General features: G+C 45.5%; 1 protein-coding gene and 3 pseudogenes across 1 annotated transcript; 1 reads left to right on the top strand and 3 right to left on the bottom strand.

Moving 5' to 3' along the window:
• The first annotated feature begins 306 nt into the window (after window positions 1-306).
• Window positions 307-4357, top strand: LOC116151733 (ral guanine nucleotide dissociation stimulator-like). The gene is made up of 6 exons (XM_064488641.1): window positions 307-498; window positions 796-879; window positions 1745-1864; window positions 2724-2834; window positions 3468-3661; window positions 4294-4357. The coding sequence occupies exons 2-6, from the start codon at window positions 802-804 to the stop codon at window positions 4355-4357; spliced, it is 567 nt and encodes a 188-aa protein (XP_064344711.1). The 5' UTR covers window positions 307-498; window positions 796-801.
• A 3292-nt stretch (window positions 4358-7649) lies between these two features.
• Window positions 7650-19022, bottom strand: LOC135321793 (zinc finger protein 532-like; annotated as a pseudogene).
• On the bottom strand, window positions 7650-62214 carry LOC105101452 (CDK5 and ABL1 enzyme substrate 2-like; annotated as a pseudogene).
• Window positions 62215-85443: 23229 nt separating this feature from the next.
• LOC135321894 (putative serine protease 47) lies at window positions 85444-95850 on the bottom strand (annotated as a pseudogene).
• Window positions 95851-121896: the final 26046 nt, after the last annotated feature.

Here is a 121896-nt window from a genome sequence, read left to right as displayed (position 1 = left end):
ATGTATCTTTTCAACATCCCTGTATTGGATCAGAGGCAGCAAGAAATGGAAGAAAAGAACATGAATCTGGGACAGTGTCAGTGGTGGCCTGGAAAGGATGGGGGAGCGACATTCAGAGAGGTGATGAAAGCATTTGAAGTTGGGACCCAGGGACAGGGGAGGATCCAACTGCATGTGGAGTGAGGAATAAAGAGGGAGCAGAGTCCCAGGTTCTGGTTTGAGCCCATTGGGAGATGGAGCTGCTGCAAGGATAGGGGGACGAGTGGGAAGAGAGTTCCAGAAGGCAGCCTGGAGCCACTTAAACCTTGGACGCTTATGAGGTTAGATCAGTTCTGATACACTTTATTATTTCCTGGAAGTATATTTGATTTACAGTGTTGTATATGTTCCTGGTGTACAACATAATGCTTCAGTTATAGTTGTATATATGTTCATTCTCATGCTCTATTCCATTATAGGTTATTACAAGTTACTGGATATATTTCCCTGTGTTACACAGTAGGTCTTTGTTGTTTATCAATTTTGTACATACTATTGAGTATCTGTAATCCCACACTCCTACTTTATCCCTCCCCACCACCACTTTCCCCCCTGGTAACCATAGATTGTTTTCTATGTCTCTGAGCCTGTTTCTGTTTTCTAAATAAGGTCATTTGAATCACTTTTTTGTTTGTTTGTTTCCACATATAATTTATAAATTTATCTTTCTCTGTCTGAATTACTTCACTAAGTATGATAATCTCTGCATCCATTCCATTTACCTGGAAATAACATTATCTCATTAATTTTTTATAGTAATCCATGGTGTATATAGGCGACATCTTCCTTATCCATTCATCTGTCGATGGACATGTACTTTGCTTCCACATCTTGGCTGTTGTAAGTAGAGCTGCTGTAAACATTGAGGAGTATGTCTGGGAAAACTAGAAATTATCATACTATGTGAAGTAAGTCAAAGACAAATAATGTGATATAATTAATATGAGAAATCTAAACAAATGGCAAAACTCATACGACCTTATAATGAATCCATGGGGAAAAATTGCTTCCCAGGGGGTTTCAACCAAGTGGCGGTACACAGCTGATGAAAAATACTCCGTTCATGATGACCCAGAAGCTGTTTTTACTGCAGTTGGAACTGGCTAAAACCTGACAGCAAGCCTGAGTCTTGGAAAGAGTCATTTAAGAGCAGGAACATGAAGGAAGGAGCAAATAACATTGACAAGCCCAATGGTGATGGCAGCCATCATCTTCCTGTAAATCCCTGGGCCACTGTGGGTACAGCCAGAGAAATCCAGCTGGCCAGGCTGTGTGACTGCTTAAGGGGACAGTCTCCTGCATCCAGCACCATGGTATTGAGCGTGGACTGTGGAACCAGACTGTGTTTGATCTCAGCTCCAGCCCTGCTACCTGCATGGCCTTGAGTCACGTGCTCTGAGATTCTAAGCGAAGGCCTCAGCCCCTCTTGAGTTTGCTATGGAAATTAGAACTCCTCAGACCTCAGGACACTCTTGCCCATCCCTTTTGTGTGGGGCCAGTTTCTGATGGCCACACAGACTGTGAGCACCAGCTTAAGACACACACACACACACACAAACACATAGACACCTGTGCACCACTGTACATTGAATAAGGATTATGGGGTGGGATCAGAAGAGGAACAGACATGGAGGAGGAAGTCAGAGAAAGAAAAACATGGATTGAAAGCACCACCTACATGTGACATCACTCCCCCATTTTTTAGGCCTTATTCCACTTACACCTGAGGACATTCCTAGAAGTATCTGCTAGAATCATTCCCATTGTGCAGGTGGGGAGACACAGACCTGGACAGACACCAGGACTTATCCAGGATGGAGAACAGGTAAGAATGAGGAGTTCAGTCTGGAAACCAGGACGTCTTCTCACAGCTGCACACAGACCCTCCCCGGGAGCCATGGAAAGGGCAGGGCTGCTGTAACTGTGGAAGAGGTGGGTTTGCTTGGAGAAGGGGGTGAGCAGGCAACAGCCCAGAGGGCTGTGTGTGGAGGTGTTGTCTGAGGAGGGGGTTCCAGGAAGTGGACCCCAGGAAGTGACATCACATCCTTAACAGACCCCAACCGAAATGGAACCTGGTTACCAGGCACCCACATTCTAGTGATGGCCCCAGAGCCAGCTCACTTGGCTGGAGACAGTTACAGAAGAAACATGCTCTCTTCTTGTTTCCCAGTCTCTTGGGGCTTCTCCGCAAGGAAACCCTGGACTGAGAGGTTGTTCAATGGCTGTAGGCGTCTGTGGAACCCTCAACCCAGACGCCTCTGGCCTATTTTGAGGAGGTGGCCTAAGGTAAAACAGGGTGGCCTGGAGAAGGCCAGTCTAGGACCAGCCTCAGTTGGGGGCCCTCCCTGGGCAGGCCCACTGCCCCTCATCTCCATGTCAGGGAAGGGGAACTTGAGAGGAGGTGTCCCCTCTGGGCAGGAATAGGTTGTTGAGCACTTGGTAACATGGCCACATCCAAGGACAGGGCTGATAAGGGGGAAAGAGGACTCCTGAGGGGCATCTTCTCTGTGTCAATGGGAATACAAGGCCCCCAGTTTGTCAGCTTTTTTGTCCTTGAAGGAGGTCTGTGCAGACAATGGTGTATGTGTGTCAGGACTGGAGATGTCTTATGGGTCGGAGAACCACCAAGAGAACCAGACAGGGCTCTGAGGTCTCTGCCTGGCCGCTGGGCACTGTGTTTGCAGGACTCCACACAGAAAATGGGACAGGACCTGGTCAATGGAGTCCCTGGCTCCATCTCCCTGCAGGAGGGGCAGGTGCCCCACGACAGCAGCAGAGCCCAGGACGGGCTCAGGGTGAGTACGAGCGAGGAGACTCCACACCCAGGAAGCCCCGGGCCCAATAGCTGCCCCACTCCTCCCCTGGGCTGCCTCTTAGAGACCTGCTGGCAAAGGGATCTGATCCCCTGTCTCCCCTACGTGCCCTCACAGCCCAGGCCGTGCCTTGGCCACATGCAAGTCAGTGACCACATATGAGTCCGAATCTCAGAAAGAGACTTTGACAGAACTTCAGTTCATGTAAAGTCAAGGGTGTTTCTGCATTTTTCTACAGATTGTCCTGTTTCTCCTCCATCCCCACGTGTCCACATTAACCTGAAGACCCTGAGCCCTCCCACCCCAGGCTCAGCTGCTGTGTTCTCATCTCTAGAATGGGATGTTGTGACAGCAGGCACAGGGATGCAGTGGTGCATGCAGGGAGGGGCTGACACTGCAGTGCTGACACAGGGATCTGAGGCACTGACGCATTTCATCATCGCCCTTCGCCCCTTGTACTGGTGATGCCGAGAACCTTAAATCTGCTCAAGGTTCCCCTGTTCCACCACATGCACAGGACCCTGAGGCTTGAGGAGTCAGTCTGGTCTCCAGCCCCAAGCTCCTGGGGGTCCCTGGTGGTGCCTCTGACTCATGCCTCTCCTCTTTCCACCCCAGGTGGGAGTTGGACCATCCAGGTCCAGGGATGAGGCCTCCAGGGTGTGGAGCCTCCAGCAACACAGACTGGAGAAGCTGGTGGCAAAGCTGGTGACTGCCATCCTGGGCAGCCACCCCTCCTATGTGAACACATTTCTGGGCAATTATCGAACTTTTGCCACCGCCCAGCAGGTGCTGGACCATCTGTTCCGAAGGTGAGCACTCTGTCTTCATGGACATTGGTGACTCAGCCACCTACCAGCAGTGCCATGAGGCATTGTTCCTCTACCTCTCAAAGCCTCAGTTTGCCCCCCTGCACACTGGGGTCAAGAGAGGATCAGACCCTAGGAGGGTAGGAACAGAGGGAGGCCTTCATGGAAATTGCTTTCTGTGAACCTGGCTTACAGAAAGGGCAGCTGGTAGGGCTGTGGTTGTGTGAATTTGTCATTGTCCGCCTACCCATGAAGAAGCCCCTACCTACTGTGTCACTAGGACTTTGGCCTTGGGTGGAACTGTTTTCCCGTTTCAAAGGGGATCTGTGATGCCATCAGCTGTCCCTGTCCTGGGAGAGTGAGAGCAGGGATCCCTGGGAGGGACAAGTGGGGTCCCAGGCCCACTCAGATGTGTGCTACAGGGCTGGGTGGGCTCACTCATTCCTCCAATGTATAGGAAGGGCCCCCAGGGCCAGGGGCTTTTCTAGGAACAACCATCATTAAATGCATCGAGCAGACATCAGCCCTGCCCTCCAGGGCTTCCATTCTCTGGGGTGTCACACTGTCACACTAGACAGCACATCCAGCTAGTGTGCTCGGGACGGTCCATGTGACGCCTTCCTGCTCTCCTCTAGATACGGGTGCATCCTCCCTGTTACGGAAGAGGATGGGGGATCCCTGCACCAGCTGAAACAGTGAGTCTCTTGGATTGAAGTGGGAAGGACTCCTTCCCCAAATAGTGTATGAAGCTCTGGGCTCTCTGGTTGGGAAGAGGTGGGCAGCATCCTGGATCCCACATACCCTGTGATTCTGGCTTGAGAGCAGAAGTCCTAGGGCTTCCCCTGGCAAAGAGGAGATGAGACCCAGAGAGCTGTGGATGGGACTGTGGCGCTGTGAGGGGCATGTGGGAGATCAGAGGACAGAGTCAACCCTGAAGAAAACCCACACCCAACCCCTATCTATCCCATCACTGCCCACACGCCCTTTGGGAGACACAGAACACAAGGAGTGGAGAGCATCCTACTCACAATCTAGTGTAGCCTCAATGGTGGGGACTCAGATGTTGCTTAGGGGACCCAATGAGCCTCAGGGGAAAGCAGAGCCCATCCTGATGATGGTGAGTGATAGGGGCAGAAGGAGACCCAGGCAGGGTCCCTGGGGGTTTATTCAGCCAGCAGGTGCAGGAGCTTAATTCTGAGGTGAGAGGAGGCCCGTGGGCAGGCTGGGCGGCCAACACAGCCTGTCTGTTTCCTCCTGGGTCAGACACTCATAGAGCAGCTCCCGTGTGCCTTAGTGGGCAGTGAACAGAGCGCATAGTCTGCCTGTCCTAAGTGAGGTGCCATCCAGTGGGGAGGGGCAGGGAGATGGATATACCACTGTGACAAGTGTCCCTGAAAAGGTGATGTGGTCACATCATTGAGCAAAGCCTGTCCCTTCAGGCAGCTTGTAGCAGCCCCTCCTCTGTGTCCAAGCCCGCCTCTGCCCAGACTGCTAGCTGAGGTGGGACATGGAGCAGAGCCGGCCTCTGGATGGGCAGGAGCCAAAGGCAAAAAGGCCGAAGTCCCTGCAGGGCTACCCTGGGAACCCAATGTGGTAGGAAAGGCCAAGGCTCTGACTGTGGTGTCTCCCTGACTACCCCCAGGGCCATGTCGTCAATCCTGGGCACCTGGGTGCTCCAGTACCCAGACAATTTCCACCAGCCTCCAGAATTCCCATGCCTTAAGACCATTGTCACTTACATAGAGCTCAGCATGGCTGGCTCAGACCTGGAGCAGCAGGCCCACCTCCTCCTGGCACAGCTGGAGCAACTGGAGCTCCCAGAGGCAGACAGTGATGGTGAGGAGGATGCAGGGTTGTGATGGCTGAGCGGCGAGGGGAAGGCACTGGACCACATAGAGCAGAGTCTAGGAAGACTCCCTGAGGGTGGAATAGGGACTGAGAGTTTACTGAGTAGCAGTGAGGGCTCCCCTGGCTTTGGGAGACACGTGGGAAAGCAGTCCTATTGATGAGAGTTTCCCTTCTTGGAGCCACAGCACCAGCTCCAGAACCCGCTGGGGAAGCCCCTCTTGGAGAGCCAGCTCCAGCTCTCCTGCCTGCGACAGCGCCAGAGCCAGAGCAGAGGGACGCGCTGTAAGTATCAGTCAGGCTCTGCTGCCTGCCCTCACCTTCAGTGCTGGAATGCCCACCGTTCCTGAGGTGTCTGAATTAACAACTCCTGATTATTCTCAGAGGTGATAACATATTACTTGGGACCTATTGTGTCTGGCTGAGTAATGGATGAAGACAATGATCATCATTGTTTTTTGGTTTAAATTTTACACATTTAAAAATTAAAAATAAACCAGGACATTGTCTTTATGCTGGGTCCTGTATATGTTCCCTGCAGGGGAATTTTGATTTGCAACAGGGGCACCCAGTTGAGCTCAGATGTGCAGAAAGTGTCTTCCCAAACATATCAGGTGCCAGAGAAGCTGCAGGAAGGTCTGAGCCTCAGGCCAGGTGCCCTAGGAGGTGCTCACAGGCCCTCCCAACCCTCAGGCTCCCCCATCAGAGACCCACTGCCCCGCCCATGTCCTGTCCCTAGGACTGGCATCCTCGCATTCAGCTTCTGCAGGGGAAGTACCTCTGCCTTTCCCCCAAAACCAGTAATAGGGGATGAGGGGGGCCGATGGTGTCCATCAGAGTAATGTCCAGCGATCCCGTGATTGGAGGTGACCGAGTGAGGCCACGGTCAGCGACCTCTCTCTTCTCTGCCTGAAGATGGATGCCCCCATGCACACAACATAGGTCCTCACAGGGAGGAGATTCTGAGCTCTTCCTGGAGCAGGGAAGACAGAAGCCCCTGTTTCAACTGGGAGCAGACAAAGGAGAGATCAGAGGACCCAGGGGAAGGGCTGCCTGGGCTGAGGCTCGGCCTTGAGGCTTAGGAGCACAGGCTCAGTGTCGGTTTGTAGGACTTGGCCAGAAATGATCACACCCAAGTCTGAAGGCAAAACCAAATTCACCTCGACAAAATGCCTTCAGTACAGAAGCCCAGATATCCCTTGTCCACTTGGAGGTTTTGGAAGCTAGAGATCCTGTGTAGCTCATGATGGACCTCGGGTTCACTCACATGCTTCCAAGTTCTCAGAAAATCACATACAACACCTGTCAGACTTCTGATTCTGCTAAAAGCCCCACCTCGTCAAACCTCTAAGGAGATGTTCCGATGTCAGCCAGTCATGGGAAACTTGCGGTTCGGCTGCTAGGATCTGTAGTCAGGCTGCAAGGGCCATCCAAGACCCTTGCAAGTCACCCACCTCTATGTTCCATAGTTTTGCTTTGAGAAATTCTTCAACCCATCAAGCCCCGGGGTTTGTACTCTCCATTTCAGGTAAAAACTGTGTGTTCCTGCTTTGCAGACCTTGCAAACAACAAACTAGCCCTTTTGCTTCAAGACATCCTGATTCTTTTCTGGGATTTCATTCTAACTTTAGGATGACATCAGAAACAGTGCATAACTTGTTCAGATGAATGATGTCCAAATCTTGATTGAGTATTTAACTTAGATCAAGCACTGAGCAGAGAGCAGACTGAGAACTGACTGAGGAGCTTCCTGGTCTGGGAGAAGCTCAGAATCCACAGAAGGAGAGATGACAGGCTGGGAAGTGCCTGTCATCCTAGGAAAATGGACAGGGCTCGTGCTTGGGAAGTTCAGGGAAGGATCCTAGATTTAGAAGCTTCCTGGGGAGGACAGCATTGGGCTCCACTTTCAGAGATGAAGAAGACATCGTTGTGGAGGAAGCTGGCAGCAGGAGCAATAGAAGCAGGTCCTTTAAGGGCAAGGGACCAGAAGGAACATGATGCAGCTTTGAAAGTCATGTTTTCTAACATTTTCAGTGGATACGATCATTACACCTGGTAAGTGACAAAGTGACTCGTAATAGAGGGTCATCTCATTTTTTCAAGTTTGACATCATTTTAGATGAAATGAGACACAGATGCTGTGTGATACATTTCAAAACTGTGTTGACATTTTATTGTTAATGTGAACAGCAAAGGGCCATGCGTGTCTTTGAATAGACTCACTTCTCTGCACCAGGAACACAGGGTTGGGATGTGGACACGTGACCCAAGCATATTCCCACTCTCTCCCTGCAGGTCCTGTGAGGCATCGACCTCCTCTCTTCTCTGCTGTGGACCCAGGGCCCAGCTCAGGGGCTCCATCAACACTCCCTGAGACCCCGCCCTTGGGAAGTGCCCGGTCATGTCACGATCAAGACAAGGACTTGCACTAGAAGGCAAAACCAAGACTTTGATCTTATGGAATTGGCATTCTCCTAACAGCAAGATGGATGTTATGTGTGTGTTAATGTTGCGTTTGCCATCCATGGAGCCAGCGGCTCCCATGCCATTCCTCATACGGCCACCAGAGGGACGTGTGTCACTGCTTCTGAGAAACAGGCTGCTCCATTCCAAAGTGGTCCCTTCCACTTTAGCCTTCCTCAGAAGATGTTTTAGAAACTGAGGCTTTCTTTAAGCTATAGGGATTTGCTTTTCTTCCTCCACCTCATTTGGAAGCTAACGTAAATTTACTCCAATTCACAAAAAGGTTAGCCACTGAGTGGAAATTGTCCCTTGGGATACACAGACGTGTCTCATTCTGTGTCCAGCCCCCATGTGTGTCCACCTCTGACCCATCCTCTCTCCCTCCAGCCGTCTGTACATATTGATTTCAATAAGACACTTTGACAATCAGTGTAATGCTGTAGAGATATTTTAAATTGTGTTGTCTTTTGTATGTGTGTGATGTGGATCATTGAGTGCAAGTGCTCTGCTCACAAGACAGTGGGGTTGTCCCTGAATCCCTAGGAGACAATTGAAGGGGGGCAGTAGGCCTCTGTGGGAGTCACTCACCTCCTGGTGAGATCTCCTGCTCAGCACAGCCAAGGTGGGTCCACACTGTCTCCTATGCTCACAGCACTGAGTCTCCTTTCCCCTGGGGAGCTCTGCAAAATACCCTGTGTATCCTGAAGGAGCATCACGGTAAGAATCATGAACAGTGATGATAAGAAACTTGGGAGAGGGACAGGTTTTGATTTTAATTACCTGATCCTCTTCCTACAGCAGCTTTCCCTGTATTGTGTTCTAACCAATGCTCAGCCACCTGGGAGCAGAGTCTAGGCCTTGTTTTCCAGTATATTACAGGTCTCTAGTCCAGCGCTTGGCCAAGAAGACAAGCTCGCACTCCTGAATGAATACACTTAGGAGGGAAGACAGGACAGATTTCCAAATGTATTTGAAATAGAGACTGTCCTGGAGCTGTCCCGACAGGAGGTCATCATGCATAGGCACCTTCCTCACCTGCCAGGCCCTTTACTCCTCAAGACCTTCCCAGAGCCCCTCAGCCAGGACCCACATGATCCCAGGGGTCGCCCAGGTCACATCTCACCTTCTGCTCTTGCTTCTGTTCTCACTTCGCCCCTACCTTGAATGTCCCTGAGGTCTCAGAGTACACCTTTAATTCCCTCAGGGATCCAATATCATAAAAATAGATCGTATGGTCCTAAAGTTCCTTGCTGGGACTAAATTAACAAATCAATAACCACATGGAGAAACACAGCTGTGCATGACTACTGCAATGGGTGTTTGTCTTCAGCTTTCTCAGGGGTCGGGTGATGGCTCCTCTAGGCAGTCTGAACTCTAGAACAGGTTCTTCTATCTTCCACTTGGGGCTGGGAACCTTGGCATCTTCTTTTATTTCCATTTCCTCCTCATTGGTGGCGTCTGTCTTTTCTTTCACGTCAGGATCCTTAATACCATGCATGAGTTGGATGTGTTTCTCCAGCATCAGCTGTTTCATGAAGGCCCACCTGGAGTCTGGGCAGTGCGAGCAGGTGTAAACCTTCCTGATGCCTTTGTGTTTGACCCGGTTGTGCTGGCAGAGGCTGAGGGATGAGCTGAAAGATTTTTCACACTGGTGACAGGGGTGATTCCTCATTTGCTTCCCGTGCTCCTTCCTCACGTGGGAAATGTCAACGTCTCTCTGTGTGAACAGGTGGTCACACCCCAACACGATCACCCAGGACTGGCCACTTTTTTTGTTTCCACTGATTTCTTCACAGGTGGGGGATTTCTTTTCCAATTTCTCTTTCCCATTCATGGATCTGGTGTCTTCTGTGTTTTGATTTGCTGAATTTTGAGTTCCAGGCTTAATGCTCAAAGGCAAGTCTATACCCAAGTTTGGAGGCCCTTCCATGCTTTTCAGTGTTCCACGCATAGACGTGATATGGTCCATCATGAGTTGCTTCTGTGCATGTAAAAGAGAACAGTCTGGACACTTGAAAACAGGCACCTTCTGGTTTTCAATGTGCTGGTCAAAGTGGTGATACAGCAGGATTTGCAGGGTGAATACAGTGTCGCACATGGAACACTTACTATTCTTGGCTCTCTGATCCTGATGCCAGGGTGCTGTGTGTAGGCATGTGAATGTGCACTTGGGGCAGACTTAAATGCCACTGGACAGATAGGACACTTGTAGAGGACTTCACAGTGAGAACCTTGAATGTGAGACTTCAGCGTGGCCGCATCAGAGGAGACAACATTGCAATGTGAACATCGAAAACCAACTCTCACGTGTAGTTTAGACAGTTCTTGGTGACGTGGGTCTGGAAGTGCACTGACCTGCAGGTGGCCACGCACTCGGGGCAGGTGCAGGGAGATTTGTGCTGATGGATTCTCTGGTGGGAGGCGGAGCTGCACTGGTGAGGAAGCAGCATCTGGCAGACAGGGCAAGTCTTTTGTCCACTCATGTCTGCAGCCTGCTGGACGTGGGCAGCCAGCCATGTCTCATCCTGGAAAACTTCATTACACTGCAAACATTTCAGACTATGCCTACAGAGCTTGGTGGGTCTTCATCCCGAGGCATAGCTGGAAGGATGGGTGAGTTCAAAGGGGCTGATGTGACTGTCCCACTTATGCCAGATGGGATTTATGTTACAGTGTGTGTGCCGGCCCCATGGAGCTCAGCAGAGTGGGAGATGAAGCAGGATACTGGTTGATGGAGAAACGAGCATTTGACCTGCTGGCACCGGCTTCACCATCAAGTGGGAGCCCTGCATCACCTCTCCCTTCTCCTCGTGCCCACGGACAGGGGACGGGAGGCTGCACTTCTTGTCAGTAATGAGGTTCCTACTACAGTGGTTGCATGTTACTTCAATGCACACACTGCATCTGTCCTAGTGTTGGCTCAGGCTCTTTTCAGGGCAAAGGAGTCCCCATACTCCAAGCACTTGTACCCACGGATTTATAATGTGATGCACGCGTTGGCAGGAGGACTGAGCTTGGGGATGTAAGCTGGGACTGAGTTGACGCCATGCAGCACCTTGGTGAAAGCTTCCACCACAGAACTCTGCAGGGAGGACACTGCCAGGACCCATGAGAGCTTTTAGGGTGGCTGCGAGGCCACGGCATTGATTATTGCCTGTTTTATTTGCTGCTGAGGTGTGGTGAGCACTTGGCAGAGCTCAGAGGTGGCCTTGGCACCCTGAGACAGAAGGTTAAGTTGGCAAGGTGCAGAGTCTTTGGCACAAGTTTGGCATTGGCCAGGCTGGAGCCCGGCACCATGACAGTTTGCTGCTGGGTGGCACTGGCGGCTTTAAAGATGGCGCTGCTGGTGCTCTGAATGGAGGCAGCAGATATGACTGTGTCTTTGACCATCGTGTTGTTGGTGAGCTTCACGTTAATGACTTGCGAGCCAGCCGTCTTCAAAGCTGACACCAGGAGGAAGGCGGTCACCACAGGCTTGATCGTGACCTGTTTGGGCGTCAACTCGGCAGGGGCAACAGCGTTGGTGATGACCACTGACTGCACAGGTGTCCTGAGGCTGGAAGGAAAGGACAGTGGCTGAGGCTGGAGATGACAGATGCGACATCACGGACACCACCATGGACCCCGTCTGCTCTGAAGGCTTTTTTCCAGCATCAAAATTATCTTCGGAAAAAAAAAAAGATTATCTTCGGGCAACACCCACATCACCATCCCCTTGATTTCCCCAGAAGATGTCTTGATGGTTTTGGTGCAGACTTTGGGGATTGCTGGTGTCGACCCTGCAGGAGAGGAGGGCGATCCCTCGCTACTGTTCTCACTGGAGATGCATCTGGCTGCTTGAGGGATGATTTTTCCATCCCTTTGGTGAGACTCTGGGATTCAGGAGACTTTTCAATGGTTCTAGGGCTGTCATTTACTTCTTTGGGTAACAGAGAGGACCCCCAGCAATTGGTCACTGGTTCTTCAGAGGAGTTGGAAGCAGCCTTTTTAGCACTGAGGGCTGCAATCACAGCTGTACAGGAGGAAAGCCTGGAGGATGGCTTGGTCCCTGCTGGTGCCACACCACCAAGGGAGCTGTCATTCTTCTCAGAGCTCAGCTTCCCCTCGTGGACCCTGTTTTCAAGCACCGTTTCAGAGATTTCCTTCAATTTATCACCCATTTTTCTGACTTTAAAAGGTTCGTAAACAGTTAGATTTATACAATTTGTCTCCATTTCTCTCTCAACAACTTTGTTTTTATCTAGATTGCCTGATGTAGAGATTCCAGTTTTGCTTAAGCTTAAGATGTTTCCCATCATTCATTAGCAAGAAGCAGCCAGACTATATATAAACTTATCTGTTATAAGAAAAGTACATGGCCTGTCTAAAACCTGTTCTATTTCAACATATTTTAAAAATGACTTAGAAGTTCATAAAGAATAAAAGAAAAATCTCTTCTAAGGGTGCTCACCTATAATAAAAAACACAAAAGAAAATACATTGCCACAAGAGGAGGAGGAACAGGGAAGTTTCTGACTTGATTTTTCTTCACGGGGCAGGAGAGGAGAGTATACGTTGCCCCTCTTAGGAAATATGCAGCCAGCCCCCTCTCTCCCTCTTCTTTATTCCTGTCAAGGTACTTTTGGAATTATAAATAAGCAAAATAATGATATGAATAGAATTTCAGAAAAGATCTAACAAATGCATTGCTAACATAACCGTGTGCTAAGGTACATGTTGTCAATCACCCACAGTCTAAGTGACCCTTCCCACCAAAAGCCACCACAGGCCCCCAGCTGGGAGGCGGAGCATAAGTTACTCCTACTGAGTTAACAAGTTTGCAGCTAAAATACTGAGAGATTTGTCAATCTTTAAATGTCTGTATTTCTAAAATATACTGCAAAGTGGAGAGTATGCTGTAAGGGCAATAGCTATGGTCACTGCCTAGGGAAAGGAAAGCCGGATTTAAGAACGTCTTTGACCAATTTCTAGGGAAGGGGCTGAGACCACAGCGGTGGGGAGAGAGGGGGCTGAGGGGTCTGTGCGGGCTGCTCAGTAGAGAAGCGCACTCCCATCACACAGGATAAGGGATCAGATCCTGGGTTCTGAGTGAAAGCCTCTCAATAAGGCAAATTCGTCCTCTTCTGTCACCACACTGCAGAACACAACATCGTGAGTGGCTGAGGGGTGGGAAAGGGAGTCACAGCATTTATTTTTAAGCAGCCTGCAGCAGGTACAAACAGAAAAGGTGGGAAACAGCGTGGCCTATTTGGGAAATTTAGAAAGTGCCAAAGGGCTCTGGCAGAGTTAAAATTTGGAGAATGTAATTTTAAATTTGGGGTCTTGCAGCAGTAAAGTCACCATTGCCTAAATGGTGGTAAGTCAAGAAAGACTGGTGAGAGAGGAGTTATGGGATCAGACGTGCTCTTAAGGAAGCTAGCTGTGGCGGCGGCAATGGCGTGCAGGACTTCAGGAATGGGGAGTCATGAGAGCAGCAAGGACAGGAAGGGCAGAGAGGAGACTGAGCCCTGCAGGACGTCAGGTGTCCGGGGGGTGATGGGAAATGACACCAGTATCTGCCGGGCCAGGCAGGCTGCCCTCACCACAGAGCAGCACTTACTGCGCAGAATCACCTGCTGTTCTGTTTCTTTTCCACTTAAGCATCGGGCAAACCAATCTCCTTTACATTTTGTTCTATCAGATAGCTTTTTGAGGTTAGTCATAATCATCCCCAAGGCAACAAAGACATCTTAGTTTCTATGAATTCACAACACTTCCCACAACCTAAGGACCTTATGATCTCTTTAGAAGCAAGAGAAACATAGATGAATAGGAATTTATTAACATAGGAAAGATGGCCCAAAATAAGTCACATTTGATAATAACTCAATTAATTTTAAGAACGATTATTTAAGAAAGACCATGACCAAAATCTGGGTGTGTGCAAAACACGATAACTAAAAATCTTTAATTTACATAGCATGCCCATCTGGTTCCTTTGGGGGTGGGGGGTGCTACTGAAGGAGCATCTTCTTTCCGTTTGCTTGGCATGTGTTTCTCATTTGCCCTTAAAAATCTCTGGATTTTAAGGAAATAAGAAAAAGAACTGAGCTGAAAAGATCACATACTGGAAGGGGAATAAAGAACTTGAAGGGTCGCCAAAGCCATACTAAAAACACTGGCCTTGACCCTGAAAGGGCTGGTGCCACCAAGGGCCAAGATGAAGTGGGCAAGTGTGCATTTAGATCAGAGCTTGACTACAATATAAATATGAAGAGATGGACAAGAAGGATTCAGAAAAACACACAGGATTCAAGACAAATGGATACAGGGGGAAAGCAAGGCAATGTAGAAAAGTTGATGGCAAAAGTGAAGAAATGTGAGAGGGTTGATAGACGCCCTTCAGATCATGGTCTTTACTTCTAGTCCTCCAGCCTCAGAGAAGAAAAACTAACCACCCCACTATACAATAGACCTCCCTCCACTCTTTCTTGCAACCTGAATGCCCCTGGCAGCTAAGGGGGAAAACTCTCCCTTTTATTTTAAAATCTGGCTCTTCTATTGAGAATTTCTGTTAAAAAATATCCATATGTTTCCCCTTTTAAAGGAGACCATCCCAATAGCCAGAACCTGTCCACTTCTGTGCTAATTCAGCCCAAATGTCTATAGACACTCACATACTTCTCATAGTTAAATCACGATGATCTAAATCTCATGTAGTAATCCCATTTCCCTGGCCAGTGGGTAGATCAAATTAAAGCAAGTGAGCCAGTCTTGGCCAAGGCGCGGGGAAGCCTACTTTTTGCAGTGGGTGTGCAGGGGTCCTAGGGGAAAGAAACCATTGCTCTTACAAATAAACATACGGGAAGAGGTCACCTTCTTCCACTGGACATTAGTTAAATAGACAAGTCACGTAGCTAGAGTCTGCACAGGGCCGTGAAGACAGCTAGCAAAAGACACGATGACATGCAGGGGACAGCAGAGTGTAAAGACAGAAATTGAGTCTTTGATGCTCTCACTGAGGCTGGACTTTTGCACCTGAAGCCAGTTGAGCACAGATTGTAGCTGATGCTCTCTTTGACTTCAACCAAGGGCACAGTGAATCCATTCCTCCATTAGCCTGGGAGTTTCCTTATTAAACCCAATATATTCTTACTTTGAAATGTATCTTGTAAACTTCACCAAATGTGAGGGGGTAAGCAAAAGTCATAAGTTAATTAGGTAATGATAAGAAGCTGTCACAATGGAATCTTTTTAAGACACATAAAACAACACTGAACTATTACTTACTGGACTCTCTTGGCAGAGACACCCAAGAAATAGTGCTGTGTATGAGGCCACGATGCAATCCTCCATGTGTTTGCCAGCATGCTGAACAGCTGAAAATATTTAAACCAAAAACTGTAACAGTACATTAAAACACACATGCACACACAGACACACAAAATCATTCAAGAAACCAACACCTCTGTTAGTCATCTTTCCTTCAGAATGGCTAAACATCAATAAATGACGCTAGGAAAATGGAATATCCACACATATCAACAAAAAACAACACAAATGGAAGAGGACCTTAATATAAGAGCCAAATCATAAATCCCTTAGGAGAAAACACAGGACTAAATCTTTGTGACCTTGGGTTAGGAAATGGTCTCTTAGGCACAACAACAAAACCACAAGTGACAAAATAAAAAATAGGTAAGTTGGGCTTCATCAAACTTAAAGCTTTTGTGTTTCAAAAGACACCATCAAAAAACTGAAGACAACTCACAGAATTGATCTGCAAATCACATACTTGATAAGAATCAAGTCACTAGAATATATAGAATTCCACAACTCAACCAAAAAATGACAACTCAGTTAAAAATATGGGCAGAATTCTTTGAGAACTATTACTGTAATTTATGACAATAGCTCTCAGTTTACAAAGTGAGGCCAATAAAAGAATCCCCAAGTTTCAGAAGTATAAAAACCTTTAGGGGTCATATTATTCAGCTGCTTCTCCTTACAGATAAGTAAAGAAAGAGCCAGGAAAGGAAAGCAGACCTTGCCTGCACTGGACACATACCTTCCTCACTGCTAGGAAGCCTGTGAAGAACTCCCACAAGCACTAAAATATCAAAGCTTGTCTGCACTGAACTAGAGAGGCCATAAACATAGCAACATTATAACAATATATGAATTAAACATGTTTTGGAGGAAAAAGAACACATATGTAATTTGAATACATCAAAATAAACACACCTGTATTGAGGTCAAGTTCTTCATCGTCTTCCTCCTCCTCCTGTTTCTCTTCTGTACCATCCGTCTTCTCAGTTGACGCCCGCCGCATCTCTCCACTTCGTTCTTGCCTCTCTCCACTCTCATCATGCTGAGTGGTGGGAGCGTCTCTGATCAACTCATCTGTTTTACTTTCTACCAACTGGGCTGCTCTCTCTCGCTCAAGGAATAGCTGATAAAGGTGATTTTTGAAGATCATTAAGAGAGATCACCAACCAGCATGTATATATGCAAATTTGTCTCAATTTGCTTTTAAATACTACTAATCCTAAGAAGCATGTTGTCTGGTAAACAAGAGTAAATATCAATAAAAGCCCTTGGTCTTCATCCAACTGAAGGCCAAAAGTATAAAAGCTGTTGAAATTCAATCAATCAAATTAAGTGTATCTACTAATGATGCAGGCATTCTGTTTATAAGACTGGGAATCTCAACACTTTTTCTTAATTTGGATAATATTGAGAGGAAATTCAAACAAATATACAAATCAAAAGTTAAAAGAATTAAACAATTTTTAAATCCTAGCAGCCTGGATAAATTAACTGCAAGGAAGAAGGTACACTGAATAAAACGTAATACTGGGGGAAAGCAATGTGGCTTCTTTAAAAGGAATTTAAAGGGATAAAGAGATAAGCAAGAACCAGTAAAAGTAAAAAGCTAGTTCTCAGAGAAACACCTAGAACTGGATCTCAACTAGAATACTTGACAATGGAAGTACAATTGTCAATGGAAGGACACACCAAAAACTCTAAAAGGGAACCCACTAAACCTCTTGCCTTCACTCCCTTTATTTTCATGTGCTGGCGCAGTGCTGAATGTACAGAAAGCATTTCATATACTCACTGATATGACTGGGGAAACCCAAAGTTACTAATGACAGCTACCTGAAAACCACAGGCCAAGGAGATCTCAAAAATTTGCTAAATATTCACAAGCATGGCATATAAAATTTAATACCCTCAAGAAAATAAAATTCCAGCTTTATGTGAAGCAGTGTTTCTTAAAATTGGTTCCAGGTTCCCTAGGGGTCCCCCCAAATCCTTTCAGGGAATGTGTGAGCTCAAAACTGCATTCATAAGTATACTGAAAGGTCAACTGACTCCTTTCATTCTCTCACAACTAGACAGTGGGAGTTTTCCAGAATCTACATGCCACGTGATTATGTTTATATATCAAGTGGCTAATAGAATGAGTACTTGAATTTTACAACTTTTTGCTTTGACTCCTAATTTATCAATAGATAAACCACACATAAACAAAAGTTACTTAGTATGCCCAATAATTATTATAATGTATACTTTATATCACATAAAAGTATACAGAATAAAGAAGTCCTGAAACCCAAATGTTTGAAACGGAATGATTAGGCTCCTAGTTATGACTGAAGAAAATGACAAGTTCTTGCAGGTTATTACCTGAAGACACAGATCAAGCATGTCTAGTTTCAGAAACGCCAAAAGGATTAACAGGATAGCAAAGGCTTTGGAAAAAATGGAAAAAAAAAAAAAGGTTCATGATCACTTCTGAACATGTGCAAACTGTCACTTAAGGAAATGACAAAGGTAGCTAAGAACTGGCAGAAAGTATTATATGGGGGAAAGTAAAAAATAGTAACACCCAGCACTGTCAAGAAGCAAAAACCCACATACAGTTTTACAGGGAGTAAAAATCAACTGACGAGGGAGTATGTGATTGGGGTGGGGCAAGTTGGGGCATCAATTTTAAATATACATACTGTGACACAATTCCTAAGCCAGGAAATTACTCCAAAGACATATATACTTTCAAAGCTATGCTCCAATATTTAGGTACACACAGTCCTGGGCACAGATCAGACCAGTAAGTAATGCTGGAAGACTTGAACCAGATGGGATAAAGCTAAAACTTGATTTGTAATTTGTTGTTAATAATCTACTTTTGATTCATATACAATGAGGCCTTGTTTCTGCTTTTTGATAACAATGCCTAAGGAGTGATTACAGTAGTTGAAAACAGTCAGCAGAATAAGTAATGGCACACATCCTAACCCAGTGTACCTCTGCTCTCACTGACCAGGTGAGAGAGGAGGAGGAAGAAGAAGAGGAGGGGAGGGAAGGTATGAAGGAGGGTAGGTAACACCTGATAAAGAAACTGGACAGATGTAAAACCTGAAGGTGTTAGTTTGTTTTTAACTGGCTGCTTACCTGCACTAAAGCCTGAATTGCATGGACTTGTCCAGCCATCCTTAAACTACCAACTCCCTCTCCACTACAGAAGGAAGAATCAAAAGAACATGATGCTTCCATGTTGATGAGACACTGCCAATTCTGAGCATTATACTCAACTAGATTTACCAGTAGTCCTAAATCCTACAAAAGGTAAAATATGCCTGTTGCCACAGGTGAGAATTAAAACAAGTGAATACAATATACAACTTTTACTGACAGCTAGAAAACTAATCAGTGTGCTATGAGCTTCAAAATGGTTAATAACCACTTTATAATTATAAATAATGGCCATTCCAAAGAATGATTTCACCACTTTTAGTTCTCATATTCGTTATTTTTACACATGGCCCTTCATGGTTCCCTCCTGTACTGTAAGAATTATGTTCATAGGGAGTCAACTGAAACCCAAAGTATATTGAACAACTGGTTCTTAAATTCAAAACTAAGATGAAGTTTTTATCATCTTAATAGATCAAGTACTCATTTCTGAAATAGTCATTTGAACTCACCAGCTTTTGAATAGCAAATCTCTGCTTCTCAGGTAGGTACTTTGGAATCTGAAGCACACAGTTCATCACTGTGCCCATCATGCCACCCTGCTCTCCTGTTGTGGTGCTGTCCCATTCTGAAACAGGGAATGGGAAGAGGATAAAGGTTGTTATCATTTTTATGACACTGACAACTAATATGTATTAATACAAATATTAAAAATTAAAAATGTATAGCTATTCCTTTATTGAGATACACTGTTGACAATAATATTTCTGAGCTGAGCTGGTTTTTAAAATATCAACTGCTAAAAGCAGTTAAATCTATACATGAGTAAATGAATTACATGATGGCAATTTTAAAATGACTACATTAAGACAAGAAGAAACAAGGCGATTAACTTATTTTTACATGTAATACAATCTTTCAGTGAGAATATATGTAGAAAATATGACTGATGTTTATCATTAGTTAAATTGAGCATCACCCCAATGATGTCCCTCACGCCGTCTTCCACTGCTTTGCCCATGTGATTAGTGATATTCTGGGGAGGCAGAGGCTGACTGTCAGGTAAACATGTACTGTTCTCAGCATGGTTATACTGCTTAATGAATTCTTCACAATGTTGTAATGCTCTTAAGACAAAACAAAATAAAGGCGGTTATGCTAAACAAACATAGTTATACTAAGAATTTCTACCTCCTTGGACCTTACTGTTTTAAACTTGTCATAAATGCTGCTAAATTAATTTTTTTTCTATTAAAGAACTTATAATGTATTATCTACTCAACTGTGTACCAAACATGTCTGGTAATCACACTAGGCCTAAGATTTTACGAAAACTTGATACTATTAATTTTTCCAAGCAAAGTTAAAATTATAAACTCAATGCAGAGGTTTATAACTTTACTACCCACAGCTGCCCGCTATTTTACCAAAGTCTCCAGCATAACAACCTACCACAACATATCCCCAAACAAGTTAAACTTTTAAAAGCTAACACTGGGCACTTCCGAATTTCATTTAGATGTTTTTTCATTTCAAATGTAAGCTCTTAGCGTAGGTAAAGAATATTATTTATATTAATATTGCATAATAACCTTGTATAGATAAATATTAAATACTTCCTAAACATCAGAACAAATCATATTTTTTATGGAGGTACTGGGGATTGAACCCAGGACCTTGTGCATGTTAAGTGTGTGCACTACACTGAGCTGTACTCAAACCCCACATCATATTTTTTAACATGAGGTCATTGAACTGACATGTCTCCTGGCATCATCTATACCCAAGGATTCTCAAGATGCTACCCAAAATAACAAAGAAATGTCATCTTTAAGTGGGTCTAGTATTTCTGAAAATGCTCTTTAAATTGCCATGTCCATTGATTTTAAAAAGTCTATGAGAGATGAACTAAGCTGACTCTGTCGGCCAAACCTTCGTGTATTATACACCACACAAAACCCTTAAAGAAAACTGTACTATATCTCATTGCTCTCCAGCTGCTCCTTAAAACATATTCTCTGGTTAAGAAGTGGTTCCTTGTGTCTAACATGAAATAATTTGTTCTTTAGAAGTTTGGGGATGTTCACCAGAATGACCATGCTGTTACTGTTAACTCACAGGCTTTAAGGAACACTGAGCTAATAAATCTGCTGGGAGGTGAGGTGGGAACAGCAGGAGAATATTTAATTGTTCAATATGCTATCCCTGCATTTATCAGGGTTCTGCTGAAAATTTCAAAAAGCCAGATAACTGGTCTTTCACAAACACCCAATTCTGACCTCTACTGCCACTTCTAAGACATCTGATGCAAAGGTCCTAATTACAAAGGTTCCTAACCACCTCCTCTTAGAAGGCATGTGTCAGGGGTCATGTCAAATATACAAAAGACATTTTCAAACTAAGAAACAGATTTTAACTTGCATGAATACACTTTGGTAAGGGAGAGTAAACTTGATTACAGAACAATATGCCTTAACGGTACTAAGTGTGATGTAATTTACAACTATAAGACAAAAATAGATGACAAGGAATCCTACAGATAAAAAGCAAATCTATTAGTAAGTAGAGGCTACTAGAAATTTGAGACTATTGGAAATCTGAATAATGACTGCACATATGATAATATTAAGCAATTAATAATTTATAAGATATGAGAATGATATTGTGGTTATATTTTAAGAGTCCTCTTTTAGAGAATATATACTTAAGTATTTATGAATTAAATGATTTGAAATCTATAATTTGTTTCAAAATAATATAGAAAGGGAATGGATGGGTAATACATGGAAACAGGACTGGCCATGACTGCTGGTTATTCAAGCTGAATGACATGTACAACAGGGGTTATGATGCTACTGTCTACTTTTATCTCCATTTGAAATTCTTTAAAATAAGGGGTTAAAAAATAGATAAACTTGAGTCAGGCTGAAGTGGGTATTTGCTACTATACTAAGGCTGTTGAACATACATCCAAAGACAATAAGGAATCACACAGATTTGAAGTTTGGGGTTCTTTTTACAAAACAGAGATCCATGAAAGGTTAATCCCCGAGGTACAGGTATTGTACTGGACAGGCTAGAGGCCAGAGAACCAGGGCAGCAATATCAACATCTGGGATAGAGATGTCAGGAAGAAGCTGCTATAATGAGCTAGAACCAGGGCTGGAGATATACTTGGAAATTTTACATGCACTGAGGAGGATAAAATAAGGCTATTTGCAGCCACACGGATGGACCTAGACATTATCATATTAAGGGAAGTAAGCCAGAAGGAGAAAGACAAATACAATGATACCACTTATATGGGGAACCTAAAAAGATGACATGAGCCTATTTACAAAACAATAATTACTCACAGAAGCTAACAGACATAGGAACTTATGTCTTTGGTAACATGTAGTTACCAAAAGGGGAAGGGGAAGTGGGAGTCATAAATTAGGAGTTTGGGATTAGCAGATACAAACTACTATAAACAAAATCAATAAACAACAAGGTCCTACTGTATAGCACAGGGAACTATATTCACTAGCTTGTAATAGCCTGTGATGAAAAAGAATCTATGAATTGATATCTATCTATCTATAACTGAATCACAACGCTGGACACTAAAAACACAACACTGTACATAAATTTGAAAGGAAAGGAAAAGAAAGCATGACGTTTCAGAAAAACTTACTTAGCTGATGAAACAATGAGTTGTGAATCTTTCTATGCTCTCAAGTAGCTTTGATTCTCTGGATTATGCACCATTACCTAAAAGGAAAAATTTTGAAATTTTGTGGCAATTCATAACATTCATTCATTCATTCATTCATTCACACATAACACACAGTGCTCCAGAAGACATAAACATCAGGAAGGATGATCAGCCCTTGTCTTCTAAAGGAACAACAACCCGTGTGTCCTTAATCGAAAATAGTACATCTGTTGCTTTACTACCAAATTAAAACATCACTGTTATAACTGCGTGTTTATAATTAACATATTCTGTGCTATAAATTCCTGGTAATCAGTTACCAAGCACTTTACAGGTCAGAAAAGAACAATCACTAATTTAATAAACAAACTGTTAAAGTTCTTAACGTAGATTCATCTAGAATTCTTAAAAATTTTATATTTACCAAATGTACTTGAAGCACTCTACAAGAGCCAAGGAATAATTTCCACTTCATCTATGCCAGAAACTTTTCATTTACACTAGATCATTTTCCCATAGATGTTTCAAAAAAAATCCCTTGCTAATCCAGTCTGGCCAACACACAGCCTATGTGTCTTGAAATTCACTGCCAGCATAAATCCTAATATACTCTGAACTTGCTTCAGTCATTCAGGAAAGTCAAAAAACAAATATACTTATGGCATACAGTTCAGTAGTACTCTTCAAAACCAAATATTATAATAAGCTGTGATCATAAACAATGTGACTGAAACAGTAGTTACATCAAGAAAGTTACTATTTAAAAAATTAAACAAAACCCTGACTGCATTTAACTATTACCTTCTACAAACAAGTTAATATATTTAAGCAGAAGTCCACATTAATGAAAGAACTATAACATTTGGCAATATGAACAAACTTGACACTCATGATTTCATACGGCACAACAAACAAAAAAAAAAACTACACTGGTCATTTAACATGTAAACTTTGGTTGCTCAAAGAATGCATTACAATTTCAACTTGGATTAGCAAAATAAAACTCAAGGGATGTTTAATATAAAACTATGACAGTCTCACACACAGAGTCATATTTAAGATTAAGTAATTTCCTCCAATATTTGTTCATACTTAATACTTTCTTAAACTCATAAACATCTCTCTGCTCCCCATAGTGAGGCCATTAGTTTCTGTTCATCTTCATCTCTACTTAAATGGTCCACACATCTTTCACTAGGAGAAAAGAAATGAATATACATTAGCATGTCTCATCACTTCAATACTTATCCCCTTAACTAACATATAAAAGCCATCTGTACACATGCTATGAATATGCTAGAACTTCTCTGAATACTATTTATTCTAAGTTTTATTCTGTGAGATGTTAAAATATGAGGCTGTAATTTATTTTTTTATTTCCATAACTCCCCCATATCAAACTGTCAATGGCTTTATTTTTAAAAGATTTTCAAGATGGTACTAACAAGAACAGATCTTTTCAAACTGACGTCATTATTCTTTGAAGTACATGAATTTTCTTCAAGCTTTAAATAATATATTAAAATGCTTTATATATATATATATATATATAAAGGTAATATATATATTACCTTTATAATATGATCTAGACCACTCCAAGAGCCAGAGTTCTTCTTTAAACAAGTCTCCTTCTCATTTAGAACTAAGGGACAGTAACATGTCCATAGCCAAATGTCCAGCCTGAAAATCGGAAACACCATTAATGATTATTGATGCACAACAAGAATTCTGAAGCAACAACTCTAGAGATTTTTATTAAAAAAAAATACTGCATGCTACCAGCCCATAGTATTTTGGCCGGTTGTGTAATTAGGTTTGTTTGTTGTTTACTATTAATTTCTTTTTCAATGGAGGTACTGGGGATTGAACCCAGGACCTCATGTATGCTAAGCATGCTTTCTACCACCAAGCTAAGACACCATAGCATTTTTATAACACACTAAATGCCTTTTTCTGTTAACCTAAACTTATTTAAATTGGTATCAGAAAAATCTTGAACTGTAGAAGTTTTTTTTTTTTTTACCGTTGGCTTATTTCAGAGAAAATCCATTATTTCTAGTAGTTGATCATTTGCTAGTTCAATAAAATACATATTGCTACTGTTATTTCTACCATATAGAGGCTCAAGGGTGAGACCGACAAACCAAAGGGTACATGTATTTCAACTACAGATCAATATATTGAATTAATTTACCACAAAAGTTGTAACAAGCAACATTGCATAAACAGGGTGTGGGTGTGTCTAAACTTTTGCCTGATGGTAAAAACGTCTCTTACTGCTATGCTTTATATTTTTCTATTTTCAAAATAAGCCTGTTTTCATGTATTTATCAGTTAACTGTATTCTACTGTGAGCCCCCGTCAAATATTCCTTATTTTCCAGCAAAGTTTCTTGTCTTTTTTCACATTGTTCTATATATGTTCTTATCTATTCTGAATAAAAATCCTTTGTTATCTTTAGGGCTTCAGATTCACCAGTTTTAAACTACACCGCAGCGGTAGCAGCTTGAATACCCATCATGCGGCCACCATGACAGTATTATACACAAATAATGACCGAGGGCCACCAGTAGAGGGAGCACAGAGCACTCAGAACCTTATTTATAAACCAGTCTACTTTTCCTTTTTCTTCATTTTCCTTTAATTTTTTTTCCTTTTTTTTTTATTGTATCTTTTAAAAACACACATAGCCACACTCCAATAAAGGGCAAACTGGTTCCTGCTGAAATAAAGAAGCTTTAGTTTATCAAAAGAAATGCTTTAATTAGCAAAGCTGAAAAGACCTGATTTCCTTCCCAAAGTGTCTTTCCTTTGAAAGAAGCAACTTTATATTAAGTTTTCCTGACCTATTTGAAACTGAATATAACTTAGGTATTTAGAAATGTAAAAAAAATCTAATCAACAAAAATCTTAGTATTATTAGATTTAGAAGAGATCTAAAGACTTTATTTTATTCTTTATAAAAAAAGCAAGGTTGATGTGCAAGGTGATAAATATAAAATGAGAATTCAATACTGTAAAAACAGATTAAACTTTACCCAATTCTCATTCTAAGGCCCTGAAAGAGTAAAGTAATGAGATCAGTTCAGGTAAGTCAGCTCATGAGTCACAGCAGTGAAGCTTAAGACTAATGAGGCTTTCTTCATTTAGAAAAGAGAGTACATAGCAATTTGGTGTTAATATAGCAAAGATTCACAAGATTTTATGCAAAAGGGGGACTTTATTGTTTGTTTCTATAGGTATAAAAAGGACTGCTTGCTATATTCAGTATACTATAAGCTAGTATTTAAAAGTAGCCTACAGTTCAGACATTTTATTTGAAACTGGAATAGTCCTCAAAAAGTTAAAAGCACAACCAAATCATTAATAAGAATACTACTCAGCAACTGTGAGCTCTTGGATATTTGAATTATATTTATTATTCTAATAATATTAATATTTTAAGTTATCTTTCCACAGCACATCAGGAGTAGTCATGTATTTCAAGGAAGAGGTCAAGTAACTAATAAAACAAACAACACTTATGTGTAGGGGATAGTCACTCTATAAAGCAATGTCTATTGTAAGATTTAAAACACACACAAAATTCAAGAATAGTTGAAGTGGGGGTGGTGTAAAAAGAGGCATCCTGACATTAGCAACTGTGTTTGGTTTTAATCATGTGGTTAACTCTTTAACACAATATAACAAAGTTATAATGGTATTTACCATCCTAATAAATTCAACGAATGATGGAGAAAATTCAAGGAACGTTTATCATCATGTTATTCAAGAGAAAACACCTGGAAAGAATTGAAAAGTACAACACTATGGGAGACAAAATAGTAATAAAGGTATATTTATTCAATCATGCAGCAAATAAAAATTACAGGCTCAAATTTCTACCATTAAGAATTAGTATATGTAAAAATATTAAAAGTACTTTTAAAAGTAAAATATGTTTCAAAAATAGCATACAGATCGTTTGGTAGAAGGTAGAAGGATTGCTTATCTACAATCTTACCACTTTTCTAATTTTTGTAATTGAAAGGCCTGAGTACACGTCAATTTTGTATCCTGCCTTTTAATGGTAACTCATTTTCCCTCTCAAACCCCACTCTACCTGAATCTATTCCCTACTCTATCTTAACTAAACACAGCAATAACTCTAAGTCATATGTGGCTAACACAAAGCCTTCTGCAATTTTTGAGGCAAATGCTGCAGTCTTCAGTTTTGCGGGCAGAAGAAAAACCAATGCTTACATAGTTCAGATGTTGGAAATACATAAATGTTGGGAATATTTAACAATTTTTTTTTTTTTTTTTTAGTGACAAGACCAATTATCTTCTACTGGCCTACCAATCTTTAAGAAAAGCTTTAAAGAAGCCAGAAGAAATTAGAAATAATATCAACCAAAAGCAACACAGTCAACTTAGGGAGTTACATTGAGCATAAAAGTAGCCACAGCCATGACCCCTAGGATAAGAGAAATTGCTCCAGAGAAGGGCTGATGCCCAGGAATCTTCCTTCCGAGTCTTGATCTCTTACAGCAGTTGATCAGACATCCTGAGATACTCTGGAATAAGTGAATGCTCACTGAAAATGGCTTTTGAAAATCCTTTGAATCTTTATCCCTGAAACCTACAAAGAGTAAGAATTCAGATCCCTAGTAGCCTCAATGTAGTTACATTAAAACAAACAAACAAAAAAGCAAAAAGGAAAAGGATTAGGCAAAATGCAATAAAAATTGTCACCAGGAAAAACACAACTAAACTAAACTAAACTAAATACTGATGGGCCAGTTTAGGAACATCAGGCAGGGAACAGAATTACGTTGAGCAAAACCTCACAAGAATTTACCAAATTATAAACAAGGGTTTAAATGATTTGTTGAAAGTCACACAACAACTATGACTAAAAACTTCCTGAAAGTAATTTTCACTTTATGAATGGAAAGAAGGAAACCACCATTGTACTTTCTAGATGAAGGTGCTTCTTCTGCACAGTTTCACAGAGCCTTTGGATGTTTACTTTAATTTTATTCATGTCTTTTTCATTCAACAGCTTAGCTCAAGAAGCATCTTGTTCCAGTACTAAAAGTCAAATTATTTGATCTAGGCTAGCTCTATCAAGATCCATGTTCAAAAGATCTCTACTCAGTATGTACATGAGGGCAGCTGTAAAAGGGGCAGATTCAACAGACAAAAGAAAAAAATCAGCAATTAGGGATATTTTCAGGAGATAAGATCATTTTGACACTTGTTCATATTTTAGAAAGCTTGAAAATGTATTCAGTGAAAACTCCCCTCTTTAAATATTCTAGGGAAATGTGAATTAAATAAATACATTAATAAAACACTGCTGCTTAAAATTTTCCTTTCTTCAGAACTTTCCTACATAAATGCTTCTAGCTCTGGGGCATCAAAGTGCTAAATGAAGGGTTTACAAAATAGTTTTTCAGCTAAATATAATCCTATCTTAAAATATCCTTTACTCTGTGTTCTTTATGATATAGTAAAGTTTTAGTTTACAATCAATAACTAAATGCAATGGTGTAAGTGTAAAATCTGTATCAGAAACAGCTATTTTTCATGTGAAATAAACACAGCTGAGTTTGTGTCCATATATAAAGCTAGGATGCTCAAAGAAGCATATTTACACTCGTTTCTTTACAATAAACCTATCAGGTCCGGCTGAAGCAAGTAATTGTTAGAGAACCATTAATATATTCTCAAAATCATTCATATCAGGTAGAGTTAGCACACTCTGCTTATAATAAAATCTACAAGTATTGAAGGTGATGTAGGTAAGCATTAATATAACAAAAAGGTCTATGCTGGGATATTCTAATATATGGAATATTCTGTACTTAACACATTTCAATGCACAGAAACACAATTAATTATCTAAAGATTTAAGCTTTGAATCCTCAAAATTCTGACTAGGTAACTAAATGTTTACAGAGCAACAATTTCTGGAAATTAAAAGGGCATAGGTGTTGGGATATTTCCTTGAACAAAAAAAATTCCATCTCAAAATACCGCTATTGATCATGATTAATAATGATTTTTTTCCTAACTTTGAAAATGTTAAACCCAACTTTTATATATATGCTTTACTTTTAAGAGAAAGTGTCAAAATCATAATGAAAATGAGGAATAGATTCTTTTTCATAATGGGCTATGTCCTATATTCAACGTCCAAACAAAATGTCAAAAATATTTTTTAGTATCTTTTTACTTTTTTCCATGCTATTAACATCAAAAATAAATAATTTTTTCAGTACTTTTTAACTAGAGAAAATCAATACTTACAGAATTAGAATCTCCAGTGTGGTATGCTAGCTATGATAACTAAATAGTGTTTTAATAGTATAAACTGACAAGTTAAGGGGGGAAAAGGTCATTAGAAAATAACCTTAATTTATTAAGAGAAAATTTCGGCATTAAGCTCTAAATATTTAGCAAATAAGACTAACTCAACCCATAATTAGGAAATATTTATAGATGAATGAAGGTATTTTTTTAATAGCCAAATAAAGTACAATCTTTAAATAATGCTTCTCAATTCCAGAAACTTAAATCCCTGATGACATTGGGAATCATCCAAGGTGTTAAAGACCATTGCTAGCATCCCATGTGCTCTCAGGTACATTCTAAAACTGGGCGTGGCACATTTAGTAGTCAAGCTCATAACACTAGAAGAAAAGAGACTAGGTTAGGGGGCTGAAAATATCTAGTGCCTTAGTATTTTGTTTACATAGTACCAAAACAAGCAAAAGGACACGAGTTGGGGTGAGGAGGTATCAAAGCATTGCTCATACAGATCACAATATAAAAAACATGGGTAAGCCAAATTATTAAAAACTTACTGATGTATACTATGTGATTATGCATGCTATATTAAAAAATATAAATAACACATAATCGCCTGTAGTGTATTCCTTACATTATTACTACCATTAAATTAAAGGCAAAAAAAAATCTCAGCTATCTTTCATAATGCTTCTGATTCATAAAGATTATAAATATCTACTGGGACATACTCCAAATGTCTGGATAATTCAATCAAATCAAGACATTCAATCCATTATAGTATATAAGAGATGATCCAAAGCAAAATGTACTTCAATCAAATTTACCATTGGCATGTGTAAAATTTGGGGCTAAGGTTAGCATAACACTTCTTTTAAGCATCTGGAAGCTGAATCCTATTCTATACTTTTAAACGGTCTTATCATCCAACTTTCCTTCATCCATGTAGAATTAAGTCTCTTAAATCAATCCCATTTTAACATCACTATATCCTACACCTATGATAACGAAATCACAAATGTTTAGCTTTACCCTCTGAGGAAATTTTAATGAGAAAGAGGAGGCATACAATTACCAAATATAAAAATAAGATCTAAGGCATCATGTGTTTAGAGGCTGAGTGCACTTTAAGTCACTTAACAAGTACTGATTGTCACCAGTTAACTTTTGATTTTCACCAAATTCCACTACATCCTGAAGTGCTTCACATGCTGAACAACAGTATCTAACTGCCAAGAAAACAGAAGTCCACTTCTTTGGTAACCATGAAGTAGTATAGTTACATCCGTGGGCTTGCTGGGCTCTATTTAAAAGCGTACAGTTTATCAGACAGCAACCAAATCAAATGCTGTAAAAACACTGGTAGTAGTAGGATAAGTTCGTTGTTCAAAGCTGAGCACCAGGGTACTAATATGTGTTCAGGACATTAAAAGGCTATAACACACAAAATTCTACCCATGTGCAGTAAAACTGTATATAGCTGCTGTCTTCTTTGTCATCTTCTTTGCATTTCAGTACAGTAACTATATCTTGGTAGAGCTGAGGAGGTATTGTCACGGTGTTTATCACAGTGTTTATCACTTTGGGTGGTGGTGCAGGAGCCTTAAGAACTCCATCATCTTTTTGATTTGGTTCCTTTGAAGACAGCCTCACATATTAATAAAGGTATTAAATTAGTTGTTCTAAATAAATATATAAAAATAGCAACATCTCATCTAATTGGCAAATTTAGTTTAAGAATAATAATCCCCTCTCCCCCTGCCAAAGATAAAGGTCGCTAGGGATAGTTTAAAAATTTTATGCCCTACAAGGTGAGACCCAAAATGCTTTATTCACAAAAGAACCACTCAGGAATTCCTTCTGGTCTTTTTGACCTTACATTTCATACAATTTGTTATGTGCCCCAAGACCATTAGAAGGAACACAATTACATACATAAATAGCACTTAGAAGCAGCTCAGGATGGACAGGAAAACTACAACAGATAGAAAAATTTTTAAATAGAGGCATCTGTATATTAAGGTAGGAAAAACCAGCCATCATCTGCACAATGATGGTTCTATACTAGTAAAAGGAGTATAATATATCAACTTAAGAAGACAAGGAACTGTACATTGTATATTAGAATGATTTCTATCCCTATTTTTGTTATTATAAAGTACTCATTCTTTGATTGCTCCAGATGGCTGAAGTGTTACCATTAATCAGAAGTATTAATATATGGTCCTATCAGTTATTCTGAAGAAAATAATTTGATAAGAATCTGTTTCAAATGTGTTTTGAATTGAAAGGTATTACTGGAATGCAGGAAAAAGTTCTGCTCTGAAAGCAAATTAATCACTCAAAGCCACTTGAAGATTAATGTAATTTATAATACAGCTCTTAATACAAATATGAAATACACAATACTGCATTTCCATAAAGTGTGGGTCAGGAGTAGTCTAATATTTTTTGAGGTTTTCATTTATAAGCTAGTAACACCAGAATTTCTGTTATTCTGTCCACAATCTTTACTTTTCCAATGAATAAAACTAAAGCCACTAAATTTTAGTGAGGAAGTCACAAATAAACTATTAGAAAAGCCAGAGACTCTCAAATTATGAATGAAGATAGCAACTGATTAATTAATTTATAATTCATTACACAAACATGAAATGGTAAAGCACAGCTCACTTACCGTGACACTCTGAGGCTTGCTACTGGTGGCCCAGGTAGTTCTGAGTCTGGATGGCTCAAACGTCTGGCATTATATAGAGCTTTTGTAGGAGACTAGAGAAATGAGAAAAAGGTCAACTGTTTCCACCTTACTTTGGTGCCTTATAAAATTACATTAAAAAAATAAAATCATAAAGAATAATTGAAATACAGAAATACACATCCTAGACAGAGGACAGACAGTACCTGGCCCTATAGCAGACATGGAGTCGCTAGCCTTTTCTGCCACAAAATCAACACAAGCACTCAGGGAAAGGGTACCAGGTCCCAGCCTATCTCCTAATGGCTTTATGTTCTGAGAATGTAGAAATGGTACAAACACAGAAGGGGAAGGAGACAACTGACATGTGATGCAACTAAAGTTTTAACTTTTCAGAAGTCACAGCTAGTTCTATATTATATTTATCTTAGGATTCTGCAGCTTTTATTTATTTATTTATTTATTTATTTTTGAGGTATAGTTGGTACACAACATTAGGTCAGTTTCAAACGTGCAACATAATGATTCCATACTTGTAAATACTGTGAAATAACCACCAAAACAAGTCAGTTGGTGAGTCTGAGCTGGTACTGTCTGCCACATAACAGGCCAGTGAATCAAGAGAGGAGTTGTTGGGACAAGGAATAGCAACTTTATTCAGAAAACCAGCAGATGGAGATAACAGCAGACTAGTGTCCCAAAAAGCCTTCTTACTTGAGTTCAAATTCAAGTTTCTTTTATACTAAAAGGGGAGTGGTTGTGGTTGGTTGGTGCAAACCTCCTGGAACCTGAATACTTTCTTTGCTGCTGTTGATCTGGTCACAATGTTCCTATAAATCTCCACAAGATCAATGTTTTTCTGTTTTGCAAATTATGTGAATGGAAAGGGAAAGGTGTTCTTCTTCAGGGGTCAGAGCCTTGAGAAAAGGCTCTCCTATACATTTCAGGCTAGAGACAACATTCTCTTAGTGATTACTTTGTAGCAAAACCAGTAGAATACAAAGGTTAAAATGAAACAGATCAATATGGAGTCAGGTTTGTTCTTCCCTATTTGAAGCCTAGATGAACATCTATCACCATACATGTGTAAACAATAGGACATTGACATCACACACAGTGAGGGGAAGGACCGCAGACACCCCAGGACCTGCAGGAGGTCACAAAGCAGTGCACCCCACCTCCTGGCCATCAGGTGCTCCTCCCTTCAGGACTTAAGGGTGTGAAGAGAGGTCCCAGTCACACCACATCCACAGGGACCCTCAGGAAACCTGGGAGGGAGGGGTTCAGACCCAGGGTCCTCTCCCTTCTTACGCCTGAGCCCATGCCCCAGCAGGCTGGTCCCAACCCTTCCCTCACTGCCCAAAACACCACCAACAGCTCAGCCCACTCTATCCTACACTCGCTACACTCCTGAAACACTCGCTTCCTTTACTCAAAGCCTCCTGACCTTTGGGCCAGCACAAGTGTTCCTCCCCCAGAAAGCCTTCCCACACTGCCCAGCCTCATCTGGTCTCCTTCCTGACCCCGTGGGCACAGCACAGAGCTCAGAGCCTGGCTCTTTCCCTCCTAATGCAGCCCACGCCAGAGAGCTGTCAAGTCCTCAAAGTCTGAGGTCTCCTGGAATCCACTGTGCAGAAAGGTCTGGTCACCAGGTGTGGCCCCATGGCTTCCAGCCCAACCCCGATCCCCAGAACACCTTGGGGATGGGCAGAGAGGCCCCACCCTGTGTGGCTGCTCTCACTTCCTGGGGGCAGGAAAGAGAAGGTGGAGGGCACGCTGGTATTGTGTGGACCCAGCCTCCTTTCTCTTCTTCAGGTGACACCACCCATGTCCCCTCTGCCCCTTCCACTCTCAGCTCAGGGGCTGAGGTGGCCCCAGGGCATCCCACTCCACTGGCACCAGGACTGATCCAGATGAGACTGTCTCCATGCTGGACCCATGAGCAGCGATCCTGGGACCCTTGGGAGGCTCTTGTTAAACATTCTCCCTCTTCCTGTGGGGAAGCACCAGGGGGCTGGACTGATTAGACATGAGCGTGAAACAGCCTGGGGGCTCTCAACGGATAGGGCTGCCTGGCAGGGAGGCCCACCCCTGGGAAGGCAGGGACAGGGTGTGTGGAAAAGGAGGCGATGTCCCAAGGATACTATTTGGGCCCCTGGATCCAGCCATGCCTGAAGTTACACAACCTGAGGCCTTTTCCATTATATGGCCTGATAAACATCCCTATTTTCTTAGGCTGGTACAGGTGTTCCTGACACCCACATGACTAATATAACTAACACAGAGAGTGACTTCAGGCCCTCGGCAGGATCCCCTGGTGTAAGGCTAGAGGGTGATATTCTCAGGTGGTCCAACTTAGCAGTCCCACAAGCACACAGGGGGGCAACAGCTTCCTCGCAGACATATGAGGCAGAAACTCTCCACATCACCCAGGGCACCGTAGCTCAGCCTTCTTGTCATGGAAGTGGGGTTCCTGATGGGAAGGGGCTCTCTAAGCAGATGATCCTTGGACCCTCCCACCACCAGGGTCTCAGCCCATCTGCAGGTGTTATGCCTGGGAGCTCACTAGGACACAAAGGCAAGCACTCCTGTGTGTTTGCAGGCCCACACATGTACATGCCATAGGTACAGTCACACAGCCACTCAACAAACACTTGCTCTGGCCCTGCATTGCTGGGTGTCCTGATACACAGAAAAAATGGTGCCTGTGCTCCCAGACCCCACAGGTGACCCCTAAGACATGCGGGGAGATGGGCGGGATGGCATGGCCGCAAAGAGAAAGTCCCAGCCCCCTCAGGTAACAGAGTAGCCAGGGAGGGCTTCCTGTAGTGTCCCAGAGGCAAGGCTGGAGCAGAGCTGGCACGCAGTCCCTGTCCAGCTGCACCCCGCCATCTAGGAGCTCCTCTGGAGCACTTGCCAGCACTGCTCAGTGGGTGCTGATACTCATCACAGATGCATGCTGTCCTCCCTTTAATGAAGGTCCAGGAGCTAAGCAGCCTGACACAGCTGGACCCCAGAGCTGTGCTCCCCAGGCTCCTCCTGATGAGGATTCCATCATTAACTACAGAGCTTCAAAGCCCCTTCAGCCCTGGCTCACCTGGAGGGTTCTAATTCCTGCTTCCTCAGAGGCCAACGTGGCAGAGTCGGCAGCTGCATTCTTGCAAATGGGCACTGCTTACCCACTGTGCAGGAGTGTGGGGCAAGGGATCTGGCAGCTCAAGCAGCCATGCTCGCCAGCCCCACACCTCCAGTTGCTCCCCTCTCTCCCCAAGTCATCATCCCCATTTCACACATGTGGAGACTGAGGCCAGAGTCAGTGGGCTCCTGAGCCCACCAGAGGATTCCCAGGTGGGAGACAACAATGGAAACCCAGACACAAATGAACATGTTTACAAAACAGAAAGAGACTCACAAACACAGAAAACAAACTTACGGTTACCAAGGGGAAAGCAGAGGGAAGGGATAAATTGGGAGTGTGGGATGAGCAGATAAAAACTACTACATACAGAATAGACAAACAACAAGGCCCTGCTGTAGAGCACAGGGAGCTACACTCACTAACTTGTAATAACCTATAATGAAAAAAATATCTATATGTGCATAACTGCATCACTGTGCTGTACAAAATAAACGAACACAACATTATAACATTATAAATCAACTGTACTTCAATTAAAAAAAAGAGTGGACCTGGAAGAACCCAGATTCCAGCTTATACCCAATACCCACACAGCCACACAGACCCCAAGTCCAGCACCTGGAGCCCAGGGTGAGCATCTACTTCCCCTGGGTAACCTTCCTTCCCTCACCACCCACTCCCATCCCCACAGGCACATCTCAGAGGGGATGGACAGACCAATGGCCCTGAGCCCCTGACAGGTGGGGCTCAGATGGCGAAACACCTTTAAGAAATGAGTCCCCCAAAATTATTCCCCACTCCAGATGGTGAGCATGGGAAACCCCCTCAATGTGACTGTAGCCTTTGTGCTGGGCCTTAGCATCCCCCATGGAAGTGGCCACTGGCAGGGAGAGGCTGTGTCATCAGCTCCTATATTTCTTGCTAGCAGAAACCTTCAAATCCAGAAGCTGACCAGGAAGGAAAGGCCAGCATGAGGTGGCAGGATGGGGCAGCTATAAATGCAACAAGCCCCACATGCTGTGGGACCACAAGTGGTTCTCAGCATGATCCCAAGCTTGAAGGGGTCTCAGAGAACAGAAGTCTCATGTGTCCATCTGTCCTATTATCCATTCAGGGGCTTTTACTGAGCACCCATGACCGACAGCACACCAGGCTTGGCTCTATGAACTGAGCAGTGAATGAGACAGACGAGTCCCCGCCCTCACAGACCTGATGCTCCTCACAAATAAATGAATAACATAATTACAGGTGGGGAAGCTGGCAAAGAAGGAAAAGAAGGCTTTGTCGGGGAAGAGAGGGACACACATAATGGAGCCAAGGGGAGCTTCTCTGAGAAGGTGAGATCTGAGGAATAGCTGAGCTGAGGAGGAGCCTGTCATGTGAAGGGCCTTCCAGGTGGGGGTGGATAGCATGCACAAAGGTCCCGAGGTGGGAGCCTGCTTCACCTGTTGGGGATACAGGAAGAAACGAAACGTGGCTGCAGCAGAGATGTCAAGAGGCGTGGCGGCAGCGAAGCAGGTGAGCTCAGCCCTTTTGGGGGTACTTGGGGGCTTTCAGGCCCTGATAAGGGGTCTAGATTTTACTCTCAGTACTGCAATGAGGCATTGAAGGGTTTCAATAGAAGAGGGAGGTGACTGAATTAATTTTTCAGGTAACGGCTGCTGCATGGACAGAGGCTTGGAAGGGAGAGCAGAGGCAGGGAACACTAAGTGACCACAGGGATCAAGGCTAAGGCTGGGGTCATGTCGGTGGAGGTGGTGAGAACTGGACAAAGGCCTGAGATTGGGTGAGGGTTACGTACATAGTGGGAGGGCAGGCAAGGAACAAGGAGAATGCCGGCTCGGCTACAAATCCTTCACGTTTCCCCCATCCAAGTACTAACCAGGCCCAACCCTGCTTAGCTTCCGAGGTTCCTTCACATTTGTGAAGCAAACCCTGTTTCCCTCTGCTCTCTATATAATCCCCCACGCTCCCCAGGGCTGTCCGATACGATGCTCACACAGCTCTGGGCACAGGGGTCCACAGATGCTGGGTATTGAGAGATGCCTCCGCTTTTTAACAGGAAATCACCAGGAGCCTGTACTAGATGACAGCTGCCAAGCACACCACATTCCTCCCCTCAGTGAGTTTCCTGGGCTGGCTCCCAGGGCCACCCAGGTGACTGCCCACAAGGCTTCTACAGTGAAGGAAGGAGGAATGGAAAAGTCTGGAGTCTAGGCCCTAGAAGACCCCCTGTGCTGTGATTCTGTAAAGTCCGTATATAAAGAGTGTACATGGGTAGAAACAGAACACAGGATGGAGTGTGGGGCAGAAATGCAGCCATTAGTGGTACATCAGTGATTCCCCCCAGATAAGATCCCGTGTCCCCTGCTTACTGCCCAGTGACCCCATGTGGATCCACAGAGTAAGCTGGGGAGCTGAGCAGTGGGATCAGGCCAGGACTGGTCTACTGAGCATTTTGGAGGTGGGTAAGAGAGGCACAGATACCCTGTGGGCTGGCTCAGGGCTGGGAAGGAGAGACAACCCTCTGGAAGGCATGACTGAGACTCACAAGCTCAGCAGGCTAGACTATAAACAGGCAGGTGTGAAGTCACACACTGGAATCAGTCACCTGCACAGGCTCCAGGAGGAGTTCTCTGATGCATCACCCTTTCTTGGGCAAAAGCCCTGGGCTTGAGGACCTGAGCCTCACTCAGAACCATAGCAGGAGTACTCACTAGGGCTTCATTAGTGTCAGCAGAGCATCCAGGGCAAGCAGTGACCATGTCTCTCCCCCTGCACTGGTCAGACAACCTGAGGACAGTAACTGTGGCTCCTGTTTCCTGAGCGCCTCTTTAGTGCCAGGCACCAGCTTAGTTCTCCACTGTCATTACCTAATTTGGTCCTGGAGACAACCTGTTAAGGGAGGTACCACTGTCCCCAGTTTGTAGGCAGGAAAGCTGAGGTCAGCAAACTAAGTCCCTTATCAAGAGACATCAGGGATGCTGTGTGTTAAGTGGGGCAAGGACAGAATGAACAAATCCAAAAGAGAACCAAGTGAGAAATATTCAGGCTGCAGGATGTGAAGCCTGAAAAAGTCAACGGGGCACAGTGGCTGTCTTTAAACATTTAAAGGGCTGAGGGGTGGAGAGAGCCTCAGGTCAGTGTATCCCAGTGTAATGGCCCTGGGAGCTGCAGGGATCTCATCCCACATGTATGGGCCCTGAGGCCCTGAGGGGCCAACTCCTCAGCAGAGCCCAGGATGGAGGGAGAGGTGAGTGAGGGCAGGGGCCCTGGAACCACCCAGGACTGACGGGGAGCAGCACCTGATGTCTGCAGCCATGACAGGGAAGGCAGCCAGGACCCCGGGGCTGAGCCAAGTCAGGGCCCCTCAGCACCTGGCACCAGTCTCGCAAGATGGGCACCACTGTGACAAGCCCTGGGAGCCCAGCCCAGTTTCAACTTCAGGTCTCAGAGCTTTGGGCCTGGAGCTCAGACTAGGTCCCAGAGTATGGCCCCTCCCTTCCTCCTAGGCCTCTGGATACTGAGACAAAAGGATGGAAAAAAGGCCCCAGCCCCAGTCCATCAGCAGAGGTAAGGCAAGACCTAATGCCTCTGCCTTTGCACCAAGAAGAAAGGCCGTGTGGGGAGGAGAGAGCACAGAGACAGCCTGCCAGGCCAGGCCAGGGCTCAGCCTGCAGGGGCTCAGGCCATGTCAGGGCCGGCACATGGGCAGACTGAGCCAAGAGCTCTAGCCAAGGGCCCAAGGAGAATGGTGTCTTGCCAGCAGAGTCCAAGTCTCTGCCCTGACCTGGGGGTTGATAGACCCAGGCAGGGCCCAGAGACCAAGGGTTGTCATGCACACTTGTCCAGGGAATAGGAGAACAGAGCAAATGGTAGCCAGGACACAGAGAACCAAAGTCCACTTAAGGTACAATGTGCCACCACCCAAACCCTTAACCCCACCATGGGGCTCAGCACGCCACTGCTGGGCACCCCAGTGGACAGCTGCTTGCCAACAGCCTCCTGCCTGCTGTGTGTACATCACCTCTCTAGATCCACCACCACAACACTGAGGTAGCCCCACTTAACAGACACTGAAACTGAGGCTTGGACTGGGCAAGTGACCTTTAAATATCACACAGCAGATCAGTCACAGAGCTGGGATTTGAAACCAGCTCTGCCTGACCCCTTCCCACCAAATAGAGCAAGTTATAGGCTCTACAGCCAGCTGCTTGGGGGCTGGACCAGGCTGGCTGGACTGTGGCCCCGATGCACACTCAGAACTGTCACGCTGCAGCAAGACTGCAGTTCCAGGCAGCAACAGGATCAATATCAACCTGCTTCCCTGCTCTTCTTCCCCCTAGCCTGCCCTGGCCCAATTCCATTCCTTTCCTGGTCAAACAGCACCCACTTCTGGCCCAGGCAGGGATGGCAAGAGAGCACAGCTCCTCCAGACCTGGAGGAGAAGGGCAGACAAGGCAGGCCAAGGCACAGAGGGGCCATGAAATGCTGTGCCTCCAGGGTTGTGCTCCTGAGAGGGGAGACCACAGGACTGGGTGCCAGAGGCTCCTCTGTAGGTAGTGAAGAAGACACCAGCCCATCCAGGTCAGGGGAGGTGTACCATCCCAGATACACAGCGCACAGACACACCCACCCACAAACACTCAAAACAAAGAGGGCCCTGAGCCACACACACCTGTGCCACCAGCATTGGGAGCACACACTGGCCCATAGAGCTGGAAATGAGCCTCACAAGCCTGCGACGTAGTCCGGAAGGAGCCCAGCGCACCTGCTCACAAACTCTCCACTCCAGCCCCGCAGTGCAGAGCACTCCCTGTGCCATGGCTTTGTGAGGCCAGGGAGGGAGCGTGTACCTTGCATAGCACCGCAATTGCCCAGGGGCACAGCGGGCCCTGCGCAGCCCAGCTGGTAACAACCCCACTGGTCCCCAGTGCTGTGCCACCTGGCAGGCCCCATCCCTGTTAGCCCTGGGCACAGCGGCCAGCCACTCAGCTTCCTGCAGGGCCTGAAAAGGATTACTGACCTCGATGAGCTTGATGGAGTAGGTGATCTTCTAGCTCTACAGGATGTCATCGCTCAGGCTCAGGTCTGGTGGGGCCAGCTGGAAATGCCCTGTCATCCTTGGACACATTCTCCCAGAAGATGGCACCTGGAGGACAGGAGGGTCAAGACCAGGCCTAGAGAAGGCCTCACCTTCCTCACCCCACCCCCACCCTTGGCCTTCAGATCACGGTGCTGGCAGGACTGCAGGTTGCCAGGTGGTGGGAGTTCTGGATGGAGTTTCAGGTGGATAGGATAGTTTAAGGTTCTCCTTGGTCCACCAGCACAGAAATACACCTGCCCCCATAGGCCAACACACTTGACATCAGTCACACATGCACATGGCACATGCTGCCACCAGGTCACACAAGTCTTTCACAACCAAGCCACTTCATGTATGAGCCATGCGCCACAGAATGGAGTCAAGCTGGCATGACGTCAGGCAGCACCTAGAGGCACTGACATGGCCCCAGGAGTGCCATCCCAGGAGCCAGAAAATTTCCCCGCAGGGCAATGGCCCCGGCCCCAATCCCAAAAATGGACTAATGACTTCCTTCTGCCCTGCTGGCCTAGAGCAGAGCAAGCAGGTCCACAGTGGCTTTCCTGTGCCAGGGGGCTTTGTTATGTATGGACTTTTGATGACTGATGACAGGCAGCTCAGTGCCAGTCTGGCTGCCTGGGCTCTGCCTCCTGTTCTCCAACCCTCCCCACTTTTTCTGCTTCCATGTACATTGGGGGGTCTCTGGAAGGGGGGATTGGAGAATGTTCCTAGACTCACTGCCTTCTGACACAACAAAGCTGAGGAGCCCAGAAGGGGCCATTCTTAAACCATGAACAGCTCCTCCAGGGTGGCCTCCAGCTGGACCTTTGCATTCTTGCCTTGGCCAACTGTGTGCACTTGCACCTGAGATCAGTCAGACTCCCCAAAACCTGGCTCTGCAGCCTGGACAACTCTGGAGTCCTCCCTCCTCTCCAGGTCCTTAGGGTCATCATAGTCCCAGGGCTGGGCCCAATGATTCCCCAAGCTGGGGACTGGGCAGGAGGAGGGAGGTCCCCTTCCATGCTATACCCAGAGCTGCAACGCTGACCTCAGGACCCAATGACACCACTACTCACCACTGGGAAGCAGGCTTGGCCCAGGTCTCTGCCTGGGGATTGCAGCGCACCAAGCCCAGATCTAGTCCCTCACCACCCCTCAGACCCCTGCCTGGCCTGTCCCATCATTCATGCCTTCTCATGCCTCCCAACGCCCAGTTTCTCTGGGCTCCCTTGTCTTTCCCAACTTTCATAAAGACTACTGCCAACGAGCTCCCCCATAGCAACCCATCAGTCCCCAAAACCCACCCAACTATCTGGGATTTCCCCATGATGCTACCAGCTCCCACACACTCCCCATCCACAGGCCCCTTCCTCCTCTTTTCTATCTCCTCTTCTTTCCTCTCCTGGTTCTCCCTCCATTGGTCTCATCCTGCTCATCTTGCACACACACCCTCCCCCAACACACCACTGCCCAGGCTTCTCCCCTGGCTCTCACCCCCAAGACCATCTGCCAGCTCACAACACTTGGGGCACGGGAAACTCTGGGACTGTCCAGGGTTGGGCTGCCATCACCACAATCAGATACACACACAGTCCCACACATATACTGAGAGATACACAGATATCCAGGGAAACAGGCAGAAACTCTGTCCACTCTAACAGGCTGAGAGACAGTCATGCACTCACCAACACAAGCTAGGATGGCCCCACACACCCCAATGCTCTCTTACAGTGACATCAACATGGTGACAGGCACGTACACAGCGACACACACTGACAACACCCACCCATCCACATTCACCCACAGTTCAGGCTGGGTCTCTTTGATCCTGCACTGACAACTTGGTGAGACCAGGACCTTGTCTGCCCCCTGACTCCCGCTATGAGCTGAAAGTAAAGGCTAGCGCTACCCTGCCTGAGGCCCAGCCAGGTTCTAGATGCGCCTCTAGCCCTGCGTTCCCCACAGCTGAGGCCCTAAGTGTCCACAGAGGCCACAAGGCCCCACAGGGGTATTGGAAACCCGGGGAGCAGCGGGAGCCTAGGGTGCAAGATGCTGCCCATGCACATCTCCCCCCCACGGGGCAGCGCAGCCTGGCTCTTCTTGGGAGCACCACCCACCAAGCCCGAAGCCCAAGGTTGGATGCCTCCTGCCCACCGTGCCACTGGGGCCCCTGCTCATCCTCAGTCCTGCCTCCCACTGCACTCACCAAGGTGGATGGTAGCGTTGACCTGCACCAACAGGCATTGGCATGTCCAGCAAAGACATCACAGCGTCAGCGTTTCCATGATGCCTGGGCTTGTGGCTTACCAGCCCAGGCCAGGGCGAGGCCTAGGGCAGCACTGAGCAGGGAGGCACCTGTCCGGGTGCAGTCCCAGACGGCTCCCAGGGAGAGGAGCTCCTACCCGTGCATCTTCCCCAGCTTGCCCGCCCCTGCGCCACGCCTGCCCCTGCCCACCCCAGCGCAGTGCGATCAGGCCCCAGCTCCGACTCCAGGAGTGGCTGCGGTGGCGTGACAGCCGGAGCCCAGGCTGGCACAGCTGGGGAGTCCGGCGGTGGTGGCGGTGGCACTTTTCATGGCTCCTGAGGCTTCAGAGGCGGTGGAGGCAGTGGCAGCAGCAGCCGGACCCTCGCAGCAGCTTGCAGCTGGCAGTGTCTGGGCCCACATGAGGAGCGAACTGTGGAGGATGCCCCCGCCCCTCCCCCTCGGCTCCACTTCCCCTCCCTGCCCGCCTCCCTCCCCTCTGCCCTCCTCTTGACCAGGTGACTGTGGAGTCTCAGCCTTGCCCTGCAATGCTCTCCCGCTGGCAGCTTGGATAGGGCGCCGGGTGCTCCTCGCTCCCAACTGGGGGACCCTCTGAGGCCAGCAGGGCAGTGGGGAACCGCCGGGGCTGCGGTGTGCAGAGACTTAGCAGCCATGGGCCTCATGCTCCCCGTTCACTAGGGACCTGAATCTGAAGAAGGGTAGGACTCGGAAGGCTCTTGGGGGTTCCAGGAGTCCCCTGGCGATCGTCAACCTCAGCTGCTGAGTGCCTCACCCCATGACCCCCACCCTGGGCAGAGAACCCCTCACGGAGCCGGGCCAAGGACAGCCAGGAGAAAGACGAGGAGGGACGCTGAGCCAGGCACCAGGATGTAAAGGGACCCACCGTGGCCAAACATCTGGAGTAAAGCTGTGGCAGTGGGCTGGACCCTAGATGGCCTCAGGGACCTCGGCGCGTGCCCATCCCCCACCCCACAACTCAGGGCTCAGCAGCGGGTCAGGCAGGACGCTTGGACTCTGAAGCCCAATTCACGACCAGAAACCCAGTACATCCCTCACCTCAGTGCCTGGAGGTGAGGAGCTTTCCAAGAGGCTGGCCTGCTCACACTCTGACCCTGCACAGAGCCTTTTACATGTAAGCCAGAGTTGAGAGTGCCTTTCTAGCAGCCAGGGGAAAGCGGGGCTCTCTACATCGCTAGGTGAATGTTTCTGGCAAGCCATCACCACCAGATGTAGGGTTAAGCTATTTGGGCTCCAGCCTGGGAGGAGGTGGCAAGACTGAAGGGTAGCCACCATTCCCCATCGCCCCACCCCACACCAAGTTTCAGATAGACTGGGCTCCACAAGGCACACCCAAGATTTTGGGGAGACAGCTGAGAACTTCCCAGACCAGGATTCCATGGAAGTTTGATCTAGAAGCACCTGACAGAGCCTCCTATCAAGGTCTAATCCTGGGAGCCCAGGAGCACCGGTTAGCCCTGTCATTGGCCTGGCTCCAAGGCCTCTACCTTGATCAGGATCAGGTGCTGGGCAAGACAGATTCAGAGATGCTTTCCTGGAACTCCCCACCCAAAGGAGAGGCAGATAGTTAAACAGATTATTAAAAGATACGGCAAGGACCCCAAATGCCACGTATGCACAGGCACATCCTGAGCTGTGACCCAGCCTGGGAGGAAGAGCCAGGGGATGGCTCCCTGGAAGAGGCGACAGTTCTAAAGGCTGAGTGAGGGTTACCAAGGGAGAAGGAAGGGAGGCTTTCAGGCATTGAATGCTGGTTAGCCAGCCAAAGCAAGAAGAAAAATAAATTGTGTGTGTGTGCGTGTGCGTGTGTGTCCCGAGCTGCCTGCCACAGAAGACACTGGCACATTTTACTTTGGAAAGATAGGGGAGGAGGCTGTGCAGAGGGGCCCAGTGCGGGCTTGGAGAGCAGTGAGGCAGCCCTTGCAGCGGCTGATGGGACTGACTCAGTTGGGCAGAGGCGCCTAGGGGAGAGGAGAAGCTGATTTGGAGAAACAGCAGGGAGCCACATGGGCTGGCAAGGTGACTTCCAGAATAAGGGGCCAATGAGCAGAAAGTGAAAACTGACCGTGCATGCAGGAGGCTGAGCTGTCCAGCTGGGTGTGGTGCTCACACAAAGGCACTTCCTCTAGAAACCTATCTTGACCTTGAATTGTAAAACATGCCCCACTCAGGCTCTACAAACTCTCCATGTCTCCATTCTCATTCCCTGAAAGTTCAATAGTGCACTGGCTGAACAGTTATAGACAGAAGAGAAATAAATAAAGGATGGGTTTTATTATCTGACAGTTTGGTTCCTATGGGGACTGTCTCCACCTCAGAAGCATGGTAGTATATTCACCCTCTAGGGGCTCGAACTTGAGATCAAGAGCCACAGGGCCAGGGATTCCACAAACACACTTGTTTGGACACCTGCAGTATGTGAGTAAAGTAGGCACGTGATAATTCTAACCCAGTTAGAAGTTCTTCTTGACCTTATGCTAGGTAGAGGTACCATGACTGCAGTGAGACCAATCTCAAGACCCCCTTCCAAATATTAAGAAGTCAACTTACAAACACACAGTTTTGAGGAGGCTCCTGTCAGTTTCTAGTTTGGATGATGAGATCCCTCGAGTTTGTGACCTGAGGGCTATGACTCACCCTTGGCTTTCCCCTGGAAGCTCTTGGCCTGAGTATCACCTTCTTCTCCATCTCCCACAGTGTGTGTTCCTTCCCCATCCCAAGATGCTCATCTCCTAATGCTCATCCTCCTACACTCCCAAGCCAAGCCAGTTTTCCCTGCTAGACTGGAATGGCCTGGGTAGCCCTTGACTAGCCAGAAGGGGCACTCTGCACAGGTCCCATTTCTCCTAGAGCTGGGAGGCGGGCCCAGAGATCACTGGAACACTATGCCCCACTACCTCCAGGCAAGACTCTTTGAATCCTGTCTGCCAATGAAGTTGGGATTACCAGTTTCCAAGGACATTGGCTATTATTGGGGCTTTATCAGGCTCATCAAATCCTTAATTACTTATAGATCTTGGCCAGCCCAGTCCCTTAAGCCCTGATAACCTCTAGGCCTGCAAAAGCTGTCTCCCCCAAACCAGACTCCTGGGGAAGCAACTCTACCAGATGAAGTTCACCCCAACTCTAATAGCCTGGCTGGAGAAGAGACATTAGCAATCTATGGGGCATATGTTGTAAACCCATTTCACAGACGGGAAAACAGGCTCAGAGGAGTAACTTGCCCAAGGCACCTGGTGAGTTGCTGGCAGACCCAGGACTCAATCTTCTTGGTTTGCTCCTCACAACACAAAGATGTAGTCACAGAAATTAAAAGTGGATCAATAAATCTTTCATTTGAACAGTTTAGCCAAACAGGTCCTTGTTTTTTTCTAAAAAGACCTTCAGTTATACCAATTCTGGCTATATTTATGCAATATTTACCATATGTAGGCACTGTGCTCAGAACCTACATCTTACTAGGAGATGGTATTCCCATTTTCCACTTGGGAAAGAAGGTGCAAAGAGATAACCTGAGCCCATCAGGAATCTTAACTGGAACACTACTTCAAGCCTGTAGTTTGCCACCAATCCTGCAGATGAAATGGCAAGGCAAAGAAAACATGGTGGTCTGCTTGGAAACCACAATCGTCACTTAGTTTTGTCATCCTGTAAAGCAGACCTCTCCCTTCTCTGTCATCTCATTTCTCATCCCAGCCAATAACTGGACAGAGGGAGCACCAGTTGGAATCCTGAAATTCCCAGGAGTCTCTTGCCCTGGCACAATCTCTTGGGCACTGTCTGCTGCACATAGAACCACCACTGCCCAAGCACTAAAGGTACCCTTCAGGCACCCACCTTGCGGCAGCCTCCAAGGCAGGACCCACTTGTAGGCCCCAACACCCTGGCCACCCCCGCCTCCCCAGGTACTCTTTCCACTGCATTACCAATGCAATAGAGGGGAACAAATTTGACTCTGTATTGGATCTGTTCCTTTAGCTTCAACCACTGTGCAGCTACTTTCTAGGCTCAGTCTTGCCAGCTCTGCACCTTTTGTGAAACAATGTTGCCTTTAGTATGAAATACACAGGAGAACCTATTTGGGGGCTCTGACCTTGAAGGATGTTAGCACTTCTGCACTTAAGTGGAGATGGCAAGTTGCAAAATAGAGAATGACTTTTGATTTATTGGAAGTTTACAGGGACATCAGGACCTGGCCCACATGGACAGCTGCAAGAACAAAGAGTGCCTGCAGCAAGAAGCTTGCAAAAATCAACCACACCCCTTCCCCCCACCCTTTTTATCTCATACAAAAGGAGCCAGTATTCTGACTAGAGCAGGATGGTTCTCCAAATACATTAGTTGGCCATTCCTTTCTGTCTATCGGCTTTCTGAATAATGTCGCTATTCCTTGCCACACCTTGTCTCCCAATTTTTTGGCCTGTCATGTGGCTAGCAGAATGAGTTTGGACTTGACAACACCAGTGGCACAGTACAGGGGCCCATGCCTGGCAGCCAGGTGAGGAGGCTTCCATTTGTTGGAGACACACCCCACAGGCCAGAGAGGAGGAAGGAAATCATACACAGTGTATCCTCCCTAGACAGGAGCACCCCCTTTCTGCAGGGCAGGGGCCTCTTTAACCTCATTCTATGGTCAGGAAACGGGTCCAATTCAGACTGTCTGGTTTTCTTAGAACCAGGATAATCTGAAATGCTACCCATATGAGAAGTTACTTCCTCCACAAAAAACAATCTAGAAACTCAGAAATCTGGTCCCTTGACCCAGGCCTCCCTGACATGGTAGGTGGCAGGACCAAAGGCCAGCTCAAGCCCACCTGTGGTTCTCATGTTGACATCCAGGGCTTCCCTTGGCCCCATGGAGTCCAGCAAGGTCCATCCTTTCCATAGGCTCCTCTGAAGGACAGAAAAGGCAGGCGAGAGTTTGCAGAGGGTCATTATCAAATACCAAAGGTGAGCAAAAAGAAGGTTTCCATTACCAGAAAAGACCCTGAGCTGTCATCTCAGTCCCAGGCCTCCAGGGGCAGCCTGTGTCCCAACTTCCTCCTAGAGCAGTGCTCCTCTGGGTGTGTGTGTCCGCCAGCCTGGATCCAGGGTGTCCTTCGGAGGAGGTCCTGGCTTCCAGGGCTCTAGCCCCACCCCACTTCCCTCAGGCTTGAACTTGAGTGCTCTAAGTCCCTTATGTGCAAGGAAAGGGTTCTCCTGCTGAGAGTCTAAAGTTTGAAAGCCTCTGCCCTGATGAATCTCTCCAGAGCCCAAAGGCTGGCCCAGGCCCTTGCCAGATTGCATGCTGGGATCCCTGCTACCCCACTACAAGGCCTGAGGAGGCTTCTCCTTTCTCTCCCCGGCCCCCGGGCCCTGTGACTCTGGCCTTTTTGCACTGAGGGAGCTCCCAATTCCCCCAGGGAGGACAGGTAGCAGGGAACCAAACCCCAGGGTATCTTTTTCCAGAGCAAAATTCAGGCCTTCACACCCTGATCAGTCACTGCGAAGACTCTACAACCAGGATGTGGAGCACCACAGTGGCTCCTTCTCCTTCCCACCACTGCTCAGAGGCCTTCTCTCCCCTGCCGTCTGCTGCAGTAGGTCCCTGCAGTGGGTGCCACACGGGCTGAGATGAGCCCATGAGCTGACTAAAGGAAGAAAGGGCACATCCCAAACTGAGAAAACAGCAAAAGGTAAAGTGTGGAGGTAGAAGCACATACAGAAACACCAAGGGGAGGAGAGCAAGATATGGGAGGAGTTGGTGGAGGGGCCAGGATGGAATTTGCCAGGATGGCCTTGGTGGCAAAATGCTGAGGCCAGTTCACTACTGTTCAGACATGTCTCTACAGCACAGCGGCCTAAGGTGGCCCTGGGCAGCTAGAGACATGTAAGCCATTAAGTCTTTAGTGGGCATCATAAGTTAGCCAGAGGGCCAATGATTCGCTACAGAGTTAAGACTGAGGGGTGAAGCCCCTGTCCCCTTGGCCACCAGGGAGCTCACAGGAGGCTTACCCACCCTGACTCTGCACACCACACTCTGTGCCAGTGGCATATCTTCTGCCCTCATGAGGGATGGGGATTCAGGTGTCCACAAGTGAGGTGCAGTCCCAGGTCTCACCAGACCCCAGACTCACATCTGCTCCACTTCGGTGATGGGATACCCAAGTGCCACCATTCCTACTGAGGTAAGAGCTACAAAGTGGAGACCCCAGACACTCTGTGAAATGAATGTGAGAGGCTCAGCCCTTCCCATCTCATCCCATCCTACATTGGGTACAGCCTTGCCTGCAGCCTGTCAGAGCTGAACACCCACATTCCCAGATTCAGGGATTAGGGGACGTGCATCTGCCTTGCTCACCTGGCAGATAACTCCTTCTCCAGAATCATATGTCCAGCTAGACACAACCCCTAATGAATCAGATCACCCTGTTCATAGACACACCATTTCCATGAGCAGTTTTTCTTGCCTGTAAACTTCTCCTATGTGGCAAAGAAATGAAATTTTGATCGGTTTACACTGTCTGGGTATCACAGCATTTAGCACTGTGTAAACCCAGAGGATGAAGGTGCTACCTCCTGGGGACGCTCCTGAGGACTTGGCTAGGGTTGGGGCTTTTCCGCTAAGTGTCTCTGAGAGATTTCTTTGTGTTAGCAGAGTGACAGTAACAGATTTGTGTTTTAAACAGCAATCCTTTGGGTCAGAGGGAGTGAGAAAGGGAAGCAAAGAGCATGAATCCAGGACAGTGTCAGTGGCGGCCTGGACAGGAGGGGGAGGGGGATACAGAGAGGTGAATGTATTTGGAATTGGGACCCAGGGAAAGGGGAAGAGCTGAATGCATGTGGGGTGAGGAAGAAACAGGGAGCAGACAGAGCCCCAGGTTCTGGTTTGACCAGGTGGGGAGATGGAGCTGCTGTAAGGATCAGGGAGGGGTGGGAAGAGAGTTCCAGATGGCAGTTTGGGGCCAACTGAACCTGAGACACTTACGAGACTAGATCAAATCTGATACACGTTCCTCATGAAATCACTGGGAGAAACTGATCCCCAGGGAATTCCCACTGAGGCTGAGGGTCTTCTTACTCCAGTGGATAAAAATCCTCTTGTTCCTGGGGAAGGTGACTGTTTATACTGGGGTTGGAACTTGGGAGAGGCATGTGAGGACGGGAACATAGAGGCAGCACCAAATGAGACTGTCAAATCTCTCTAGGGACAACAACCCTTCAACTGCCCATCTGTCCCTGCACCACTGTGTCCAGCCAAAGAACATTACTCTGCCAGGCTGTGTGCCCATGAAGGGGACAGTCTCCCTGCCCCCAACACCGTGGTTCTGAGTGTGGACAGTAGGAACTGACTGTGTGAGTCTGTGATCCCAGCTCCAGCCCCTGCTGCCTCTATGGCCTGGAGTCATGGTGCTCTGACCTGCTGACCAAGGCTTGAACCACTTTCCTCAGGTTTGCATTGGAAATTAGAAACCCTCAGACCACAGGAAGCTCTTGCCCAGCCCTCCCATGTGAGGGCAGTTTTCTGTTGGCCACACAGAGACTGAGCACTGGCTTACACGTGTGCACAAGCACACACACACACATAGACACACATGGACAGTGATATTAAATAAGGACTATGGGGTGGGATCAGGAGAGGAACAGATGTGAGGGTGCTAATAGGACCAAAAAAAAGAAAAATGGGGTTGGAGGCATCACCTACAAGTGTCACCACTCCCACACTTTTCAGGTCTTATCCCACATGTGCCTGAGGACATCCCTAGAAGTACGAGCTAGAATCATCCCTACTGTGCAGGAGGGGAGACCATCCTGGAGAAACACCAGGATAAATCCAGGATTGAGAACAGGTAAGAACAAGGACTTGAGTCTAGAAGCCAGGTCATCTCCTCACAGCTCCCCGGGAGCTGTGGAGAGGGTAGGGCTGCTGTAACTGTGGAAGATGTGGGTTTGCATGGAGAAGGGCATGAGAAGGCAGCAGCCAAGAGAGTTGTATGTAGGGGTGTTGTCTGAGGAGAGGGTTCAAGGATGTGGACCAAAGGAAGTGATGTCCTTCCTTGACAACGACCCCAACAAAAATAGAAAGTGGTTACCAGGCACCCACATTCTAGTGATAGCCCCAGAGCCAGCTCACTTGGTTGGAGACATTTCACAGAGAAACATGTTCTTTTTCTGTTTCATGAACTCCTGGGGCTTCTCTTCCAGGAAACCCTGCAGTGAGAGGTTTCTGAGAGGCTGTAGGCGTTGGATGAACCCTCAGTCCCAACGCCTCTGGTCTGTTACGAGGAGGTCACCTAAGGTAATACTAGGTGCCCTGGAGCAGGCCAGTCCTGGCCCAGTCTCCTCTGGGAGCCCTCCCTGGGCAGGCCCGCTTTCCCTCAACTCCATCTTGGGGTAGGGGGACGTGAGAGGAGGTGTCCCCTTTGGGCAGGAATGGGTTATCGAACACGTGGTAACCTGGTGGTCCTGTCATGGTCACACCTGAGGACAGGGCTGGCAGTGGGGAAACAGGACTCCTGAGGGGGCTCTTATCTGTGCCAATGGAAATCTAAGGCCCTCAGGTCATCAGCTTTTTTGTCCCTGATGAAGGTTTGTGCAGAGGGTTGAGTGTGTGTGTCTGGACTGGAGATACATTGTGGGTCTGAAAGCCAGCCAAGACAGCCAGACGGGGCTCTGAGGTTTCTGCCCGGTGGCTGGGCATTGTGTTTGCAGGACTCCACACAGTACATGGGACAAGACCTGGTCCATGGAGTCCCCTGCTCCATTTCCCTGCAGGAGCAGCAGGTGCCCCACGGAAACAACACAGTCCAGGACGGGCTCAGGGTGAGTATGAGTGATGAGACTTCACCCTCAGGAAGCCCCAGGTCCCAGAGCTGCCCTGCTCCTCCCCTAGGCTCCCTCTTAGAGACCTGCTGCCAAAGGAATCTGATGCCCCATCTCTCCCACCTGTCCACACAGCCCAGGCCCTGCCTTGGCCAGATGCAAAGTCAATGCCCACATATGAGTCAGAATCTCAGAAAAAGACTTTGACAGAATTTCAGTTCATGTTCAGTCAAGTGTGTTTCTGCATTTTTCTACAGATTGTCCTGTTTCTCCTATATCCCCACGTGTCCATGTTGGCCTCACAATTCTGATCCCTCCCACCCCAGGATCAGCCTCTGTGTTCTCATCTCTACAATGGGATGCTGTGATAGCAGTCACAGAGATGAGGTAGTTCATGCAGGGAGGTGCTGGCACTGCGATGCTGACACAATGATCTGAGACATTAATGCATTTAATCATCACGCACGACCCCTTGTACTGGTGATGCTGAGAACCTTGAATCCTGGGCAGCAACCCCTTCTACTCGCACATTCCTCTGCAACTATAGAGCTTTCACCGCCACCCAGCAGGTCCTGGAACTTGTGTTCCTAAGGCAGTACTCTGTCCTCAAGGACACTGGTGACTCAGCCACTTACTAGCTGTCACGTGTGGCATTGTCACTCTACCTCTCTGAGCCTCAGTTTGCCCCTCTGCACATCGGGGTCAACAGAGGATCATGCCCTAGGAGGGTAGGAGCAGAGTGGGTCCTTCATGGAAAGTGCTTTCTGGGGACCTGGCCCCTGGAATGGTCAGTTGAAGGGGCTGTTTTGGGCTAATTGGTCATTGTCCTCCTGCCCATGAGGAAGCCTCTACCTCCTGTGTCACTGGGACTTTGGCCTTGGTTGGAAGTGTTTTCCCATTTCAAAGGGGATAGGTGATTCCATTAGCAGTCTTGGTCCTAGGAGAGTGTGAGCAGGGATCCCTGGGAGGGAGAAGTGGAGTCCCAGGCCAATTCAGATCTGTATGATGGGGTAGGTTGGGCTCATTCATTCCTCAAATATATAGGAAGGGCCCCTAGGGACAGGTGCTTTTCTAGGGTCAACCATCATTTAATGTGGGGAGCAGAAATCAGCCCTGCCTTCCAGGACTTCCATTCTCACAGGAGTCACACTGTCACACTCGACATCACCTTAATGTAGTGTTCCCAGGATAGTCCATGTGGTGCCTTCCTTGTTTCATCTAGATATGGATGTGTCCTCCCTTATAGTGATGAGGACAGTGGACTCCTGCACCAGCTGAAACAGTGAGTCTCTTTGATTGAAGAGGGAAGGATTCCCCCAAATACTGTGTGAAGCTGTAGGCTCTGTGGATGGGCAGAGGAAGGCATCCTGCTCACCATCTGGTGGATTCTCAATGGTGAGGACCAGCTGGTGCTCAGGGGACCCAGTGAGCCTCAGGGGACCACTGAGCCCACCCTATGGGAGGTGAGTGGCAGGGGCAGTATGAGACCCAGGCAGGGTCCCTGGAGGATTAGTCAGCAGGCAGATGCAGGAGCTAAAGTCTGAGGTGGGAGGAGGCCCACGGGAAGCCTGAGTGGCAGACAAAGCCTGTCTATTCCCTCCTAGGTCAGACACTTATAGAGAAGCTCCTGTGTTCCCGAGAGGGCAGTGCCCAGAGCAGACAGCCTGCCTGTCCTCACAAAGGTGCCATCCAGTAGGGAGGGGCAAGGAGATGGAAAGAACAGTGTAACAGGTGTCCCTGAAGAGGTAGAGAGGTGGTCACACCACTGACCAAGGGCTGTCCCTTCAGAAGGCTTGTAGCAGCCCCCTCTCTGTGTTGAGGCCCGCCATTTGGCCAGACTGCCAGGTGAGATGGGATGTGGAGCAGAACCGCCCTCTACATAGAGAGTAGCTGAATGCTAATTGGAGCAGGTCCCTGCAGGGCTGCTCTGGGAGCACCTTGTGTTAGGCAAGGCCAGGTCTCTGACTCTGGTGTCCCCCTGACTACCCCTAGGGCCGTGACCTCCATCCTGGGCACCTGGTTGCACCAGTACCCAGAGGATTTCTACCAGCTTACATAATTTCCCTGCCTAAAGATTATGCTCACTTACTTAAAGCTGAGCATGCTTGGCTCAGATCTGAAGCACTGGGTCCACTTTCTCCTGGCAGAGCTGGAGGAGCTGGAGCATCTGGAGCTTCAGGTCACAGAGGGTGATGGTGAGCAGGATGCAGGGTGTGTGATGGGCTGAGTGGGGAGGGGAAGGCACTGGCCCACACAGAGCAGAGCCTCTTGAGGCTGGAACTGGCCAGGAGAAATAAGGAGGCTCAGAACTCTCATCCCTTGGACTGCAGTCTGGGAAGACTTCCTAGGGGTGGAATCTTGGACTGAGAGTTTGTTGATTGGCAGTGAGAGCTTTCCTGTCTTTTGGAGACACATGGGAAAGCAGTCATATTGATGAGAGTTTCCCTACTTGGAGCTACAGCACCAGCTCCAGAACCCACTGGGGAAACACCTCTGGATGGAGAGCCAGCTCCAGCTCTCCTGCCTGTGACAGAGCCAGAGCCAGAGCAAAGGAATGTGCTGTAAGTATCAGTCAGGCTCTGCTGCCTGCCCTCGCCTTCAGTGCTGGGACGCCCGCCGTTCCTGATGTGTCTGTGAACTTACAATTCCTGATTATTCTTAGAAGTGATAACATGTTACTTGTGGCCTGTTGTGTCTGGCTGACTAACGTATGAGGACACTGATTATCAGTGTGTTTTGGTTTAAATTTAAAAAATTTTTAAATTAAAAATAAGGCATGTCATCAAGTTACATGCAGATCCCTAGAATCCTCCTACACTGCTGGTGGGAATGTAGTTTGGGGCAGCAATTATGGAAAACTATATGGAAATTCCTCAAAAAAAAAAAAACACCCTAAAAATAGACTTACTGTATGATCTAGCAATCCCACAATATATCCAGAGGGAACTCTAATTCGAAAAGATGCATGCACTCCAAGCCATGGAAGCAACCTAAATGTACATGGACACATGAGTGGATAAAGAAGCTGTGGTATATTTATACAACGGAATACTGCTCAAGCATAAGACAGAATAAAATAATGCCATTTGCAGCAACATGGATGGACCTAGAGACTGTCATTCTAAGTGAAGTAAGCCAGAAAGAGAAAGAAAAATACCATATGGTGTCACTCATATGTGGAATCTAAAAAAAGGAGAGAGAGGAAATGACACTATGAACTCATCTACAAAACAAAAACAGACTTGCAGATATTGTAAACAATCTTATGCTTACTGGGGAAAGGAGGTGGGAAGGGTTAAATTTGGGAGTTTGAGATTTACAAATGTTAGTCATTAGATAAAAAATAGATTTAAAAAAATTTCTTCTGTATAGCACAGGGAAAACTATGTTCAATATCTTCTTATAATCGTTATGAAAATGAATATATGTACATATACACATGACTGGGACATTGTGCTGTACACCAGAAATTGACACATTGTAACTGACTGTATTTCAATAAAACTAAATACATAAATAAAAAAGGCAGGGCTCTGCATGTGTTCCATCCAGGCGAATTTCAAATTGCAAAAGCGGCACCCACTTGAGCTCATATGAGCAGAAAGAGTCTTAAAACATACCAGGTGCCTGAGAAGCTGCAGGAAGGTCAGAGAGTCAGGCCAGCATGCCTGGGAGGTGCTCACAGGGCCTAGCACCCCTCAGGCTCCCCCAGCAGACACCCACTGCTGTGCCCCTGGTACAGCCCCTAGGACATGTCATTCAGGTTCTGCAGGGGAAGGAGCTCTGCTTTTTGCTCAAAACCACAAATGAGGAGGAAGGAGGAGCCATGATGTCCATCAAAATAAGGTCAGGGGATGCCATGGTCTGAGGTAACTGAGTGAGGCCACGGTCAGCGACCCCTCTCTTCCCTGCTTAGAGATTGAGCCCCCAATGCACAGAATAGCATAGGTCCTCACAGGGAAGAAATTCTGAACTCTCCCTGGAGGAGGAAAGACAGAAGCACATGAGTAAACTGGGAGCAGGTGAAGCAGAGATCAGAGGACCCAGGGGATGGGCTGCCTGGGCTGAGCCTCTCCCATGATACTCAGGAGCACAGGCTCTGTGTGGGTTTGTAGGATGTGGCCAGAAATGAGCACATCAAAATCTGACCGCAGAACCAAGTTCACCTCCAGAAAACACCTCGAGTACAGAGCCCCAGACGTCTATTGGCCACTTGGAGGTTTTGGAAGCTTGAGATACTATATAGCTCATGACAGAACTGGGCTTCAGTAGCATACTCCCGAGGTCTTAGAAAACCACAAACAAAAGCTCTGAGGACCTCTGATTCTGCTAAGGGTCCCACCTGGTAAAACCGCTAAGGAGCTGCTTCCACGTCAGCCAATCATAGAAAACTTGCGGTCCAACCGTGAGGACCTGCAGTCAGGCTGCCAGGGCTTTCCAATCCTCTTACAAATCTCTCACCTATATATTCTGAGGTTTTGCTTTTAAAAATCCTTCAACCCATTAACCCCCTGGATACATACTTTCAGTTATAAGCCAAGGCTTTTGTTTCTGGTTTGCAAACCTTGCAAACAATAAACTAGTTCTTTTGCTTCAAGACATCTGATTCTTTTCCGGTATTTAATTCTGATTTTAGGATGACATCAGAAGTAGTGTGCAACTCATTTAGATTTATTGTTGCCAAATCTTTACTGAGTATTTACTATACGTCAAGCACTGAGCAGAAAGCAGCCTGAGAACTGATTGAAGAGCTTCCTGGTCTGGGAGAAGCTCTGAATCCACAGAAAGAGAGAAGACATGGTGGGAGATGCCTGCCCTCCTAGGAGAAAAGAACAGGGATCGTGCTCGGGAAGTTCAGGGAGTGATCCTAGATTTAGAAACTGCCTGGGGATGACAGGATTGGGCTCCACTATCAGAGACAAACTAGACATGGTTGTGGAAGAAGCTGGCAGCAGGAGCAATAGAAGCAGGTCCCTTAATGACAAGGGATCAGAAGGAACATTATGCAGCTTTGAAATTCATGTTTTCTAAAGTTTTCAATGGATACGGTAATGACTCATGTGGAGTGGAAAAGTGCCTGGTAATATATGGTAATCTCATTTTTTTCAAGTTCTACATAAATTTAGATGAATTGAAATAAATATGCTGTGTGATAGACTTCTAATTTGCTTTTAGGTTTTATTGTTAATATAAACATCAAAGTGTCATACGTGTCTTTGTTTGGATATACTAACTTCTCTGCACCAACCACACAGGGCTGGATGTGGACAAGTGACCACAGCGCATTCCCACCCTCTCCCTGCAGATCCTGTGAGGCAGCGACCTCCTCTCTCTTGTCTGCTGTGGACCCAGGGCCCAGCTCAGGGCCTCCATCAACACTCCCTGAGACCCCACCCTTGGTAAGTGGCCGGTCATGTCATGATCAAGACAAGGACTTAGAAGGCAACCCCAAATTTTGATCTTAGAGGATTGGTTTTTGTCCAGCAGTAAGACTGATGTTGTGTTTGTGTGAATGTTGCCTGTTTGTCCGACATCCATGGAGCCAGCAGCTCACATGCCATTCCCCATATGGCCACCAGAGGGAGGGGTGTCACTGCTTCTGAGAAACACTGTTCCATTCCAAAGTGCTCCTTCCCAATTTAGCCCTCCTCAGAACATGTTTTAGAGAGTGAGGATTTCTTTAAGCTATAGAGGTTTGGTTTTTTTCTTCAATCTCGTTTCAGGTCTAAGCTCAATACACTCTAATTCACAAACAGAAGTTGGCCACTGAGTGGAAGTTGTCCCTTGGGATACACAGACTTGTGTTATTCTGTGTCCAGCCCCTATCTGTGTCCAACTCTGTCCCTTCCTCTCTCCCTCCAACTGTCTGTAAATATCTATTCAAATAAAATACTTTGACAATCAGTATAATGTAGTAAAGATACTTTAAATCATCTTGTCTTTTGTGTGTGTGATGTAGATTTGGGTAGCAAGTGGTTTGCTCACAGGACAGCGGGATCACCCCAGAATCCCTAGGAGACAATTGAAGAGGGGAAGTAGGTCTCAGTGGGAGTCACTCAAAGGGAAAGGTCTCCTGCTCAGCACAGCCAAGCTGGGTCCACACTCTCTCCTATCCCCAGAGCACTGGGTCTGCTTTCCCCTGGGGAGCTCTGCTAAAATCCTGTGTATCCTAAAGGATCAGAATAAAGAACAGTGATCATATGAAATGTGGGAGAGGGACAGGTTTTGATTTTAATTACCTGGTCCTCTACCTACAACAGCTCAGCCACCTCGAAGCAGAGTCTATTCCTTGGTTTTGAGTATTTTACAGGTCTCTAGCCAAGCACTTGGCCAAGAAGACATGCTCGCATTGCTGAATGAACACTTTTGGGAAGCAAGATGTGACAGGTTTGGGAATGTATTTGAAATGGAGACTCTCCTGGAGCTGTTCCAATAGGAGGTCATCATAAATAGACACCTTCCTCACCTGCCAGGCCCTTTACATCTGAAGACCTTCCATAGCACCTCTCAGCCAGGACCCACCTGATCCCAGTGGTCTCCCACATCACATCTCACCATCTGCTCTCACGTCTCAGCTCACTTCAGCCTCCTTGATTATCCTACTATGTGGCTCTCCACACTAGGTCTCAGGAGACACCTCTGACTCCCTCAGGGATCCAATGTCATAATATGAGATCCTATGGACCTAAAGTTTCATGATGGGACTGAGTTTACAATCAATAACCACATGGAGAAACACAGCTCTGCATGACTATCATAATGGTTGGTTTTCCTTGGACAATCAATGTTAAACTCAATGGCATAAAGCAAATGTTTTCCTTTGCAATGATCATCCCTACTGAATTTTGCCCTTTGTCTGATGATGCTCTAAAACACCTGACACACAGCAAGAGGAACAGAAGGAATTTGTGTTACAATGCAATATATAATGGTATGATCCTTCTAAAACTGCTATTATCCAGGTGGGCTAGATATATGTTTAAAAAATTGTGTGAATATTACCCTTTAAATTTCTCATCTGTTTACATGAATTTACACAAAATTCTCTCATGTTTACATGAAATTGAGAAGATGGAGGTGAATCTGTTCAATTTCTTTCTCTGCATTAATTGAGATGATCCTGTTTTTCTCCTCACACTGTTAGTGTAGTATATTGCACTGATGCATTTTCCTAGGTTGCAGCCATCCTGCATTCCAGGAATAATTCCCACTTGTTCATGGTGTGCAATTCGTCTTACACAGATGGATATGAACGACTGGTATATAAGCATTTTTATGCACTTCCAACTTCAGCTCAGGCTTCCTGAGCCCTGGTAGGGAGGCCAGTGATGGCCAGGACACAACACTGAACCACAGAGGCTTGTGCCTTCTCATTAGTCATGGTAAGCGTTCTTACTAACCCCTGATTGTTGATTTACACAGTTGTGACTGTCAGACCTGCACTCACCCATTTCCCACTGTTATTTGCATATATTGTGACATAATCACCACAATAAGTCTGCTATGGAGTCCAGGCTTGTACTGTTCACTGCACATCATGCCAATAAATCAAGAGATGAGTTGTTGGGACAAGGAATAGCGTCTTTTTCAGAAAGCCAGCAGACCCAAAAGATGCTGGACTAGTGCTGCAAAGAACCATCCTACCTGAGTTTGAATTCAGGCTTGTTTTATTTTTCAGGCTATAGGCCACTTCCCCTTAGTGATTACCTTATAGCAAAAGCAACAGAATACACAGTTAAAGTGAAAGAAACAGATCCAATATGAAGTCAGATTCATTCTTCCCTATTAAAAGTCTATATGATATCTGTCACTGTACATAGATCCAAAAATCTTTTGTAGAATTTTGAAGGTCTCCTCTCTTAGCAACTTTCAAATATACAATATAGTATTTATGTTCCTTAAATCTCCATGACTTATTTATATTATAACTGGAAGTTAGGACCTTTTCACCATCACTCATTTCACCCCAGCCACCTTCTGCCTCCGGCAACCACCAATCTCCTCTCTGTGTCTATGAGCTTGGATTTGGTTTCTTTGTTACTTTACTTTTTTTTTTTTTTTTGCTTGTTTTTTTATGAATCCATGTGCAAGTGAGATCATGTAGTATTTGCTCTCTCTGTCTGGGTTATTTCACTGATCATAATGTCCTAAAGTTCCTTCCATGGTGTCACGTGGTAAGATTTCTTTTTCATTTGACTGAATAAGATTTCATTGTATATCTATACCACAATTTTTTTTCATGTTGCAAAACCAAACTGAAAGGATAAATACATCACTATTTGCGAACAGATCCGTGACACAACTTGACATTGAGGTCCAACAGCCGGCTTTCAACATTTAAATCCACAGTGCCTGCTGGGGGCTGAGGGTGTAGCACCAGGCCCTTGGATGCATGGACAACTGGGCTGGCTCTAGAGGGAGAGGGTTTCGGCTGAAGTTTGCCTTAAATACTCACTTTGCTGGAGTACCACATGGTGGCAGCTGTTGCATAGTTTAAAAAAGGACGCACTAAGGGGAAGGTTACAGACAGGTTTGGTAAATGACTAAATCTCACTACATAAACATTCAAACTTAAATTACTGTATCAGCCATTCTAATATTTGTATAGAAATTCCCAAGGTGTGTCCCGCAAGGGTAAGTGTAAACCAGGACATAGGTTTTGGAAGTCAGTCCCTTGCAGTGCTTGTAATAGGAGTGCCACCAAGACTCGAGATGCTGTGGTGGCAGGACAGGTCACTTTCCAGAAGAATTGCCTGGGGCCTAGCAGCTTCATCCTCCAATCCCCTCTTGGTGCATGTCAGGGTTTGGTGGGCCATCTTGGGGAGGTAAGGAAGAGGCAATCCTCAATAAGGGTGGAATATAGATTTGGGCTTCATGCTCCATCCTGCAGTCCCCCAGGAATTGAGAGACTGAGGAAGGAGGAGCAGCTGCTAACAGGGTGGGAGTGGGTCTGCAGGTGGCCCCCTGCACCTCTTCTGGGGTCTAGGCTGAGTTGCTGGAGGTTGAGTGCAGTGATGCAGGCTAGCATCTCCCTGCTGCAAAAGCACCAGTCCACATGGATGGCACGTAGGGCGGGCTGTCCTGGGGCCCCTCCACTGACAGGATGATAGGACAGTTGTGGGGAAGCAACTTAATGGCCCAGCCAACATGGTCCTTTTTTAGAGCAGCTGACCCATGAAGGGAGAAACTTCCGTTGTCGGTCTTCGGTATTTCTCGTGGGGCCAGTAGCAGAGATGGTGCAGAGGAGCTCACGTGTGGGCACTGACCCGCCCTCAGGGTCCACTTAGGGTGGGCTGCACTGGCCAAGGTGCTTCTCCTTCCTGCCTGGAGGGGGGAGAGGGGAAGGCACGGGCACCAGCCTTTTAGGGAGGCAGGGCTGTGAGGTCAGTCTCCTCCCTGCTCAAGGGTCAAGTGTGGTTCAAGTCACAGCTTCAGCAGACCTAATTTAACCAGTTTTTGTTTACTTAAAAAAAAAAACCAAAACACAGACCCACATCCTAAATGACAATAAATAACCTGTTTTCTTGACAATATTCCTTAGGAAAATCAAGAGCTGGCAGAGCCATCAACCCGAAGGTCTCAAGTGTCACGGGCAAGAGGGGTTTTCCTGGTGAAAGATGAAGGGTGGGCCCCTGCATGGGGTGGGCAAGGTTGAGGGGTGTGACACTCGGGGTATTGGGATTTCACAGTGATCCCATTCTCAGAAGAACAGGTCCAGAGTGAAAGGTGAGATAAAGACAAACCGGAGCCTGCTCTCATTGGCTGAGGCTGATATCAGAGCTCTGCCTGTGGGATGCGGGGAGGGAGGTTGACAAGCCCCAGGGTCTGGGCTGGGAAGTAGCCAGGCCGATGTGGCGGGGCTGGGGTGGGTGTTTCCCAAAGGGCACTTTCTACACCCACCGAACTAGCCAAGATTGATGCTTCAACAGGTTAACTCAGCAATTCAGTGGGTTGAGGAAGATCTGGAAACACAGATCTCCTTTGAGATGCTAGTGCAGTGGCTGCAACAGTCTGCAAAAGGCCAGGGGACGCCAAGAAAGAAAAAGATGCTGCAAAGTCCGGATTCACCACCATGCGTCACAAAGTCCTGGTGCCAGACCAGTCTCAGGCACAGGAAGAAAAGAAACAGTAACAAACCCCCACATTTTGTTCCTGGGAGAACTCAGGAAGATGCTCAGAAACGCCGTGGCAGTGTGGTGTGCTTTGGAGTGAAAGCAGAGTCCCCCAAGAAGCAAGGGTGGGAAGGAAGAGCAGCACCAGCCAGGGAGGCTGGCGGCCTACACCACAGGGCCGGGAGCCACCTCTGGGCCCACGTGCATGCCGCAGCCCTGGGGTGCCGGGGTGCCAGGCTCAGGAGGGCCAGGCTAGAACTGCTGCATGAGAAGTCGGTAATGAGGCAACACCTGGCTCTCGGGAAGGTACAGAGCAAGTTCCAAGGCCATGAGCATGGTGAACTCAAACCCGATGAGGTTCGATCTCTTGAATTGAAACCTCCCTTCTAACTTGTCAATGAGCTGCTTCCCAACATTCCTGTGCAGATCGCTGCCGATTTCGGTCGCCAGCAGCACGCAGGTGCCTGCGCACAGCTGGCAGGTCTGCCTGTTACACTTGCCCTGAAGGACCAGCTTCTTGAAGTACATGTAGGCCATGGACACCGTCAGGGGCTCCAGGCCACACTCTCATTTTAAACTTCTGATTTTACTAACTGTCAGCTTGAGGTGTGGGAACTTCTGGAAATTCTCGTTGATGTCCTTCTTAAGGTTGGAGGGCTTCACATACTCTGTCACCATGGTCCTGTAGGATGCAAAAATGAGGATGTGTTTGTGCTTGCCGCAGGGCCACTGAGGGTCGTCCAGGAGGTCAGGGTGGTACTCAAGGGCATCCCACATGTTGGCCCATAATTCTAGGCCGGCTGCTGTCACCCTGGTGGGGGCCATTTTGCATCTCGACCTTGGCAGACTAGGGGGGACACTGGGCCAGGGCAGAGGCCATGGGCCATGGCTGTCCGGCTTAAGTGTGACCAGGGCTTTGGTGGGGTACAGGAACTTGGTGTAGGACACAACCTTTCCACCTGCCCCCAGCTCCACACCTTCCAACTGAAAGACCATCTCAGAAGACACGAAAATGTTGCCAGACGGATGCCTCTGCTACTGGTTGTTCCCCTGCAGGTCACTGACCCACCAGCCTTCTCCGTAGGGCAGGACCAAGAAGGCCACATGCAGGGACCATTTGGCACAAATCAGCATGATCCCACTGCTCTTGGTATCATACTGCCTCATGTTCTTGATGAAGTGAGTCTTCTTCAGGCCTTTGTGTCTCAGGGACCCAGATATGTGCGTTGTCCACTGAACCAAGGTACGTCCCACTGTGTCTTTCAGAAACATGAGGGAACAGTGCTGGGAGGCGATGCGCCTTCTCTGGTGCTGCCCATTGAGGCCTAGGCCCCAGCCAAGGCCCAGGCTAATGGGGGCAGGTGCAGGGCTGAGCAGGCCCTGGGGGGGCCTAGGCCCTGCTCATGATATTGGGCAAAGGCAGGCCAAAGGGCAGTCCAGGTGGTGTTGCATGGGGCTCGTGGGCATCTGTCGGTGGCAGTGGTGGGGGTGGGGGCTTCTCGCCTCCTGGGCCCAGGTTGAGGGACACCCATTCAGGGAGATGTTGTTCAGGAAAAGGACCATGGCCTGGTGGTGCCAAGAGTCCCTGTGCCTCAGCAGCACCTGCGGAGGGGCTGGCAGGCAGTAGGGCGCTGGCGGGGCTGTGGGATGGGCCTGGGGATCCACCTGCTGTGGCTGTAGCCATCCTCTGACTCTATACCACAATTTCTTCATCCATTCATCATCGTTGGACACTTGGCTTTTCTCCGTATCTTGGCTATTGTAAATAACGCTGCAGTCACCATAGGGGTGCATATATCTTTTCCAGTTAGTGTTTTCCTTTTCCTCAAATACCAGAAGTGGGATTGCTGGGTCACATGGTAGTTCTAGTTTTAATTTTTTGAGGAAATGCCATACTGTTTTCCACAGTGACTGCCCCAAATTACATTCCTACCAACAATGCACAAGGGTTCCTTCTTCTTAACATCTTCTCTAACATTTGTTATTTATTTCTTCCTTTTTTTTTTTTTCCTGATCATAGCCATTCTAACAGACGTGAGGTGATATCTCATCGTGGTTTTGATGAGCACTTCCCTGATGATTAGTGATGCTGTGCATCTTTTTCATCTACTTATTGGCCTACTGTATATCTTCTTTGGAAAAATGTTTATTCAGATCTTCTGCCCAGTTTTCAATCAGAGTACTTGTTTGCTTGCTGTTCAGTTGTATGAGTTCTTTACATATTCTGGATATTAACTGCTTATGAGATACACAATTTGCAGAGTCTGAATGATTTGTTTACATCTTTGCTGCTGTTAACAAGCCCCTGGTGCCACGTAAAGTCCACACTCCTGGTCCTGCTGCTGAGTCCTCCAGGAAGCACCAGGTGATTGTGCTTTCAACAAGGGCCCCAGGGATTCTCGTGCTCAAGGAAGTCAGGAAACACTGGTATAAAGTGAGTGGTAGCTGAGAAGGGGCCTTCCCTGATCGCCACCAAACCATCAGCAGGTGAAGCCAAATGAAGCTATTACCAACAACAGCCAGGGAAAAACAGATCTTTGATTTTTCAGTGTTTCCCACAAGTACAGGATCATTAACTACCACGGAACTAGGGTTTGTCAGTGGTCTCTCCTTGAAGGAGATTTCAAAGACCCCAGCATCTTGTATCCTTAAAGTATCTGGGAGAAAGGTAAGCCAATGGGGGAAGTGGCTCTCCCTGAGAACCACACTGTTGCAAGATCCAGTCAGGCTCCTTCTGTCTCTTTTAGAAGAAGCACAAGGAGCTGTGCTTTGTGCTTCACCTTGAAGGGTATTTGCTGGTTTCTGTTGTGAAAAAAGGTGTCTTTCATGCCAGGTAAAGCATGTTATGAGTTTTTAATATTTATGTAAATGTAGTGGTGTGATTGGAAGTCATTAGAAAGGTTCTTTTTCTTAGGACTAGGTGAAGTCAGGGATGTCTTTTGAGATTCACTAAGCATTGCAGTTCCTCAGATGTGAGCTTTCTGATATGCCCTTTGTCAGTTTTTCCACATATTTTTAATTCTTTGTATGGAATTGCTTTTCTCTTTGATTTGTTTTTGATTGTCTTTGTCTTCCTGATGCTGAAAATTTATTCTTCTCTCTGTCACTCACTGTAACTTCATTCCTGGTGTCTGTTTCCCTTTATGGCAGCCGTGCTTTCATTTTTTCAGTGAAGATTAACTTTTTTTGTTTATTTAGCAAATTTGAAATTATACAAAGCATACATTCAACAAGGAATTGAAAATAAAATTTCAAACATTGGAAATGGGGGAGGAATTTAATATAGAAAACCTAAAATAGTTGGAAAGCAAACACTGTGTGTGATGGACACAAATAAATGTTGGTTTTGGAAAAGAAAAGTATTATTTTTTCTAATTGAAAATAGATGAACCTTGTCTAGCAATTAAAAAAAGTTTATTACAAGACAAAAAATAGTGTGGGAAAAAAGTATTATGAAAAATGTAATGAACAACTTCATACGTATATAATGGCCATATTAGGCCATATGAATAATTTTCTGGAAAACAAAGTTAACAAAATTAAATCTAGAAAATATAAAAATTCCAAACAGCCCACTTTCTTAAAAGAATTGTACAGTTGGTCACACATCCACCTCCTCCAGGAGGCCTGAGGAGCTGTTTCCTTTGAGCTGCTAGAAAGCTTGGCACCTATTTTACAAAGGTAGCTGTATCCCCTCCAGCATCCATCAACATCTTCAGGGCAGAACTGGGGCTTGTTTAACTTTAAAACATACATGTAAACATTCCTAACCACACACAGCCTGTTTATTTTACTCGTAGTAGTTTGTGTCTCTTATCCTTTACCCATGTCTTGCCCCTCCCCACCCTCTTCTCCTCATCAGTAACAACTAGTTTCTTGTCTGTATCAGTGAGTCTGTTTCTGTTTTGTTATATGTACTCCTTTCCCTTATTTTTTAGACTCCATATATAACTGACAACATACAGTATTTGTCTCTGTCTGACTTGTTTCACTAAGCATACTATTCTCAAGTTTCATCCATATTGTATCAAATGGCAAAATTCCATTCTATTTTTATGCCTGAGTAGTGTTCCATTATATGTATATACATTATATATACATATATAATGTGTATATATATTATATCTATAAAATGTATATACATTTAAAGCTTTCATCTGTTGGGTGATACTTAGGTTGCTTCCACATCTTGGTTTTTACAAGTAGTGCTGCTTTGAACACTGGGGCTCCTCAGAGGAGAAGCACACCTCTCTCTAGGGTTTCCCCCCAGGACCCATCCCTGCTGCCCTCCCACCCACCCCAGCACCCTGGACTATCGGAATCCCGTGAACACCCCTGTCCACCTGCTATTTGTTCTACCCAGAAAGCTCTTCTCACAAACAGATGATTTCATCAGAGCAGTTGGAGCAGAGTCTAGACAACCCTCTGACGGTGTTTCCTTTAAAGGGAAGGAGAGATGGGGTAGCAGTTGGAGGGAGAGGGGAGGGGTCCAGATCCAAGAGAGATGTAAACATATAAATGATTATTCTCCCCATGCTGGACGGTAAGCTCCAAGCTGGCAGGCTCTTTATAGGTTTCATTCACTGCAGTATTCCCAGTGCCTGGAATAGTCCCAGGCATACTGAAGAAAAAAATAAAGGTGACTTGTACCAGCCACATATTAAAACAAAAGAAGTGGGGATTGGCACCCAGGTGACTCTGAGCACTGAGCCCTGAAAGACCAACCAAGGAAACTGGAAAAGGAGCAGGGCTTGTGATGAACAGGTCAGGATCTGAAAGCCCCACACACGGCTCTGGCTTTCTCCTCCTTTCAATTCCTCTTGGAAAACCAGCAGGGAGGAGGGTCTCTAGAGGTCTGCAAGGCCTCTTAACCCAGGCTGAGAGTGGGTGGCAGAGCCCTCTGGGCTCACCTGTAAGCGAGTGGCAGGAGGAGTCACAGGGCTAGGCACTGGGAGGTTGCTCAGGATCCCAGGCTCCTGCAAATTCTGCAGGCAAACCCTGGGGCCCAGAAGGCTGCAACGATGACTCTCTGGATGATGGAAAGAGCCCTGCAGCAGGCACTGAGGGCCAGGGCAGACCATCCTCCAGCATTTGAGGTAAACCTGAAGGAGGAGTCATCCAGGTAAAGAGCTCAGTGGGCTCCCAGCCTGAGGCTTTTGCAGGGTGGGCAGGGGATGGTCCTTGGAAGAATGGACATAGGCCAGTGCGGCTGGACTGAGGGGAGCAAGGCCAGGTGGGCTGCTGGCAGGAGGAGGGCCTTCAGGTCTGGCCGAGGATCTGGACATTTCCTGAAAGTGCCTCTGAGAGGTCCCCTGTCTGTTAGCAGAGTGACAGGAACAGATCTGTCTTCTAAACATCCCTCCCTTGGATCAGAGGGAGTGAGAAAGGGAAGCAAAGAGCATGAATCCAGGACAGTGTCAGTGGTGGCCTGGACAGGAGTGGGAGGGGGATACAGAGAGGTGATGAATGCATTTGGAGTGGGGACCCAGGGACAGGGGAGGAGCTGACTGCATGTGGGGTGAGGCAGAAAGGGAGCAGACAGAGCCCCAGGTTCTGCTTTGAGCAGGTGGGGAGATGGAGCTGCTGCAAGGATCGGGGAGCGGTGGGAAGACAGTTCCAGAGGGCAGCTTGGGGCCAACTGAACCTGAGACACTTACAAGACTAGATCAAATCTGATACACGTTCCTCATGAAATTACTGGGAGAAAATGATTCTCAAGGAAACTCCACTGAGGCTGAGGGTCTTCTTACTCCAGTGGATAAAAATCCTATTGTTCCTGGGGAAAGTGACTGTTCATACTGGAGTCGGAACTTGGGAGAGGCATGTGAGGATGGGAACATAGAGGGAACACCAAATGAGACTGTCAAATATCTCTGGTGACAGCAACCCTTCAACTGACCATCTGTCCCTGGAAGACTGCGTGTCCAGCCAAAGAAGATTACTCTGCCAGGCTGTGTGCCCATGAAGGGGACAGTCTCCCTGCCCCCAACACTGTGGTTCTGAGTGTGGACAGTGGAACCTGACTGTGTGAGTCTGTGATCCCAGCTCCAGCCCCTGCTACCTGTATGGCCTGGAGTCATGGTGCTCTGACCTGCTGGCCAAGGCTTGAACCACATTCATTACGTTTGCTTTGGAAATCAGAAACCATTAGACCTCAGGAAGCTCTTGCCCAACCCTCCCATGTGAGGGCAGTTTTCTGCTGGCTACACGGAGACTGAGCACTGGCTTACACGTGTGCAAAATCACACACACACAAACACAAACACATAGACACACGTGCACATTGACATTAAATAAGAACTATATGGTGGGATCAGGAGAGGAACAGATGTTAAGGGTGGTAATAAGACAAAAAAAAAGGGGATTGGAGGCATCACTTACAAGTGTCATGACTCTCACACTTTTCAGGTCTTATCCCACATGTGCCTGAGCAGACATCCCTAGTACGAGCTAGAATCACCTCTACTGTGCAGATGGGGAGACTATCCTGGAGAAACACCAGGATAAATCCAAGATGGAGAACAGGTAAGAATGAGTTGTTGAGTCTGGAAGCCAGGTCATCTCCTCACAGCTGCACACAGACCATCCCCGGGAGCCGTGGAGAGGGCAGGGCTGCTGTAACTGTTGAAGATGTAAGTTTGCGTGGAGAAGCAGGTGAGCAGACAGCACCCCAGTGGGCTGCGAGTGGAGGTATTGTCTGAGGAGGGGGTTCCAGGAAGTGGACCCCACGAAATGATGTCACTTCCTTGACAACAGACACCAACAGAAATAGAAACTGGTTACCAGGCACCCACATTCTAGTGATGGCCCCAGAGCCAGCTCACTTGGCTGGAGACAGTTTACACAGAATCATGTTCTTTTTCTGTTTCCCGAACTCCCGTTGCTTCTCCTCCAGAAAACCCTGGAGTGAGAGGTTTCTGAGAGTCTGTAGGCGTTGGTTGAACCCTTAACCCCAACGTCTGTCATCTATTATGAGAGGTCACCTAAGGTAACACAGGGTGCCCTGGAGCAGGCCAGTCCTGGTCCAGTCTCCTCTGGGAGCCCTCCCTGGGCAGGCCCACTTCCCCTCATCTCCATCTCGGAGTAGGGGGACTTGAGGGGAGGTGTCTCCACTGGGTAGGAATAGGTTGTTGAACACGTGGTAAACTGGTGGTCTTGTCATGGCCACACCTGAGCACAGGGCTGGCAGGGGGGAAAGAGGACTCCTGAGGGGTCTCTTATCTGTGCCACTGGGAATCCAAGGCCCTCAGGGTGTCAGCTTTTTGTCCCTCATGGAGATCTCTGCAGACAGTGGTGTGTGTGTGTCAGGACAGGAGATGCATTATGGGTCTGAGAACCAGTCAAGACGATCAGACAGGGCTCTGAGGTTTCTGCATGGCTGCTGGGCACTGTGTTTGCAGGACTCCACACAGGACATGGGACAGGACCTGGCCCATGGAGCCCCCTGCTCCATCTCCCTGTAGGAGGGGCAGGTGCCCCACAACACCAACAGAGTCCAGGATGGGCTCTGGGTGAGTGCGAGTGACGAGACTCCATCCTCGGAAGCCCCGGGTCCCAGAGCTGCCCTGCTCCTCCCCTGGGCTCCCTCTTAGAGACCTGCTGCCAAAGGAATCTGATGCCCCATCTCTCCCACCCACCCTCACAGTCCAGGCCCTGCCTTGGCAAGATGCAAAGTCAATGCCCACATATGAGTCAGAATCTCAGAAAAAGACTTTGACAGAATTTCAGTTCATTTTCAGTCAAGGGTGTTTCTGCATTTTTCTAAATTGTCCTGTTTTTCCTCCATCCACACGTGGTCACATAGGCCTGACAATCCTGATTCCTCCCACCCCAGGATCAGCCTCTGTGTTCTCATCTCTACAATGGGATGCTGTGATAGCAGTCACAGAGATGAGGTAGTTCATGCAGGGAGGTGCTGGCACTGCGATGCTGACACAATGATCTGAGACATTAATGCATTTAATCATCACCCACTGCCCCTTGTAATGGTGATCGAGAACCTTGAATCTGCTCAGGGGTCCCCTATTCCACCTCAGGCACAAGACCTTGAGGCTTGAGGATTTGGTCTGAGCCCCATTCCCAACTCCCTGGTGGTCCCCTGTGCTGCCTCTGACTCATATCTGTCCTCTTTCCACCCCAGGGGGTAGATGGACCGTTAGGGAGCAGGGATGAGACCTACAGGGTGTGGACCCTCCAGCGACACAGGCTGCAGAAGCTGGTGGCAAACCTGGTACCTACTGTCCTGGGCGGCAACCCCTCCTACTTGCACACATTCCTGGGCAAGTATAGAAGTTTCACCACCGCCCCGCAGGTGCTGGACCTTCTGTTCCAAAGGTGAGCACTCTATCCTCATGGGACATTGGTAACTCAGCCACCTACTAGCAGTCACATGTGGGATTGTCACTCTACCTCTCTGAGCCTCAGTTTTTTCCTCTGCACATTGGGGTCAAGAGAGGATCAGGCCCTAGGAAGGTAGGGACAGAGTGGGTCCTTCATGGAAAGTGCTTTCTGGGGACCCAGTCCCTGGTAAGCTCAACTGGAGGGGCTGTTTTGGGGCTAATTGGTCATTGTCCTCCTGCCCATGAGGAAGCCTCTGCCTCCTGTGTCACTGGGACTTTGGCCATGGGTTGAACTGTTTTCCCATTTCAAAGGGAACTTCTGATGCCATTAGCTGTCCCTGTCCTTGGCCTAGGAGAGTGGGAGCAGGGATCCGTGGGAGGGAGAAGTGGGGTCCCACGCCCACTCAGATCTGTGTGATGGGGTTGGTTGGGCTCATTCATTCCTCAGACTAATAGGAAGGTCCACTAAGGACCTGCCCTTTTCTAGGAAAAACCATCATTTAATGCATCCAGCAGACAACAGCCCTGCCCTCCAGGGCTTCTGTTCTCCCAGGAGTCACACTGTCACACAAGAAATCACATCCAGGTAGTGCTCTCAGGACAGTCAATGTGACACCATCCTGGTCTCCTCTGTGGGCCTACCATGCAGGCCTGTTTCAATTCAGTGACCTTGGTCTATGCTACTGAACACTGCCCATTGCTGGGGAGGCAGGTGTGTCCCAAGATCTGGTATCTGCCGCAGGAGCAGCTCCCCACTGCACCTCAGAGGCATTGACTGTCCCCAGCACAACCTCTTCTGATTTCTCCATCTCTTCTCCTTTGGTGGGCTCCAGAAGTCAGGGCTTTTTCTCAGCATGGCCTGTGCCTCCCTCACCCCTCAGGTTCAGGGAGTTTGAGGCAAAGGAGGAGATGCGGATTCAGCAGGTGCAGTGGATAAAGGGGTGCAGGGACTGCCTCCTCCAGCCCCACCGAAGTGGAACCTCAGGCACCCCCAGCCCCTAAAGTGGGCCCCCAGCCAGGTACCCATGTGCCCACTGGAGCTGAGTGCAAAGGTAACAGGGGCTTAGGGATGGCCACCGTCCCCACATCAGTCCTTTTCCCTCATGGGGCTCACTGGTCTTTCAACCTCAGCAGCCACCAAGAGGGGTCTCAGCTGCCCTTTGTCACTCTGGGGTATTGACTTGGTCAGTTTTGTAACTTCACTTCCACCTCCCTGTCTAAGGACCCCACATAAAGTCTGCCTGGGAAGTGGGCAAGATGGGGAGACACTTGGAGAATTGGAGTTCCCCACTTCCTGACTTCCCTTCCTCAAGGTTCCCACTTAACTCCCTAACACGTGACTCTCTTAGAAGCTCCCTCTTACCTCTCCCTCGTCAACCCCCATCACTGCAGGTGAAGATGCGGGTGGTCTTGACTCCAGCCACACCCACGTCCATGTCATACAAACACTGTCTGTACCAACACGTGCACTGCATGGTCAGGAGCTGGACGCAGGAGCCCCTTACATTATTTCCTCCTCCACTCTGCCCCAGGGTGTGTGCCCAGGAAGGGTGGCCCCAGGGCCCAGCCCACCTGCCCACAACTACACAGATCCCAGTGTCCCTCGGAGACCATGGCACCTAAGGAGATTCCCCCTGAGGCTGTGAGAGTATGTGGACACCATGGAGGAGCTGGTGGGGCCTGTCCCCTCAGCCACTGGGGAGCTTGATGCAGAATTCCAAGAGGACAGAAATGAACTGAACCGAGAATAGAATGGGACCTACACGGATTGGATCTCCTGAGCTACACTGACAAACTGTGCTCCCACGAAGACTTCGTTACCAAGGTGGGCTGGGCCTGGAGCCTGGGGGCTGCAAGATTCCAGGGACTGGCACTCTCAGCACCAGGATTGGGGTTCTGCCCAGGCCTTTGGGACTTAAGCTCTGAACCTTGTCCCTGAGGGGTGTGTGTGTGTGTGTGTGTGTGTGTAGCCAACTGCCTCAGTGGTTTAAAGCGTGCCACCTTGTGGAGGACAATGGGATGGGGCTCTGTTTTGCACTTTCCCTCCAGGTATTTATGGCTCACAAATTTACTCCAGGCCAAGAATACTCACAGCCTCTTCTTTCCATCTTAGGTGAAGGCAGTCATTCACCCTCAATGACTTGCTTTCCCCAGAACCACAGCTGGATCTCTTGGTCCTAGCTGAGGAGTTGGAAGGGAAGAAGGACTCACCCGTGAAGAGGTGAGCCAGAGGAGGGAGGGACACTCAGGGAGACAAGGGAGGGATGGACCCCAGGTAGAAGAAGGAAGGCAAGGGACACCCAGGTAACCAAGGGAGGCAAAGACCTAGGACAGATGGCGGAGGGATGGGACCACAGAACAGGAGGCCCACATGGCTCTGTTCATCCCTCCCCTGCCTGGTAGGCCTGGCACTGTGGAGGGCCTGCCAGGGACTGGATGCAATGCAGGGCCATAGGAAGGAGAAGACGGGGGCCCAGAGGGAAAGGAAGGACACACAGCTGGGAGTAAGGCCCAGGAGGACAGCAGAAGAGCTCTAGTGTCTGTACTTTGACTGGAGTCCTGGAGACATCTGCCTCTTGCTCCCCAGTGCCATCATCCCACTGCCCAGACCTCCTCCTCCCCTCACCTGTACATGCGAGGCCAGTCACTGTCCACCTTCCTCCTACCAGCTGGTGCAGAAATGACTCCTGGCCCTTGAAGCAGGAGTTGGGTGTGCGGGCACCCACCAGTCACAGTGCACCCCATTTGGACTCAAGTACTCATGAGTCTGACATTGGCCAAGATGCCCAGACGCATGACCAAGGCCCCCAGCTAGGGGTCAGTGATGAAGACAGCCCACCAGACATTGATTTCGAGGAATGTCTAAGGTACTACCAAACACAGAGTGGCCTATTCAGGACCAAACGCTTTATTATCTCTCCAGGACATCACGATTTCCCTCCATTCCAGACTGGACAGCCCCCCTCTCCTCCCCAGGGTAAAAAGCACACTGCACAGAGCCTGGGACCCGGGGATGCCTCAGTTCTCAGAGAGAGGTCTCCTATTAAAGATGCCCCAGGGCCACGGGATGGGTTCAGTGAGGACAAGGAGAAGCTCCCCAGCCTGGCCTTCCTCTTGGCCTCTCAGTACAGCCAGTGGCCCTGGGAGATGTCCCAGAGCTCTTCCCCAGGGCCCTTGAAATTTGCCCTGGAGGTTCAGGGGCTCCCCAGGCCCCCTCCCCTCAGACAACTGGCCTCAGCCCAGCTCCTCCACCAGCTGCCAAGTCTAGGATGTGGGCTCCAGTGGAGGCCCAGTGTCTTCTGAGAAGCTGTCCCTGCCCAAGACTGACCTCGGGATCTCTGGGAGGCCAGTCTTGACTCTGGGGCTGCTTCACCCCTCACAGGCAAAAAAAAAAGAGAAGGTGTGACCTGTTTGGCACAGAGAGTAGGAGAAGGAGAAACAGGCACTGCAGCCAGCAGGGAACAGCGTGCCAACCCTCCATTACCAGCCCCTTAGGGGGACCCCAGGGGACCTTAGGGGCTCCTCCTCATTCAGTGCTGACCCCAGCTGATGTGGGGATCAGGGAGGAAGGGCAGGGAAGGAGGGGGGACCATCAGGGCCAGGGTGGGGTGGGGTGGTGGGGAGTTAGAGGGTAGGGGAGGTGGGTCTGGGTGGCTGTGGGTGGGAGCAGCACCTTGGGGGGTTGTATGTAAAATGTGAATAATGATAGTTTTGTTTGGGAATGATCTCAGACCACTGTAGTCTTATTCCTGTCTGCACTGCTCTACAGAGACGGGTCCTGAGAAAGAGGATGAGGAGTTCCCAGGAGCTATGGATCCACAGGCTGCTGACTAGATCTTCCTCCGCATTGACACGGGGTCCTCAGACTGCTCCTGGCAGCCTGCAGCTCTCACTTTCCTCAGGGACCCCTGCATTGTCCTTTTCCCTCGAGCCTGATTGGCCACAGGCCTGTGGGGCATTCCCTCATCATCTGCATCCCTGAGCAAACTAGGGATGGAGAGCTGTTTTTGTGCCTTTCAGCTCTGAACACTAACCAGTTCTCTAGAATGGAGCCTGGAGACAGCCCTTGTCTTTGGGGAGCTTTCTCTGCTTTCTTGAGGTGGACAGATGACAGGCCAGGGTTTCCTGTCTTGGTGTCCTGACCAAAGAGGAAGACTTGGCCTGAGAGACAGGGCTTCCTACCTCTCTGCACCATTGTAGAGGGAGCCTCTTCTAGTCTCCTGGGATTATTGCAATGTGGGGAGTGGTAGAGGCAGCTCCCTCTTAATCCCAAGGACACAAGGGGAATTGGCTGAGAGGAACCTCATGGAGTGCCTGTTAAAGGTGTGTAAAAGGGGAATGACAGCATCACTGTGGGATTTGTGGGATTTCTGGGTGGGAGCATCTTGTCCACTGAGGGAGGACAACCCATCTTGCTGTGGCCTTAGGGGCTAATGAGTTTGGAAAGGCGCCCCACAGTTACTATTCCTTCCTTTCCCACCCACGGCTGCATGTGTCAACACAGATTTGCATCTGAAACAGTACCTTCTATAAGGGAACCCTCCTACACTGTTGGTGGGAATGTAGTTTGGTGCAGCCACTATGGAAAACAGTATGGAGATTCCTCAAACAACTAAACATAGACTTACCCTATGATCCAGCAATCCCACTCTTGCGCATATACCCAGAGAAAACTCTAATTGGGAAAAGATACATATACCCCAATGTTCATAGCAGCACAATTTATAATAGCCAAGACATGGAAACAACCTAAATGTCCATCAACAGATGACTGGATAAATTGTGGTATATTTATACAATGGAATACTACTCAATCATAAACAAGAATAAAATAATGCCATTTGCAACAACATGGATAGACTTGGAGACGGTCATTCTAAGTGAAGTTAGCCAGAAAGCGAAAGAAAAATACCATACGATATCACTTAAATATGGAATCTAAAGGAGAAGACACATATGGACTTATTTATAAAACAGAAACACACTCACAGACAGAGAAAACAAACTTACGATTATCAGAGGGGAAGGGAGTGGGAAGGGATAAATATGGAGTTTGAGATTTGCAGACACTAACTACAATATATAAAATAGATAAACGACAGGTTTATACTGTATAGCACAGGGAACTATATTCAACATCTTGCAGTAACGTTTAATGAAACAGAATATGAAAACAAGTATCTGTATGTTCATGTATGACTAAAGCACTACACTGTACACCAGAAATTGAGAACATCTATCCTGTTGGCTTTCCAGTGTATGGGAGCCCCGAGAAGTGAAAGAGAAAAGAGAAGTAAAAAGGAAGAAAGAGCATCTCAGGGCCAGGCAGGTGGGCGGGCAGAGCAGGCTGGAGGTGTGGTGGGGTATCTCCAGATGCTTTTGGGGGAATCATTTGTTTTTAGTAGGTACATTATTGCGAGCAAGGTGAGTAATAAACTATGCATAGTTACTGGAAAGCTCAACTGGGATGCTTTTCATAAAAAATATTTTTATTAATAGTTGAGAACATACAAATTAAATTCAACAGAATGGCATATAAATTATAGCTAACAACCAGGAGCACATTATTAGGGATGTTGCTAATATCAAAATGAATTTTGTTTGCATTTTACTTGCACTCAAAGCTATTCAGAAACTCTGGATTTTCCGTTGCTCATGTAGGATGGTCTCCTCACATCCTTGAGCTCCAAAAACCATACAAGAGACTCCTTCATTAAAAGTCAAATTGACAGTCAAACCAGCACAACTAGGAATCTGGTCTGGAGCCTCTGTAGATGATTTATAGCACTGCTGGGCCTGCCTTTCAAACAGGTGGTACCAATATAGCAAGTCCCAGGGAGGGATGGGGGAAGTGCTAGAGCTGAAAGTCATAAGGACAAGTTCATGGAGGAGATGAACCACAGAGGAAGGCAGGGCCTGACTAGGGCCCAGCCCTTCTTCGGGATGGGCTGGAGACAAACATCACTGGCATCTTAACAGGATGTTCCTTCGGTGCAGGGACTGAATGTGCTGTGCAAACTGCATGCAGGTCATTTCGTACGTCCGCCTCCACCACATACACACTGAAGGCCAATAACACCTCCAATCAATGTAACAACAAAAAGCAAAACAAAACCCACAAACATATCAAAATGTCCCTGGAGCCTGGATAAAAATCACATTCACTGAGCACTCCTAAATAAGTAGAAAGAGACACGAACAGTGGGTAGAGGTAGAAAGTCAAAGACAATAAGGAAAACACAAAATTTCACAGGGAACCAGCGGAAAAAGGGCATCCTTCAGTGACTTTCCCCTGCCAAATCAAGTCCCAACTCCTCAGAAAACAAAGTCCTTCAAAACTCGGCCCCACCTGCCCCAGCTGCCTCCACTCCAGCTTTCTCCCCAAGGACACTCACCCACACCCTCCCTTCCCAGACAACTCCTGGTTTTCCTGACCGGAGGTGTCATGTTCAGACTTCTGGGCCTTGGTGTGTCCATTCTCCTCTACCTGGAGTGCACTTCTCAAGGCAAACTCCTAGTCATACATCAACACCCGGCATGAAGGTTTGTGAAGCCAGACACAGACAACCCCACGCAGGTGCACAGCAATCAGACCTACACCACATAAGCAATGCTGTGGGCAGTACTGTCTTTCCATTACCTTCTAGGACCTTGTTTCTTTTAGGCCTGACCTAATTTAATTCCTCTTATGGCTCCTAACCCACTGATTTCACGTGAATCTTCACAACTGTGTGCTGTGAAGCACTCTGTTCCTGAAGAGAATGAAAATATTCAGGTTTTTTAAAAGAATTTTAGTCTTTGCACCTAGCTAGCATACTTGGTAAAACATTCCCTCTATGTATTTCTAAAATAATGACCATTCAAATTTGAATATGTTTCTGAGCTAAATTTGCTTTTAAGAGTAAAATATGCTAGAATTCTAAATTATTAATAACACTAATTAAAGAAAACAGGGAGTAATGAAAAGAGCTCTGGCAACTGAAACAGGATGACAGTCTACAATCTCAAGTCTGACTCTAGTTGTGTGACCTTAGGAACTGGCTTCACCTCAAAATACTTTCTCATCTGACTGATAGCACTGCCCTTCCCTCTCTGCAGGTGGCTGTTCAGGTAACAGGAGACAAGGTACCTCGCACAGTACCTGACATGAAGTGTTCATAGTCCGCTTCCTTCCTTCAACACAAAAGACACGCTCACATGAAGGTTTTAGATGTAAGGGAGCCCACACCTCCACAAGTCTCTGTCAGCACAAAATACCACAGGAGTTGGTTCTAATAAAAAAAAAAAAAAACCCAAACACAAACAAACAAAAAGACACCGTCACCCCCGACCCCGAAACGCTTCTGAGGGATCTGGAGCCAGACAAGGGAGACTGCATGCGGTTCTGCAAGAACTCCATCAGGGCCGCATACACACTGACCACCGGAGCATTAAGAGGAAAAGTCCACAGTCATTGTGCTAAAACCTCTGGATGCCTTTATGCTAGAGTTCATGCCGGGTAAAAGGGGAAAAAAGTCAAATTAGGCCCAACTCCTAAGACTCCTTAAATAAATCAAAAGAGCGATGCTGACTTACCCTTCCTGAAAGGCGAACAGTACCATGCCTAAGTCATTCAAAACTTCAAGACTGAAACATTCCACACCCAAACTGGTGCCACTACATGCCTTTTAGAAAGCCTGCGCAGGAGGGCACCACGGGCACCACGGAAGGTGCTGAACCACAGCCGTTCGCGAAAAACGCAGGCAAGTGGAGAACAAGAGGATGATTTAAGGGTTGTGCACACCCGCCGCTGAGAACCGCTTTCCAGACCAAGGCCGCCTCCTCAAGTACCTGAAGTAATTCGCGGCTTCACTATGGGGACGGCAAGGGAAGGCCGCGAGGCGAGCACCCTGGGGCTGGGGGCCGTTCCCGTCCCGACGTCCCGGGGTCCCCAGTTCCCGGCCGCCGCCCCCCGCGCCCCTCCCCCACTCCGCGCGCCCAGCGAGGGCCGCCCGGCAAGCGCCGCGAGTAACGCCCCAGCCCGAGCGGCCCGGCCCCGCACGAGACCCCCGGCGCGCGGACCGCGGGGCAGCCCGGCTGCGGTCCGGCCTGGCTCGGGGTCGCGGTCGCGGGTTGGCGGCCGACGCCGCGGCCGCGTCCGCCCAGGCCGGGCGTGAGGCCGGGCAGGAGGCCGCGGACACTCACCGCATCACGCCGGAGGAGCCCTCGCCGATGAGGTTGCTGGAGCGCGGCCCCGCGGCGAAACCCGCCCGCAGACAAGCTCCGGTCCCGCGCCAGCCGCCGCCGCCGCCGCCGCCGCCTCCACCGCCTCCGCGCTGGCTCAAGGCTTCGCGGCCACCGCTCTGCCCACACTGCGCCTCCCGGAGGGACTGCGCCGCCGCCGCCGCTGCAGCCGCCGCCTCGAAGCAGATGCGGAGCTTCAGAGCCGCCGGCCGCTGGGACCAACTGCCAACTGTCGCCTGCCTGCCTGCCTGCCTGGCTGCCTGCCTGCCCAACGCGCGGGCCGCTAGGCGGAGGGCGGGGCCCAGCTGAGGACGGCTCCGGGGCAGCGCTGGGCAGCGAGCGCGCGGATTGGCTCCTGTGGCCCGGGGGCGGGGCTGAGCACTCAGGACAGAGACACGTGTGTGAACTGGTGTCCACACAATTTGTTTTTTTCTATTAGGAATAATTCTCCTATGAACATTAGTATACAAGTTTTGTGGAGATCTATGTTTTCATTTCTCACAGCTGCATACCTGAGATTGTCATGGCTGGGTTGTAAGGACACTCTGTGGTTAGCCTTTTTAGAAACTGCCAGAATGTTTCCAAAGTGGCTGCACAATTTTACGTATTTCCACTAGTAGACTATGAGGGTTCCAGTTTATCTCTACATTATAGCCAACACATGTTATCCTTTGTCTTTTTGATGACAGCCATCCTCATGGTTCTGAAGTGGTGTCTCATTGTGGTTTTGGATTGCGCTTCCCTGACACTGAGCTTCTTTCATATGCTTGTTGGCCATTTGTGTATCTGCTATGGAGCAATATGTGTGAGCAATTATGTATTCTAAATAAAAGTCTCTTTTCAGAGATATGATTTGCAAAAAATATTCTCTCATTCTGTGGGTTGTCCATTACTTTCTCGAGAATGTCCTTTGAAGCAGAAAAATCATTTAAATTTGGTAAAGTTTATTTTTTGTTTCTGTTGTTGCTTGTGTTTCGGTGTCATCGCTAAAGCTATGTTGACTAATCCTATGTCAAGAAGATTTATACCTGTGTTTTCATCCTTTTTTGAAACCATCTTAACCATTTTTAAGTTACAGTTTAGTGGTGTTAAGTATATTCACATTGCTGTACAACAGATCTCTAGAAGTTTTTCATCTTTCGATTCTGAAGCTCTGTACACATTAAATGCTAATTCTCCCTCCTCCTCCCCTAGACCTTGACAACTGCTTTTCTACTTTCTGTTTCTATGATTTTGACTACTGTAGGTGTTTCATATGAGTGGAATCATACATTAATTGTCCCTTAATAAGTGGTTTATTTCACTTAGCATAGTATCCGACAGTTTCATCCCTGTTGTAACATGCCACATGATTTCCTTTCTTTTTAAGGCTACATAATCGTCCATTGTATGTATAGCCCACATGACCCATTCACCTATTGATGGGCATTTGGCTTTTCACCTCCTGGCTATTTCTGAAAACTGCTCCAATGAATACAGGTGTGCAAATATCTCTCTGAGATCCCGCTTTGAATTCTTTTGTATATATATACAGAAGCAGGATTACTGGATCACATGGTAGGTATATTTTTAAATTTTTGAGGAAACTTCATATTGTTTTCCATAAGAGCTATAACACTGTGCACGCTCACCAACAGTGAGAAATATAACCACTATCAAGAACTTGGTGTATATCCAACTTATAAAAATGTTTATGCTTTTTGCACAGTATAATTAATCAAAATTAAACATACTGAAAATATGTTTGCTTATATATGGAATCATATGCATATCATATTGCCTTTGGCTTCTATTTCAACATTCTGACTTCAAAGTAATAAAAATCGGTATAGTACATGTTCTTTAATTTTTTAAAATTATTTATAAGTTTGCATTATATGGATGTGTTAAAAATAATTTATCAATTCTCTTGTTGGTGAACTTTTATAAATCATAATGTTACTGGGTTATCAGGTCCAGATGAAAAGTCTTCCCTTTCAGAACTTTGAAAATATATTTCATCAACTATGGTTTTTGTTATTGTTTTTAAAATTATGCCATCACTTTTATAATTCTTTCATGGTGGGTGATCAATGTTTCCTTGCTAATTGTTTTTAGCACTATATTTCATCTTTTGTGTTCTATTCTTAATTGAGGTGTGACTAGTTTTAGGTTAAAAAATTTATCCTCTGCATGATCTAGTTTGCTTCATTAACTGCAAAGACACATTCTTCATCAACTCTAGAACATAATATTATCTTTTTCAAATGTTTTTTTCCTCCTCATTCTCTCCTGTGTCTACTTCTAGAACCATGGATATACATGTATTAGACCATCTCATATATTCCGTATGTCTTCATCAGCTTGGACTGCTATAACAAAATACCAAACACTGAGTGGCTTAAAAAACAGATGTTTATTTCTTAGTTCTGGAGGTTGGAAGTCCAAGATCAAGGTGACAGATTCAGTTCCTGGTGAGAGCTCTCTTCCTTGCTTTCAGACGGTTGACTTCTTTCTGTGTCCTCCTGTGGTGGAGAGAAAAAAGAATCTCTCTGATGCCTTCTCTTATAAGGGCATTAATCCCATTAGGAGAGCCCTATTTTAATGACCTAATTACCTCCCTAAATGAATCCTCATCCCCAAATACCATCACGTTGCGGTTAGGGCTCCAATATATGAATTTTAGGGGGACATATGTCCATAGCATTCTGCCCCTTGTACCCCAAATTCATGCCCTTTTTGCATGCAAAATACATTTTGAGACTATCCCAATAAGTCTCAAAGGCCTTAACTCATTCCAGCATCAACTCTAAATTTTAAAGTCCAAAGTCGCATCTAAATAGCATCTGAATCACACATGAGTGAAACTGGAAGTACTAATCACCCTGAGGCAAATTTAGTGTATAGCTGTAAATCTGTGAACCAAACAAGTGTTTCCAAACTATGATGGTCAGATGAGCATATAATAAACACTCCTACTGCAAAAGGAAGAAACAGAGAAAAAGGAAGGGGTGACAGTTTCCAATGAAGTCCAAAACCTAGCGAGGCAAATCCCATCAGACCTTAATGGAGGAGAATAATCCTCTTTGGTTTGATGCTCTGCCCTCCAGGCCCACTGGGGAGGCAGTATCACTCCCACAGCTCGCTGAGGTAGCTCCCCCCCTCCTTCAGTTTGGTGGGGTGCCACCCACATTCCATCTCTCTGTAAGGTCTCTGTCTACACCATGATGCTCTGTGACAGCAACACTCCCACACTTTGATTCTGAGGTTCCTGGGCCTGTGGTGGGATCCACAGCCCTGATAAGCTATGCATTGCCTTTGGGGTCTCTTCTTCCCTTTTCTTGAAGGGAAGCACATGTTCACAGCCAAATACCTCTCTTCTTCCGTTTTGCAGAATCCAAGAATTCTGGCAGCCTTCCCTCATTCTGCCTGGCTTTCTCTGTCCTTTCAAGTTCCCATTGGCAATGTCTCTGCTGGTTTCATCCCTCTGTATTCCTGGCCTCTGCAGAGATAACTGATTTAATCACATCCAGAATTTCTTCTTCAAATGGTTGCTCAGCTATTCCCTTAGAGTTCTCTTTGGAACAAACCTTCTCATTTTGAGATATAGATAGGCTGAGAATTTTCCAAATCTCTAAATTCTAATTATTTTTGGCCTAACAATTCTGTCTTCAATTTATCTCTCTCCTGATGTGTTACTATAAGCAGTCATGAGAAACTAAGCCACTTCTTCAGCACTTTGTTGAGAGATCCCCTCAGGTGAATATTCAGTTTCATCACTCACAAGTTCCACCTTCCACAAAACACTAGAATATAGTTCAGTCAATTTCTTTGCCATATGATAACAAGAATTGCCTTTCTTCCAACTTTCAATAACATGTTCCTCATTTCCATTTGAGACCTAACCAGAATAGCCTTTAGCATTCCGTATTTCTATCAACATTCTGTTCATGATTGTTTGTGTTTTCTCTACACATATGGAGACTTTCTCTCCAGTGCCCCTCTTTCTTTCTTAGCCCTCACCAGAATCACTTTTTTCTTTCTTTTTTTTATCAATTTATAATCATTTTACAATGTTGTGTCAAATTCCAGTGTAGAGCACAATTTTCAGTTATGCATGAACATATATATATATTCATTGTCACTTTTTTTTTCATTGTGAGCTACCTACCATAAGATCTTGTATATATTTCCCTGTGCTATACAGTATGATCTTGTTTATTTAGTCTACATTTTGAAATCCTGTATATCCCTTCCCACCCCCCCACCCCCTTGGCAGCCACAAGTTTGTATTCTATGTCTATGAGTCTGTTTCTCCTTTGTATTTATGTTTTGTTTGTCTGTTTGTTTGTTTAGATTTCACATATGAGCGACCTCATATGGTATTTTTCTTTCTCTTTCTGGCTTACTTCACTTAGATTGACATTCTCCAGGAACATCCATGTTGCTGCAAATGGCGTTATGTTGTCGGTTTTTATGGCTGAATAGTATTCCATTGTATAAATATACCACTTCTTCTTTATCCAATCATCTGTTGATGGACATTTAGGCTGTTTCCATGTCTTGGCTATTGTAAATAGTGCTGCTATGAACATTGGGGTGCAGGTGTCATTTTAAAATAGGGTTCCTTCTGGATATATGTCCAGGAGCGGGAGTCCTGGATCATATGGTAAGACTATTTTTAGACTTTTGAGGAATCTCCATACTGTTTTCCATAACAGCTGCACCAAGCAACATTTCCACCAACAGTGTAGGAGGGGCCCTTTTCTCCCCAGCCTCTCCAGCATGTATCATTTATGGACTTCGGAATGACGGTCCTTCGGACTGGCATGAAGTCATATTTCATTGTAGTTTTGATTTACGTTTCTCTAATAATTAACGATATTGAGCATTTTTTTCATGTGCCTTTTGGCCATTTGTATGTCTTCATTGGAGAATTTCTTGTTTAGTTTTTCTGCCCATTTTGAATTATGTTGGTTGTTTTTTTGCTGATTAAGTTATATAAGTTGTTTATATATTCTGGAGATTAAGCTCTTGTCAGTCTCATGTTTTCCTAATATTATCTCCCATTCCATAGATTTTGTTTTGCCTATAGTTTCCTTTGTTGTGCAAAAGATTATAAGTTTAATTAGGTCCCATTTGGTTTTTTTTTTTCTTCTTATTTTTCCCTATTGCCTGGGTAGACTGCCCTAGGAGTACATTGCTGAGATGTATGTCAGATAATATTTTGCCTATGTTTTCTTCTAAGAGGTTTAGAGTGTCTTGTCTCATGTTTAAGTCTTTAAGCTATTTTGAGTCTATCTTTTTGTATGGTGTGAGGGAGTGTTCTAACTTCATCACTTTACATGCTGCTGTCCAGTTTTCCTAACACCATTTGCTGAAGAGACTGTCTTTACTCCATTGTATGTTCTTGACTCATTTGTCAAAGTTGAATTGACCAAAAATTTGTGGATTTATTTCTGGGCTCTCTCTTCTGTTCCATTGACCCATACATCTGTTTTTATGTCAGTACCATGTTGTTTTGATGACTGTAGCTCTGTAATATTGTCTGAAGTCTGGGAGGGTTATTGCTACAGCTTCATTCTTTTTCTTCAGTATTGCTTGGCAATTCTGGGTCTTCTGTGAATCCATATCAATTTTAGGATTATTTGTTCTAGTTCTCTGAAAAATGTCCTTGGTAATTTGATAGGGATAGCATTCAACATGTAGATGGCTTTGGGTAATATAGCCATTTTAATCACATTAATTCTTCCTATCCAAGAACACAGGATATCTTTCCATTTCTTAAAGTCATCTCTAATGTCCTTAGTCAGTGTTTTGTAGTTTTCTGCATATAGGCCTTTGACTTCCTTGGTCAGATTTATTCCTGAGTATTTTATTTTTTGGATGCAATTTTAAAGGGATTGTTTCTTTATTTCCCTTTTCTGATATTTCATTGTTTGTGTAAAGAAATGCCACTGATTTCTGTATGTTATTTTGTATCCTGCTACATTGCTGAATTCTTTCATCACCTCTAGTAGTTTTTGGTTGGAGCCTTTAGGGTTTTCTATATATAGTATCATGTCATCCATGTATAATGACAATTTTACCCTGTCTCTTCCAGTTTGGATTCCTTTCATTTCTTTTTCTTGACTAATTGCTAGGGCTAGGACTTGCAAGACTATATTGAATAGAAGTGGTGAGAGTGGGCATTCTTGTCTTGTTCCAAATATTAGCAGGAAGGCTTTCTTCACCTTTTCACCATTAAGCATTATGCTGGCTGTAGGTTTGTCATAGGTAGCTTTTATTATTTTGAGATATGTTCCCTCTATACCCACTTTGGTAAGTTTTTATCATAAATGGGTGTTCAATTTTATCAAATGAGTTTTCTGCGCCTATTGAGATGATCATGTGATTTCTGACCTTTCTCTTGTTGATGAGGTGTATCATGTTGATTGATTTGCATATGTTGAACCATCTTTGTGTCCCTGGGATGCACCCAACTTGATCATGTTGTATAATCTTTTTATGGTTTGTTGTATTCTGTTTGCTAGTGTTTTGTTGAGGATTTTTGCATCTATGTACCTCAGTGATACTGGCTTATAGTTTTCATTCTTCTTTTTTTTTTTTTTGTAGTATCTTAGTCTGGCTTTGGTATCAGAGTGATGGTGGCTTCATAGAATGCATTTGGGAGCATTCCCTCATTTTCAATCTTTTGGAACAGTTTGAGGAGGATTGGTATGAGCTCTTCTTGGTCTTTTTGGTAAAATTCCCCAGTGAAGCCATCTGGTCCTGGACTTTTGTTTGCATGGAGATTTTTTTATTGCTGATTCTACTTCACTTATAGTGATTGGTCTATTCAAATGATATATATCTTCTTGGTTCAGTTTGGGTGGACTGTATGTTTCTAAAAACTTGTCCATTTCTTCTAAGTTGTCAATTTCTTTATTGCCATAGAAGTGCTCTTCTGGAATCCTTCTGGCTGCACAAGGACTCTGTGTCAGGCGGATGGGCAGGAAGAATGATGAGAACATTGCTTCAAGGCTTATTGCCAGATCACTAAGTCCTGAGTCAGTCAAGCAGAAAAGGAGACATGAGGCTCCAACAGCTGGAGGTGTGTGGACAACTTAGGTGAGACTGACTTTGGTTCTTGGACAGAGGGAATAGTTTTGTGTCAGGTTGGAGGCCAGGAAGGTGGAGAGTGAGTTGGGCCCCTTCAGACAAGGGAGAGCAGGGCCATGTAGGCAGGTGAGAAGGGTGCTGGGAGTTAACTCCAGGAGTAGAGGTCTGAGGACTGCCAGCCTGAACCTCAGATCTCAGCCTGGCATTGGGCCTCCTCTGTCTGTTTCCACTCAGTCTCCTAGACCCCTCACATTCAAAAGCCCTCTATGCTGTAGGGTGGAATCCTCTTCCTCACAGGCTGGGTCATCTACTCCAGTCCAGCTCAATTGTCCTGCACCCTGGGAACTTCCCTCTACCTCCAAAGGAAGTTGATCCTACCTTCTCTAAACCTCAGGAGTAATGTTTCTTTACTTTGAGAAAACTCTTACTGCTCTGCACTGTAGTCACCTGGCAAAATGTCTTACTTCCTGTTATGGGCTGAACTGTGTCCCCCAAAATCCATATATTGAAGTCATAACCCCCAGCAACTCAGAATGTGACTTTATTTGGAGTACAGCTTTTAAAGAGATAATTGAGTTAAAATGAGGTCACTTGGGTGGGCCTTAATCCAATATGACTGGTGTCATTTTAAAAAAGGAGATTTTGTACACAGAAACACACAGGGGGATGATGATGTGAGAACACAGGGAGAAGATGACTGTCTATAAGCTAAGGAGAGAGTTCTCAAGGGGAATCAAACCTGCCTACTTCCTAAACTCAGACTTCTGGGCTCCAACCAAAACTATGAATTGATAAATTACTGTTGTTTAAGCCTCATTGCCCATGGTGCTTCTTATAGCATCTGGAGCTGACTAATACACTTCCTCTGAAGGTCTGTGCACTCTCATGTCAGGAGTGTAGTCTGCAAGTGAAAACATCCTTCTCCCTCCCCAGCTGGACTGCTTCAGCACCCTCAACCCAGTTTCCTCCTGGGACAGTCTCTCTGCCAGGTCCTGTTTCTTTGTCCAGGGAGCCAGATGACAGAACTCAAGGGAAGAGGTGAATGCTGAGGATCAAGAAGGGTAGGAGGCCCCAAAGACAGGAGCAGGATGTGTCTTTCATTTGTTTTTATTTGGTTTTTCTGGCTTGGTTTGGAGAGTGGCAGCTGTTGGACTATAAAACCAAGAAGGGACTGCTGAAAGCTGATGGGGCTGGAGGAAGGAAGGGGTGGAAAATTCCAGCAAGGAGACTGGGGTCTGAGGCAGAGGGAAAGAGCAGAGAGGCTTAGCAGGTCACCACAGGGTCTGCCATGGGGCCTGGAACATGAACAGCAGTAGGAGCCAGGTCTGTGGAGTCACAAAGCCTGTGTCAGGCCCAGGTGAGCAGCAGCTTGCAGAGGTTGGTATGGAAACTGTGTCTGAGGAGGAGCAGACATGGCATCAGGGAGAGATGTGAGCTTCTGGATCTCATTGATCCAATCAATGAAGTAGGAGACACTGGTGAAGTCACTGGGGTAGATGGTATACTTGCAGTCCAAGCCCCAGCTGGCCAGCCCCACCAGAACCCAGGCATTGGTGAGGTCACAGACAAGAGGCCCCCCAGAATCACCCTAGGAGAGAGAAGGAAGTTAGTGTGTGTAGCTTACCCAATTCTGAGAAGACCATGTAGCAAGGCCAGGCTCATGAGCGTCTGCCATCAGGCTCACTGAAGTGGGCCTCTTTGAACATCCAACCGTCAGTCTCCCTCTGTGATCAAAGTCATTCAGGCAGGCACTGGAGTCATGCTTGAGGAAGCTCCTGAGTGACCCTCAGGACAGTCATGGATCTAAATCAACAACACCTGGACTCTTGCTCCCAGGGAGGCCTTGGTGGTCCAGCAAAAGTCTGAGAAGGGACAGCTGCCCCAACAGGCCCAAGAGGACTGCTCTGAGCGGAGCCTGGTAAGGTAAGGCCACTACAGACCCCAGTTCTTGCAAAACCCTGAGCTGCAGCAGAATATCCCCACTTGGGTCCTCTCCCTTTTTCATTAATTCATTTAGGTCTTTGGTTTTCTCTCAAATTCTTGGTTGAGCATCCTCAGAAAATACTCATACCCAGGCCTGGCAGAAGCAGCCAGCTTTGCTTGGGGAGCAGGATGGGATCCCCAGAAAGCTGTTGGGAATTACTGGAGTCCTGAAATACTGTCAGGGCAGGACCATCTGGTTGAAAATCCTCTCACTTCATCAGGAAAATGGAGCATCTCATCCTTGGATGTAGGGGTAGTGGAGCAGGGGCCACAGTCATGCTTGCTGCTCTTCCACTCATCTGTCCAACATGCACATCAAGTATCCAGGGCAGCCTCCACCCTCGTGTATAGGGGTGAAATAACAAGGCTCCTCCTGTATGGTGCTTTTGTCAATAAGCCAGCTAGCCTGCCATTGTTAGATGTGGTGTGTGGAAATTAGCCATGAAAGGGACAGGACAAGAAGGTTGGAGGAAGAAGGATTTCCTGAGCTCAGAGTCTAAACAGGAAAAAGCCTAACTTTCTGATGCAGGAGCAGAGGGAGCAGTTAAGTGCAGATGAGGAGAAGAGGGATGAGCCAGATGGAAGATGCTGGGAGGGCCTGTAGGGCTGGGAAGGTGAATGGCTCTAGTCTGATTGATTCCTTTGATGTTCTCAGTGAAATAAGGAGCAAAAGCTCTAGCTGAGAGGGAGTGGTGGGGGGAAGTGGTGGCTTGAAGGAGAGAGAAGGTTACATGGTGTGGCCAGCCAAAACTAACCCTCCAAGATGCCCATCCTCAACTCTGGAACCTGTGGTTATGTCCCCTTACATGGCAAAAGAGACTCTGCAGATGTGGTGGAGTTGAGAATCTTGAAGTAGGGAGCTTATCTTGGGTTATCTGGGTGGGCCCAAGGTAATCACAAGGTTCCTCACGAGGAAAGAGGGAGTTGAGAGGCCAGGGACAGATGAGGAGATGTAAGGACAGAAGCAGAGGTTGGAGTGATGTGCTTTGAGGACGGAGGAAGGGGCTATGAGCCAAGGAAAGTGAGCAGCCTCTAAAAAGCCAGAAGAAAAAAGAAAACATTCTTCTCCAGAAAGAACGTGCTTGGCCAGCAACTTGATTTTAGACTTTTGACCACCAGAAACCTAAAGTGATTAATTTCTCTCATTTTTGCAACCCACTTTGAGGGGATTGGTCTCAGCAGCCCCAAGAAAGTCATACATTAGGCTTTTTGGAAATAGGGAATATCCCATCATCCTCTCCACTCCTCCCCTCTGTGGTCCCTGCCTGGAGTACCCCTGGCCCTCCCCACGGTGTACTCACTCATAGTTTCTCAAGGCCAGGGGAAGACCTGGTCCTTGTCCACTCCAGGCCTCAAGGATTCACACAGATGAGCCATGTGGTTGCTGATATTATGATAAATGGAGATGGGAAGGGCTCCAACAGCCTCCTGGCCCACAGAGAGCTCTCAGAAGGCAGAGGGAACCCAACACGAATATATCCCATGCAAAGTGAGCTGTGGTTTGCACTACTGTAGAGAAAGAGAAAACTGTGTGTATGTGTGCATAAACATGTGTGCATGTGTGTCTTGAGTCAGTCCAGGCCAGTGAATTCCACCTTAAGTGAGAGAATTGTCTAAGACAGGCCCAACACAGGTACAATTAAGATAGAGGAGAGCAGACCAGACCAGGACAAAGAAAGCCAACACTTGTTAAGTGCCTACTGAGTGCCAGGCACAGTATTCAAATTTTTATAGGAACCTTATTAAGTGGAGGCTGTTAGTGACCCCATTTCATGGGTGACGAAACTGAGCTAAGGCCACAATCCCAGTAAACAACACATTAATTACTGGACCCAGGTCTGTCTTGCACCACTGTTTGAGTACTGAGTGTCCCTGTGGCCCTTCTCTCCTCAGACCTGTTTCTGGGTGCCCTGTGCAGAAGGAGGGACAATTTAGGGGAGAGAAGAGAGCCCTGGGTTGGAGGATGGGGGCCAGAACAGGTGATGTGGTAGAAGATGAATCTAGATGGAAACTCTCAGATAGACTGGGGTGACGGAAAGGCTAAGGGAGGCAGGAGGGGGCCATCTGCTGGGACTCTGAGGCATCTAGCTCAGTGGTGTCCTCAGGCTGGGGGGATCTAGAGGAGGAGTGAGGTCAAGGGGCACTGTGGATGTCTGGCAGGCAAGCAGACAAGGGCTCCAGCCCTGAGCTCCATTGGCATGACTTCTGCAAGGGGAAGGCAGATGGAGGACAAGGCTGGAAGTGGGGTCTAGGGTGACAGCCAGATGGGGATTCGGGAAGCAGTGGGCTGAGCCCTTTGTTTCATATCTGGGTGCAGCTGACTCTGTGAGAAGGACAGTCCAGTCCAGACAGTCAGAAAGTCCATACCCATTGGTTAGGGCCTGGGAACCAGGAAACCTGGGTCCACCTCCCACCAACAGGGCAGGTGGCCAAGCTTCCTCCCTCAGGCTCAGCAGCTCACTGGGCCATCATAAAAGCTGCTGTCAGCAAGGATCTCCCATAGGCCAGGTGCATCTCATCCCTCCTGTGTGTGTTTCCTGAAGTGACACAGCTTATCAACACAAACTGAGTGGCACTACAAACAACAGAAATGTATCCTGTCACAGTGCTGGAAGCCAGAAGCCAGACATCGAGTGTCTCTGTGTCTATCCCCCTTCTTATAAGAACACAAGTCATTGGATTTAGGACCCACAGTATTTTCAGAATGGTGCCATCTTGGGATTCTTATCTAGTCACATCTGCAAAGACTCTATTTCCAATTAAGGTCATATTCTGAGATTGCAAGTGGATACAGATTTAGGGGACACTATTCAAACCACTATACCATTCTTTCAACAATGCCATGAAGGAGACCTCAGAATCCCACAATGTGAATAAGGACACAGGCTCAGGAGGTGAAAAGCCCACCAGAAGTTGCAGGGCAGGGACACATTGCAGGGCAGTGTCTCTAACTCTGGAGCCTAACACTCTCCCCTCCACTCCACAGTGCCATCTGTGAAAAAGATAAGATGTCAGCTTGGGAGGCTGGGCCCAAGGGGGATGCAGTGGGTTTGGACTCTAAGCACAGAGTCCCAGCTTGCTCTGCCTTAGTTTAGGGTGTCACTTTCCCTCTCCAGGCCTGTCTGCCCACCTATAACATGGGGCATGACCTTCACAATCCATATATTCAACAGTGGACTCATATCTCGAATATGGAAAATCATACAAATAGACCAAGAGCCCCTAAAGGAAAAGACAGACAACCCAAGAGAAAAATGAGAGGGGAAAGAACTCGAAGGGAAACTTTATAGAAGAAGACATCCAATGACAATAAATATATGAGAATATATTTAATTTGTTATAGGGAAAATGAAGATAAAACCACATTAAGATCAAAATGAGAAAAGATAGAAAGTGCTAAGTTTTGACGAGAACAAAAACTCTCACCCACTGCTAGAATGAGTGGCACTGTGGTAACCACTTCGAGAGGTTTGGTAATATCTGCCAGAGCTGAATATACACATACCTTTTAATCCAACAGTTCTCCTCATGGGCTTCTATGAAATGCAACATGAAATATTTGGAAGTGAAATGAAATAGAAAGCTTGCAAACTACTAGTATACCCATCAAAAGCAGAACTGACCATAGAACTCAGTGCCTACAACAGACTCCTGTAAGGCAATGAGAATGAACAAACTATAACCACAGGCAACAGGAGGGAAGAATCTCACACATATAATGTGAAGCCATGAAAGACTGAAAACCGGAAATAAATTATACTTACCGAAAATTCATAATCTAAGATGTTGGAAGTGAAGATGGTGGTTTCCCTTGAGTGCTGTTGACAGGAAAGGGACATGAATGGGGCCTTAGGGTTTTGCTCACATGTTGCATCACTGTGTGAGAATTCATCCACTACACACCTATGAAAACAGTATGAATATACTCTTTTGCAAGTATATTTCAATCAAAAATTTAAAACATGCCTCAAAAATAGATGCTGTCTGAGGGTCCTGCCAGTATATGCTCTTAGGTGCAAAGGGCTTAGGAAGGGGTAGCCTGGGGGACACTGCCAAGGGATGGAATCCAGGGAAGACACATAGAGGGAGGAAACAGGATGTCCTGGGGGCTCTCCAGAAGGAGAGTTGAGGCAACACAGCCCCCCACCCTCCACCCTCAGCAAAACAGGGAGGACCTGAGAACAGGCAAGGGAAGAACAGAAATGGTCTCACACACTTGGCAGATGGCCTTTCCTGTCAAGAAGTCCCCAGCACACAGCATCTCCTCATGCACAGAGTAGTTCTTGCCTTTGCCAACTCTTTGTTCATATAACATATTACAGACCTTGTTCTCATTGAAGCCCACCTTTCCCTCCTGGAGATGGAAGAGTTCGAGCAGAGGCACCATGAGGATGAGGAGGTAAGAGAAGTGCACTGCAGCTTAGCTACAGGCCACTCCCCACTCCCCACTATTCTTTACTGCTCACCACTCACCCCTGAGCATGGGGTTTTCTCAGCACAGCTGAGCTCTCAGCACTGTTTCAGTCTTCTACCTCTGCCTAAGAAGCCCTCTCCCGTTTCTCGAACTTTTCCAAACTCATCCAATTCCCTCTACCTCTCTCATAGCAACAGACCACAACTCTTTTCTTCCACAAATCCCACCAACACACACCCTTCACTGGTGCTTAGCAACCATTCACCAGCCTACTTACCCTTTCACAAACCATCCTATCCTTTCTCCATTTGTCTACCACTAAACTCTCCTTCCACCCACCAATCCCTCCATCTATCTACCTAGCTTTCCTTTTGTCCTATTCATCCACTCACCCTTCCATCCATTTGACCATCCACCCATCTTTTGACCCATCTCTCCATTCTCCCCTCCATCTACTGATATGTCCACTCACTCCATCTCTCTACCCACTATCCTTACACCTACCCACCCACCCATCTCCCCTTATCCTCACTCATCTTCCCACCTACCCCTCCCCATTCCGTCCTCTCATCCAATCACTCACTTATTAATCTGTCCTCATGTTAAGTATTTTTTAGACACTAGTGACACAGGAGAACATTTTCGGTTCACGGAGATCTGGTAAGTGAAGTGAATAAGTAGCATTACTTTAGATCTAATAAATGGTGTAAAGGGAATAGGGAGATGTGATATGAGGGGTTGCCTATTTTAGCTCATGTGAGCCAGTAAAACTCCTCAGAAGAGGAGCTGAATTGTTCGTGTAGAGAAATGAGTCATACCAAGATGAGCAAGCAGAGCAAGAGAGGCTAGGCTGACAGCCACGGTGAAGGCCCCGAGGTGGGGGTGGCTGCAGCATATTCAAAGCAGGAAGGAGACCTGGTGGCTGGGATGGCATGAGCGAGGGATGCAGTAGGAGATATGCAGGGAGGATTGGGGGCCGATGTTATTCAGAGCAAAAGTACGGAGTCTGGACTTCTTTTGAAGCATAAATGAGAAGGCACTGAGGGTAGTAAGCAGAGAACTGGAATGTCTCCTGCTCTAAAGGAAACACTCAGCTGTGTGGAGACTAAAGCAGAGCACACAGGGTGGAGCTAGGAGACCAGTCTGGAGGTGCAGGCAAGAAATGATGGTCTATGGGACCAAAGTGCAGCAGTAGAGCACCTACCACGTGCCAGGTACAGGGCACAGACTGGAATATTAAAACCAGAAAGACAAGGTCCCTGTTCTCAAAGAGGAAGCAGTCTCTCTGTGTGTATTTGTGGGTGTGGGTGTGGTGTGTTGTGTTTCTGTGAGTATTTCTGTGGGTGTGTGAGTATGTATGGTATGGGAACACTGGGGACATGGTTCTTCTATGACAGGGAGAGTTACTGACGCACTAGCAGGCACATCCTACCCAGTGAAGATAGGGTCCATCCAAAATGCCCGTAGACCTCTGCTGAGAAACACTGTACCGAGTAATTACAAATATATTTGCTTTTTCCACCTAATTACGCACCATAAGCATTTCCCCAAACCATAAGCAGTCCTCTCTTTAATAAAGACTCTTGCTCATAAGTCTTTGCCTATATTTCTCCTTTTTCAATCTTAAAACACTCAAAATTTTTCCTGCATTATTCAATTCACCTAATAAGCCTACAAAGTAGATAGTTGACCTGGGTTGGGAGAAGAGCAAAGCAGGCTTCAGGGAGGTCAAACACTCTTAAGTCATAATAATTCTAACTTGATCCTGCAGGCTCAGAGATCAGAGGTCATAAATGTGTTTTCTCTCCACTTTTCCCAAGAGCCTCCTATAGCAATGGGAAATCAGTGTGTCGGTGGCCTGGAATGAACCAGTCCCCAATCATGACTTCTGAGTTGAATCAAGTCAACTCACATCCATGGTTGATTAAAACCTTAGAGTCAATACTCAGAAGGACTCCAAGAACCCAATTCTTGATTCCAAAAGTCAAAGATTCCCAGAATTTCAGAGATCTGGACTTAGGGAACACTGAATCTTTAGAATCACACACTTTCACAACTAGGACATCAGTCCAGTCCTTTTGATATGAGGCACGGCAAGCCAATGTCCAGTGGCCACTTTGCCTGGGGACTCCTCTGTCCTCCTCCCTTTCTCCTCCTCCCTGCCTCATCTGCCCCCCAGCCTCTCCTATGCCCCCTTACTTTCCTCATTGAACACCCCCCAGCCAGATATCGCAGGATGTGTTACTGGGTAGCTGCATGTCAGGAGCTGGGAGGCAGGCGGGGATGACATAGGAGGTGAAGTTCACGGGAAAGAGCAGCTTCAGCACGGCTATGTCATTCCCAAAGGTTTAAATTTATCAAAGTCTGGGTACATGATAATCCAACTCATGCATATATTCTGGGTGTGCCTGGTGTGCTGGTACAGCTGGGGTGTTTCCAAACAAAACCCGGTAGTTCTTCAGGATGTGAGATTTTTCTGGAGGAGGAAGGGTGTATTTTCACCATCATATCTGAGTGTGGGCTAGCTCTCTTTGCATCCTCATCTAACTGCCCACAGCCCTCTGGGCCCCTCTGCCCCCCATGATGCCAGGCAGCTTTTGTCTCCCCATTTCTAATGATAAGGAGCCCTTCTTTCTTGAGGATAATTGATATTCTACTTACAACCGCAGCATATGGCTTCTCCATCACACACTAGAATTGGAGGAGCATTGAATCTTAGGGCTGGATGGTGGAATAGGGGGGGTCATCAAATGAAGGCCTTTTGATTGTACACAGAAGGAGTTCTGGTTCAATTCCAGCTCTAACATCACCCTTCTGAAAGGCTCCCTACATCCCCCCTTCCGGCCCCACACTTTTCCCGACCCCTCCTTTCTTTAAACATCTTCCTGTCCAAGGTCTGCATCTCCACTCGTTATAAACACTTAGAACAGATTTGTTAAATGAGCAAATGAGCACAGGAAATGGGACCTTGCCTTGTTCCCTGAATACAAGTGGTGAAACTTCCCACCTCCCTGAGCTTGCATGCATGTCTCATCTACCCCGACACCCTCCCTCTTGCTCCCCTCCAGCAAGCCCCTCCCTCTCCACACCCACTGGAGCACAGAGCTTCTCCTGACCTCTCCCACCACCATGTGGTCTGCCCTTCTCACCCATGTTGGGCTTTCTCTTCTGACAGGATGGAGTCATGGTGAGGTGGGGGCTTGCCATCCTTAATGCCACAGAGAAGCATGCATGGAGTGTGGCACAGAGTAGGTACTGGCAGGACTTTGCGTTCTCAAAGCTCCAGCTCCTGGACCTGGGCTGTGATGCCCCTGCTCCCTGGAGAGCCCTCTTCATCTGTTCAGAAGCTGGGCACTGATACAGGCCCAGGACGAACAGTGAGTTAGACACCTGAGCAGCTGTGTCACTCTCCCAGGGAAACCCATCTCCCATTTATGCAACCTGGCAGCAGGGTTCACCCCATTCACACCAGTGACCACAGCTCTTTCTGGGAATTCAGTTTTGCACAAGTAAGAAGAAGAATGGACCAGCTGCTGGCCATACACACAGTTCCAATTCCTTGCCTAGAGTCTGACACCCAGGAATGTGGGGACACTGAGAAGAAGCTGTGGTCTGAGGTTGGTCCACACCTCATGGTAGCCAAGACCAACATTATCAGTCTCCTGGGGTGCATCTGTGTTGGGGGACAGGTACAAGGGCTGAAGGCAGAGCATGAGGAGGATCAGACAGGTGAGTGTGGAGGATAGTCCAGGTGGAGGGTACACAGGTCAAAGTCAGGGATGACATGCATTTGAAAGCCACAGACTGCCCCAGAGAAAAGCCCAGAAGACTGTTGTGGGATGCCCATCACCACTGTTCTCCCCTTCCCCTGCAAACCCCTCCCCTGCCAGCACCTCTGCTGGCACCCTAGGAGGGAGGACTCACTTGAGAAAGCAGTGGGCAGCAGAAACCAGCCAGTGGGAGTTGATGAGGGTGGCTCCACAGACATGCGAGCCTTGGCATAGCAGGCTGGCTTGCCATGGCCACTTGCCCGCCACCACATCCAGGCCACCATAGATCTTCCCTATCACCTTGGGTTTCCCTCACACTGTGGAGATGCCCCTGCCTCCTATGACACTGGTAGTACCTCAGATGCCACTACCAGGGAGGGCCTGTCCACTTCATAGTTAGGAAACCAAGGCCAAGCATCCAGAGGCCTAGCCAAAATGACAAGGTGCCACTAAGAACTGGACAGCAGAGGACAACAGAGCAAGGCCTTTGGGGATGAGGGCTCAGTGGTCTGGTGGGCGAGGCAGGGGGACCAAGGGCAGCCACAGCAGCTGACACAGCAGCATCTCCATGGTGACGGATATCCCTGCATGAGCCTGTGAAGGGCTGGGCCATCACAGCCATTACTTCCCTCACTTAGCATACCTCAGTGCCTACTCTGCAGATCCAAGAACTGCAGGCCTCAGAGGCTGCCAATATTACTTGCTCAAGGTCATGGTTGCTAAATGCTTGTGCCCCCTCCACTTCATCCCAGTATCTCAGGGAAATAGGTTCACAGGCAGAAGTGTGTGGTGCTGTGTGACCTCAGGAAAGTCACTCCCCCTCTCTGACTCAGGACCCTCCATTTCTAAAAGAGGGAGTGGGCTAATGAAGACAGCCCTGGTTCTAGGACTCACAATTGGGAGGGCAGGAGTGTGCCCAGGCCCCCTGAGAGTGGGCATCCCGGTCTAGGGCTTGTGCTCCCAGGGCCTCAGGGAGGGAAGTGAGACCCCTGGGCCCCAGACTAAGGGCCACTTATTTAGCAGTCCTGGTGCTTTCCGCCAGCCAGCCTCCCAGCCTCAGGACCAGACCCTGCTACCTGACCCGTTGCACAGCCCCACAAAGGTCCTGGGGCAGTTCCCTCCCAGAGGCCCCACGGTGGGGGCCTGTGACCCAACCTGTGTTGAGGTGATCTCTGGGCTGCCTGTTTGGAGGGAAGGGCAGAGAGAAGATGAGATACAGTGACTCAGGTCACCCAGGCCCTGGTCACAGTGCATCCCACTGAGGCCCTCTTGTGTAACCCGTCTCAACCCCGCCCTGAGGCCCCAGTTGCACCTGAGGCTCCAGGAGCCAACCACTGCCCATCAGGTGTCAGAGCACCACTCTCCACTGGCCTCTTCGCACCTGGAGCCTGACCAAGGGCGGCCAAGTCCCTGTTGGAGGACCCCCACAGCTCCAGGGTGGCTGGGGGAAGCAGCAGCGTCCAGAGGAGGGCCACAGGCTGGCCTTGGACTTCAGAGATCCACACCTCCATGCCCATTATCAAGGTTGCTGACCCCTGCCTGACCCCGCCCTGACCCTGGTCTTAACCAGCCTTGAGTCTTAACCTAAGCCTGGGCCCTGGCCCTTCCCTGACCCTGCACAAGCCCAGCCCTGCTCCCATTCTGGCCTTATTAACTGTTTAAACAGCTCTGTTGAGGTGTGATTTATATACCATGAAGTTCACTTATTACAAGGGACAATTCAATGATTTTCAGTACATTTTTATTTCCTTATTTTTATTTAGATAAATTTTGTATTTTAGAATAGCTTTAGATTTATGAAAAAGTTGCAAAGACAATGCAAAGAGTTCCCATATCCCTCTCACCCACTTTCCCCTAATATTAAAATCTCATATTTGTATGGCCCATTTGTCACAACTGGTGAGCCAATAGTGACACATTAGTATCAACTAAAGTCCATTCTTCATCTCTTTTTCATTTTTTAAAGTTTAAAGTGTACATTGACGGTGAAATCAAAAGCTTCACAGATGAACAAGAGCTAAAACATTTCAGCACCACCAAACCAGCTTTACAACAAATATTAAATAAGGAACTTCTCTAGTCATCAAATCATAAGAAAAGAGAACAAAAAGAAGAAAGATTAAAAAAAAAAAAGACCTAGAACATATTGCTTTGGCTGTTCAGGGATTTTGTGGTTCCTGAAAAAATCTGGAATTATTTTTTCTAGTTCTGTGAGGAATGTTGTGAGTATTTTGATGGGGGTTGCATAGGATTTGTGGATTGATTTGGGTAGTGTGGCCATTTTGAGACTGTTGATTCTTCCAATCCAAAGCACAAGAAATCTTTCCATTTCCTTGCGTCATTTTGGTTTTCAGAGTATAGGTAACCCCCTTGGTTAAGTTTATTTCTAGGTATTTTGTTGTTTTCAGTGTACTGGAAATGTTTATGCTGGTTATAATTCTGGTTTTTGAAATTTAAAAAAAGTGAATGAAGGGCCACAAATGGCAAAATATCCTTCTTTCTTATGGGTGAGTTTTATTCCATTACGTATGTATATATATATGCTGCATCTTTATTATCTATTTAAATATTGGTGTGCACTTAGGAGGCTTCCATATCTGGGCAATTATAAATAATGTTGCTGTTAATAGCAGGATGTATGTATCTTTTTGAATTAATTCTTATTTTGTGGTTGGCTTTATTCCTTTGATAACTATGTAATTTTAAAAAGCTAAAGCTCTAAACATTCTTAGAAACACTGAACAGTACATACATGTAAATTTAAAAATATATGTGCAGTAAAAAAATAAAAGAAGAAGAAGAAAAAGAAATGAGCTATCAAGCCATGGAAGACATGTAAGAAACTTAAAAGACATAGCACTAAATGAAAGAAGCCAGTCTGAAAAGGCTACCAACTGTACGATTCCAACCAAATAATAATCTGGAAAAGGCACAGCTGCAGAAACAATAATAAGATCATGGTTTCTAGGGGCTTGGGGAGAGAGAGGAAGGGAGGAATGAATAAATGGAGCACAAGGGATTTTTACGGCAATGAAGTTATTCTGTATGATACTACAATGGTGGCTACACGTCATTATGCATTTGTCAAAACCCATAGAAGGTACAACATCAAGAGTGAACCCTTATGTAAACTGTGGACTTTGGTTGATAATAATGTGCTCACGCTGATTCTTCAATTGCACCAAATATGCCACATTGATGAGTGATGTTGAGGGTAGGGGAGTATATATGGTTGAGTGGGGAGGGCTATGTGTGAACGCTCTGTATTTTCTGCTAAATTCTGCCGTGAACCTGAAAGTGCTCTAAAAACGTAAAGCCTATTAATAAAAAATACATATATAAACAAAACAAAACAAAACAAAAAAGAAAGCTTGCTGACATTTCCATATCAATTGCTGTAAATCTATGATTAGTATCAGGAAAATTGGCATCTTTACTAAGCTGAGCCTTCCAAATCATAAAAACAGTGACTCTCCATTTATTTAGAACCTCTTGCATTCTTTCATCAGCACTTCATAGTTTTTAGTTTACAAGTTCTATATGTATTTTATTAGATTTACACCTATGTACTTCATTTTTTCCAGTAATTACAACTGGTGTTTTATTTTGAAAGTATGCCGTATGAATATTTGTTTTTATTATTTAAAAGTGCAGTTGATTTTTGAATGCTGATATTACAATGTTACTGAACTCACTTATCAGTTCTAGAAGTTTTTGTAGATTTTTTTTTTTTTTGGATTATCTCCATCTACATAGATAATCATGTCACCTGCAATAGCAATAATTTTATTTTATTTCTTCCTTTAGAACTGGAAGGACTTTTCCTGTCTTTTGCAGTATCTATAATTTCCAGTACTATAAAGAATAAGCATAGTAAGAGTAAACACCTTGCCTTGTTCCCGGTCTTAGGGAGAGAGAATTCAGTCTTTGATCATAAGAAGTAGTTTTAATTGTAGGTTTTTGTAAATGTTCTTTATCCATTGAAGTTGACTTCATCCCAGGAACACAAGGATGGTTCAACATACAGAAATCCATCAATGTAATACACCACATCAACAAGACAAAGGACAAAAAACACATGTTTATCTCAATAGATACAGAAAAAGCATTTGATAAAGTGTAACACCCTTTACGATAAAAACCCTCACCAACGTGCGTATAGAGGGAACATATCTCAACATGATGAAAGCTATTTATAACAAACCTACAGCCAGCATAGTACTCAATGGTGAAAAATGGGAAACCTTCCCAATAAAATCTAGGACAATACAAGGTCTCACCACCCTTACCACTTCTATTCAAATAGTCTTGGAAGCCCTAGCCACAGCATTCAGGGAAGAAAAAGAAATAAAGGGGATCCAAATTGGAAAAGAAGAGTTAAAATTGTCTCTATATGTAGATGGCATGATACTGTATATAGAAAACCCTAAAAACTCCACACAAAAATTACTAGAATTAATAGAAGAATTCAGCAAGGTAGCAGGATACAAGAATAATGTAGAGTAATCAGTTGCATTTCTTTATGCTAATGATGAATCAATGGGAAAAGAAAGTAAAGAAACATTCCCTTTTAAAATATCACCCAAAGTAAAAAAACACCTAGGAATAAATCTAACCAAGGAGGTCAAAGACATATGGAGAACTACAAGACATTGATTAAGGAAATTGAAGAAACTTAAAAAAAAGGAAAGATATCTCATACTCCTGGATTGGAAGAATCAATAATGTTAAAATGGTCACACTGCCCAAGGCAATCTACAGATTTAATGCAATCCCTATCAAATTGCCCAGGACATATTTCACAGAACTGGAGCAAATCATAATGAAACTTATATGGAATCACAAAAGACCCAGAATTGCCAAAGCATTACTGAAGTAAAAGAATGAAGCTGGAGGAATAACTCTCCCAGACTTCAGACAATAATACAGACCGACAGTTATCCAAACAGCATGGTATTGGTACAAAAACAGGCATATGGATCAATGGAACAGAATAGAGAGCCCAGAAATGAACCCACAAACTTTTGGTCAATTAATCTTTGATAAAGGAGGCAAGAACATACATTGGAATAAAGGTAGACTCTTTAGGAAACTGTGTTGGGAAAACTGGACAGCAGCATGTAAATTAGTGATGCTAGATCACTCCCTCACACCACACACAACAATAAATTCAAAATGGATTAAAGACCTACAAAAAGACAAAACACAATAAACCTCCTAGAAGAAAACATAGGCTGTGGAGAAATGGAAACCCTCCTACACTGTTGGTGGGAATGCAGTTTGGTGCAACCATTGCGGAAATTAGTATGGAGATTCCGCAAAAGATTAAGAATAGACTTACCATATGACCCAGCAATCCCACTCTTCGGCATATATTCAGAAGGAACCCTAATTCAAAAAGACACCTGCACCCCAATGTTCACAGCAGCAGTATTCACAGTAGCTAAGACATAGAAACAACCTAAATGTCCATCTAGAGGATGACAGGATGAAGAAGTTGTGGTATATTTATACAATGGAATTACTATTCAGCCATAAAAAAATGAAAACATAATGCCATTTGCAGCAACATGGATGTCCCTGGAGAATGTCATTCTAAGTGCAGTAAGCCAGAAAGAGAAAGAAAAATACCATATGATATCACTCATGTGGAATCTAAAAAAAAAAAAAAAAGAAAAGAAAAGACAAATAAACTTAAAATAGAAACAGACTCACACACATAGAATACAAACTTGTGGTTGCCAAGGGCAATCGGGGTGGAAAGGGACAGACTGAGTTCTAGATTTGTAGATAATGACAGGTATATACAGAATAGATAAACAAGTTAATACAGTATAGCACAGGGAAATATATTCAAGATCTTGCAGTAAGTAGCTCACGGGGACATAGAATATGAAAATGAGTATATATGTATATATTCACGTATGACTGAAAAATTGTGCTGTATGCCAGAAATTGACACAGCATTGTAAACCAACTACAACTCAATAAAAATAAATTTAAAAAATATACGAAGGTCTTTCATATTTATTTCTTCAGGTCATATTCATTGAGCACAATTTATTGAGTTATGCCAGAAACTGTTCTTGACTGGGAAGCCACTGGAATTACAGCTGCTATGTTGGAGGGCGCAGCACCAGTATGTGTCACACCATGGAGAAGAAAGACATTGTCAGATTTATACATTTCACATGTTGGCAAGGAGCAGTTCTGCTAAAATATAACCAGTTAAGAAATGCCTTATTGTAGGATATAGTAATGTTACGAGGGAAAGCAGTGACAGAAGTTTCAGGCTCAATCTAAAAATGACCTAAAAGGGAGAGAGGAAGAGTAATATTTCATCAGGGCTTACCCAAGGATGATATTATTTGGGGGAATTATAGTCATTAGAGAGTTATACTCTGTAGTGAGTTGGCAGAGTTGTACTACATAGTGAGTTGGCGGTAATATCCCAAATGTAGGAAATATTCTGTAAAACAATCCAATTCCATTTGGGATTATCCACTCACATTTCTCAGTAGTCTAGGTTCTTTTTCTGGTATCAAATTAGAACACATTATCTTGACCCACTATGAAACTGCCTTCATTGAATTATGCCTAAGGGTAATATCCTCAGCATTTACTGAGGGACAGCCTTATGAATTTCATTGCCGCATCTGTCACGGAAGTAAGGACACTGTCTAACATCACTCATCCCTCCCTCATGTGACATTCCCTCCAAAAACGTCCCCCTGCCCTCCCTTCCCTCATCCCATCTTTCATTTGCTTTCTTTGTTTTAACTTCTGAATGCAATAAATGTAATTAAGTTCTAATGATACTAACTACATGGAACCCTGGCCATCCTCTCTCTTTGACTTCCTACTCCTTTTTATAACTCCTTAGTTCTAATTTATTTTCACTTGTGTTATTTTATTTCTTCCTTGTATTTTTTGGTAATGGGTCTTTTGCTCTGACTTCAAATAAGTAAAATTATTACTTCCTAGGCATTTTGCTATTGGGAAGAACAGCAGTGGCAGGAGGATTTGATCTTGCATGCCAGCACTGGGCAGTGGTGATGGCTGCCTGGAGCCTGGTATGGGGAAGGAAAGGCGTGCTCTGCTTGATTGGTAGTGTCTGCGGTGAGCATGTTAGGAGAACTCGTTGGCATTTCTACCAGGTGTTTGACATCTATGTCTTAAGTCGAATACATGACTATACTAATAACAAGAAAGCATAAACAAGTGAATTAATGGCTTTCTGACTTATAAACCAGTGATTTGTAAGTTTTATTGTCCCACACCCACTCTCCAAAGCATGATTATACCTATGTAAAATAAAATTTTAAAAAATTGGGATCCTTAACTGCGATAAAAAAAATAAAATAAAATAGTACAACCACCCCTGGCCTTTGCCAGGTTCTCCTAAGATCTGGATGCCCTGGTTGTAAAGATGCAGAAACTGAAACTGCAGAGGATGGAGGGCTGTCTTGGTCTCCCAACCGGCACCCTGCATGCGGGAGAGTTGGAGGCCAAACCAGGCCCCTTTGGGCAAGGAAGTGGGCCAGGATGTCCACCCCTGCGTGGCTCCTTTGGAAAGGGGTCCGCTGCCGCCGCCGAGGAAACTTTCGCAACTGCAGGCTGGGGCTGCGGCAGGGGCCGGGCGGAGAAGCCTCCAGACTTGGAATTAGAGGGAAGTGGACCCAGAGGAAGTGGGATAGAGGTGATGGCCGGTTTAACGCCAAGAGTGTCCAAACGTGCAAAGTGCGATCCCTCGGCCCTTCCGAAGGAGATGGAGGGCGCCGTCAGGTCTCGAGCCTCGGGCTGGCCTTTGCGGGGTGGGGCGGGGAACACAGAACCGGGCCCGGGCGCGGGAGCCGGCTGTAGGGCAGAGAACTCGGTGGGCCCGGGGTGGGCGACTCACCCCGGCCGCCAAGCGGCTCCAGGGCTAAGACGTGCCCCCGGCCCAGCACGGCCCCAGCCCGGCCCCTACGGGGCGCCTCGGCCGTGGCGATCCCGGCGGACGTCCCCGCGCCGCTCCCAGACAGGCGGGCGGACGGCTCGGCGCGGCCCCCGGGACACCCCGAGCCGGAGTCGGGGAGGGGCGGGGTGGGGAGGGCCCGGGGGAGGGGTGCGCAGGTGAGCGGAGGACTGGGGGTGCCCCCAGTGCCAACGAGGGGCGGGCCCCAATCAGCTGTCCTTCGCACCCCCTCCCTAGGAGCGGGGACCTCCGCCTGGGGACGCTCAGCCCTCAGTTCCCCAGCTGGTCAGTCTTTCTGCCGCCAAAAGGAAACCGGGCGGGGGTGAGGGTGGGGGGCGGCAGCGACCTGAAGGCAGCGCGGAAGGAAGTAGAGCCTCACGTGCTGGAGGTGGCAACAGCGGTGACCTGGACATCGGTATTCCCGCGCTCCCAGCTGTGTCCCTTGAGGCAAGTCACTCAGCCTCTCAGAAACCTGGTGAGATCGGAGGCGGAAGTGATTCCCACCACCAAGAAATCCTTTCCAACAACTGCGGAGCGCCTTGTGTTCTGGGCCAGATCTCTTCCTCACTTGGGTACCTGAAAGCTGGGAGGGGACTTCAGAAGCTGGGGGATTGAGCCAGGAGGGCAGGGGAGCAGCCCAGAGGCAGTGAACTTATCAAGGCTTCCCTGTCCCCACCCCCAGAGTCTTTTGGTCCCTGGGTTAACACCACCCCAGACCGTGAAAGGGGGCTGTGTGCGCTGGCAGCTGCTGAAAGGGAGGCAGCCTGGTGACCAGATGGGCTGGTGGCCTCTAAGGTGACTTGGCTGGAAAAATCCCAGCAGGACCCAAATTCTCGGAGGAGATAAGGGAGCTAATGGATATGCAAACTTGCACCTGAGCCTCTGGGGGAGGGGCTGGAGGCCTTGGGAGCAATTGGCTATTAACAGGGAAGGAAAAAGCAGTCTGCCCCATCTCCTGCTCCCTCCGACCCTTCCTCCAAGAGCCAACACAGGAGCCATCATCAATCAGAGTCATAAACTGCAACTTTGTAAGTTGGGGAAACTGAGGCCTACAGCTAATCCTTGGGAAGAATGAGCCAAGTGCCTGAATTGCCAGCCATCTTCTAACACCTTGATTTTCAGGCCAGGCCTTTCCCTGCTAGCCTCGGGTCCTCTGTGTTGCCCCCTCCCAACTCTATCCTCCTGAACAGTAGCACCCCTAGCCTCAGTCCCTTCTCCCAGGTACAGAGAGGGAAACCAAGAGTGCCCAGCCTGGGGAAACTGCTTTGTTCAAATCTGGCAGGACAAGCCATGCAGATCCCACCCTGGGCCTCCCTGGAGAGTAGGGGTGGAGGGCTGGCCAGTCAGGTGGCTTCTTCCCTCCAAAGTGAAAGGGTGGGTGGTAAAGGGAGGGAACTTTTGCCAGATCTTGTCCTGAATTTGGAGAATATGGTGCTAGATTCTGAGCAGACTCCATAGTGACTCTGGGGCAGGAAGACATCTGGAGCAGGAAGCCCTGCCAGCAGGAATGCAGTGTCTCAGCATGAGGCTTGGTGTGGGCTCAGACCACACACACACACACACACACACACACACACACACACACACACACAATGTACACTCCACTCTGGGCACCTACCCCCTCCCTGTGCAGATAAGCCTGAGCCCTCCAGTGAGGGTACTGGGATCCCCCTTTCCAGGGGCCACGTGTTGCCCTTCCTTTTGCCTTCTGCTGCCCTGACTGTGGCAGCCCTGTCACCATCCAGAGGGTACTGTGGCCTGCAGGACCCCCTCTGCAGTCCCTTTTTCATCCTGCCTTCCACTGCAGGAGAATCAACTTCCTTTGAGTGATGCTTGCAGGAGTGGAAGGGGCCACACAGCCACCCCGTCACTGCCTACCTGAGGAGGGAGCAGCTGAGGTGAGTTCCTGAGACACATGACAGCCCCAGCAGAGTCATCCCTCAGGCTGAGGCCTGCAGCTCTCAACCTGCATGGGGAGGTGCCAGCTTCAGGAAGCACATTTCCTGCAAGCTCAGCAGCGAGTGAAGCCCTGTGGGAGGAACGGTAAAGCCAAGAGCCTGGGGCAGCTCCTGCCAGACTAGAGATGGCTGGAAGCTGTGGGGAGGAGCCATCCCTTGTGGCCTGGAAGGCTGCCTCTGGGGATGGAGGGTCAAAAGCACCCCAGGGCAAGCGAGAAATCCAGGAGTCAGCTTCCTGGTTCCACCCTCAGCCTAATAACTACCGCTTCTGAAGAAATTCACCCCCAAGGTGGGGCTGGCTGTGTGGCTGCAGAGCTCTGATGTTGAAACCCTCGGGCCCCAGGGAGGAGAGCTGGCTGCTACAATCGTAGAGGTGGATTTTAGCTTGAATTCATCCAGCCTTGGAAAGGCATTCAACAGCTCCCTGGCCTGCCTGTTTCACATGTGTCTCCACCCCTGGTTTGTTCTGCATTCCTTAGAGCACTGCTGGCCCTGCATGGTTGTCACAGGTGGGGATCTGACCATATCAATATTCCAACCCGCCCTTTTCAACCTGTCACTTCCCTGCTAAAAATTTTCAAAGTGTCCCCAGAACTTCAAGGTGAACTTCAAACCATATCTTCCAGCTTTCAAGGCTCCCATCTTCCTTTCCAGTCTTATCTCAGTTTCCCCTTCAGCCACTGCCCTAAACTGAGCACCCCACTTGCATTCACTCCCTCATTCTGCATTTCTCTCCTCCATCTATCCATGTCTTGTTCATCCTCTCACACCCATGGCCCCTGCTCTGAACTCTCAGGATGCTCTGGTGTATTCCACATGAGCTCTTTGTGCTCTCTACCATGTAGCATTATTTCATTCATGCCAACTCAGTCACTGCCACTCGACTATTATATTTAGGAAGAAAGAAAAGTGCTCTCTCTGTACTCCCACTGTACCAGGACCCAAGAATTGACTTAGGGGTGAATCCCATTTTGTGAGCATTCTCCCTGCCAAGGGCTACACCTGACACTAGGTGGCACCAAGGAGCCCGTCCCACTTGGGACCAGATGTTCTGACCTGACAACTCCTGAGGCACAGATACCCTTGATCTTTCCTATGAAAATAAAGGCAGCCATCCAGACAAAAGGTAAGACAATTATATCAAGGTGTGAATTATATCCTGGTTCCTGAGGAGGCAACACACAATCTCTGCCAAGATTCCTTCCAAATAGAGACAGCACAGAAGCATCCACTGAAGCCAAGCTTTGATCTTTCCCTCAGGCTGACTAGGGGACAACGTGGGTCTAGGGCACCCAGCAGCACCCATGCCCCTTTCTGACATGGCCTCTGGGGTTAGGACTGGGGATGAAGGGTGAATCAAGCCAGAAATCTGGCAGAGGGCCACTGCCCCCTACCTGATTCAAACATACCCCCAGGGCAGGCAGCCTAGCACCAGTTTTCAAGCCAACCACCAATGAAGCCAGCTGGAGCTCCCAGGAAAGAGGCAGGCAGACCATCCCTGGCTTGAAGGCAAGTACCATGGTGGTTGGTGGTCCTCAGGGATGGTGCACTGCTGGGCTGTCCCTCCCAGGCAAGGCTAACTTGCAGCCCTGTCGAAGGTTATTCCTGGGGATGATCTTTCTCAAATGGGTGCAGAAAACCTCAGGTGAGTGCAGGAAGTCATCTAGCTGTGGCCTCCTCTCCTGCCCACCCAGATCCTCTGGGTGAGTCAGCAGTGGGTCCTGGCAGCATCCACACCTAGTACAGTGAAGGGCACATCACGCAAGGCCAGCTGGTGCCGGCAGAGCATGACTGTCTCACCAAGACAGGCCAGGCCAGAAGGGGGCTCGGAACCTGCCTCCTGTTTACTGCTGGCTCTCTAGCATCTCTTCCCCTGTCCAGGCTTCCTCTACCAGGGATCATTCCAATAAAACAGGTATCTTTACAAAAGGGTGCAGGAAGAGTATGTCCCTCCACTAAAAGGAGCAAACCTCAGGGGATGGGAATAGCTCTGTGGTAGAGTATGTGTTTAACATGCACAAGGTTCTGGGTTCAATCCCCAGTGAATCCATTAGAAAAAAATAAATACACACACACATACACAAAAGAATAAAATAATGCCATTTGCAGCAACATGCATAGACCTGGAGATTGTCATTCTAATTGACGTAAGCCAGAAAGAGAAAGAAAAATACCATATGATATCACTCATATGTGGAATCTAAAAAAAAAAAAAGAAGGAAGACACTAATGAACTTGTCTTTGAAAGAGACTCGCAGACATAGCAAACAAACTTGTGGGTTACTGGGGTAAAGGGGAAGGGAGGAGATAAGTTTGGGAGTTTGACATTTGCAGATGTTAACCACTATATGTAAAAATAAAGAACAAATTTCTATATAGCACAGGGAACTATATTCAATATCTTGTAGTAACCTTTATTAAAAATATGAAAACAAATATATATATATGTATATGCATGACTGGGACACTCTACTGTACACCAATATTGACACATTGTAACTGACTATACTTCAATTAAAAAAAAGAAAAGAAAAGGAAATCTTACCATGGAGAACAAGAAGGAAAGAAAGGAAAGAAAGAAAGAAAGAAAGAAAGAAAGAAAGAAAGAAAGAAAGAAAGAAAGAAAGAAAGAAGGAAGGAAAGAAGGAAGGAAGGAAGGAAAGAAAGAAAGAAAGAAAGAAAGAAAGAAAGAAAGAAAGAAAGAAAGAAAGAAAGAAAGAAAGAAATGGGCCCCTTTTTAATAAATCTTACTAGCACTACTTCATGCGTAGGTAAAATGGGGTTCTTCCTAGAAGGGGAGATTTAAGGAGCCTGATCCCTAAATCTCTCTCCCATTGGCTTTTATTATATGGAAGTGTACAATTTGAGATAAATTTTTAGTCTAAAAGCTGGCTCTTACTGACTGTTTTTGCTAAAAGACAAATAGTCTATAGAGGGGTAATATTTTAGATCTTCCCAGCTAATTAATTGGTTGGCTACTAGTTAAAAAGAAGATGGGGATGGGTAATACTTTAGGAATGCATGAACAGCCAGAGGAAGGAGGGGCCACAGAGCTAGATTTTGCTAATTTCACAGTCTTGCCTGGCTTAGTCCAATAACCCACTTGAGATAAGCAATGAGTAAGCTTATAGATGAAACATCATTGGTCCTAAAATATGAGGCATGTGGTAATTCTCTAACTAGGAGTTGAAAGGAATAGACAGGCAACCATTAATGATGCAAATAGCATCTTATATACAGGTGGAAAATTCTTACATTTTTTAGTAAACAATTTTTTACTCAAATTCTCTCAAATCCAACAGACATGTTTCTGGGGGGAGTTTTTTTTTTTTTAATTGGTGTAATAGGAGAAATGGACAATGCCATTCATTTATTCATTCAATCATTCTGTGAATAAATTGACCAATGTTCCTTCTGTGCTTACAGGGTCTGGTACAGGGATTCTGGATACAAAAGTAATGGAAGACAAAGCCCTGCCTCTGAAAAGGTCACATCTGCGTTGGGAGATGAATGGCACATACGTGAAACAACTGGGGAAAACACAAGTCTTGATAAAATCAAATGTTAGGGTGCTTGGTTCAGACTGCAAGCACTATAGAAACTCTGAAGCAAGAAAGATCACACAAGGAGAGAAAACAAAGAGCAGTTACTTTGAAAGGGATTGCATGAAGCTGCTCTTCCTGTCTCAGATGTCAGCAGTAAACTCTGTGCCTCTTATCACCCTGGGAAAGACTGAAATCAAGACTGTGTGATATTCCACACCTGTCCTGGACAAGTCTAGCACATCCCACTCTGAGCACAGTCTACCAAACACCTAGAGAAGGAACTCAACCATGGACTCTGAAAGTTCTAAAATAATTTTAAAAAATGAAAAAGAAACAATTTCTATTCTTGGTGTGTAAGTTCTTTGTGATTCATTATGAGCTTCATTATTCTGGTCTGTGGATTGTGATTTTGACCTGCTACATCCACAAAGTCAGGTTCATTTTTGTTCAAATTTAGGAAACTGTTGCCACAATTCCATAATCTAATATGCAGTACATATTTGAATGTACAAGCCAGCTGTTTGGTAGAATATCCTTTAGTTTGAGTTTTACCAATTGTTTCTTCATAATTAGTCATTTTATGTCTTAGAACCCATCTTAATTTGTGCTTCCACGAGGCCAGTCCCTTGGGTCGGGGAACTGAGGCAGTCATTTCAGGTCCAAGCTTGAGGGCTTATCATAGGCACTGTACCTTACCCATGTTGATGAAGCATCATTGAATTTAAATTTCAAATTTTCTGTCTTTAACAGTCTCTCAAAGAGCCTATGAAAGACACTAACAGCACGGACCCTTTCAAGTGTCATATCTTTTTTGTAAACCCCTGGATCCCTCACCCTTTCAGGGATGGCCCTGGCCCTATTCCTACATGGTGGTGAGAACAATCTAAATCCATTTGGACATGTCAGCACTTTTCCTCAATTCTGGTTCAGTTCTGGAGGCTTCTGAGGAGCTAACTTTTCATGATCCAAGAATGGGAATCTGCTTGATGAACTCAACTCTCCCTGCAGGTATCTACTGACCTGTGACCACCATGGTTGGTGCCTGGTCCTTGGTTCACACAGGCCACTTGGAAGATTGTCTCCATGGTACTTTCTGGACTCCTGGCTCTTTCTACTACTTTCCTACCACTCTCAAGCATGGACAGCAGGAAACTTGGTGAGTGAAATGAAATCCCTGACTTCCTAGGCCTTGCTGCCTCCCCGGAGCCCAAAGCAGGCAGAGTCTTTCTCTGTGTAAATCACTGATATGTGAATGTAGTCATCACCTCTCTTCTCAACCCTCCTTCCTCCAAATCTTCAGTCCTTTTTGGGTAAGAAAATCCTTTTCTTACCCGAAGTTTTGCCTTTACTCAAATCTTGTATGTAGACTAGTTGTTCTCAAAGCATGTTTCCTGGTCCACTAGCATCAGTATCACCCAGGAACTTGCTAGCATGCAAAGTATCTTCCACCCCAACTAGTCCTACTGAATCAGGAACTCATATTAAAGTAGGATCTGGTAATCTTTAATAATCTCTCCAGATGAATTGGATGCTAGATAAAGAAGTTTGAAAACTACATATCTACACATTGAGTTCTTTTTCTTCCCCTCATGCATTGGTTTTCAAAGTTTAACATACATCAGAATCACCTGGATGGTTTGTTAAAAAAGATATTTGAGTCCTACCTGCAAAATTTCTGATTCACCAGGTCTGAAGAAAGTCCTGAAAATTTGCATTTCTAACAAGTTTCCAGGTGATGCTGATGCTGCTGGCCGAGTGGCCATATTTCAGAGAACTGTTGTCCCTATAAGAGATTTTAGTTCCACAATTGTCACTTCTCTTCCTTCCATCTCTCCCAGTAAGATCCATCTAATTATTATTGCTAATGTAATCAAATGTATTCTCTAGAAATATGCTTACTTGTAGCTTTTTCCAATCCAGAACCATCTATCACAACTTTGTGAAGTTTACTTACATTTTTGAAAGCCAATATCTGATGTCACACCAGCAGTGCTTAAAGCTTTTCATCCCAGGTTCCTCTCTAATTCAAGGGCTCCCATAGCTAATCCAACTGTAGGACATCCCACAAGATTCAGAAATAGGAAAAAGGAGGTGGGCTTTTGGGAGTATCCTAAACCTTGTTTAGCACCATAGAAAGGCAGAAGATACAAGACTAAATAAAAGTCTGCGTGGACCTACCATTTCTATAAGAGGCTATCGATTTAATGAGGTAAATGTGTGAATGAGCATAAGTGACAATGAGCTCAGCTACTACTGATACTAGATAAAGAAAATAATCAGGAACAATAAACACTAAATTACCATACCAAAAAAAAAAAAAAAAAAAAACATTGCATACACGAGCCAAGCAAACTTTCTGCTTACCCCAAAAGTGGTTCCAGAATATTAGACTTTGAGAATATGCAATGTGGACATGTATATGGTATGAAAGTGAGAAAGTCCTAAGCCCAAGCTGCCTTCTGTCTCTAATCAGTAACAAACCCTCCCTGCACAACCTTTCATAAGTAATTGATCCCGAAGGAATTGATCCCATTCAAAGTTGAGTAATAGTCAGAAAACAGCCACAAAGAAAAAAAAAAAAACTACATAACAAGCAAAAATCAGGTGAAGGATGTTCACCAGATGAAGACATGCCACAGAATATGTTTTTCATTAATTATCAACTAAATTAAAGAAAATGTGGTCTCTAGAAATAAGAAATTAAAAGAGAGGAAAGTATTCAAATGTATGAAGAAAGGAGCTGATGAGTGAGTAGTCAAAGCTTTGGAAAGGGTGAAAGAGTGAAATAAAACCATTATAGATCCAGAAGCCACAAAGAATCAATAACAAGGGAAAGAAGGCAAGAGAGAAGCAAATGTAAAAGAACATAATTAAACAGACTCTAAGACAAAAAGGAGCATACAGAAGACAAAGGATAACTATCCTTACTGAATTAGAGGAAAAGAACAGTTTAAATAGAAAAAGGTGCTAAAGTTATAAGAAAAAGCTTTGGAGGATGCTGAAGACTTGAATCTCTTGACCTCACCTCCTTCAGGACTTTGTATGAATTTCACCACATCAATAAGCTTTTTCCTGATGGCCATAGTTAAAACATACACCTGGATTCTATCTCCCTTCCCTACTTAATTTTTCTCAAAGCAATACCTGAAGTATAAATTACACTGAATGGGATTAATAGTAGCTTAGACACCACAGGGAAAAGACATAACTTCAAATAAAATGCAGATGGGGAAAAACCTGAGGACTGAATGGAACATCAAAAAGAAATAATGGCTAAAAAATGTCTAAATTTGATTAATACTCTAAAGTTACAAATGTAAGAAACACAATGAACCACAAACAAAGAACAAAGAAAATCACACCAAGACACATCATGATCAAATTGTTGAAAAGCACTAGCTGTAAGAAGAAAGTTATAAATGCAGGTGGGGGTGAGGAAGGACACAATAATAGAGAGAAAAGTAAAAACAAGGCAGACAGCAGATTTCTGGTCAGAGCCAGAGGACAATGGGGTGGTATCTATAAAGCACTGAAAGAAAAAGTGCCTACCTCGAATTCAATAAACTATAAACACCTCCTTCAAAAATGAAAGTTAAGTACAGACTTTTTAAAGGTGAATAAAAACTGAGAAAATGTATTGCCAGCAGGCCTAAGCTACAAATAAAGTTAAATGTACAAAGAAATTCTTCAGACAGAATGTGATACCAGAAGAAATCTGGATCTACACAAAAGAATAAAGGGCACTGAAAATGGTAATATGTGATTAAATATAAGATACATTTTCCTCACTTTTAAAATCTCTTTAAATGATATTTGTTTAGAGAAAATATGCATATGTTGTGAGGTTTATAGCATATGTAGAACTAAAATATAACACAATAATATATTTTTTGAGGGGAGAAGTACCCTGTTGTAAGGTTCTCAAAATATATAGGAAGTGTTATAAAATTATTTAAAGGTAGACAATTATAAAATATGTATCTTATAAACTGTAGAACAACTGCTACAAAAGAAAAAGAGTGTGTATCTAATAAGCTAATAGTGGATAAAATGGAATACTAATTTTTTTTAAGTGGAAAAGGGAGAAAAAAGTAGAAAAGAATAGATGGGACAGAAAGAAAACAAATAGCAAAAGAGTATATTAAATCCTAATATTAGTCATAGCATTACATGCAAATGACATAAGAGGTTTCTACAGGCAATCCACCTTGTACATAAAGATACAAATAGGATAGAAATAAAAAAGATAAAAAACACTGATGTAAAGAATTCTGGAGTGACTACATTTATATCAGACAAAAGAGATTTCACAACATGGAATGTAACCAGTAGTAAATAATATTTTTAGTTTGTTGTGTGCTTCGGTTAACTTCTAGAGTTAGAAATAATAATTTTTTGATACTTTTGTAAAGTTTTATCATTGTTCTCTAGGAATAGTATTTTCTGAATTCCTCATTCAAGCATTGTGGAAGTTATAGCCCCTACTTGGATCATTATAGGAATGATTGTTGAATTTATTGTGTCTTTTTAAGCATCTTTGGTATGATCAGATTTTTCCCTTGTTGCTCTAACAGATTACTTTGATAGATTTTCTAATGTATAGCAGCCTTTGCACTCTTTGAATTAACCCTAATTATTCATGTTGTTTTATTCTTTACTTACAATGCTAGATTCTATTTGCTTTTTGGAAAGGAGATTACAGTTATCTATTTCTTCTTTACAAAGCTTTGCTGTAAAACTTTGTGCAGTTAAGTTGTGCAGGCTTTGTGAAATGAATCAGGAGCTTCTGTATTTTTTTGTGTGTGTATGTGGCTTAGAATCATTTAAATGACTTAGGAACTATCTGTTCTTTAAAGGTTAGATAGATTTCACCTATAAAACCAGTAGGTAACATTTTTAGTGAAAGGTCTTTTTTACCTTTCCAATGTCTTCTGTGGTAATTGGTTTATTCAAAAAATTTCATATTTTATTACTGGGTTAATTTTGATCATTTATATTTTACTGAGAAATTACCCATTTTTTCTAGATTTGCAAATTTGTTTCACGGAGCTTCATATAATTTTGTTTTATAATTTTAAAAAATTACCAAAGCATTACTGAAGAAAAAGAAAGAGGCTGGAGGAATAACTCTCCCAGACTTCAGACAATACTACAGAGCTACTGTAATCAAAACAGCATGGCATTGCCACAAAAACAGACATATGAACCAATGGAACATAATAGAGAGCCCAGAAATGAACCCACAAACTTTTGGTCAACTCATCTTTGACAAAGGAGGCAAGAATATAGAATGGAATCAAGACAGTCTCTTCAGCAAATGGTGTTGGGAAAACTGGACAGCAGCATGTAAATCAGTGAAGCTAGGACACTCCCTTACACCATACACAAAAATAAACTCAAAATGGATCAAAGACTTAAACATAAGACAAGATATAATAAAACTCCTAGAAAAAAATATAGGCAAAACATTATCTCACACATCTCAAAAATGTTCTCCTAGAACAGTCTACCCAAGCAATAGAAATAAAAGCAAGAATAAACAAATGGAACCTAATTAAACTTACAAGCTTCTGCACAGCAAAGGAAACCATAAATAAAACAAATCAAGAACCTACAGAATGGGAGAAAATTTTTGCAAATGATGAAACTGACAAAGGCTTGATCTCCAGAAAATATAAGCAGCTCATACGATTTAAGAAAAAAACAAACAACCCAATCCAAAAATGGGCAGAAGACCTAAACAAGCAATTCTCCAAGGAAGAAATACAAATGAACAATAGGCACATGATAAAATGCTCAATATCACTAATTATCAGAGAAATGCAAATCAAAACGACAATGAGGTATCGCCTCACACCAGTCAGAATGGCCATCATTCAAAAGTCCACAAATGACAAATGCTGGAGAGGCTGTGGAGAAAAGGGAACCCTCCTACACTGTTAGTGGGAATGCAGTTTGGTGCAGCCACTGTGGAAAACAGTTTGGAGATTCCTCAAAAGACTAGGAATAGACTTACCATATGACCCAGGTATCCCACTCCTGGGCATATATCCAGAAGAAACCCTACTTCAAAGAGACACTTTCACCCCAATGTTCATAGCAGCACTATTTACAATAGCCAAGACATGGGAACAGCCTCAATGTCCATCAACATCCAGATGACTGGATAAAGAAGTAGTGGTATATTTATACAATGGAATACTATTCAGCCATAAAAACCGACAACATAATGCCATTTGCAGCAACATGGATGTCCCTGGAGAATGTCATTCTAAGTGAAGTATGCCAGAAAGAGAAAGAAAAATACTGTATGAGATTGCTCATATGTGGAATCTAAAAAAAATAAATAATAAATAAAGAACATAAATACAAAACAGAAAAAGATTCATAGACATAGAATACAAACTTGTGTTTGCCAAGGAGGTGAGGGGTGGGACGGGACAGACTGGGAGTTCAAAATTTGTAGATACTGACAGGCATATGCAGAATAGATAAACAAGATTATACTGTACAGCACAGAGAAATATATACAAGATCTTGTGGTAGCTCACAGTGAAAAAAAATGTGACAATGAATATATACATGTTCATGTATAACTGAAAAATTGTGCTCTACACTGGAATTTGACACAACATTGTAAAATGACTATAACTCAAAAAATGTTTAAAAAAACTTATATTGTAATTTCTCTTTTCTCACTCCTAATTATTCATATTTTTACTTTCTTTTCTATTTTCTTAATCAAGTTTACACTAGGTCATCTATTTTATTGTTTTTTCCCTTAAATATGAGCATTTGGATTCACTAATTATTCTGCTAAATTTTGTTTCTCATTTCATTAGTTTCAATTTTTATCTCTATAAATTCTCTCTTCCTATATTGCAAAAAAAAAAAAAAGGTTCCTAGTCTTTCTATAATTTCCTAGATAGAAAGCAAATTTCTTCATCTTTTATCTTTCTATTTTTTTAGGGGTGGGAGCGGAGGTAATTCAGTTTATTTACTTAATTATTTTTTTTAATGGAGGTACTGGGGAGTGAACCAGGTATGCACTCTACCACTTGAGGTATACCCTTCCCCTGTCTTTTACATTTCTTACTTAAAATTAAGGCATTATGACCATTACGATTATTTTTTAGGTTAGAGTACATCTTTGTCCCATAAGTTCATGTATGATGTGGCCTCCTTTTTCATTGCTTTCTATAGAGTTTATCATTTTAGTTTGAGATCTTCTTGACCTAATGACTATTTAAACATATATTTCTGACTTTCCAAGTACTTAATGTTTTCTACTTTTGGTCAACATTTTATTATTTATTCTTAATTTTATTGGGTTATTAATAACCTTAATTTATACTGGTTTCTTTTTGGGTATGTCTGTTATAGATTCCTGTACTTTTTGGTATATGAAAACTGTGTACTTTCCATTGGAGGTTTCCAAAATTATTCTAAAGATTTATTAATTTGAATTTGTTGATATAGTATTCAATCTCTCCTTGTCTTTATTTTTGAGTACCAGGTTCTCTGACTCTAAAGAAAGCATTCTGATGTCTCGCACTCTAATTACATTTTAAATAGGTTTTAATAGGTTTGCTGTATGTATTTAACTCCTATTTTATTAGGTGTAAGAAAGCTTATGACCATTATAACTTCTTCATAAATATTGTGCTTTTTATTCATACATTATATTCACCTGTATCCCATTCAGTACTTTTACATATAGAATAATGCATTCATCATAAGTTCACATAGTTTGCCGAAGTTTTAAAAGTAAACACATGCCTGTAACTACTCGGCAGATCAAGATACAGAACAGTAGTTCTCAGACTGAGGTTGCGGTCCCTCGTCGCGGGGCAGAGGGTGAAGGAGGCGGCAGGTCTTGTGCGGCCCGGCTTGGATGGGCCAGGGCAGGGGCTACCACAGGAGGCCGGGCCAGATCCAGGGCCTGGATTTCGGGGTCGGGGCTGCCGCCTCAGCTGGGAGGTAGAGGGGCATCTGCCCGGGGCTGGAACGTGGGGCCTGAGTGTGCCCCATGGTGCCGGAGGCGGCGGGCGAGGCAGGCCCCTCTCTGGCCCTGCCCGGCCTGGGTACCAAAGGCGCCGCGGCCTCTGTTGCGTGATGTATGCGTGGGGGGTTCTGGCGGGCGGGGCGAAGGATCCGCCACCACCACTCTGGCCGCCTCCACCGCTGTTGCTTTTGCTGGAGGCCGGGTGGATATGGGGCGGCGGGGCTCCTGGCGTCTGTGGTCCCCTCGTTGTGGTGGCTGCTACCTCCACCGACGACAGGGTCAGTGGAGAAGAGGGTGTGATCGAGGAGCAGCCCCTAGGGCGCCTGGGGTTCCTGGGCGGGGGCAGCTTGTCTGTCACTCGAGCAGGAGGCATGGGAGGGGTTTCATAGGGAGATAATGTACCTGGGGAGGAGGCTTGGATTGTAGGGTATAAGGTGAAGGCGTCTAGGCCTGCTCTCTGCTCATTTTGCAGGCTGGAGTGGCAGTAAGCAGCTGCTGCGGTCATGTGTATGACCTGAGGGTAGGGTGGTGCTGCTCATAACCAGGTCCCGCAGCTGAGGGCGTTGCCCTTTTGACAGTGTTTTTAATTGACACACATGTTTTGGATACTCCTTGACTATGGTGCTAGTCTCTCTTAGTCCTCTGTGGTGCTTAGAAATAGTGGAAGATGTAGGTGGAAAAGAAAAGAAAAGGAAAAAAAAAAAAGATATAGAACAATATCAGCACCCCAAAGTCCTCCTTGAAGCCCTTCCCAGTCACTGACCCCCCAAAGTTACCATTATTCTGACTCCCATAACCATAATTTAGTTTTGTCTGTTTTAAATGTTACATAACTGAAATCCTATAATATGTAGCACTTTGTGTTTGGTTTATTTGGTCAAACATTATGTTTGTCTATTTTTCCATGTTTCTGTCAGTAGTAGGAGTTTACTTTTTATTGCTGCATAGTATTCCATGACATAAACATACAAAAGTGTCTATCTATCCTATCATTGATTAACATTTAGATTATTTTCACTTTTGGTGGTTACAAATTATGTTGCTATAATTTTTCTACAAGTGTTTTTTGTACATATGCTTGATCCACTATTTCTATTCCTAGGTATGTACCGCACAAAAATTCATAGAGCTACACACCTATGATATATAATTTTTGGTGCATATGTTCTACTTCAGTAAAATGTTTGCTTAATACAAGATAAAAAAGAGAGAATATAAATAAAAATCAAAACTAAAAAGCAAAAATGTCAGCCTCAACAAAGATTTTAAAAAATAATAAAAAAGAGTATTACCTAATAGCATTAGAAAACCTATACATAATAGACAAATACCAAGAAATTACAGGCTGTCAAAACTGGCATGAGAAGAAATGGAGAACTTAAATATTCCAGTTAAATACCAGTAATATTTAATAGTTAAATATCAATAATTACTAGCTGAAATGGTGTCTAAAAGACAAACCATCCCCTTAAATTTCAAGTACAGATGGTTTTACATATTAGCATTACTAACACTTCAAGGAGTAGTCAATTTCTATCTTATAAAAGTACTTACAGAACACAGGAAATGAGTTGCCCAGATTATTCTGTGAGGCCAGTGCAATGACTTCACAGGCAGATAAGGATGACACAAAAAATACTCAAAAGAAAATGATCGGTCTATTTCACTTGTGATCATAGATGCCAAACTCTATCTGAAAGATTAGTTATCCATTTTATCTTGGAATGAAGGGATGGTTTAACATGAGAAAAGTTGATCAACCTAATTCATCACATCAGAATACTGTAAAAATATTAAAATATTTATAAATATTTATTAAAATATTACTAATCTCAATTAATGAAGAAAAATCACTTGATAAAACATAAAGAAGTCAATACATATTTATGGTAAGCCTATTAGGAAACAAGGATTGAAGGGACTCATTTTAACTGAAAACCCACAACAAACACTATACCTAAGGGAAAACTGAAGATGTAGTTTCTTTAAAATTGGGAACACAAGAAGGATACTCACTATCATTGCTACTGCGTAACATATACTGGAGGTCTTTTCCAAGCAATAAGAAAGAGGAAAAAAGAGCTGCAATTGTTGGAAGGGAAAAACAAAAAGCCCTTATTACCTACATCTTGGTGGTAAGAAAGGAGTTCCTAAAAATTTCAGAAGCATCAACCATTAAAAAAAAAAAAGGTAAATTCAATTTTATCAAAGTAAAGAATTGCTATTCAACAGGAAATAACACTGATAAAGTTAACAGACAGATGATAGTTTGGGAGAGAATAACTTTATTGTCTAACATTGATCAAGGGACTATACGCAGAATTTACAGGGAGCTCTTGCAAAATCAGCAAGGAAAACACATAATCCTAGTGGAAAAAAAAGATAGGTGAAGGCTATGCATAGGCAATTTACAGAAGAGGAAACATAAAGGGCTATAACACATAAAAGATGCTCAAAGTCATTAGCTATCATAAACCTTCCTCTAATTGAGGGATGAAATTCAGAAAGTAAGATAATACCTAGGCTGACAGGGACACTAGGCAGGGGATTTATGGCCCTGTTATGCATTGCTGGGGGGAACATAGGCTGTGGGCCTTCCGGAGAGCAATTTGACAGTGCATTTTTAAATCAAATATACAAGATTACCAGCAACTCCACTCTGATATCTATTGCAAAGCAATTCTCAGATAAGTCCCCAGTAATGGAATGTTTATTGTTTGTGGTGGTGGGGAGCGGGAGCCAGGCTAGCCTAGGGTCCACTTCCCAGGGGATGCTTTTTTCAAAAGGTGATGGTTGTACCGGAGAGTACTACACAGCAGTTAGAAGGCAAAGACTAGAGGCAACATGCAGCATAAGTGGATCTTCCAAACATGGCACTGAGTGAAAAATGTATGAAGCAGAATGTGATTTATTACACAGTATCATTTACATAAATTAAAAAATATATGTATACAAAAAGCAATATACAATTTATAATAACAGAAAAAAAAACACATTAGAATAGTTTCTTACCTTAAGGAGAGGAAATGCAAGAGGGGAATTTGGGCAAAAGGAAATAAGCTAACCAACTAACAAACAAGTGTGGATCTATGTGTCACAAAGATGATAAGGAACCACATATTAAGGAGTGTGAGTGACACAGCTCTCTGTTTTTGAGGTCCCCTTCCCTAACAACTGCAGCAACAGTAACAACAAACACATAACAAACAATGAGGGGTAGAAAACTGAAAGGGATGCCAGATCAAGTGTAATTTTGAGGACTATGGTGGAGTTTGGCTCTAAATATAATGGGAAGAAGCCCTGGGATGGGTTTAAGGAGTGAGTTGTGACTTTTCATAGACATGGTGATGAACTCCGCAGGATGGACAGGTGAGAGGATGCATACAGGCTGATCCGGAGGTTCTTATCTCAAGTGGGAGTTGAAGATGGCTCAGATTAGGCTAATAGCGATGGAGATGAGAGAAGTGAGCAGACTGAAGTAATGTTTTGGAGAAAAACCTGACAGGAGGTGCTGAGAAACTGAATGTTGGTGTTGAAGAAAGGAGAGAAATGAAAGATGACACCCAGGCTTTTGTCTTCAGCAACTGGATGGTGCTATTGACTGATGTTGGGAAGATGGGGATAAAGAGGGGAAATCAAAAATTCTTTTTTTTTTTTTTTGACCCATGTGTTTTTTTTTTTTTTTTTTCAAAAAATTGAAGTATGATTGATTTACATTATTGCATTAGTTTCAGATGTACAGCTAAGTGATTTAGTTAATTTTTGTTGATTATAGTCCATTATAGGTTACTACAAAATATGGGGTGTAATTCTCTGTGCTACACAACAAATCCATGTAGCTTGTCTATTTTATGTGTAGTAGTTTGTATCCATTAATTCCATTAACCTAATTTGTCCCTCTCCTGCCCCTTTGGTAACCACAAGTTTTTTTTGTTTTTTTTCCCTATGTCTGTGAGCCTGTTTCTGTTTTGTGTATGCATTCATTTATATTTCTTAGATTCCATATATAAGTGGTATCATATTATATTTGTCTTTCTCTGAGTTATTTCACTAAGCATAATATTCTCTATGTACATCCATATTGCTACAAATGTTAAAATATCATTCCTTTTATGGCTGAGTAATATTCCATTATACAGTGTGCCACATCTTCTTTATCCATTTGTTGGTTGATGGGCATTTGAATAGCTTCCATATCTTGGCTATTGTAAACTGTGAAACTGGTGTGCATGTATCTTTTCAAATTAGAGTTTTTGTTTCTTTTGGAATTGCTGGATCATATGATAGTTTTATTTTTAAATTTTTTGAGGACTCTATACTGTTTTCTACAGTGGCTGCACCAATTTACATTCTCACCAAGAGCATACAAGGATTTCCTTTTCTCCACATTGTCACCAGCATAAAATTTCTTATTTGGATTATTAAGCATGTTAAGTTTGAGATGCCTATTTGACATTCAAGTGGTGAGATTAATAAGGCAGTTGGACATATGGTCTGAATTCAGGGAAGATACACATCTGGGGCTTGAACCAGTACATACAGAGTTAAATATCTGGCTCCAACACTCAGTGTTTATATGTCACCTCAATCAAGGTTCATCATTTCTGGATCTGAATTTATTTATCTATAAAATGACAATAATATCTGTTTCTTAGGGCTGTTATGAATAATAAATAAGATAACACATCTAGAGCACTTGGCAGAGAGCATGTAATAAGTGCTTAATAAAGGCCCCTGTGACTGGAGGACAGTGAAGGGAAAATCAACATCAGGAGAAAGAGGTTGGCAGTGGGGGGATCATGTCAGAATTTTTCCACCATGGTAAATAGTTTTCAGTAAGTGGCTATTAGGGGCTTTTATGCCAGGAGGGACATGACCTGGCATTACTAGTTATATTGGTAGATCACTGAGGCATTAGTGTTCAGTATTGTTTTTTCAGACTATAGATAAAGAGCCTTGATTGTTGTAAACACACACACACACACTCAAAACTACACAGATTTAAAACTTTGATTCTATAAGAATATACTCAGAAATTATAACAAATGGAAGCATTTTTACCTGAAAGGCATTAGAATAGTCCTGAAAATTCTTGAATCTGCAGTATTGTCAAGGGTTTCTCTGCCAGTCTGGGCATAGTTCTATTTTGTACATTGACTGCTGTTGAGTAGTAATCAATTGGAGCTCAGGGACAACTGTATTTTGTAGCTGAGCAGAGTTCCAGGCCCATAAAGTAAAACATCAGTGCTTTCTACTTATCATTCTGCATTAACACAGATGCTGAAGTCAGGTGTTGCCCAACATTTCAGAAAACACCATCATTCTGCTGCATCCAATGGCTTCTCTGTATCCATGAGATGATGCATTGCTTCAGAAAATGTTACCTTTCATAGAAGAATTATATAAATATCCAGTTACTGCACAAAACATTGTTTGATTTTTGGATCAAGAGGGCTGTGAATCACCTATATCTTAACTACAGTGAGGTACCCTCAGCAGCAGCCCAGAGGCAGTGGATGAGCAGGGGATTCCTGATGGTTCTAGTTTTGCATTTCTCTTTATTTACAGACCTGATGTAACAAGTGATGATGGGCCTCCATAATTCTTTCAGCTCTTCCTCCTTTATTCAGCCCATGAGTGGGACAATTACAGTATCACATCTGGAATACTAAAGAGAAAGTGTTCCATGAAGCACTGAAAAATTCCAGCAGCAACAGACATGGGAATTCCCCTTGTCAGTTTTCCAGCTAACTATGTTTGCATAATGAAGGGCCCCAAAACATGGTATTTAGAAGCAACAACCTTTTTACCCATTTATCTAATGATTTTGTGGATCAGGAGTTCAGATAGGGCTCTGCTGGGCAGTTCTACCACATCATGTGATGCTGTGTGGGTCTCTCAGTAGTGCTCATGCAGAGGTTGTGTGGTCTGGAGGGTCTAAGACATTTTCATTCACATACTTGGTGTCTTTTGGAGAATGGCAGGATACAGGGCTCATCCGGATTCCTCCCTCACTCGATGAAGCCTCAGGGCCTCTACATGTGGTCTCTCAAGCAGGGTCATTTGACTTCTGGTGAGACATCCCAGGGCTC

Source organism: Camelus dromedarius, chromosome 8 (genome assembly GCF_036321535.1).
Source record: "Camelus dromedarius isolate mCamDro1 chromosome 8, mCamDro1.pat, whole genome shotgun sequence".
Lineage (NCBI taxonomy): Eukaryota > Metazoa > Chordata > Mammalia > Artiodactyla > Camelidae > Camelus > Camelus dromedarius.
Note: the sequence above shows the minus strand (reverse complement) of the source record. Positions and strands in the feature narration are given on the sequence as shown.

What these genes read in the sequence shown, in the direction of transcription:
- LOC116151733 (XM_064488641.1), top strand. Translation starts at nt 802, where the DNA reads ATGGTGTATATAGGCGACATCTTCCTTATCCATTCATCTGTCGATGGA. An exon ending in GAGCCCAGGACGGGCTCAGG is followed by an intron (nt 2,835 to 3,467) that starts GTGAGTACGAGC and finishes TTTCCACCCCAG; the next exon opens with GTGGGAGTTGGACCATCCAG. An exon ending in CTGGACCATCTGTTCCGAAG is followed by an intron (nt 3,662 to 4,293) that starts GTGAGCACTCTG and finishes GCTCTCCTCTAG; the next exon opens with ATACGGGTGCATCCTCCCTG.